Genomic DNA, 144,179 nt, shown 5'->3' with positions numbered 1-144,179 from the left:
AATGTTTACCTCTCATAATTTTGTATATCTCTATTAAATCTCCCCTTCTACATTCTAGGGAATAAAGTCCATAAGATCATAAGAAATAGGAGCAGAATTAGACTATTCAGCCCATCGAGTGTACTCCGCCATTCCATCATGGCTGATCCCAGATCCCACTCAACCCTATAGGACCTATTAAGTCCCATCTATTCAACCTTTTGCCTATAACTCAAGTCCTCAAGTCCCAGCAACAACCTTATCAATTTTATCTGCATTCTTTCAATCTTATTTATGTCTTTCCTGTAGGTAGGTGGCCAAAGCTACACACAATACTCCAAATTAGGCCTCACCAATTCCTTAAACAATTTCAACATAACGTCCCAAATCTTGTTCTCAATACTTTGATTTATGAAGGCCAATGTGCCAAAAGCTTTCTTTACGATCTATCTACCTGTGTCATCACCTTCAAGAAATTATGGATCTGTTTTCTCAGATCCCTCTGTTCTCCTGCACTCCTCAGTGCAACAACTGCTCACCATGAAAGACCTGCCTGCTTGTATTCCCAAAGTGCAACACCTCACACTTGTCTGTATTAAATTCCATCTACCATTCTTCAGCCTATTTTCCCAGCTGGTCCAGATCCCACTGCAATCTTTAAAAGTCCTCCTCGCTGTCCACTACATCCCCAATCTTGGTGTCATCAGCAAACTTGCTGATTCAGTTCACCACATCATCATTCAGATCATTGATAAACAGCATTAAAACCCAGCAGTGATGAATGTGGCACACCACTAGTCACATGCCTCCGGTCAGAGAAGCAACCATCTACTGCCACTCTAGCTTCTCCTGTGAAACCAATGTCTAATCCTATTTACTACCTCATCTTGAATGCCAAGCAACTGAACCTTCTCCACCACCTCCCACGTGAGATCTTGTTAAAGTGCACGTAGACAATATCCACCGCCTTGTCTTCATCAACTTTCCTGATAACTTCTTTGAAAAATACTATAAGATTGGTTAGACACAACCTCCCACACACAAAGCCATATTGGCTGACCAAATCAGTCCATGTCTACACAAATATTTATGTAGCCAGTCCCTTAAAATACTTTCCTATGGCTTTCCTATTTCCAGCATTTCTTAATCAAAGGAAAACATGAGCTATCCTCCAATCCTCCGGCACCTCACCTGTGGCTAACAATGTTTTAAATATATCTGCTTTGGCCCCTACATTTTGTATTAGCCTATCACAGGTTCCAAGGGAATAAGTTGTCAGGTGCTGGAGTGGCACGGTATTGTACTAGTTAGCACAACGCCTTACAGTACCAGTGACCTGGGTTCAATTCCTACCGCTGCCTGTAAGGAATGTGTACATTCTCCCTGGGACACCATGGGTTTCCTCTGGATGCTCCGCTTTCCTCCCGCAGTCCAAAGATGTACCGGTTGGTAGGTTCATTGGTCATTGCAAATTGTCCTGTGATTAGACTAGGATTGAAATTAGGGGATTGCTGGGCAGCGCGGTGAGAAGAGACTGCTCTGCGTTACATGTCTCTAAATAAACAAATAAATAAACTTATCGAGCCTAATTTGCCTCAAGACAGCAAACATCCCCTCCTCTGTAATCTGCATAGTGTCCAAAACCTTGCTGCGTCATTGCCTCAATTCTATAGACTCTGTGTCATCTCCTGAGTAAATACAGATGCAAAAAATCAATGATTTCTCCCCCACCTCTTTCAGCTCCAGAAATAGATTACCACTCTGATCCTCCTGAGGACCAATTTTGTCCCTTGCTATCCTTTTGCTCTTAATATCTCTGTAGAATCCCTTAGGATTCTGCTTCACCTTGTCAGCTAGAGCAACCTCAAGTCTTATTTTAGTCCTCCTGATTTCCTGCTGAAGCATTCTCTTGTGTTTTATACTCCTTAAGTACCTCATTTGTTCCTGCCTGTTTATACCTGCTCTGTACCACCTTCTTTTTCTTAACCAGGGCCTCAATAGCTCCCAAAGACTAAGGTTCGCTAAACCTGTTAACCTTGCCTTTCACTCTGACAGGAACTTAAAAACTGTGTACACTCAAAATTTCACTTATGTAGGCCTCCCACTTACCAGAAAACAGTCTGTCCCAATCCACACTTTTATTTCTTTATTATTGAGATGCTGCACAGAATAGGCCCTTCTGGTCCTTTAAGCCACGCTGTCCAGCAACCCCAGATTTAACCCTAACCTAATCACAGGACAATTTCCAATCACCAAATAACCTACCAACTGGTAAGTGCTTGGACTGTGGGAGAAAACCAGAACACCCAGAAAAAATTCACACAGTTGCAGGGAGAACGTAAAAACTCCTTATAATCAGTGGCTGGCACATGCCAAAATCTTTCTGATGCCATCAAAATTGGCCTTTCTCCAATTTAGAATAACAGCCTGAGGACCAGACCTATCCTTGTCCATAATTACATTGAAACTAATGGCATTATGATCACTGGATGCAAAGTGTTCCCCTACACAAACTTCTGTCACCTGCCCTGTCTCATTCCCTAATGGGAGATCTTGTATCACACTCGCTGTAGTTGAGACTTCTCTGTAGTGATTAAGGAAACTTTACTGAACATATCTGACAAACTCTTCCCCATCCAGCCCTTTTACAGTATGGGAGTCCCAGTCAATATGTGGAAAGTTAATATCACCTACTACCACAACCTTTTGTTTCTTGCAACAGTCTGTGATCTCTCTACAAATTTATCTTTTAAATCCTGCAAACTGTTGGGTTGTCTATAACATAATCCTATTAACATGATCATTATTTTTCTTATTCACGTGGTCCTGGAGAAGATGGTCCTGCATCTTCTATGACAGGCAAGGGTTGTAACTCACAGCTCTTAGGAACGTATTCCCACTTTAAGGTGTTACATTGTAAAATAATTTGCCATCACTTTTCAAAGCCACAAGCTGTTTGTATCATAATTGCTTTGTCCCCTTACAATAGCCTTACTGCAATAAGCGTACAGAATACCATTGTAAGATTGTTCTAAAGTAGTAAATTTCTGTTCCGTTTGGGTTAAGTAATTTGAGGCATAGCATTGTGCTACTGAACTCACATCCTCATACCTTTACTCCATTCTGTCCCCCTTGGTTCAGTTCCTTCGAACCTACATGCTCTTGACTTCCTCACTAACTTTCAATTCCCTGACCGCCTCATTTTTACAATGGATGTTCAGTTCCTATACACTTCTATTCCCCCATCAGAAGGCCTTAAAGATTTTACACTTTATATATCTGAAGAATTTTTTTCTATCCTCTTTAATATTATTAGCTAGCTTACCTTCGTATTCCACCTTTTCCTTAGTGATGTTTTTAGTTGCCTTCTTCTAGTTTTTAAAAGCTTCTCAATCTTCTAATGTTCAGTAATTTTTGCTTTATTATATGCCCTGTCTTTGGCTTTTATGTTGACTTCTCTTGTCAGCTATGTTTGCCTCATGATGCATTCAGAATACTTCTTCTTTGGGATGTATCTATCCTTCACCTTCCGTATTGCTCCCAGAAATTCCAGCAATTGCTGCTCTGCTTTCCTTTCCTCCCTGCTAGTGTTCCCTTCCAATCAATTTTGGCCTGCTCCTTCCTTGTGCCTTTGTAATTCCTTTTACCGTACTGTAAAACTGATAGCTTTTCCTTCTCCTTCTCAAATTTCAGGGAGAATTCGATCACATTATGATAACTCTCCTAAGGGTTCCTTTACCTTAAACTCTCTAATCAGTTCTGGTTCATTGCACAACACCCAATCTAGAATAGCTGATCCCCTAAGTAAGATCAACCACAAGTTGCTCTAAAAAGTCAACTCAGGCATTCTACAAATTTCCGCTCTTGGGATCCAGCACCAACCTGATTTTCCCAATCTATCTGCTTACTGAAATCCCCCATGACCATCATAACATTACCTTTTGACATGTATTTTCTACCTCCTATTGTAATTTGTAGATTACATCTGTACTACTGTTTGGAGGACTGCATTCAACACTCATCAGTGTCTTTTTACACTTGCAGTTTCTTAGCTGTACCCATAACGATTCTACACTTTCTGATCTTATCCTACCTCTTTCTAATGATTTGATTTTGTTTTTTTTACCAACACAGCCACATCACCCCCTTGGCGTACTTTATACTTAAACTTTATTGTCGCCAAACAATTGATACTAGAACGTACAATCATCACAGCGATATTTGATTCTGCGCTTCTCACTCCCAGGGATACAAATATTAAATATTAAAAATAGTAAAATTTAGTAAATATGAAAATTTTAAATTATAAATCATAAATAGAAAATAGAAAAATGGAAAGTAAGGTAGTGCAAAAGAACGAAGAGGCGGGTCCGGATAGTTGGAGGGTACGGCCCAGATCCGGGTCAGGATCCATTCAGCAGCCTTATCACTGTTGGGAAGAAGCTGTTCCCAAATCTGGCCGTATGAGTCTTCAAGCTCTTGAGCCTTCTCCCGGAGGGAAGAGGGACGAAAAGTGTGTTGGCTGGGTGGGTCGTGTCCTTGATTGTCCTGGCAGCACTGCTCTGACAGCGTGCGGTGTAAAGTGAGTCCAAGGATGGAAGATTGGTTTGTGTGATGTGCTGTGCTGTGCCGTGTTCACGATCTTCTGCAGCTTTTTTCGGTCTTAGACAGGACAGCTTCCATACTAGGTTGTGATGCACCCTAGAAGAATGCTTTCTACGGTGCATCTATAAAAATTAGTGAAGGTTTTAGGGGACAGGACAAATTTCTTTAGTTTTCTCAGGAAGTAAAGGCGCTGGTGGGCCTTCTTGGCAGTGAACTCTGCTTGGTTGGACCAAGTCAGGTCATTTGTGATATTGACCCCGAGGAACTTAAAGCTTTTGACCTGTTTTCACTTGCACACCACCGATGTAAATTGGGTCGTGCGGTCCGCTACTCCTTCTGAAGTCAACAACTGCCTGTCCTTTCAATATAATGTGTATTCTTGGAGATTAAGCTGCCAGCTATAATCTTTTTTTCACCCATGATTCAGTGATGCCCACAATGTCATACCTGCCAATCTTTAACTATGCTCCAAGTTCATCTACTTTATTCTGTACAATGTGTCATTCAATTATAGCAGCCCCAGTGCTGTATTCATCGCCATTTTCAATTTGATCCCCCTTTTACATTGCAGCCCATTCTGTTCACTGCAATTTTGTCCTGTCATCAGACTCACTTTGCTAGCAATCTGACTACACACTATCTCTGTAAACCAACTACCCCATCTTAGCCCGATCACTCAGCCCTATTTATGACCAAAAGTTTAAACAAACTTTTAGTTGGAAGTTTACTTACATATGTTTTAACTTACAGGTGGTGACTGCTGCGTTTAGAAAGCGAGCATTGCGAAATACCAAGGGGCCCACAGGCCAAGAAGTGAAAATCCATCACACTACATTCCTCCAATTTAAGCACTTCGGATTCTGTATCTGTGAAAGGATTTGGTTTGCTGTCATGTTACTCTTGCTTCTCAGGTTACACACTCCTCCCAATCATCTTTTTCTTCTAACAATTATATCAAAAAAAGAACAAATATAGAGAATTTCCCAACTAAGAAGAGACCAGTCCCAAGAGAGACAAAGAGACTTCTAAAGACGGATAGAAGCATCAGGAATACAATGAGCCAAGACATTTTCAGAATCACAACACCACACTAATGATTTATATTATATAACAGTGAATTTATTAATTAGCTAAAATTCTGAGATACTGAAGGCTTATTGGGTGATAACTTAGATTTACAGATCCAAGGGCAAATAATAGTTGAATTTATAGCATGAAGTAATCCTGTCCAAAGCCCATTTGCTTTGCTCTTCATTTGCATTGAATTGTCAGTTTTGTCAGTATCTAGGGCATAGTATAGATACAGCAACCAAATTAGGTGAGAGTTGTAAGAAGCTTGTCATTGAGATTTGTCAAATACTCTTAAGAAATCTATAGAGAGCTTAATGCTTCCACAGTCCATTGCAGTGTAACTTCCAGATGTCGAAAACGGATATTCCAGCCAGTATGCACTTTAATTAGCTTTTAGTGATTAGAAACATTTGTTACTACTGTGCATTTGTAGAAAACTGTAGAGTACGATCATTTTATTAAGTTCTGCATTGATAACATGATTATAGATTGTCAATTATTTTATTATTAGATTGTCATAAAATGTCTGTTTCATTCATAATTGAGTCCTACTATGAAGGGAGCAGTGCAAATGGAAAACTAATTAGTCAACTGAAAAGCTATTGGGACCACTGAAACCCCATTGCCCATACCTAATGAATCTATGTCAGTTGCTGAAACTCTGCTTCTGTAGTCATTATGCTTTCAGTTTCAACCTCATTGTGCAGGGTTGTATGTTTTCTTATCAAAGTCTTTGCAAACACTTCCTTTAACATAACTTGCTGTGGTGCTACCTGTTTCAGATAGGGATGCGGCAGTTGTTGATTAGCTGTGTGGTTCCTCAAATAGAATTGAATTCATTTATTCCATTAAAAAACTTCAAGAGGCATTTTAATTCAAGTCCACAATGCTACTTTTAAATTTTCAGACTTTAATAATCCGCGTCATTTTGATTTTCAATGCAGTCATACAGAAATGTGGATATCTTGCAAAATAGTAAACACTCAGCACACAATTCATACACTGCCTTTAATGTAACATACTATCTTTATGCAATTCATTGAGGCCAAGAGAGACCTAAAATATTCAAATCACAAGGAATATGAAACGTCAGGAAAAAGAGGAGCAACATGATAATATTAAATGGAAGAAGTGATCTATTCAGCACAGTCATTCGAAAAGAACATAGCTAATCTTTTACTTCTGCACTGTTTTCAATACTGAGAAGTGTGAGCTGATGCAGTTTAAAGGGTCAAATAATAGTAGGATATACATTATGAAGGTTAGGGCCCAAGGGAGTATTAAAGAACAAAGAGGCCTAGGTGTAAAAGTTGAAGGATTCCCAAACATGGGAAAACAGATGGGGTGGTGATGAAGGTATATGGGATGGTTTTCTTCTTTAGCAAGACATAGAACATAAGAGCAGGGAAGCCTTGCTATAAATTTATAAAATATTAGTTAGGCCACAGCTGGAATATTGGTGCATTTCCATTTCCATTTGCTATAGGAAGGAAGTGATGACACAAGAGAGGGTACAGAGGAGACAATAGACAATAGGTGCAGGAGTAGGCCATTTGGCCCTTCAAGCCAGCACCGCCATTCACTGTGATCATGGCTGATCATCCACAATCAGTACCCTGTTCCTGCCTTCTCCCTATATCCCTTGACTCCGCTATCTTTAAAAGCTCTATCTAACTCTTTCTTGAAAGAATTCAGAGAATTGGCCTCCACTGCCTTCTGAGGCAGAGCATTCCACAGATCCACAACCCTTGATGTGAAAAAGTTTTTCCTCAACTCCATTCTAAATGGTCTACCTCTTCTTCTTAAACTGTGGCCTCTGGTTCTGGATTCCCCCAACATTGGGAACATGTTTCCTGCCAATGTTTCTAGCATGTCCAATCCCTTAATAATCTTATATGTTTCAATCAGATCCCCTCTCATCCTTCTAAATTCCAGTGTATACAAGCCCAGTTGCTCCAATCTTTCAACTTATAACATATTTTGCCATCCCTGGAATTAACCAGTGAACCTACATTGCACTCCCTCCATAGCAAGAATGTCCTTCCTCAAATTTAGAGACCAAAACTGCACACAATACTCCAGGTGGGGTCTCACCAGGGCCCTGTACAACTGCAGAAGGACCTCTTTGCTCCTGTACTTAACTCCCCTTGTTATGAAGGCCAACATACCATTAGCTTTCTTCACTGCTTGCTGTACCTGTATGCTTACTTTCAGTGACTGATGAACAAGGACACCTAGATCTCGTTGTACTTCCCCTTCTCCTAACTTGACACCATTCAGATAGTAATCTGCTTTCCTGTTCTTGCCACCAAAATGGATAACCTCACATTTATCTACATTAAACTGCATCTGCCCACTCACCCAACCTGTCCAAGTCACCCTGCATTCTCATAACATCCTCCTCACATTTCACACTGTCACCCAGCTTTGTGTCATCTGCAAATTTGCTAATGTTACTTTTAATCCCTTCATTTAAATCATTAATGTCTATTGTAAATAGCTGCGGTCCCAGCACTGAGCCTTGCAGTACCCCACTAGTCACTGCCTGCCATTCTGAAAAGGACCCGTTAATCCGTACTCTTTGTTTCCTGTCTGCCAACCAATTTTCTATCCATGTCAGTACCCTACCCCCAATACCACGTGCTCTAATTGTGCCCACTAACCTCCTATGTGGGACCTTATCAAAGGTTTTCTGAAAGTCCATGTACACTACATCTACTGACTTTCTCATGTCCATTTTCATAGTGACATGCTCAAAAAATTCCAGAAGATCAGTCAAGCATGATTTCCCCTTCATAAATCCATGCTGACTCAGACCTATCCTGCTACTGCTATCCAAATATGCCGCTATTTCATCTTTTATAATTGATTCCAGCATCTTCCCCACCACTGATGTCAGACTAACTGGTCTATAATTGCTTGCTTTCTCTCTCCCTCCTTTCTTAAAAAGTGGGATAACATTAGCTACCCTCCAATCTGTAGGAACTGATCCTGAATCTATAGAACATTGGAAAATGATTACCAATGCGTCCACGATTTCTCGAGCTACCTCCTTAAGTACCCTGGGATGCAGACCATCAGGCCCTGGGGATTTATCAGCTTTCAGTCCCATCAGTTTACCCAACACCATTTTGTGCCTGATGCGAATTTCCTTCAGTTCCTCTGTTACCCTAGGTCCTCTGGCCACTATTACATCTGGGAGATTGTTTGTGTCTTCCCTAGTGAAGACAGATCCAAAGTACCTGTTCAGCTCATCTGCCATTTCCTTGTTCCCCATAATAATTTCACCCGTTTCTCTCTTCAAGGGCCCGACTTCGGTCTTAACTAATTTTTTCCTCTTCACATACCTAAAGAAGCTTTAACTATCCTCCTTTATCTTCTTGGCTAGTTTACTTTCATACCTCATCTTTTCCACCCGTATTGCCTTTTTAGTTATCTTCTGTTGCTGCTTAAAAATCTCCCAATCCTCTGGCTTCCCACTCATCCTGGCTATGTTATACTTCCTCTCTTTTATTTTTATACTGTCCTTGACTTCCCTTGTCATCCACGGTCGCCCCTTACTCCCCTTAGAATCTTTTTTCCTCTTTGGAATGAACTGATCCTGCACCTTCTGTATTATTCCCAAAAATACCTGCCATTGTTGCTCCACTGTCATCCCTGCTAGGGTGTCTTTCCAGTCAACTTTGGCTAGCTCCTCCCTCATGTGTCCATAGTCCCCTTTGTTCAACTGTAATACTGACACTTCCGATCTTCCCTTCTCCCTCTCAAATTGTAGATTAAAACTTATCATATTATGGTCATGGCCTCCGAATGGCTCCTTTACCTCGACTTCCCTTATCAAATCTGGCTCATTACACAACAATAAATCCAGAATTGCCTTCTCCCTGATAGGCTCTAATACAAGCTGCTCTAAGAATCCATCTCTGAGGCATTCCACAAGCTCCCTTTCTTGGGGTCCAGTACCAACCTGATTTTCACAGTCTACCTGCATGTTGAAATCCCCCATAACAACTGTAGTATTACCTTTGCGACATGCCAATTTTAACTCTTGATTTAACTTGCACCCTATATCCAAGTTACTGTTTGGGGACCTGTAGATAACTCCCATTAGGGTCTTTTTGCCCTTACAGTTTCTCAGTTCTATCCATACTGACTACATCTCCTGATTCTATGTCCCCCCTCGCAAGTGACTGAATTTCATTCCTCACCAACAGAGCCAACCCACCCCCTCTGCCAACCTGTCTGTCCTTTTGATAGGATGTATATCCCAGAATATTCATTTCCCAGCCCTGGTCCTCTTGCAGCCGTGTCTCTGTTATTCCCACAACATCATACTTGCCAATTTCCAACTGAGCCTCAAGCTCATCCACTTTATTTCTTATACTCCGTGCATTCATATATAATACATTTAATCCATTTAAAGACTTGCCAGAGTGTTGCCTGGAGGGACTGGGTAGCCTGAGTTTGTTTTCCGTGAAGCAGGGGAGGCTGGGGGCGGGGGGGGTGGGTGGGGTGGTCCTGACAGAGGTGTACAAAACTCTGAGAAGCAATTACAGAGGATGTAGTAAGAAACATTTTCCCCTCACAGTGATGTGGAAGATGCATGAGCATAGGCTTAAGTGAGCAGTAAGAGGCTTAGAAAGGAGGATTTATTTTACACTCTGAGAATGGTTGAAGTCTGAAACACACTGTTCCAGAAGACTATGAAGGCATATATTCTCATAAATTTAAGAAGTATCTGTGCCAATTGTAACGTCTGGAGGAAGATAAGTCACCTGGACCAGATGGACTACACCCCAGGGTTATTGAAAGAGATAGCTGAAGAGATTGTGGAAACATTACTAGTGATATTTCAAAAATCACTAGATTCTGGAATAGCTCCAGAAGCTGGGAAAATTGCAAATGTCAATCCACTCTTTAAGAAGGGAATCCAGTTAGCCTTAATTCAATGATCAGCAAGATGAAAGGGTCCATTATTAAGGATGAAGCTTCTGGGTACTTGGAGGCACATAATAAATAGGTCAAAGTCAGCGTGGTTTTCTTAAGGGGAAACCTTGTGTGACAAATCTGTTGAGATTCTTTGAGGAAATAACAGGCAGGATAGATAATCAGTGGATATCATTTATTTGGATTTTCAAAAGGTCTTTGACAAGGTGCCACATATGATGCTGCTAAGCAAGGTAAGAGGCCATAGCATTACTGGAAAGATACTAGCATAGACAGAAGAATGCCTACTGGCAGAAGGGGAAGAATGGGAATAAAGGAGGTCTTCTCTGGTTGGTTGCTGGTTACTAGTGGGGTTCTGCAGGAGTTGGTGTTGAGATCACTTCTATTCGTGTTATATGTCAATATGTGGATGATAGAATTGGTGGCTTTGTGGCCAAACTTGCCGATGACATAGAGACAGGTGGAGGAGCAAGTAGTATTGAGAAAGCAGGGAGTCTGCAGAAGGACTTGACTGATTCAGAGAATTGGCAAAAATTAACAGATGGAATACAGTGTAGGAGATTGTATAGTTATGCACTTTGATAGAAAGAATAAAGGGTAAGACAATTTTCTAAATGGAGAGAGAATTCAGAAATCAGAGGTGCAAAGGGACTTGGGGATCCTTGTGCAAGATTCCATAAATGTTCCTTTTTATGTTGAGTCGTGGCAAGGAAGGCAAATGCCAAAGGGCTAGAATATAAAAGCAAGGGTGTAATGCTGAAACTTTATAGGGCATTGGTAAGACCACACGGTGTATTGTGAGCAGTTTTGGGCCCCTTATCTAAGAAAGAATGTGCTGGTATTGGAGAGGGTACAGAGGAGGTTCATGAGAATGATCTTGGGAATGAAATGGTTAATGGATGAGGAGAATTTAATGGTTCTGGGCCTGTATTCACTCGAATTTAGAAGAGTGAAGGCGGATCTCATTGAGAGTATGGATGTTACATATAGCGGGTGAGTCTAGGACAGGAAGGCGCAGCCTCAGAATAGAAGGAGGTCACTTTAGAACAGAGCTGAGGAGGAATTTCTTTAGCCAGAGGGTGGTAAATCTGTGATATTTGTTGTGTGATGACACTGAGTCTGCTGACTGCAAAGCTCTAAATTCAAAGTAAGAACTTAAGCCCTGTAAGAAATAGATATTTATGGGTAACCTCACTAAAGGTAGGTTATACTATAGTTACCTACTCTTCAAAAGCTAATTTACTTCTGTGTTTATCTTCCATGGTGAGTTTAGCTGCCAATACCCGCTATTTCAGTGGTTGACCTTCTCCCTACCAAGGAGAAGATAACTCCAGCTAACACAGTTCATTATTTTTAGTGAGAAACATATAAATTTAGATAAAATTATTAAAATACTTTTAAAACTCATAGAGAATTTATATCTTATAAAAGATTTTCAAATTGCAAATGATTTCTAAAACACAAAGGATTTCCAAAACACAGGTACAATTCCTATAAGCTAAAATGACATACCAACAAGTTGCTGATGAATGAGTCCATTGCAAAGATCAAAGGCAGAGGAATGGATTCTAGTTCACCCCATCTTTCTGTCATTCTTCTTGATGTTTCTTGACCTTTCCTTACAAGCCTGACTGCTCAGTCATATTTATACTATTTTTTTGCCACTTGGCGACTTCAGATGCATGTGATTTTTTTTTTTCAGATTAACTTTTCATATAGATGATCTAAAAACTTCTGGGCACAGATATCCCTGACACTCAAGATTAATGCTGTGAATGTTGACTGTGAGTACACAAATCTTGCAATTATTAATAGATCAGCTCTTTGATGTACTAAATGATTCTATCACACACATGTGATTTTTGTCTTTGCACACATCCACAAAAAAAAGCCCAAAAGAATGAATGACGGAAAAGGTCAGAACCCCAAATCCCCTCTCCTCTCCCCCGCACAATCAATAGCAAGCATCAAAGCATCAACTTCTGCCTGTTTCAGCAAAAAGCATCTGCACCTACCACCCATCCAGCAGTAGCAAAGCACTTAAGGAGAGACCATGATCTGCAGTCAACAAAAGCTCCTGTTTACCTGACAGTTCAACATGCCACAAACAAACTAACTAACTCTCTCTCTCTCTCTCACTAACAAGGGACAGAGAGATATCACCCAATTTCACACTTTTACAATGAAATGGGAGACTAACAGTCGCTGTTACGGTGTTACAGTCTGCAATGACACTTTTTATTCTGAGATTCCTGACCCGAGAATTGGCAGCAGACCTTCCTCCCATCGAGAGAAAGAGAGAGAGAGTTTGCAACCGCTCGACTACAATGATCTCAATCCATACACCCGCCGCAGTGAATTCCTGATGTTCCATCTCTCTTGCTGCTTCAGTTGGCAAAACCGACCTGGAATCAGGTATGCACAGGGTGACACCCAGAGGCACCATCTTCCAAGCCATGCCTGGAGAATGTCGGAAAACGGTCAGCCAACGAGTTTCGGGAACGAGAACTCACCCAGCATAAATGAACCACAGTTTGAGCGACACTCGCAGATCAGAACCTCGATAGAACCCCAACCACCTTGAGAAAAAAAAGAGACATTAAAGAGAGAAATTTAAGCTGTTTCTGCAGATGAGCTCAAAGAGGCAGCCTCTCGGTGCCATCTTAACCCTGCCCAAACCTGTGTTGTCCGATTTGATACCAGCCCAATTAAGGTAAACTCATTGTTTTACACACTGCAGCTCTTGAGCAGTAATCCCAGTGCTGTGGGCCAGTAGTCTGTGCTCTATAGACAGTGCCATTTGTTTGTAGGTCTGTCTTGTTAACTTCTGGCTGTTATTGATTGAAATTTACATTAACAACTGAAGAATGGTTCCTGTTTATAACAAGAAGCTGACCAAAGAATATTGATAGGAAGTTTACGTTACTCAAAAACGACTCGTTGATCTCTAGAAGTGTCAACTGCTGCCGAAAAGCTGAGCTTGGCAAAAAGGAACCCCCCCCCCCGCCACCCGAGACCTGGGCAGTGATTATCCATCACCAATGCCATGGATGGCTATGGAGGCCAAGTCACTGGCTACATTTAAAGCAGAGGTTAATAGTTTCTTCATTAGTAAAGGTGTCAAATGTTATGGGGAGAAAGCAGGAGATGAGGTTGAGAGGGATAATGGACCAACCACGATAGAATGGTGGAGACTCAATGGGCTGAATGGCCTAATTCTGCTCTTATATCTTATGGTCTTATTTTCTTATATGGTCCTGTTCTGATGAAAGTTCATCATGCTAAAGTATTAATACTGTTTCGCTTTCCACAGCTGATGTCTCAATCTTTGGCTAATTTCAAAATGTTCTGCTCTTCTAGCCTCTGGCCATTTAACGGTCTGACTTTAAACAATCGCTGTCTCTATCTGGCTTTCAGCTATCAGGCAAAATTTTATAAAAGCTTAGGATGCCATCTGTCCTGCTCCTCCTGATACTTTTTCATTTCCTTAAATGTTTTGCTAATGAAAAATGTTTAGTTTCCTGCTTAGGAGATATAAATTAGAAATAATGCCTACTAGGAAATTTAAAATGCATAGTAGGAGTTTCTACATATATATGAAACTCTCTGGTTTCCTTGGCTGCGTAAGTCTAGGGAAACACTCTTTGGTCCCACCAATCTCGTGAGGTTGAGACGGCTCTTCCGCCCTGGTTTGTGTGGATGCTGTGTAATTTGCTACCCTATTACAACTCAGTGCCACAAAATAACAGACAGCACACTGCTTGCGATTAAAGGAATTATATTTATGAATTTGAACTTAACTATAGAGATAGTGAAGAAAAACAAAAAGAATAGGGCCCATTTTAATTAAACAGTCAAATGGGCAAAAGTTGGAGCTCATCTTGAACTTCTTTGTCACTCACACTCTGGGCCCTTGGTCAGCGTGAAAGCATACACCACCTTCCGAATGTCACTCGCAATCCAACTTGGACAAATGGGCTCCCACTGGGTCGTATCCTACGACCTGTTTATCTCCCGCCGAACCAAAAAAAACCCCCAAGACCAACCTTAGCATCCCTCACCAAGAAAACCTCCCCCTTATTCTACCACCCTAATTGAATGGCACAAATTCCTCATCATCCCTTATCTTCAACAATAACACAAAAAGCTGACAGCAGAACAAACTGCTCTTACAGAACAGCTAAACGAAATACCTACAGCGTAACAGTAAAAATATGAACCAGGGCATAACACAGTCCCCCCTCACCACAAATAGTCATGTCCTCGTGACTGGTATATAATTTGTCATCACATCATTAATAACACTGTTTTTAAAGGAATTTTGTGATGTCAGAACCTTTAATCCATTTGTAAATAATAGCGACATATCTCACTAGGGGACAGTTGTAACTCTCTGTTCCCCTGGGGCTACATCGTCCAGCCTATCTGAGGGTCTCCTGACTCTTTGATACATCCTTATCCTATCATCTACGTCTTCAGTTTCAGACACTCCTTGGGATACTTCTGGTCTACATGACGAGACTTCCCCCTGTCTTCTACTTGTGCCTCCTGGCAACTCAGGTCACTCTGCCACTTGGCTGAGCTCAACTTCATTCCCAGATACTTTAGAGCCTAACCCCTCTTCATGGTCCACCTGCAGCCTGTCCACTGCTAGTCCCCCCCCCTGCTACCCCATTTCACATATCTCAGTGTGAGAAGGGTTGGGAATCTCTTCCTCAATTAGTTGGGAGTTAGAGAAAGGCAACTTATACCACACCCTCATCTCCTCATCCTCCAAATCGGGGGCCGGTCTAATCTTCCCTGCTGCTGGTCCTTTAGTCTCCCCACGTCACCGTAGAGTCCTCTTACTATGTGTAAGTTCGAGGTCAGGCTCTAGGTCAACATGCACCTTTTGTCCCAGAGGTAGAAGGTGGTTCGAATGGAAAATCTTGACAAGTCGTTGTTGTAGGGTGGATGAAATCACCAGAGAGACAGAGTCACTGGTAGATACAAAGCAGCTTCTCTATTCGACACAACAAGGTACAGCAGGTATCATACGGACGGAGACGCATTTGGTAGAAAGGTCTGCTAGCCCGTCTGTAAGTTCGATATTTATATGCTAAACACAAAGGCAATTGCTACTTAAAAAGTTATAGACAATGCATAGACAATGCTCCCTTTTGAAGTTACATACAAAACATCACATCTCCTAACTTCATCCTTTCCTTCCGACACCAACATGTCTGGGTTGGTATCCACAGCCTTTAGGAATGCAAGTTAAATCCACAATACATTTATTAGGCATTTTACGTGCTAACACAGAAGACAATTAATATTTATGAAGTATAGATAATACTGTCTTCGAAACTACAGCATCTGGTCGAACTACGGTGCCAGAAGCATCTGGTATTCACACTTTTTTAGGAAGCGCATTGTTGTGGACTCAATCCACAGTACTTCGTCAAGTAGAAGTCTGGTGGCCAAAGTCATTTAAGTGTAAATGAATCATCTACCCAAAAAAACTCACGCTAACAGTTCCTCCTCTTGGCCCTCCTGGACAAAAATTAAATTTGTATCAGGAAAGCCAACCTAGGAGGATCTGCTCAAATAGGGCCGCAAAAATGCCCTGTCTCGAAATTGTGCCCCGGTGGCACCCCCTTCCAAACTGTTCCATTGATCACTAGCTCAACTGCTGAAAAGGGCCCAGCTCCTCAGACTAGGGGTGACTGCTTTCAGATGCCGTGTGCAGTCTGAAATGCCATCGAAGTGGTGGAACTTGCCATATCTGCTTTAACTCAAAAATCCCTCCCCATCTATTTCCCAAATAATTTTCTATACTATGCTATAAAATTAATCATCTACCTGCAGCACCCAGCCTTCTTTACAGAGTACCATCATCATCACACTTTAGCAGGCTATTCATGGTTTTCCAACACATTCTCAGTGCATTCTGCCATGTTCTTGGCGTTTTCTGCCTTTGCGTTTTCTCCGGGTGTTTTCATCAGCTGTGGTCAGGTCTGGCATGGCCGGCTGGTGTTCCTCTCTTAGGTTCTCTGTAATTACATGGTTACTGGGTATACTTGGTCCCCTGCTCTGTCTGTGGGAGCAACAAGAGGGTGAGTCATACGCTTTAACCTGAATCCAGTATTTCCACTGGCCGCCTCGCCGAGTCTGTACCAGACACACATATCATTCGTTAATAGTACCGTCTGTGGTCCTATCCCCTCGGGGGCAAATCCCGGCCTTTCTGGCATCACCCTCACCATGACTTGGTCACCAGGCTGTGTAAGGACTGTCCCCTTTTCCTCTGGCTCTCTCTGATCAGCGATTCACTGCTGTTGTCTCGCTCGGTCCTTCAACACTTTAAGTTGGTTACAAAGATCTTTCACATAATGGGTCATTCTATCCCTGTAAGCCCCAGGCTCCCCGCAACCCGTAATTACCCTATACGGGAGTCGCATTGCTCGCCCCATCAATACTCCGTAGGGGCTGAGACCCAACTTGCGGTTTGGGGTTGCGCGCAGTCTCATCAGGATTTCTGGTAGTACATCAACCCATATCTTTCCTGTCTCAGCTATAGCTTTGGCTAACGCATTCTTGATTGTTCAGTTCATCCTTTCTACCATCCCTGAACTCTGGGGGTGGTAGGGTACATGGAACCGTTGCCGAATCCCTAGCAGTCGACGCATTTCCTCCATCACCTTCCCTGTGAAATGTGCTCCTTGATCTGAATCCACCTGAACTGGGGTTCCCCACCTTGGGAGGATTTCCTGAACTAGGATCCATGCAGCGGTGTGGGCAGTGCAATCCCTTGTTGGGAAAGCCTCTACCCACCGGGTGAAGTGATCCATAATTACTAGACAGTAACTTCTCCCCCTGCTTTTTGGCAGGGGCCCTGTGAAGTCTATCTGGATGTTTTCCCAGGGTCCCCTCGGCCGAGGCTGATTTGCCAGCTGTAGCTTTCTGCCCTTATCAGAGTTATGCTGGGCACAAATGATACAACGGCGGCAGAATTTCTCAACATCCCCGCCCATCCCTGGCCACCACCAGTCCTGTCGGAGGGTTGTGATCATGCTCTGCCTTCCCTGATGCATCACCCCATGATATAACTTTAGTAGTATCTGTCTAATACAGGGTGGGGCCACCGCGACTCTTTCCTCCCCATGTGTCCAACACCCATCTGGTCCCTCCTTTGCTCTTTTTCTCCTCCATTTTTCCTTCTCTTCTGCCTCTACCTCTTCATATAATTTTACTAAACTGGCTTCTGTCATTTCCTCCTGCACACTTGCAATTTCAATTGCCTCTTGTTCCTTTGCTGCCTTCTTCACAGTAATGTCTGCCCTTGGAGGAACTGGGAAAACTTTATGTTCTGGAGTGTCCGCGGTCTCTCTGAGTATTCCCTGGTGTTTTAGTTCCTTCGCTATACCCTGAACAGCGGTCAGTGTGTCAGTTTCTATAGGGTCCTGCTTAGGGGGTTTAGACAGACCCTCCTCTATTTTAACTGGGTTTATCTCTACTCGACCACAATCTTGCTTGTGTGTAGCCCACTCTGCTGGAAACTGCTGACAAGGTAACCCATAGACCCCATCCGGGCCGCAGTCTCCGGTGATCGGGGCAGCTGCGACTATGTTGCAAGATAGTTTGAGTCCTTATAAAGAACTGTGTGATAGGAAAATGTGCAAGGCTCAGCAGTCAAGCAAGCCTTCCACATCAGCCACAGAGGACGACTAACCTCGACCTTCGACATCAAGGCAGGCAGAGATAGAAGAAGATGAGCTGCCTACTCTAATGGAAGCAGACAATGACGAGATGACAGCCCAGTGTCCTACCACCCCAACCCCCAGGCCATGGACAGATACTGATTCGCGGAGAATGCAGCAGTAGCCGGGAGGCACACAGCACATCTTTAAGAAAAAAGCCGAAATAAACATGCTAATTAATTAGGTGCCGCCCGACACATAATTTTTGGCCCAGATCAGAGACGATGCAATCGGAAATCGGCACTGATCTGGGCTGACAATTACGTGCCGGGTGGCACCTAATTAATTAGCATGTTTGTTTCGGCTTTTTTCTTAAAGATGTACCGTGTGCCTCCCGGCTACCGCTGCACCCCTGAATGCTTCGTGGATCGGTATCGGTTGGTGGCCCGGAGCGTGGGGGCCACTGCACCACCCCAACCTGCGATGACTCAGTCTAACACACCATCATCAGTGTGCTCGGCACTATCCCGATTCCGGTAAGTGATACTACACTGTACACACAGTATTTCCACTTTTTATAGGCTGTGTATTTTTACTTGTTATTTGATATGATTTGGCAGCTTCATAGCTTAAAGTTTACTGGAGAGCGCTTGCGCCGTGTTTTTGCCAACAAAGCTTGCGTGAGATTTTCTGCCGACGGCGCTTGCGTGAGATTTTCGCTACGGAGAACAGTGCAGTAATGATTGTGGGAAAGTATTTCTACTTTATATAGGCTGTGTATTTATCATATCATTCCTGCTTTTACTATATGTTACTGTTATTTTTGGTTCTATGTGTTATTTGGCATGATTTAGTAGGTTATTTTTGGGTCCGCGAATGCTCACAAAATTTTCCCATATAAATAAATGGTAATTCCTTCTTCGCTATACGACATTTCGGCTTACGAACCATTTCATAGGAACGCTCACCTTCGGATGGTGGGGGAAACCTGTACTCATTCGGTTTTGATTGTTATCCTTTCCTCTTCCAATTGCATCAGCTCTTCATCTATCAGTTCTTGGTCATGGTATGCCAAAACCTCTTCAACATCACGTTCGTCAGCTTCCACAAGCCAAACTCACTTAGTCCTTACTTCATTCACCACGATCGAAACGCTTAATTATGCTAGTTTTACGCTAAGTGTAACACCCTTACAAGCTCTTTCAGGCTCTTCTGATACCATAGAACTCATCTTGCAAACGGCTGCTCACCAGCACATGTTTAAGCAATGCCGGCGAGAATGCCGTTCCGAATCCGTGGGAGAGCGGCTGCTTGGGGTGCGCGCTGCCTTTTATCGCGCGCTGATTTTTTCGCATGCTGCTTTTTTCGTAACAGTGAAAACACCTTCTGTTAGCGAAAACAGGGTACTAATGTAGGTCCTTCGTAACAGTGAGGTTTCGTAAAGCGAACGTTTGAAAAGCTGGGGACACCTGTATAAACAAATTATTTAAAACGTAGAACCAACGAAGTCAAATAAATGCCTTAAAGGCAACACAGATCTGGTTCCTCAACTCCAATCTGGGCTATTCTCTCAATAGTAGAGACACCACAGAGTGTTTCAACTTGTCTGCTTGTGCCATGACCCCTTTCACAACCGCTGACCAAACAGTACCAATCTCACTGAGCAGCTGCCACTTCTCCAGGGCTCAATTCTGGCAACTGCTTTGTCTTCAGAGCAGTCGGGTTGCAGTGAGCTTGTGGAATGGTGTCATCTGAAGCTCCCAAATGATCTTCCACTCAATTTTGCCCTTGCCTTTCCCGTGCCTTCCCTGTGATGGAAAACTGGCACATGGTTTTCACTCCCGGGGCAGGAACGCTCGTCCACTCTCTGTCCCTGTCCAGCCCTTCATGTGCACATTGGAACAACACATCGGCATCCATGTTCCAACTCCCCGGCCAGTACTTCAGGCTGAAGTCATAGGCAGGCAACTACCGATGGCCTGTGGCATACAATTTTACCAAGGTCAGGAAATAAGTTAATGCGTTGTTGTCTGTCCCCATCTCAAACTTGGCACCATATAGATAGTCACTTAGTCGCTTATCCACCATAGCCCATTACATCATCATAGCTCTGCACCCTCTACGGAGCAATATTTACTGATGACTTAGAAATAAGAAGGGAAAGCAGTTGTGAAGAAGAAATAAAGGTGGTTATAAAGGGAAGTGGAATGAACTAAAATCTGGAAAGTGGAATATAACATGGTAAGGTGTAAAATTCTCCATACCGGTAAGCAAAATATAATCATGAAACATATTAACTCAATGGTGAGAAATTATAGAGCACAGAAAGGCAGAGGGATCTTGGTTTCTTGGCTCATGATGCAGAAAAAGCTAGTATGCACAAACATACAGCAAGTGATCTGAAAAATAACATATGGTGCTTTTTACTGCTTGGAGATCTCAATGTACAGATGGGGAGGTTAAGCTTCATTTATGGAAAGGGTTGGTGAGTCCAGATCTGGAGTTCTGTGTATAGTGTTTATCTTATTTATGGAGGATGTAAATGTTTTGGAAGCAGTTCAGAGAAGATTTACGAAACTGAAAGGGCAGGTTGACTTATGATAAAATGTTGGACAATTTAGATTTGTGTTTGTGGAGTTTAGAAGAATGACAGAGGGCCATAGAAATGTATGAGATCCTGGGTTTTCTGACATAATGAATGTAGAGAGAGTTTCACACACAAAATGCTGGAGGAATTCAGCAGGCCAGGCACCATCTGTGGAAAAGAGTAAATAGTTGACGTTTTGGGCTGAGACCCTTTTTCTGTATGAAGAAGAAAAAGGGTCTCAGCCCAAAACGTCAACTATTTACGTCAACTAGTATTTAAGGTGACTGTTTAAAAATATGACATTTCTCATTTATTCAATATTCACTGTCCAGGGCATGGGACCTTTTCTGCCAAGTTCAGCTTTTTAAAATAGCAGCTAAATCTTGTAGGGATCAACGTATTGTTCTTGAGTAAGCTAGACTTCCAACTACATTCTTTGCACATCCATTCTTTTCAAAAGTGTCGGTTCCTCAGAATTATTTTGTGAATATGACAAACAGCTTGAAGCTGAATACAAATATAATTTCAGCCTAACTTGTATCACATAGGAATTTGGCAAAACAGGAGATTAACTTTTATTGAATATAAAGTGTTTCAGTACATAAAGGTGCTGATGATTTGACCATAAGATTATAAAATACAGGGGCAAATTTAGGCCTTTTGTCCCATCGAGTTTGCCCTGCCATTCCATCATGGTTGATCCATTTTTCTTCTCAGCCCAATCTCTTGTTTTCCCATATATCCCTTCATGCCATGAACAATCAAGACTTTATTAATCTCTACTTTAAACATACATAGGGTCGTAGCCTCCACAGGTGTCTGTGGCAAGGAGTTCCACAGATGCATCACCCTCTGTCTAAAGAATTTCCTCCTCATCTCCATTCTAAAAGGATGGCCCTCTATTCTCAGGCTGTGTCCTCTGGTTTTAGACTCTACCACCATAGGAAACATCCTCGCCACATCCACTCTGTCAAGGCCTTTCACCATTTGATAGATTTCAATGAGGTCACCCTTCAAACGTCAAAATTCCCATGAATATAGGCCCAGAGCCATCAAACACTCTTCATATGACAAGCCATTTAATCCTGGAATCATTTTTGTGAACCTCCTTCGAATCCTCGCCGGTTTCGGCACACCCTTTCAAAGATAATGGGCCCAGAACTGCTCACAGTACTTCAAGTGAGGCCTCACTGGTGCTGTATAAATTCTCAACATTACATCTTTGCTTTTATATTCTAGTCCTCTTGAAATGAATGCTAACATTGCATTGCCTTCCTCACCACAGACTCAATCTGCAAATTAACCTTCAGAGAATACTGCACAAGGACTCCTAACTAACTTTGCGCATCAGATTTTTGTACACTCTTTCCATTTAGAAAATAGTCAACCCTTTCATTTCTTCTACCAAAGTGCATGACCATACACTTCCCGACAATGTATTCCATCTGCCACTTCTTTGCCCATTCTCCTAACCTGTGTAAGTCCTTCTCTAGCCTCCTTATTTCCTCAAAACTACCTGCCCTTCCACTTACCTTCATATCATCTGCAAACTTTGCAAACTTTGCAACATTGCCATCAATTCCATCATCTAGATCATTGACATATAACATAAAATGAATCGGTCCCAACAGAGACCCCTGTGGAATACTACCAGTCATCGGCAGTGAAGCACCTTCAATTACTCCAAAAGACTGAGGTTTGGTAAAATACTGAAAGGCTTTTATTCGCTGTACAATACGACCTCCACAGTGAGTGTCTGCCCCCGGACTGAGGGGGAGGGGCACGGTGAACACCTTTATACAGGACTCTGTGGGAGGAGCCACAGGGGCAGTCAGCAGAGGGGTGTGTCCAGACAGGTAACTGAGTTACAACATATATACATGGTTTACCACATTCACCCCTCCTTTTTTTAAAAAAGAGTCCCGCGGGGTGAAGTGACTGACAATATTTACAAGAAGTATATTTACAGGTTAAATCTATCAGGCGGTCGAGTCCGTCGCTGTAATCTACGTAGCACCGGCGATGGCGGTTGTGCTGGCTCCGGCCTGACTTCAGGTGCCAGCACGTTAGGCGTTGGTAATCCCTCGTGCGTGTGCGTCGCGCCCGGTATGGGAGTGTCGTGTGGTGTCTGTATAGGGTTTGGGGTGCACGGTGTCTCGTAGGTACATACATTGGTGGGTACAGGGTCAATAGTCACCACGGAGTGTTCAGGGTAGGGGCCTGAAGCTCCTGCGGGCGCCAGGTCGCGGATGGAGACTGTGACCTCCCGCCCATCGGGTAAAACCACGTAGGCATACTGGGGGTTCGCATGAAGTATGTGAACCCTCTGGACTATCGGGGAGTATGTATTGCTCCTCGCATGTTTCCGAAGCAGCACTGGCCCCGGGGACGTCAGCCAAGATGGTAGGGTGGTTCTAGTGGTCGATTTTCTGGGAAAAGAAAAGAGCCGCTCATGAGGGGTGGCATTGGTGGCTGTGCATAACAGGGAGCAGATGGAGTGGAGTGCCTCGGGAAGGACCTCCTGCCAGCGGGAGACCAGCAGTCCCTTTGACCTGAGGGCTAAGAGTGTGGCTTTCCACACCGTGCCATTCTCCTTCTCTACCTGTCCATTCCCCCGGGGATTATAGCTCGTGGTCCTACTGATTGCAATTCCCCTAGCCAGTAGATATTGGCGCAGCTTGTCACTCATAAACGAGGACCCTCTGTCACTGTGGATATAGCATGGGTATCCGAACAGAGTGAAGAGCTTGCGCAGGGCTTTTATAACTGACGTGGTAGTGGTGTCGGGGCAGGGGATGGCGAAGGGGAACCGCGAGTACTCGTCAATTACGTTAAGAAAGTACACATTGCGGTCGATGGAAGGAAGGGGGCCCTTAAAGTCAACACTCAGTCGCTCAAAGGGGCGGGTGGCCTTGATGAGTGGTGCCTTTTCGGGTCGGTAGAAGTGTGGTTTGCACTCTGCGCAGACTTGGCAGTCCCTGGTCATCGTCCTGATCTCCTCAAGGGAGTAAGGCAGGTTCCGGGCTTTCACGAAGTGGAAAAGCCGGGTGACTCCCGGGTGGCAAAGGTCTACATGTAGGGCGTATAGCTGGTCGATCTGCGCGCTGGCGCATGTTCCCCGGGATAGGGCATCGGAGGGCTCGTTGAGCTTCCCAGGCCTGTACATGATGATATAGTTGTAGGTGGAGAGTTCGATTCTCCACCTCAGAATTTTATCATTTTTGATTTTGCTCTGCTGCTGATTATTAAACATGAATGCGACTGAGCGCTGGTCAGTTAGCAGGGTGAACCTTTTGCTGGCAAGATAGTGCCTCCAGTGTCTTATAGCTTCCACTATGGCCTGGGCCTCTTTCTCTACCACAGAGTGCCGAATTTCAGGGCCTTGAAGGGTACGGGAGAAGAACGCCACTGGTCTTCCTGCCTGGTTGAGGGTAGCAGCCAGCTCAAAGTCGGAGGCGTCACTCTCTACTTGAAAGGGAATGGCCTCATCCACCGCATGCATTGCTGCTTTGGCAATGTCCCCTTTTATGCGGTTGAAGGCTGTGTGGGCCTCGGCAGAGAGGGGGAATGTGGTGGACTTGACCAGGGGGCGGGTCTTGTCTGCATAGTTAGAGACCCGTTGGGCGTAATATGAAAAGAAGCCCAGGCACCTTTTGAGGGCTCTGAGGGTATTGGGAAGAGGGAGTTCCAACAAGGGGCGCATATGGTCGGGGTCAGGGCCAATGACTCCATTCTCCACGACACACCCAAGGACAGCAAGTCGGGTGGTCCCAAATACACATTTGTCCTTGTTATAGGTGGGGTTGAAAGATTTGGCCGCTTGGAGAAATTTTTGGAGGTTGTTGTCGTGATCCTGCTGGTCGTGACCGCAGATGGTGATGTTATCCAGATATGGGAGCGTGGCCTTCAGTTGGCACTGGTCCACTATCCGGTCCATTGCCCTCTGGAAGACAGATACACCATTCGCGACACCAAAGGGGACGCGCAGGAATTGATAAAGCCTGCCGTCCGCCTCGCAGGCAGTGTAAGGGCGGTCCTCCCGGTGGATGGGGAGCTGATGGTAAACGGATTTTAGGTCTATGGTCGAGTACACCTTGTACTGTGCTATCTGATTGACCATATCCGCGATGCGGGGTAGAGGGTATGCGTCGAGCTGCGTGAACCTATTGATGGTCTGGCTATAGTCCACGACCATCCTATTCTTCTCCCCGTTCCGAACAACTGTGGAGGTCGTATTGTTCAGCGAATAAAAGCCTTTCAGTATTTTACCAAACCTCAGTCTTTTGGAGTACTTGAAGGTGCTTCAATATTATTCGCTGTACAATACGACCTCCACAGTGAGCGTCTGCCCCCGGACTGAGGGGGAGGGGCAAGGCGAACACCTTTATACAGGACTCTGTGGGAGGAGCCACAGGGGCAGTCAGCAGAGGGGTGCGTCCAGACAGGCAACCGAGTTACAACATATATACATGATTTACCACAGGCAGTCAGCCAGAAAAGGCTTCCTTTATTTCCACTCTTTGCCTCCTGTCAATCAGCTTCTGCCTTATCCATGCTAGAATCTTTCCTTAACGCCATGCACTCGTAGCTTGTTAAGCAACCTCATAAGTAGCACCTTGTCAAAGGCCTTCTGAAAATCAAGTTCACAACATCAGCTGATTTTCCTTTGTCTATCCTGCTTGTTATTTCTTTAAAGAATTTCAACAGATTCGTCAGGCAAGATTTTCCTTTGAGGAAACTTTGTTGACTACGGCTTATTTTATCATGTGCCTCCAACTACCCTAAGACCTCATCCTTAATAATCGACTCCAACATCTTCCCAACACTGAGATCAGACTAATTGGCCTATAATTTCCTTTCTTTGCAATAATTCAACTAAGCTAAAAATATTTTCTTGAAGATTTTCATTTGTAATCAGTGTCTGAGGCTTCTTGCTTAAGTGTTGACCAATAATCAGCCATCATTGATGGATTCCAATTGCCCTGATACCATTTGTAGGATTCTCAGTAATATTAACTGTAATGTTAACAGTTAACTGCTAATTATAAAATGACTTCTCTGAAGTTTTATAATAAAATGGCTTCTTTGTGATGTTAACTATGAGGTAATGTTCTCTGTAGCTGAAATGTTTGGGTTATAGTTATAGGTAACAAAGGAACTAACCAAGGGAAGCTACGTTATTCTATCTGTATGTGTGGGAACCAGAGTCAGTGTGTGGACTTTTCGGGAGGAGAACCGAAGAGGAAGGACATGCTGGACGCGCTCTGGTCGACCACCGTGGTTGGTCCCAGACGATGGGTCGAGGGGGTCGGAGGAGATCGAATGGTGGAAAGAAGACCTCGTTAATTGAGCTCCAACTGTTGTGCACCAAGTGGTAGAAGTCTGATCAGAGCCCTGTTGGCAGCTGATGGAGTAACATCGTTTTAGATTGCTCCTACCTTGTTTACTTAATTGTCTCCTACCAGTCTTTTATTTTGAAACCTTATTATAATACTTTAATACTGCTCTGCTATGGCTGGGAAAAGAACAAAAGCTTCTGCAAAAGAAAGAGAAACAGAAGACAAATCCCCAGTTACTTTGGATTCAATCAATAACTTCCTTAAACGGCAAAAATCAGAATTTTCTGAGGAGTTTCAATGACTTAATGGAAAATTGGATACAAATTAACAAACTTTATCTGAGCATGAGCACCGAATTCAAGAAAATATTGTGAAGCTGGTGACACTTGAAGAGGATATTGATGATACAATTAAATTGCAGAGAGTTATCTTTATCCAATGATAAAATGGTGAAAAGGATTATCAGTCTAGAAAATAGAAACAGGAGAAATAACTTCCGAATCTTGGATCTTGAAGAATCAATTGAAGGTGCTGACCCTACGAAGTTTTTTGCAAACTTTCTGAAACAGCTATTCCCTGCTTTATTCACTTCCGAGCCGAAGCTCGATCGAGTGTATCGCTCGCCAACTTCGAAGCCATTGTCGGCAGCAGCAAGACCCAGATCAGTCATTCTGTTTTTATGAATTTCGTATTAACGACCTTTTAATTCGCCAGACCCATCGACAAGGAATGATCTATTTCCAAAGTTATAAGGTCAGATTTGCAGAAGACTATTCACCTGAAGTTTTGGATGATCGCATGAAATATAAAGAAGTTATGTTTGAATTTTACAATAAAGGATATAAACCATCCCTTTGGTTTCCCACCCGTCTGAGTATTGTTTTGAAGAATGGATTGCAAAAAATAATAAAGTCGGTTGAAAAAGCAAAAGAGTTTCTGAAGGATGAAGTCTAAAACTGTTATATTTCTTATTTGATCATTTTTTTCTCCTGTTAATATGAATTTGAAATAAGGTTTCAATAAGCTTACATTTTGGCTGTTCATATATTGTTTTTTGGTTTTTTTTGATACTTTTTATTATATCCTTTTTTGAGACTATTTTAATACAGCTTTCTTTGAATTTGTTTAAACTGATCCTTTTATATTTTTGAATACTGAGTTATTGTTCATTTTATGTTGTGTCTTGGTAGGGACATAATGACCCTGCAGGACCGGAGTTTTTGTCAACAGGATTTTTTGGGGAGGGAACTTAGTTCTTAGCTCACTGACTGCCTATTGGTCAGCTTTCTCGCTTTGGCTGGTGGAGGGGGTAGGGCCTATTTCTCTCTGGGAGCTCTGTTGGGTTGATTATATGATTGCTTGTTTGATTACGTTACCTTACGGTTTGCTTTCTAGTTTTAATAACTTATGGGCAGATCTTTTAATTACATGTTGATTGGTATTTAAAATGGTTCGAAAAATTAACTTATTTAGTTTGAATGTAAAAGGGCTGAATCACCCCATTAAACGGAACAAAGTGTTTGCTTATATTAAAAAATTAAAAACACCCATTATTTTCTCACAAGAAACGCACATACACAGCTGTGATAGCTTACGTTTTTTTTACTTGGTGGAAGGATATGCAATTCCATTCTTTGTTTAATGCAAAATCAAGTGGAGTTTCGATTTTTGTAGAAAATACAGTTTCCTTTGTTCAGCATAAAGTTGTTTCGGACCCTAATGGTTGCTTTGTTATTGTATCAGGGAGCTTAGACAGTAAATTGATTGTTTTTGCTAACGTATATGCACCCAACGTAGACGATCCGATATTTTTTGCATGTCTATTTTCATTTTTGCCAGATTTGTGTACTTACTCTCTTGTGATGGGAGGAGATTTTAACTGCTGGTTAGATCCAGTGTTAGATTACTTGTCTGTCAAACTAGCCACACTTAATAAATCAGATTTGTTTATCCAATCCTTTCTAACTAAATGTGGTATAGTTGATGCCTGGCGTTTTCTCTCATCCGACGGACAGGGAGTATTCTTTTTTCTCTCATGCTCATCATTCTTATACCAGGACTGATTATTTTTTTATTGACAGTCAAATGATTCCATTGGTTCGATCAATCGAATATAAAGAGATTGCTATTTCTGACCACTCTCCTGTACTTCTATCTTTACATCTTCCTGGTCCTATTCCGATGAGTAGACTTTGGTGATTTAATTTAACTCTGTAATCTGATGAGAACTTTTAAAAATTTATGGAGAATCAAATTTTTTTTTGAAGAAAATACATTGGAAGAAATGTCTAGTCTTATTATATGGGATACTTTTAAAGCATACATCTGGGGTCAAATTATTTCTTATACTGCAAACATCATTAAAAAAGTTAACACAGAGAGAAATGAACTAGCCAATCAGTTAAAACAACTGGACAATAAATATGCTTCGGTACCCGATCCTGAAACACATAAGAGACATATTGAAACTAAAACTAAATATGATCTCGTAACGTATCCAATTGAAAGCCAACTTTTAAAAGATAAGAAGTCAATTTTATATCCATGGAGGTAAAACTGGTAAGCTACTGGCTAATCAAGTGAAGCCATTTATAGCCCAAGCGGCAAATTAAAGAAATACGTAAAATTAATGGGGACACGACAACTGACCACCTTGAAATTAATGACACTTCTAGGGAATTTTATTCTAAATTGTATAGTTCCGACTATGTTAATGATAGTATTGCAATGAATAATTTTTTAGATCAATTAAATATTCCTAATCTTTCCATAGATGATCGTAGGCAATTGGATCAACCCATTTCCCAGGAGGAAATTGCTCAGGCTATTCGAGAATTGCATTCTGGGAAATCCCCAGGACCTGATGGATTCTCTGGAGAGTTTTATAAGGCTTTTCCCTCCTTGCTTATACCACACTTTGTTCTACCCTTACAGATTCCTTTAAGGTAGGGAGATTACCGCAGTCTTTTTACGAAGCTTCCATTTCACTCATTCTCAAAAAGAATAAGAATCCTACTGAATGTTCTTAGTATAGACCTATCTCTTTTCTCAATTTTGATACTAAAATTTTATCTAAAGTGTTGGCTCGCAGACTTGAAAATATTCTATCTTCCATAGTTTTGGATGATCAGACAGGATTTATTAAAAATCAATATTCCCATTTTAATATACAGCATTTGATAAATGTTATGCACTCTCCATCTAAGGAAATATCGGAATGTGTGATACCTTTGGATGCAGACAGAGCTGAATGGAACTATCTATTTACATTCTTAGAAAAATTTAATTTTAGACCTAATTTTATTCATTGGATTAAATTACTTTATCTATCTCCCTCTGCTCGGGTTCTTACTAATTTTCAGAATTCTAAACCCTTTAAACTCCAATGTGGAACTAGACAAGGTTGCCCTTTGAGCCCTCTGCTTTTTGATTTGGTATTAGAACCCTTAGCAATTGCTTTTCGAGAGTCTAAAGAGATTACTGGTATTTTAAGGAGAGGTACTATTCATAAGGTGTCGCTCTATGCCGACAATTTATTGCTTTTTATATCTAATCTTACAACCTCCTTACCACTTGTGTTCCATTTACTGACTAATTTTAGTCAGTTCTCAGGATATAAATTAAATTTACATAAGAGTGAACTGTTTCCTTTAAACAATTTAATACCAACTGATATTAACCATCCTTTTAAAATTTTAAGAAAACAATTTATGTATTTAGGAGTAACAATGACTAAGAATTATAAAGATTTATTTAAGGAAGATTTTTAAAGTTTAATGAATTATGTTAAAAAAACACTTTCTAATTGGTCGCCTACTCTTTATCACTGATTGGCCGAATTAATTCTATTAAAATAAATATCTTACCTAAATTTATATACCTCTTTCTTTTCTTTTTAAATCTTTTTATTGAATAAGTATACAAAAAGGTAAGCCATATAGACACTAATACACTGTTAGAATATAATAAAATTACAGAAGATATTATTACAAAAAAAAATACTACAAACAATGTAATTTAAACATAACATACCAAGGTAACATAATAGTATACTAATTTTATATATATATCAATAGAGAAAAGGAAAAAAAAAACCCACAAAAAAAAACTCACCGTGCAACTAACTAAAAGCAAAGCAAAGCAATGGGCTAACTTGAAACCAAACAGAGTTAAACTTAAAATCACGTCCTCAATCCCGACCTCCATTAAAAACAGTAAAAAAAAACAAGAAGGGTATATACCTCTTTCAAGCTGTGCCTGTTTTTATTCCTAATTTTTTTTGACTCTTTGGATTCAATTCTTTCTTCCTATATATGGAAGAATAGATACAGCTCATATAAATACAGCTCACCTTCAAAAAACCAAACAGAACAGAGACTTTGCCTTTCGCAAGTTTTGGTTATGTTATTGGGCAGTTAATATACAAAATATTACATTCTGGATATTATTACGTTAACCATGAGAATTGCCCTATATGGGTTTCTTTGGAAGTCAACTCTGTTATGAAATTTTCCATTATTTCTTTACTTAGATCCTCGCTTCCTTTATCTTTAAATAAACTAACTGACAATGTGGTGGTCAAACATACTCTGAGGATTTGGTTATAGTTTAGAAAACATTTTGGTTTATTGAGATTCTCCCTCTCAAGTCCCATCTTTTCTAATTGTTCTTTTAAACCATCCTTAATTGACTTATCTTTTAAAGAATGGGATAGACTGGGTATTAAACGATTTCAGAATTTATTTGGTGGAGGGAATCTCTCTTCTTTTGTGCAACTTTCAATGAAATTTAACCTTTCCAATACTGACTATTTTCGATACTTACAGATCAGAATTTTTTTCAGATCTCAATTACATACATTTCCTACAAGTCCAGATAAGAATATAATAGATACAATTTTTAATCTGAAACCTTTTGATAACGGTTCAATATCTTACATTTATGGTCTACTGTTAGGACTGAAAAAGGCCTCTTTAGATAAAATTAAAGGAGATTGGGAAAAGGATTTACAGATTTTCATATCTGAAGAGAGCTGGAAGATTATTTTGAAATTGATTAATTCTTCATCATTATGTGCTCGTCATTCTTTATTACAATTCAAAGTAGTACATAGAGTTCATATGTCTAAAGACAAGCTCTCTCGCTTCTATGCAGATATTTCCCCTTACTGTGATAGATGTACTAATGGAGTGGCTCACTAATTCATATGTTTTGGACATGTCCGAACCTTGAAAAATTTTGGAAAGATGTGTTCACCAGCAATTTTTATGAGTGCTGCTTGACATTCCAGCATCTGCAGATTTCCTTGTGTTTGCGGTTTCAAACTTTTTCTGTATTCTTCAATGTCAGTTTTAAGCCCAATCCTCTGACTGCCATGTTTGGTATTGTTGAGGATAGAGCTACAAAATTGAAGCCATCTAATTTGCGGGTATTGGCCTTTATGTTTCTTATGGCCAGGAGAGCGATCTTGCTCAAGTGGAAGGAGGCCGCCCGCCCACTCATGTTCAATGGCTATCTGATGTTATGTTGTACCTTGATCTAGAGAAGATTCGTTGTTTGATTTCTGATTCTAAACATGATTTTTTAATGTTATGGGGACCCTTTCTGAATTATTTTCATAATCTTTGAACTGTTATTGAAGTATGGATCTGAGCCATTATTATTATTATATCATATGGTAAGGTATTTTTCTTTCTTCTTTTTTTTTTACCTACCAGCTCATTTTGGTAGTGGGGGTAGATATTTTTAATAAAATACAATTATTTTATTTTATTTCATTTCATAATTCAATCTTTTTTCTACATGATTGATTTGGAATATGGGATACTGTGATCATATTACTGTGATTTAAATATAATGTAATTCATATTATTTACTCGCACCCTTATGAATTTTGTATTTGTATTCATGCAAATTGTATATCAATAAAAATATTGAAAAGAAGTCTAATAACTTTGGCGCCTTTTACTTTCCTTTTATATTGTACAGGTGTCCCCCGCTTTTCGAACATTCACTTTACGAAAACTCACTGTTATGATAGTCCTACATTAGTACCCTGTTTTCGCTTTCAGAAGGTGTTTTCACTGTTACGAAAAAAAGCAGCGCGCAGGGAAAATCAGCGCGCGATAAAAGGCAGCGCGCTCCCCGAGCAGCCGCTCTCCTCCGGATTCGGAACTGAATTCTCGCCGGCATTGCTTTAACACATGCCTGTGAGCAGCTGTTTGCAAGATGAGTTCTAAGGTATTGAAAAAGCTTAAAAGAGCTCGTAAGGGTGTTACACTCAGCGTAAAACCAGACATCATTAAGCGTTTTGATCGTGGTGAACGAAGTAAGGGCAAAGTGAGTTTGGCTTGTGGAAGTTGACGAAGATGATGTTGAAGAGGTTTTGGCATCCCATGACCAAGAACTAATAGATGAAGAGCTGATGCAATTGGAAGAGGAAACGATAACCATCGAAACCGAATGAGTAATGATAAAGTACGACTTTAATTTTGAAAGGGTACATCAGTTTAGAGGATATTTGCAGGATGGTTTGAGTGCTTACAAAGAACTGTATGATGGAAAAATGCGCGAGGCTCAGCAGTCAAACAAGCCTTCCACATCAGCCACAGCAGACGACAAACCTCGACCTTCAACATCAACGCGGGCAGTCATAGGAGAAGATGAGCCGCCTGCTCTAATGGAAACAGACGACGATGAGATGACACCCCAGTGTCCCATCACCCCATGATTCGCGGAGAATGCAGCGGTAGCCGGGAGGCACACAGCACATCTTTAAGAAAAAAGCCGAAATACACATGCTAGTTAATTAGGTTGTTTATTTTGACTTTTTTCTTAAAGATGTGCTGTGTGCCTCCCGGCTACCGTTGGATCCCTGTGTGCTTCGCGGCAATGTATCAGTCGGCGACCTGGAGGGTTGGGGCCACTGCACCACCCAAACTCCTATGACTCAGTCTAACACACCATCATCAGTGTGCTCGGCGTTGTCCCAATTCCAGTAAGTGATACTACACTGTACGTACATTATTTCTACTTTATATCGGCTGTGTATTTATCATATCATTCCTGCTTTTACTATATGTTACTGTTAGGTTTTATGTGTTACTTGGCATGATTTGGTAGGTTATTTTTCGGTCTGCGAACGCTCACAAATTTTTCCCATATAAATAAATGGTAATTGCTTCTTCGCTTTATGACATTTTGGCTTACGAAACGTTTCATAGGAACGCTCTACCTTCGGGTGGCGGGGGAAAACCTGTATCTCTATTAATTACATAGTTCCAGTAAGATTTATAAAGTGTAATCTGTAAATTGTACATTGTGTGCTGTCTGATATTTTACGTGTGAGTTTGTACCAGGGTGCCTTACGTAGCAACTACGCAAATGTGAGACATGGTTTGGCGGGCGGATGGGGTTTCTCCTAGAGAAACACGAGCCGATAGACCTGAGCGTTACACACTTATCAAACGTGGTGAAACTTCACCTTGCTCCTCACTGACAGTGCCATGATTTGCAGGGAAGAAGTCTAAATGGGAATGCATAAAATGAATTTTTAATGACATGGTTACTTCATGGTTTTGTATGTTTGAAGCATGTTGTCAACCAGCTGCACATTTTTTGGTGCTCTGTAGATGCAAAGAAAATCTTCAACAACCTTTCACGTGATTTTCTCCGGTCCCACCAGAAATTCTTCAAATTGCCTGTCATTGATGGCAGGTTTGATTTGTGGACCAACAAAATATGCCTTCCATTATCTTGGCATTAGTAATTCTGGGAAACATCTGTCTCAAACGTCAAAAGTTTCATCTTCCTTGTTTATTGCTTTCATAAAATTTTCATAAGCCCCAGTTTTCTCTGAAGTGGCAAAAATATTTTGTTGGGACTAGAAGTGGCTTATCTGCCATACTTTTCTGCCCTGGAACCAACTGCTTTTGGAGTGGACAATCCTTTTTAGGTAATGAAATTCTTTAGCAAGGCTGTCCCATTGACAAACGAAACAACAGTACTTGTTGTATCTAAGCTGCATTCCTAGATCACCACAGACATTCCATTTCGAGTTGCTGTACTGTAAACTTGAATCAATAGAAGGATACTTGACAGGTGTGGCAGGGCTTGAATGCTATCACACCTAATAAAGTGAAATTCAGTGACATAGGTGACAAAAGGGCTTCACTTCCAGTTGTGCTCAATGCCTTCTATGCTCACTTTGACCATGAAAGCATGGAGGAGCCATCACAAAATCCCACAGCCTCTGATGGCCCACCTCCCCCTCGTACCCCATCCATCATTATTTCTATACACACATTCTTTCTCTCTCTCTCCTTTTTCTCCCTCTGTCCCTCTGACTATACCCCTTGCCCATCCTCTGGGTTTCCCCCCCTCCCCCTTTTCTTTCTCCCTGGGCCTCCCGTCCCATGATCCTCTCATATCCCTTTTGCTAATCACCTGTCCAGCTCTTGGCTCCATCCCTCCCCCTCCTGTATTCTCCTATCATTTTGGATCTCCCCCCCACCCCCGACTTTCAAATCTCTTACTAGCTCTTCCTTCATTTAGTTCTGACGAAGGGTCTCGGCCCGAAACGTCAACTGTACCTCTTCCTAGAGATGCTGCCTGGCCTGCTGCGTTAACCAGCAACTTTGATGTGTGTTGCCTCCGATGACCCTGTGATTTCAGTCTGAGACAGATGTGAGAGCATCTTTCACGAGGATAAACTCACACCATCAACAGGTCCAGATGAAGTACCTGTGCTGATCAACTGGCTGGAGTGTTCATTGAGATCTTTAACCTCTCACTTCGGCAGTCTGAGGTACCCACTTGTGGTGAGATACCAAGGCAAGGATGGTTAATAGAACTGAGAAATGATACAAGACTGAAATGAAGACAGGCTTCTAAATTCGACACTAGATGAGAATCCAAATTTAAGTTGACAATTGAGCACTGAACTTTAGTTCAGGTGCTCTTTAAATATTAAAATCCTTGTGCCAAAACATGGCTGCCAGGCAGCAGGGTGGGCCTGAATCTTTAAAGGGTCTACGCCAGCTATCCATATTCCAGAGAGTTAGAGCGTCTAAATCCCGGAGGCTGGCATGGTCGGGTGTGTGTTGTAACAGGACCCCCTCACCGACAGCCAACTCCTGATGATCCTGGCTGCTTGTAGAACCAGATCCAAGACGTCCCTTTCAGAAACCCAGCACCATTCCTTGGGTCTGAGTCCTTCCCAGTCCACAAGGTACTGCTGAACACCCGAAACAGTTTGCGAATTCAACATTCTTTTTATGGTGAAGACCTGTTCCCCACCAACAATCCTGGGTGGTAGTGGGACTAATGGTCATGGAGGTAATGGACTGGTGTTTGCAGGTTTTAATTTGGAAATGTGGAAGGTGGAATTGATCTTGAAGGTCTTGGGGAGCTGCAAGGTGTAAGCCTTCAGGTTTACTTACTTTGGAACCTTGAAGGGTCCAATGATCTTGGGTGCCAACTGCCTGAGTAGACAGCCAGACCTGTTGCCCAGGCTGCAAAGCTGGCTCCTGTCTTCTCTTGTGGTTAGCCTTTATTTCAGCCTTCTGAGTAAAGGCTGACAAAATCTCCCTTACCCTAAACAATTTTTCCTTGCAGAGTTGGCTGAGATCTTTGACCACAGGAACCCCAACCTTGGCCTCCTGCTCAGGGAAAAGTGGTGGAGAATACCCAAACTGGCAATTCAATGCGATGTCCCATGAGCAGAATGCTGTAAAGTGTTGTGGGTGACCTCTGCTCTCCTCAAATGGTCACACCACTGATATGTTTTTACTAAGGCCAGGCATCTTAGAATTTGTTCCGTATCCTGGTTCATCCATACCGTCTAGCCATTGGACAGTGGGTGAAACCCAGAGGAAGGATTCTCTGTTCCCCCAGTACACCTCCAAAAATGTGACACGAATTGAGGGCCACTATCCAAAACCATGTCCATGGATCCTGAAGACCTGGTGAGGGACAATTTCAGCTATCTGGCTTGTTTGCCCCTGGAGTCAGGACTGGGTCTCCTAAAGGCTCCAGATTACCCCGAACAAAAGTCTGCCACCTCGTCATCCACTGATTTCAGGAGAGTCTAAGGGTCAGAACACCAAGCCAAAAGCATCCCCTCTTGCATTGACTGGACCATGCAATGATCCTCCCTTCCTTCCAGTTCACAGAAGGGTTATGCTGGGACAGCCAAGGGTGCCCGAGGATCAGGGGTATGTGAGGAGAAGCGAGGATATAGAAACAAGTGTCCTCCACATGTTCCTCTATCTACAAAACCGATGTATGCTTCTGGATCCGACCAGAAACATGAGGATGACCATCCAGGGCTGTTGTAGGCATCGGCTGCCTCAACATCTGCAGCAGTATCTGGAGCCAACAGGAGGTTCCCAAGTCCAGGAAATTACCAGTTGCCCCAGAGTCCACAAAAGCATTCACCCCTCACCGGTTTTTCCGCAGGAGATCTCCGCCTTCAGCATGACACCAGAATCAGCAGTTTTGGGAGTAGTGGCTGCTATCGTCACAGTCCTCCCCATTCTGGATAATCCTAGCAGTTCTTCCTGCAGCTGCAGCTTCGGGTATCCGGCCTGTAGGTGACCCACAGTAACAGGAGCAGTCTTGGCTCCAAGCCGGGACCTCTCATCAGTGGAGAGTCCTGTGCAGGGGCTTGACAGGATCTTGAGCAACAGATGGGTTCGTCATTGTCCAAGGTCGGGAAGTGGAACTACGATGCTTTGAGGCCAAGCTCAGGCTAGCCGCCTTCGACCTCCTGGGGTATGCCACTTCTGATCCACCAGGTTGAACTGCTTGAGCAGAGCCTCTGAGTCCTCTACCAGCTCTCACAAGGCAAGGGATTCCTTTAGTTCGCCTCAGAGTCTGTAGTGGCATAGAGTGGCCCAAGCTTCCCTGTTCCAGCCACTCTGCTCAGCCAAAGTCTGAAACTCAATAGTGTAGTTGGCTGCTGACTGACTGCCCTAACACACCTTTGTCAGACAGTCCGAGGCTCTGTTTGCTGCGGCCGGATATGAAACACCATCTTCATGGTGGCCGTGAATGCCTCCAAATCCAAGCAGATCTCCAACTTCCGCTTGCAATGCATGGTGGCCCAGGCCAGGGCACTCCTGTTCAGGAGAGAGATCATGAAAGACACCTTCCCAAGCTCTGTAGAGAACTGGGATACCTGGAGCTCAAACACTAATAATCACTGAGTGAGGAAGCCATGATAAGAGTCCAGGTCACCACCAAATCTCTTCCCGCCATCACAGGATGGACTGACTCTGCAGAGGGACCAACAATCGCTCACCTGAGCGTTCCTGGCTTCCTCTATTGGCAGTTGGTGCAGGGTGACGTGGAGGCCATGTATCTCCTGGCGCTGTCTTGAAATTTTCTCACTGTGGCTGCCTCTGATACCTTGCTGTGTCCATGTGAGGCTCAGTCATACTGTGATGAGAGGCCTAGGCGAGGATAGTAAGGACCCAAATGCTGGAGCATCCAGGACTAGAATCGAGACACAATCTGAGACTGAAACAAAGATAGGATTCTAAAGCAGACTCCAGACAAGAATTCAAAGTTGAGCTGGTGATTGAGCACCGAACCTCAGTTCAGATGCTCTTTAAATATTAAAATCCTGGCACCAAAACATGGCCGCCATTTAGTGGGTTGACTCTGAGTCTTCAAAGGGGCCATGCCAACTATCCAAATACCAGAGAGTTAAAGCGTCTAAACCCCGGAAGCTGGCATGGTCAGGTATGTGTTATATTACCCACCTATTTCAATAGTGCTGGTGCCTAAGAAGAATGTGGTAATCTTCCTCAGTGACTATCACCCAGTAGCAGTTACATCCACAGTGAAGAAATGTTTTGGTTCGGCTGTTCTCCTGACTTTTTAGTGATTACTCTTGTCACTTGCATTTATTGACTTTTTCACATACACTGAAGTTATCACTGGGGCGAGGTTATGGCCTCTGAAGGTACATTCACTGACATTGATCATAGAGGTAAGATCATTGTACTTGTAATCATCTCCTGTAAGGAGTCAAAGCTCATGCAATCAGCTCTGCACATACTGCATCTTCTCTCTGTTTCTGCTTCTGGAGGCTTGCTCGTTCTATGCCCACCCGATGCACAAAGCTACATCTTTTTTCTCTGCATGCTATTCTTTGAGTGCAGGATCAGGACCAATGTTCCATAACGTGGTACTATCCTCGAATGTCCCACCCTGTCCCTACCCATAAAGAGATGTAGGTTGGCTTTATGCAATAAGTCTAGTTTTAACCTGTATAAGTCACTTCTAAAATTGTGACTCTGCTGAGGGTCACAGCCACTGAACACTGTGGTTTATGTCTTACGTAGGGAGCACAAACTGGGAGTGATGCCTGCATTAAAAGAACAGGCATGTAAAAAATCTGCATTGTATAGAGTGAGGTGAAGGATAAATGCATGGCTGAGGGATTGGAGCAGGGGGCAGGGATTCAGATTTCTGGATCATTGGGACTTCTTTTGAGGCAGGTCTGACCTGTACAAAAAGGACGGGTTGCACTTGAATTGCTGGGACCATTATCCAGGTGGGGAGGTTTGCTAAGGCTATTGGGGAGAATTTAAACCAGGATTGCTGGGGGGTGGGAACCAAACTGAAGAGACAGAGGAAGAGGCAGTTGGCTCACAAATAGAGAAAGCTTGGAGACAATGCGAAAGGGACGCGCTCAGACCGATGGTTTGAGATGTGTCTATTTTAATGCAAGGAGTATTATGAACAAAGTGGATGAGCTTAGAGCGTGGATCAGTAGTTGGAGCTATGATGTTGTGGCCATTACAGAGACTTGGATGGCTCAGGGACAGGAATGGTTACTTCAAGTGCCAGAACCTGGTCAGGTGTCAGATCTCTCAGTGGGAGAGCACTTTGGAGATAGTGAACACAATTCTATCATTACCATAGCATTGGAGAGGGATAGGAACAGACAAGTTAGGAAAGCGTTTAAATGGAGTAAGGAGAAATATGAGGCTATCAAAGAGGAGCTTGGAAGCATAAATTAGGAACAGACTTTCTCAGGAAAATGTACAGAAGAAATGTGGCAAATGTCCAGGGGACACACATCAAAGTTGCTGGTGAACGCAGCAGGCCAGGCAGCATCTATAGGAAGAGGCGCAGTCGACGTTTCAGGCCGAGACCCTTCGTCAGGACTAACTGAAGGAAGAGTGAGTAAGGGATTTGAAAGCTGGAGGGGGAGGGGGAGATGCAAAATGATAGGAGAAGACAGGAGGGGGACGGATAGAGCCGAGAGCTGGACAGGTGATAGGCAAAAGGGGATACGAGAGGATCATGGGACAGGAGGTCCGGGAAGAAAGACGGGGGGGGGGGGTGACCCAGAGGATGGGCAAGAGGTATATTCAGAGGGAGAAAAAGGAGAGTGAGAGAAAGAATGTGTGCATAAAAATGAGTAACAGCTGGGGTACGAGGGGGAGGTGGGGCCGAGCGGAAGTTAGAGAAGTCAATGTTCATGCCATCAGGTTGGAGGCTACCCAGACGGAATATAAGGTGTTGTTCCTCCAACCTGAGTGTGGCCTCATCTTTACAGTAGAGGAGGCCGTGGATAGACATGTCAGAATAGGAATGGGATGTGGAATTAAAATGTGTGGCCACTGGGAGATCCTGCTTTCTCTGGCGGACAGAGCGTAGATGTTCAGCAAAGCGGTCTCCCAGTCTGCGTCGGGTCTCACCAATATATAAAAGGCCACATCGGGAGCACCGGACGCAGTATATCACCCCAGTCGACTCACAGGTGAAGTGATGCCTCACCTGGAAGGACTGTTTGGGGCCCTGAATGGTGGTAAGGGAGGAAGTGTAAGGGCATGTGTAGCACTTGTTCCGCTTACACGGATAAGTGCCAGGAGGGAGATCAGTGGGGAGGGATGGGGGGGACGAATGGACAAGGGAGTTGTGTAGGGAGCGATCCCTGCGGAATGCAGAGGCGGGGGGGAGGGAAAGATGTGCTTAGTGGTGGGATCCCGTTGGAGGTGGCGGAAGTTACGGAGGATAATATGTTGGACCCGGAGGCTGGTGGGGTGGTAGGTGAGGACCAGGGGAACCCTATTCCTAGTGGGGTGGTGGGAGGATGGAGTGAGAGCAGATGTACGTGAAATGGGGGAGATGCGTTTAAGAGCAGAGTTGATAGTGGAGGAAGGGAAGCCCTTTTCTTTAAAAAATGAAGACATCTCCCTCGTCCTAGAATGAAAAGCCTCATCCTGAGAGCAGATGCAGCGAAGACGGAGGAATTGCGAGAAGGGGATGGCATTTTTGCAAGAGACAGGGTGAGAAGAGGAATAGTCTAGATAGCTGTGAGAGTCAGTAGGCTTATAGTAGACATCAGTGGATAAGCTGTCTCCAGAGACAGAGACAGAAAGATCTAGAAAGGGGAGGGAGGTGTCGGAAATGTCCAGGGGATATATGCGTGGAAGTCTGCATAGGTACGTTCCAATCAGTCAAGGAAAGGAGGGTAAGGTACAGGAACTGTGGTGTGCAAAGGCTGCTGTAAGTCTAGTCAAGAAGAAAAGAAGAACTTAGGAAAGGTTCAAAAAAACTAGATACTGATAAAGATCTAGAAGATTATAAGGCCAGCAGGAAGGCCTTGGCGAACAGGATTAAGGAAATCCCCAAGGTATTCTACAAGTATGTGAAGAGCAAGAGGATAAGACATGAGAGAATAAGGCCAATCAAGTGTGACAGTGGGAAAGTGTGTATGAAACGGGAGGAGATAGCAGAGGTACTTAGTGAGTACTTTGCTTCAGTATTCACTACGGAAAAGGATCTTGGTGATTGAAGGGATGACTTACAGCACACTGAAAAGCTTGAGCATGTAGATATTAAGAAAGAGGATGTGCTGGAGCTTTTGAAAAGCATCAAGTTGGATAAGTCACCAGGACTGGATGAGATATACCCCAGGCTACTGTGGGAGGTGAGGGAGGAGATTGCTGAGCCTCCCTAAGGATGTGTCCTGGATTGGGGAGCATGGCTTATGAGAATAGGTTGAGTGAAGTCGGTCTTTTCTACTTGGAGCGACGGAGGATGAGAGGTGACCTGATAGAGGTGTATAAGGTGATGAGAGGCATCGATCGTGTGGATAGTCAGAGGCTTTTCCCCAGGGCTGAAATGGCTAGCACGAGAGGGCACAGTTTTAAGGTGCGTAGGAGTAGGTACAGAGGAGATGTCAGGGTTAAGTTTTTTACTCAGAGTAGTGAGTACGTGGAATGAGCTGCCAGCAACGGTGGTGGAATCGGATACAAAAAGGTCTTTTGAGAAATTCCTGAACAGATATACGGAGCTCAGAAAAATAGAGGACCATGGGTAACCCTAGATAATTTCTCAGATAAGGACATGTTTGGTACAGCTTTATAGGCCGAAGGGCCTGTATTGTGCTGTAGGATTTCTATGTTCTATATTCTATGTATTCTCTGAGAAATTTTTGGAATGATTCTCTTTCCTCCAGTGCTGTTGTGGGTGTGTAGGAATCACTAACCACAGGCTGGGAATTAGATTCCTGTTCTAATATTGTCACATACCATTCTGCTTGCCTGACTGAGAGATGAAACCAGGATGAAATGGTTAATGAATTACATCACCCAAATGTTTGCATTAAAAGATATTGCAACATATGACAAGGGGAATTAGTTAGGTGGGAGTTAGATAGTTATAATGCTGGGTGCTGATTTGCGAACTTCAGTGAGTGAAGTGATAAGGCAAATAATCACCATTAACTCATTTTAGTCATTAACAACCTAATGCTCATTTTATCTTAGTCTCCTGTATTATATCTCTGATGAAAGCAGTATACTAGCCTCCATTTATCATTATTCATGTGAAATACATTTCCTGGTAGCCTATAAAATGCTGGATTATCCTGAAGAAAGGAGTCCTCAAGCCCATAAACCTTACAGTGGTGAAGTATTTCTAACAAGTAAACCTGGTCCAAAAGCTTCAGCAATATCTGTCACGAACTCTGCAATACTGGGAGTTTGGTTTCTTTAAAAAAAACATATATTGATAGGACAGGTTGAAATTCTATAGTGATCTCTGTTTTGAACAGCTAAGGTATTCTAGAAATGTGGAATTAACCAGAATGTGTAATTTGCTTCAGGCTGCCTTTCCCCTTCCTCATTGAGTAAAACTTGATTTAAGAAGGTACAATAAGAATGTTTTACCACTTGTGTAACTGCTGATAAAATATTAAAAAAAGAAAGAGAAAGCTATAACAAATTTTGGATGTCTTAATATATAGTAACTAAAGTATCTCTAAAATTCAGTCATTAAAAACTTTGAAGCTATTCAAATTTAAACATAAATTATTTAAAAAAGTAAACAAAATATTTTAATAAACCCGATTAATGGAAGGTAGATTGCCTGAAACTTCCTTCCCTCCACCATAGCCGTTCCTTGCTGTGAATTAAATGGAGTAGTTGAAACTGTGCCAGGTCCAATTTAGAAATGGATGAATAGACAGATTTTCTAGCATAAATGCTGGGAAACTGGAGCAAATCTCATTGTATTGCTCCACCTTACAGACAATCCAGCATCAGACTTGGAGATGGCAATCATCACGATGGAACGTAAGGACTTGCGCGTTGATGAAAACTTCTGCGAGACTCCTGAACCTCCACGTTCCTTCAGAGAAAAATGCTCCCAGTTGATGTACTGAACTGACAGCTTCTCAACCAATAGATTAGGACATCAATTTTTTGTCTGGATTGAAGTTGATTGAGGGTCAATGCTGGCCAGGTCACCAGGGATAAGCAGCTTGCTTTTTGTCAGCAAGTTGTCTTTGTGATTATGTTTATGCCTGTTCTGTTTTTGTTTTTGTTTTGTGCTGGGAGGAGGGATTTGGGGGTTGAGGATCGTGCTGCCTCTCTTTTCTTGCTTGGCTTCATGGCTATCTGGAGAAGAAGAATTTCACAGTTGTATACATTGATCATAAATGAACCTTTGAATCTTGAAATTTGAACTTTGATTACATGCAGACAGTAGTACCCCAGCAATGCAAAACATCATCAACATCATCTAATGGAATGAGACTCTGAAATAGAACCAATAAGAACATAAGGCATAGGAGCAGAATTAAACCATTTGACCCATTGTGTCTGCTCCGCCAACCAGCAATGGCTGATCTTTTTATACCCTCCTCAGCCCCACTTCCTAACCTTCTCCCCATAACATTTGATGCCATAGCCAATCAAGAACCTATCAAGCTCTGTCTTAAACACACCCAACGACCTAGCCTCCGCAGCAGCCTGTGGTAACAATCACACAAATTCACCACACTCTAGCTGAAGAAATTTCTCACATACCTCTTTTAAATAGACACCCCTCTATCTTGAGGCTGTGCCCTCTTGTCCAGGGCTCACCACCATGGAAAACATCCTTTCCACATCTACCCTCTCAACATTTGAAAGATTTCAATGAGATTCCCCCCTCATCCTTCTAAATTCTAATGAGTACAGACCTAGAAATATCAAACTTTCCATATATGATAACCTTTTCATTTCCAAAATCATCCTTGTGAACCTCCGCTGAACCCTCTCTAATGTCAGCACATCTTTTCTTCAATGACGAGCTCAAAACTGTTCACAATACTCAAGGCCAGGCCTCACCAGTGCCTTATAAAGCCTCAGCACCACATCCCTGCTCTTGTACTCCAGACCTCTTGAAATGAATGCTAACATGGCATTGGCCTTTCCCACCACCAACTCAACCTGCAAGTTAACCTTCAGGGTGTGCTGTGCAATGACTCCCAAGTCCCTCTGCATCTCAGATTTTTGGGTTTCCTCTCCAATTAGAAAATAGTCTGCACATGTATTTCTACTACCAAAGTGGATGACCATGCATTTTCCGACATTGTATTTCATTTGCCACTTTCTTGTCCATTTTCCTAATTTGTCTAAGTCCTTCTGCAGTCTACTTGTTGCCTCAACACTACCTGCACCTCCACCAATTTTTGGATCATTTGCGAACTTGGCAACAAAGCCATCTATTCCATCATCCAAATCATTGATATACAGCATAAAAAGACGTGGTCCCAACATGGACCCCTGCAGAACATCACTGCTCACTGGCAGCCAATCAGAAAAGGAATCTTTTATTCCCACTTACTGTTTCCTGACAATCAACCAATGCTCTAACCATGCTAGTAATTTTCCCGTGAAACCACGGGCTCTTAACTTGGCAAGCAGTCTCATGTGTGGCACCTTATCTAAGGCCTTCTGAAAATCCAAATAAACAATATCCACTGCATCCCCTTTACCTATGCTATTTGTAACCTCCTCAAAGAATTCAAACAGGTTTGTCAGGCAAGATTTTCCCTTAAGGAAACCATGCTGATATTGTCCTATCTTGTCCTGTGTCACAAAGTACTCCACTACCTCATCCTTAACAACTGAATCCAACATCTTCCCAACAGCTGAGGTCAGGTGAACTGGTCTATAATTTCCATTCTGCTACCTTCCTGTTTTCTCAAAGAGTGGAGTAAGATTTGCAATTTTCCATTCCTCTGGCACCATGGCAGAGTCCAATGATTTTGAAAGATGATTAGTAATGTCTCCACAATCTCTACTACTACCTCTTTCAGAACCCGATGGTACAGTTCATCCGATCTGAGTGACTTATGTACCCATAGGTCTTTCAGATTTTTGAGCACCTTCTCCCTTGTAATAGTAACTGCACTCACTTCTCTTCTCGCACACCCTTCAATATCTGACACACTGTTAGTGTCTTCCACAGCGAAGACTGATACAAAATACTCATTTAGTTCATCTGCCATCTCCTTGTCACCCTGTATTATTTCTCTGGCCCCATTTTTAGCAGTCTTATATCCACTCTCATCTCTCTTTTATTTTTTATATACTGTACTTGAAAAAGCTTTCACTATGCACTTTCATATTGTTTGCTAGCTTGCTTTCATATTTGACTTTTTCCCTCCTAATGGTTATTTTAGTTGTTCTCTGTAGCTTTTTAAAAGCTTCCCAATCCTCTATCTTCCCGCAAATTTTTGCTTTGTTGTATGCCCTCTGTTGCTTTTACATTAGCTTTGACTTCCTTTGTACTATTTTGCCATTTGAGTATTTCTTCATTTTTGGAATACATCTATCCTACACTGCCCTCATTTTTCCCAGAAACTCACACTATTGCTGTTCTGCTGCAATTTCTGCCAGTTCCTCGTTCCAATTTACTTCCAACTCCTCTCTCATATCATTGTAACTTCCTTTACTCCACTGAAATATTGCTATGTCAGACTTTACTTTCTCTCTATTAGATTTCAAGTTGAACTCAATCATATTCTGATCACTTTCTTCTCAGGGTTCTTTTACCTTAAGCACCCTAATCACATCTAGTTCATTACATAACAGCCAATCCAGAGTAGCTGATCCCCTAGCAGGCTCAACAACAAACTGCTCTAAAAGCCATCTTGTAGGCATTCAACAAACTCACTCACTTGAGATTCATTACCAACCTGATTTTCCCAATCGACCTGCATGTTGATATCTCCCATGACTATTATAACATTCCCTTTTTGACATTTCTTTTCTATTTCTTCTTGTAATCTGTGGTCCACGTCCCAGCTACTATTGGGAAGCCTGTATATAACTGCCATGAGGGTCCTTTTACCCTTGTAGTTTCTTAACTCAACCCAAAAGGATTTAACATCTTTTGATTCTATGTCACATCTTTCTATGAATTTGATGGCATTCTTTACCAGAAGAGCTGCACCACCCCCTCTGTCTACCTCCCTCTGATACAACGTGTAACTTCGGACGTTCAGCTCCCAACTACAACCATCCTTCAGCCATGATTCAGTGATGGCTACAACATCTGTACCCGACAATCTGTAAAAGTGCAACAAGATTATCCACTTTATTTCCTATACTCCGTGCATTGAGATGTAACATTTCGAGTACTTTATCTGCTACGTTTTGTGATTTTTCATCCCTAATACACTGATAGTTACTTTGCTGGCTGCAATTTTGTCCTATTATCTACCTGCCCTTCCTGACAGTGTGACTGCACGCTGTCCTTGATTGTTTTTACCATCCGTCCTATCCTGAGTCCCTTCATTCCTGCTCCCACCTCCCTGCCCACGAGAATATTGGTACCCATCTGATTCAGGTGCAACCCATCCCTTTTGTACAGGTCATACCTCTCCCAGAAGAGATCCCAATGATCCAAGAACTTGAGGTCCTGCCACCTGCACCAGCTTCTCAGCCACGCATCTATCTGCCAAATTGTCCTTGTTTCTACCCTCACTAGTGCATGGCACAGGCAACAATCCAAAAATTACTATCCTGGAGATCCTGCTTCTCAGCTTTCTGCCTAGCTCGCTAATTTCTCTTTTCAGGACCACATCGCTTTTCCTTCCTATGTCAAAACATCTGCATTTTTATTGATTTAACTATAGTGATATCCAACTATATTTATAAGGTTTGGATCATTATTGCATGACAGAAGAATTCTGAGTCCCTGTGTTCTGATGAAGTTTGTTCTGGTCTTGCTCAGGTTGGATTTAGGTAGGAAGAATGTCCTTCAAAGTATCTCCACTTGTTTCTGTTATCTCTTGAGCAATCATAATTTCTTTCCTGAGTAAACTCCGAGGAGAAATATTTGTTAAATATCCAATACATTGGTGGCTTGATGATCTCTACACTCTCCCTAGTCATCATTTTACTCTTAATATCGCTATAGGCTACCCTTTTTGATTCTGAATCCCAAATGCCCCAATACTCACTCTGCTGGCTGCAATTTTGTCCTATCATCTGTCTGCCCTTACTGACAGTCTGACTGCATGCTACCTTTGTTTTTGTAACCATCTGTCCTAAACTGAGTCCCTTCACTCCGGTTCCCATCCCCCTGCCAAATTAGTTTAAATCTTCCCCAGCTCTAGCAAACCTGCCCACGAGAATATTGGTCCACCTCGGGTTCAGGTGCAACCCGTCCTTTAGTACAGGTCATACCTCCCCCAGAAGTGATCCCAATGATCTAAGAACCTGAAGTCCTGCCCCCTGTACCAGCTTCTCTGCCAAATCTGCCAAATCATCCTGGCATGTGGCACAGGCAACAATCCAGAAATGACTACCCTGGAGGTCCTACTTCTCAGCTTTCTGCCTAGCTCTCTAAATTCTCTTTTCAGGACCTCTTTGCTTTTTCTTTCTATGTTAATATGTACCAAGGCATCTAGCTACTCTTCCTCCCCCTCCAAGATGCTGTGGATGCGACTCGAGACATCCCTGACCCTGGTACCTGGAAGGCAACATATCAGTCGGGTGTCCCATTCACGTCCACAGAATTTCCTGTCTCTTCCCCTGACTATTGAACATTTGTCTTGATGACGAGGCTGGTAGCAACTGAACCATGATCCTTACAACTTCTTATCTCAAGTACCTTCGTGACAAAGATTCTGGAAGTCATTGATCATTCCTGAGTCATTGATAAAATTTTAGTTAATGTGATGACTAAATGATTTTGTCTATAGCAAAACTGCTCTTGTCTCATTTAGATTACCTTGTTGGCAACGCAGGAGCGTTGGACTTTGACTCGAGCAATACGCATGGAGCAGCAACAGTATCTCGCAATGGACCATAAAATAAAACAGCAAACTCATGAACAACTGAATGATCCACCTTGCTGGTGATATCTATTTAAGATCTCAAAAGAGAAAGCACTTGCTACTTGCTAAGGAATACATTCATCTTGGTTGTATTAAACTGAAATTAGAAGCTATTATATATGCTGTGATAGACTTACAAAGGACTAAGGTCAGGTTACACATGAATTACCGAGCACAATTGTGAAAAGAGAAGTGACTTAATAGATTTCTTTAAAAATAAGCAATGTTTGGATTAGGAAATGTGAGGGAAGCATTTCCATGTGGATGAACCCATTGATAAAAGCTAACAATATTTAATATTTATAAACTCAGATTTTTGCCAGAGTGGTTAGAATGTAAAACTTATCACATCAGAGATCTAAAAGGAAAATACTTCAGCTTAAGGGAGAAGATGGAGTTGAAAAGTATGTTGAAAAATAATGTGTAAGTTTGTAAGGATTACAAGCACCAGAACAAACCGAATGGGGCAAATTGTTACTTGACACAATATTTTGTTGTCTCTATGTTAAATTCCTAGACAAAAGAATTTAAACATATCTGTTTTATGCAGATTATTCACCATTTTCTTTTATGTGAAGTTCAGTTTTACTCTTATGCATATAATTCTGAAAATTTGTCTTCATGGGAGAGTGATTGCATCCAGTCCTACTGTTTTCACTGAATATTAAAGAAACTGCAGATGCTGGAAATATGAAGTAAAAAACAGAAATTGCTGGAAGTGCTCAGCAGGACATGCAGCAACTGTGGAGAAAGAAAATTAGTTTTTGTTTCCATCATTTTATTGTCGTACAAGTTCCCTTTTCTCCTTGGCTTTACTGTCCTGCAGATGAATGATTTGAATGATTTGTCATTCAAATCCCTCTATTATAATCATAATCCCTCTATTGAATTTTCATCTGACTGTTCAAGACAGGTAAGAAATAAAGTCATATTTCCCTGTACATATATTCTACGTGCAGATAAAAATAGCTCAGGGACGTAAATTTAATTTGTTGTTTCACTTGGGCCCTTTGGTTGGATAAATCGCATGTGAAAGTTTATTAACAGAGGTAAATGATGGCCAGCATAATCAACATTGAAACAAAGGGATTGAAGACATCTGAGGTCATGATCTGAATACCAGATAAAAGTGATCTCAAATATGAGTTCAAATTTTAGATTCTTTAGAGTAGATTCCTGGAAACCTGGGAGCAGAGATGAAACATTTTAGACTGTGGTGGATGGAGAGATAGGTATAACCAATTAATAAAACAATTCACTGTAATAGCAGGAAGCAAAACTTCATATGATGTAACTCTAAATTTGTGAAACCCAATTTTTTTTCTCTAGGGATATATATTCTGGTTACCCCAGATTATAGGTTTTTTTATTTCCTCTTAATATAACACTGTTAGAATCACTGTGCAATCTGCATTTCTGGAAATAAAAAAAAATAGTGAGGTAGTGTTCACAGGTTCAATGTCCATTCAGAAATCAGATGGCAGAGGGGAAGAAGCTGTTCCTGAATCACTGAGTATCTGCCTTCAGGCTTCTATACCTCCTTCCTGCTGGTAGCAGTGAGAACTAGGAATGAACGGGGTCATGGGGGTCCTTAATGACGGATGCCACCTTTTTTAGGCATCACTCATCAAAGATGTCCTGGATACTATGGAGTCTAGTGCCCATGATGGAGATGACTAAGCTTACAACTCTCTGCTCCTTATTTTGATTATTTGCAGTAGCATCCCCCCACCCCCATGCTAGATGGTGATGCAGCCAGTTGGAATGCTCTCCACAGTAGGTACGTAGAAATCTGTGAGCATCTTTGGTGACATACCGAATACAAACTCCTAACAAAATATAGCTGCTGTTGTGCTTCCTTTGTAGCTGCATCGATATGTTGAGTCCAGCAAAGATCCTCAGAGATATTGACACCCAGGAACGTGAAATTGTTTACGCTTTCCACTTCCGACACCTCTATGAGGACATTAAGGAGGTCAGTTGGATCTTTCTTTAAAAGTCTGAGACAAATTTAAGATGGTATTGAATTAAATCCTTAGTTGTATACAGTAAGTAGGCTCATATCTCTAAAATTGAGATCAGTAGACTTCCATGGACCCAGTTTTGAAACCAGAATGTAAGAGGATAAGCGTTGGTTAATTTGAATTAAAAATGAGCAAACAAGAAAGACTAAGTAAATTTGAACTGCCAACTAATTCAAATATAACATGGGAATTTGTTTACCAGTCCTATATATTTTAAAGCAAATAATCAGCATGATTATTTATCTCTACATAGATAAAACTAGCTGAGAATAAAATGCAACACAGAGTGAACCTTTACTTCCATTTGACAATGTGCAGTACCTTTCTGTTTTTTGCAAATATGTATCTGCAGTGTTTCGGTAGACTGCAGTTGCATAATTCAGAATGCATTGGAAGACAGATCCCCTTCCTGGTTGACAGTGGTAGTACATCAATTAGCAACTCTGGCGCAATTCTTACTGGTAAGTCTGCAGTGTTTTCTGTACATTATGAGCCTGCAGAAATAGTCATATACATTTCAATTATGAAGGAAATGTCACAGGTGTTTTACAGAAAGTAATTTTCTTAAATGAGGAGATATATCAGGAGCAAAACCATTTGTTAAAGTCAGAGAGAATGTTAAATCCTATTCTTCAAAGTAATATTATCTTATATTTTGGATAGTTTTATGATCCTTTAGTATGTTCCAATTATTCTTGGCAGGAATTTCAGTTATTAACGTTACCAAGATACATTGCATCTAGAGGAAGTGTCATGATTTAAGTACTGCTTGTAGGTGCCTTTACCACAGTGGGCACTTCACAACTGAACACATTTCAGGAGAAGGTGACCACTGGAAACCTACTTGAAGAGGACCCGGGGTCAAGGAAACAAATTAGGGAGGACTTAGTCTCCTTTAAGAAGTTGCCAAAACCTTTATGTTGACAAATGTCTTCCAGTGAGTTGCAGTCCAAAATCCAGAGTAAATCAGGTTATCAGTCACCTCCAGGTGAAATTACATCAATCACGGAAGTGGAAGTGACATCTTGGATGAACATTTCTGGGTGCAGATGCAATTACAGGAACACACTCCAATGTCATTACTTTCTTAGAGGGTTAAGGAGATACAACATACCACCTAATACTCTAAAACTTCTACAGATGTACTCTTGAATGTATCCTGACTGGTTGCATCATGGGCTCCTAGGGCAATTTGAATGTGTAAGAACCTGCCGAGAGTAATGGACTCTGCCCAATAGATCATGAGTACATCCCTCCCCACCATTCGTAGTATCAACATGAGGCAACCTCTATCATCAGAGAACCTCACCATCTGGACCATGCCACCTTCTCACAGCCACCACTGGGCACCAAGTACAGATGCTTGAAGTCCTTCACCACCAGGTTCAAGAACAGCGACTTCCCTTCAACTATCCTGTATGACCCTAATCACCACCGCAGTATAGCAACACAGTGGCCATTTAGGATACTTTGCACTACAATAAACTTGCCTTTTTTTGGTCTAATTGTACCTTTATTTTAAACATCGTGTATAATTTATGGCCAATTTTTACTTTTCTTGTGAATGCTGCTAAGATGATGATAATGTGCCTGTGATGCTGCAGCAAGCTCTTCATTTCGCACATGCAAAATGTGTGTGTGCAAATGACAGTAAACTCAAGCTTGACACTACTCTCACTATAATCTGTTACTTCCCTGATTCATACAAGCTCCTAATGACATCAATCATAATTTGGCTCACAAGGTAACCTCTGAAACTCTGTTCCAACAAAAGCTACTTTTTGAAGAATGATCTAGTATTAATTTTATGGAGGCCTAAATGGTCTCTCTTCCCATGACCCTCTTCTCCATCTTTGTTTGACATGAGAGGGCCTTCATCCATCCAGATGCTATCCGTATTTCTGAAAATCCTATTTCTTCCATCTGCAATATCAGCTCTCAGTTTTGAATGGCAATGTCATGGGTTTGAGTTCCACTTTGGTAGTATGATAATGTAATTCAGGTTGGCACTTCAATGCAATACTGGGAGGACGCTGAATATCACAAAGAACTAAAATGTGTCAGAGCCAAGCCATATTCCCCACTAGCACTTTGTCTTGGGTTAGTCGGTGTGAATATACATAAAAACAATCACTTGTGATCTTAACATATGTGGTTGGGGTTGGCATTAGTCTGTCTTGAAGGACAACGGGTGATGATAATAATCATCACAAGCCTGGGTGAAAGGTATGGAGATCCTGAGGTGTCTAGTCGTCAAGATCCCCCTCTCAGCCTCACCAGTGTAGTCCAAAGAAAAGCTTATGAACCAATTTGTATTTAAAAATGCAAACACAAGGAATTCTGCAGATGCTGGAAATTCAAGCAACACACATCAAAGTTGCTGGTGAACGCAGCAGGCCAGGCAGCACCTCTAGGAAGAGGTACAGTCGACGTTTCGGGCCGAGACCCTTCGTCAGGAAGTTAGTCCTGTCTTCAACCCTCCTCCTCTTCATGGCACCCCGCTCTGGTCTTCTGCCTGCTCTGGATCTCTTTATTGCTAATTGCCGACGGGACATCAACCGTCTCGACTTCAACGCACCTTGTTCCCATTCCAACCTCACTCCTTCATAACGCTCTGCTCCCCACTCCCTCCGCACTAATCCTAACCTTACTATTAAACCTGCCGATAAGGGGGTTGCTGTTGTAGTCTGGCATACTGACCTCTACCTTGCCAAGGCACAGCGACAACTGACGGATACCTCCTCTTATTTACCCCTCGATCGTGACCCCACTAAGGAGCACCAGGCCATTGTCTCCCACACCATCACCAACTTTATCCGCTCAGGGGATCTCCCATCCACTGCTACCAACCTTATAGTTCCCACACCCTGCACTTCCCATTTCTACCACCTACCCAAGATCCACAAACCTGCCAGTCCTGGCAGACCTATTGTCTCAGCTTGCTCCTGCCCCACTAAACTCATTTCTGCGTACCTTGACACGGTTTTATCCCCCCTTGTTCAATCCCTTTCTATCTATGTTCATGACACTTCTCATGCTCTTAAACTTGATTTTAAGTTCCCTGGCCCCCACCGCTTTATTTTCGCCATAGATGTCCAGTCCCTTTATACTTCCGTCTCTTATCAGGAAGGTCTCAAAGCTCTCCACTTCTTTTTGGATTCCAGAGCTAACCAGTTCCCCTCTACCACCACTCTGCTCCGTCTAGCGTCCTTACTCCTAATAATTTCTCCTTTGGCCCTCCCACTTCCTCCAAACTAAAGGTGTAGCTATGGGCACCCGTATGGGTCCTAGCTATGCCTGCCTTTTTGTTGGCTTTGTGGAACAATCTATGTTCCAAACCTATTCTGGTATCTGTCCCCCACTTTTCCTTCACTACATCGACGACTGCATTGTTGTTGCTTCCTGCACGCATGCTGAGCTCGTTGACTTCATTAACTTTGCCTCCAACTTTCACTCTGCCCTCAAGTTTACCTGGTCCATTTCCGACACCTCCCTCCCCTTTCTAGATCTTTCTGTCTCTGTCTCTGGAGACAGCTTATCTACTGATGTCTACTATAAGCCTACTGACTCTCACAGCTATCTGGACTATTCCTCTTCTCACCCTGTCTCTTGCAAAAGTGCCATCCCCTTCTCGCAATTCCTCCATCTCCGCCGCATCTGCTCTCAGGATGAGGCTTTTCATTCCAGGACGAGGGCGATGTCCTCCTTTTTTAAAGATAAGGGGCTTCCCTTCCTCCACCATCAACTCTGCTCTCAAACGCATCTCCCCCATATCACGCACATCTGCTCTCACTCCATCCTCCTGCCACCCCACTAGGAATAGGGTTCCCCTGGTCCTCACCTACCACCCCACCAGCCTCCGGGTCCAACATATTATTCTCTGTAACTTCCGCCACCTCTAATGGGATCCCACCACTAAGCACATCTTTCCCTTCCCCCTCTCTCTCTGCATTCCGCAGGGATCGCTCCCTACGCAACTCCCTTGTCCATTCGTCCCCCCCATCCCTCCCCACTGATCTCCCTCCTGGCACTTATCCGTGTAAGCGGAACAAGTGCTACACATGTCCTTACACTTCCTCCCTTACCACCATTCAGGGCCCCAGACAGTCCTTCCAGGTGAGGAGACATTTCACCTGTGAGTCGACTGGGGTGATATACTGCGTCCGGTGTTCCCGATGTGGCCTTCTATATATTGGCGCGATCCGACGCAGACTGGGAGATCATTTCGCTGAACACCTACGCTCTGTCCGCCAGAGAAAGTAGGATCTCCCAGTGGCCACACATTTTAATTCCACGTCCCATTCCCATTCTGATATGTCTATCCACGGCCTCCTCTACTGTAAAGATGGAGCCAACCTCTGGTTGGAGGAACAACACCTTATATTCTGTCTGGATAGCCTCCAACCTGATGGCATGAACATTGACTTCTCAAACTTCCGCTAATGCCCCACCTCCCCCTCATACCCTATCCGCTATTTATTTATATACACACACATTCTATCTCTCTCTCTCCTTTTTCTCCCTCTGTCCCTCTCACTGTCCCCTTGCCCATGTTCTGGGTTTTTCCCCCCCTCCCCCTTTTCTTTCTCCCTGGGCCTCCTGTCCCATGATCCTCTCATATCCCTTTTTCCAATCAACTGTCCAGCTCTTGGCTCCATCCCTCCCCCTCCTGTCTTCTCCTATCATTTTGGATCTCCCCCTCGCCCTCCCACTTCCAAATCTCTTACTCACTCTTCCTTCAGTTAGTCCTGACGAAGGGTCTCGGCCTGAAACGTCGACTGTACCTCTTCCTAGAGATGCTGCCTGGCCTGCTGTGTTCACCAGCAACTTTGATGTGTGTTGCTTGAACCAATTTGTATGGCTGCAGGAGCTGCTGGAAGGATGTTCAATGACGTCCAGCGCCTAAGGGACTCCACTCTGGACTTGCTGTCTGCGTTTACTCCCGTAGGCTTCGTCTCTCCCAAGGCTGCCCACAAGGCAGTGGGGCTACTTACCCATAGCTGGGCGATCTGGTTCACAAGCACCAGAGCGTGTCCACACACCAATGAGCAGGGGCCAGACCTCCTCCCCGTCCTCTGTAGAAGGACTTAACATACGTATATCTCACATATTTATATTTCAATTTAAACACAAAAAAAAATTCAATTCAGTTCAGTGACATGCTCAAAAAACACAAGGTACGACTTATTTATTTTGACTTACAGACTGTGATCAACAGAACATTGGATTTAAAAAGAGAAGGTGAACATGTCACTGATAAATGCAAGTATTGGTGAAAATCAGTATTTATATGGGGAGTGAAAATTGGAAAGTACAAACGTAATTCCACAGAGGCAAAGGGAATACAGTTGGGAATCCACAATATAATACTTCTCGTTCACGGCATTTCAGCCATTTTGGAATCACATTATTGGAATCTTGAGATGCAATTTTGATGAATTTAACATTTTCTTTGCAACACAAGGTCAAATTGCATGGTTATAATTTGGAGAAATGTGGTTATAGCAGGGGTTGCACAGAGTGACGAGCATCAGCAACAGATCTTCCACTGAACTGAGAGCAATGGCTGTATATCTCTGGATTAGCATTGCGAATCTGCTGTGATCTGGAGTACAGACTGGATGATGGTGAAGTCCACAGCAGTGTCGGACAGAGTCCAGAGTCATAGGAACTTGTTAAAAAATGTCAAAGCATTTGTTATTAAAATGATTATATTAATTTAAAAACAAAACACTTAAAAACAATTGGGAAAATTTCAATACTCAATTCAGAGAAAAATTCAAAAAAGACAAAAAGTTGTGGGGATGGAACTGGACTCTCTGACGGTGGTGTCTGAAAAGAGGATGCTGTCCAAGTTGCATGCCATCTTGGTCAATATCTCCCATCCACTACATAATGGACTGGTTGGGCACAGGAGTACATTCAGCCAGAGACTCATTCCACCGAGATGCAACACAGAGCATCATAGGAAGTCATTCCTGCCTGTGGCCATCAAACTTTACAACTCCTCCCTTGGAGGGTCAGACACCCTGAGCCAATAGGCTGGTCCCGGACTTATTTCCTGGCATAATTTACATATTACTATTTAATTGTTTATGGTTTTATTACTATTTAACTATTCATGCTGCAACTGTAATGAAAACCAATTTCCCCCGGGATCAATAAAGTACGAGTATGACCATGACTATGACTAAAAAGTTTGATTTGACTTCTCCTGACTGTGGATCTATCCAATTCATTGCAGCAGGCCTGTTATACTTGCTCAAAAATAACCTGACCAAAGTTCAATGGGGACTTTTCACAGATTCTGGCTACTTGAGGGTAAATAGTGTTTGAGCAAGAAGTTCACTCTACCACCATCCTAAGCAGGACATTCCAAGTACCCACCACTCACTGTGCAGAAAACTTGCCCTGTACAGCTGCTTTGAACTTACCCCTTCTCACCTTAACTGCACGACCTCTGGTGTTAAACATTTCAACCCTGAGAAGAAGATACTGGTTGTCTACTCTATCTATGACTCTCATTATCTTATAAACCTCTATCAGATCTCCTCTCTGTCTCTGTCTCTGCCTCCGCAGCCTCTCCTTACACGCTCTCCAAACCGTGCTTCATCCTGATAAACCTCTTCTGCACTCCGTGCAAAAGCCTCCACCTCACATCTGTAATGGTGTGACCAGAATTGTATGGAATACACCAGATGCAGCTCAGATAGCTATATATAGCTGCAACATATCTTCTCAACTCTTGAAATCAATTCCTCGACAAATAAAGTCGATCATGCCATATGCCTTCCTTATCACCCTGTCAAACTGTGTCACCATTTTCAGGGAGCTATGATTTGGACCCCGAGATCCTTCTGCTCTTCAACACTGTTAAAGGCCTTGCCAATTACAGAGTACTGTCTCCTTACATTTAATCTCCCAAGGTGCAACATTTCATGTCTGGCCAGATTAAGCTTCATCTGTGATTTCTCTGCTCATATCTGCAACTAATCAATATCCTGCTGTATCTATGACATTGCCAATCTCTGTATCACCTGCAAACTTACGAACCTACCCATCTATACTTTCTTCCAGGTTATTTATATATAATATATACATCAATCTGAGTATGGATCCCTGCAGAAAATTGTTTGTAACAGATCTCCAGCCAGAATAAATTCAGTTGACCATACCTTCTGTCTTGTAGGGGCAAACTGATTCTGAATCCAAGTGATTGAGTCAGAGTGGATCCCATGCATCTTTTAGTTTCTGGATGAGCCTCCGATGAGAGACCTTGTCAAATGCCTTACTAAAATCCATGTGGACATGCACATATTGACCTTAATTGATCATTTTCCTTACGAACATTGAAAAAGTGTAATTAAGTTGGTTAGACATGACTTGCCCTGCACAAAGCTATTCTGATATCCTATAATAAGGCCATAGTTTTCCAATTGCTCATAAATTCTACCCATAAGCATCCTTTCCAATAACTTCCCAACCACTGACATATGGCTTACTTACCTAGTGTTTCTGTCACCAGGTGCGGACATGGCCTAACTGCAGAGTGAGAGACACTGAAGCAGGTCGATAGTTCACAGACTTTAATGCGAACAGTGTTAAAGGGAAAAGAAAACAATAAACACTAGACCAAACAAGGCCGTTAACTAAAACTCTCAAATGGAAAATGAAGCCTGCACTATGGCTGAAAAGAACAACTAAGAATTAAACGAATACTGCTAGTCTTCAGATGCAGTTGACTCAACAGTACCATTTCTCAAGCAAGGCGGAATGCAGGCAGTGGAGTGTTGCTGTGTCCTGGGTTCAAGTCTCGACAAACATTACGACGGAATGAATGCAATTAAATACTATCACAATGAAATAATAATTAGCTGTAATGTGCATATTCACAAGCACATTTGCCAATTCTGCTGCGCTGCCTAATCCATGGTTGTGACAGTTTCTGGGATTATACCTGTTTCTGTTCTTGAGTAAAAGAACAACATTAGCTACTTGACAGTCATCTGAGACCTCTCCTGTGACTAGAGAGGACAAGAAGATATTGGCCAAGGTTCTAGCAATCTTGTCTCTTGTCTCTCTCAATAACCTAGCATATATCCCATCAATCCCTGGGGACTTAATCACTTTAATGTTCTTTAAGAGACCCAACGCTATCTCAAAGTTCAAAGTAAATTTATTATCAAAGTACTGTATGTCATCTTATACAACCCTAAGATTCATTTTGTTGCAGGCATACTCAATAAATTCATCATAGAATAATAACCATAACAGAATCAATGAAACACTACACTAACTTGGGCATTCATCCAGTGTGCAAAAGACATCACCTTCTTCCTGATGGCAGCAGCAAGAAGAGAGCATGACCTGGATGGTGGGGGTCTCTGATGCTGCTTTCCTGTAAGACCACTTTGTGTAGATGTGCTCAATGGTAGGAAGGACTTTACCTATGATGGACTGGACTGTATCCACTATTTTTTTGTAGGACACTCCATTTTCATACCAGGCTGTGATGCAGCTAGTAACTATACTTTCCACCATACATCTCTAGAAGTCTGTCAAAGTTTTAGATGTAATGCCTGCTGAATCTTCGCAAACTCCCGAGGAACTGCGTGCACTGCTGTGCTTTCTTTGTAATTGCCCTGATGTGTTGCGCCCAGAACAGGTCCTCCGAAATGATAACACAGAGGAATTTAAAGTTACTGAACATCTCCACCTCTGGTTTCCTTCTCCTGAAGTCACTAATAAGCTCCTTGGTCTTGCTGACATTGATTAAGAGGTTGTTGCTGTGGTACCATTCAGCCAGGTTTTCAATCTCCCTCCTATATGCTGATTCATCACTACCTTTGATTTGGCCTACAACGGTGGTGCTACCAGCAAAATTGAATACAGCAATGGAGCAATGCTTAGCCACACAGTCATAAGTATATGCGATTAAAGCAGGGGGCTAAGTAGACAGCCTTGTGGTGCATCTGTGCTGATGGAGATTGAGGAGCAAACATTGCTCCCAATCTGACCTGACTGGGGTCTACAAGTGAAGAAACCGAGGATCTAATTGCACAAGGAGGTATTGAAGCTTATAGATCAGTTTTGAGGGGATGATGGTATTGAATGCTGAGCTGTAGTCGATAAAGAGAATCCTGGTGCATTGTTTCTGTTAAGATGTTCCAAGGTTGAGTGAAGATCCAATGAGATGGCTTCTGCTGTGGACATCTCCTTGTATTTGCTTGTCCTCCTGGTCCTTCTCCTTCATGAATACAGTACTCAGTAATGACCTCACTGTTGTGTGTTCAATATTTCTGTAATATTTGAGTAATATTGTAAATACAATGTTTGATTAAGCATCCTTTGTTCATTTACATTATTATTATGAGTTCTGTGTAAGAAGTACATGGAAGGCATACATTATACCACCACTTCATACGTGTGTGCCTCGCTTAAAGAAAAAGAAACTAAGCACACTCATCCCAGCTCCCATGTGTTTCTTTCAATTGGTTTTTGGAAGTAGAAAACAGAACAATTGTGATGAGGCAGTTTTAAAACGAACCTGAGACAACTACCTACCTGTTGAACCACAGCACGTGCTTCAGAAGGGGAGACACTTGAGTTGAAAAAAAAGGTGCAGTACATTTTTCTTCAAAAGAGGAGAAGTTTGAGTTAAAAACAAATTGCAACATGTTTTCTTTGGAAGGAGAGGGAGACATTTGAGTTAAAAATAGGTAGAAAAAGGAAGAAATTAACAAGCAACAAGTACAGCCATAGGCTCATAAACAGTAAGTGCTGGGTGATAACAATACTAAATTTTAAAAAACTATTGGAACATTGGAAATATAGATGCATTTGATTACACAACAGATAATTGGATGGTGTATGCTGAACAAATTGAGCAGTATTTTAAAGCAAATGGAACTGCCCATAAGAAATGAGCACCAGTGCTGCTAAGTGTAATAGGTGGAAACCATATTGTTTGCTTAGACGTGCAGCTGCTCCAACCAAACCAACTGAAATGAGCTTTGCTGTACTGTGAACATAATGCAGCAACATTGAAGGGTTCCGGCCCGAAACGTCGACAGATCTTTTCCACGGATGCTGCCCGATCTGCTGAGCTCCTCCAGCGTGTTTTGAATATTGCTTTGACCCCAGCATCTGCAGATTATTTTGTGTTTAGAACCAAATGTTCTCTTTATGACCTTGTTCCTCACTGTCTTTCCACATTGCAGTTTCTCTGTAACCCTTTATTCTGCATTCTCGTATTGCTTTACTTCAGAAAATTGTTGTAATGTATTGATCTGTATATAAATCAGTGTTTCTTTTACTACATTTTGGTACATGTGACAATAATAAACTTATTTACCAATTTAATTAACCTCCATAATTTAATAACTCCAGAATAATTTCTAACATATTGACCAAAAGGGCATTAAGAATGTAATATTTTGCACTATGTTTATTTTCATATTTTTATTTACGAGTCAAGTTTACAGTTTAAATATTAGAAAGATCTTTTTATATGGCCCAGTGTCTGCACTGTAGGTTTTTCGTCTGCAGGTGGTGCTCTGGACGCAGTCTGGAGAAGACTATGGAGTAAACAAAAGCCAGAGGAGTACCTGGAGAGGCTGCTGTGTCTGATCTTGAGCGCAATGCTCAGAAAGGGTGCTGCCCCTTCACTGTGAGCCTTATGTTTGCAGAGGGGGCGTGGGTCCGGAAACGGCATTTGCCCATACTGTGCGTACTTTGTCCCCTGAAAGGTTAAGTGTTTCTGGAGAGTGCACCACTGCTGCACTGTGAGCGCTCCGCCTATAGAGGGGGCTGTTTGCGGAGAATGCTCTACTTCTCCTCCATGAGCGTTGGGCCTGCAGAGGGCGATGTCACCGGAGCTTCTTTTCGCCGTGAGCTCCACACCTGCAGAGGGGGGTGTTTCCGGAGAGGGCTCTGCTCCCGCAGGAGGGAGTATGTCTGGAGTTCTTTCCTAGGGCAACTCTCGCGAGTTTGCCGAAGTCTCGCCTTTCGTGGCAGAGGAGGAAGCTCCACGTCAGAGACCAAGCGAGTAAGCGAACGGCCCGGCGTCTGAACGCGGCGGCTCAGCAGCCGAGGACATGGTGAGTGTGGGACGGTGCACGATGTTGGTGCTGTGAGGATGTGCGGGTGCTGGAGTGTCTGCAGCCCGAGCTGTGCCTGCGGTGAGACAGCGGCCTGCCTGCTGTTCCCCGGGGTTCAGGGCTGGACCCTTGGTTCCCAGGCTGTCCACTGGGGCCTGTGCTTACTGAGGTTTTGGGTGACATCTGAAGTCTAAATGTCGGAGCTTTTTGAATATCCCTGAGGTCAAAAAATTGAATCAACGATCGTCAGTTCTTTTATTTTACATTAAACGGCCTTCTCCGGAGCAACAGGTCCGTATTGACAAGAGGTCTGAAACGCAACAGAGTTCCCTTACACGTCCTTTGTGAACTTACTTTCTGTGAAATTTAAGTACTCATTTATGGCCCGGAAATGTCCAGGTTCGTGCTGTAAGTTGGTATTATGAAGTGAGCTGTATATTTGATCATGTTGCTTATTACTAAATGTTACTACTGGCGTGGATGTGCAGTTACCTGATGCAAGGTATTCTACTTTGTATCAGTCCATTACCCTTTGTTGTTTCTTTATAAAGGTGTGATACTTCTATGGAAAATAAACAGGTATGTTTACTGTTTGCCGCTGAGTTCCTCCAGTACTTTGCTTTAGTTGTATTTATGCTTGATAGATGTTGCCTGAGATGCTGCTCTTTATATTGACTGATCAGGGTTGTAAATAGTTGTTCCAGGCAAGGAACATGTGAACCTTAAAGCATTACTGTAACTGACGCTCCTGATGTGGCCTCCTTTATATTGGTGAGACCAGATACAAATTGAGTGTCCACTTCGCTGAGCACCTTGAGCCAAGTGTCTTCTAAGATCTTGCAGTGACCAGTTTTTAAATTCTATATCCTATTCCCAAACCAATATGTTTGTCCACAAATGCAAATTAATGAACCAGCACCTTATATTCCATCTGGTGGCATGACATCGACTTCTCAAGCGTTCGGTATCCATTTCTCCCCTACCCCTATTTTTTTCTCCTGGTCCACCTCACCTCTTATCTCCTTCCCCTTTTCACTGTCCTCCTGATCCACCTGGCCTCCTTTTACTTTCTGTCCCATCTGTTCATCGCCAACACAATCCTTCAGCTGGTTCCCCTCCCTATCACCCGCTCTATATTTCATGCTCCACCTCCCAGCTGCTGAGATCATTCTCACTCATTCTCCTCCCTTATCTATACCTGCCTATCGTCCTGACTTCCTTGGGTCCACCTATCACCTGCCAACTCTTGCTTCACCTCTCCTCTTTCTTTCAGTTCAAATGAAGGTTCTTGACCTGTAATGTTGACAGTTCACTTCCCTCCATAGATGTTACAGTACTGTGAGCCATTGAGTTCCTCCTGTACTTTGCATTGGTTGTATTTATGTAGAATCTCTCTCAAATTTTGCATGTCTCAAACAAGTCTTGCAAAATAGCAACATACATCCAAGTTGCTGGTGAACGCAGCAGGCCAGGCAGCATCTGTAGGAAGAGGTACAGTCGACGTTTCAGGCCGAGACCCTTCGTCAGGACTAACTGAAGGAAGAGTGAGTAAGGGATTTGCAAGGGGGAGGGGGAGATGCAAAATGTAGTCTGGCGTACTGACCTCTACCTTGCCGAGGCACAGCGACAACTCACGGATACCTCCTTTTATTTACCCCTCGATCGTGACCCCACTAAGGAGCACCAGGCCATTGTCTCCCACACTATCACCGACTTTATCCGCTCAGGGGATCTCCCATCCACTGCTACCAACCTTATAGTTCCCACACCCCGCACTTCCCGTTTCTACCAAAAAAATCATTTTGCATCTCCCCCTCCCCCTCCAGCTTTCAAATCCCTTACTCACTCTTCCTTCAGTTAGTCCTGACGAAGGGTCTCGGCCTGAAACGTCGACTGTACCTCTTCCTACAGATGCTGCCTGGCCTGCTGCGTTCACCAGCAACTTTGATGTATGTTGCTTGAATTTCCAGCATCTGCAGAATTCCTGTTGTTTGCAAAATAGCAACTTTTCTGACATTTTAACTTTTACCACAGTTGGATGTGTACATAATTTTCTGCAAACAGTGAAATAATCCTTTTGTAGCGATCAACAGGAATTCTGCAGATGCTGGAAATTCAAGCAACATACATCAAAGTTGCTGGTGAACGCAGCAGGCCAAGCAGCATCTGTAGGAAGAGGTGCAGTCGACGTTTCAGGCTGAGACCCTTCGTCAGGACTAACTGAAGGAAGAGTGAGTAAGGGATTTGAAAGTTGGAGGGGGAGATCCAAAATGATAGGAGAAGACAGGAGGGGGAGGGATAGAGCCGAGAGCTGGACAGGTGATAGGCAAAAGGGGATACGAGAGGATCATGGGACAGGAGGTCCGGGAAGAAAGACGGGGGGGGGGGTGACCCAGAGGATGGGCAAGAGGTATATTCAGAGGGAGAAAAAGGAGAGTGAGAGAAAGAATGTGTGCATAAAAATGAGTAACAGATGGGGTACGAGGGGGAGGTGGGGCCTTAACGGAAGTTAGAGAAGTCGATGTTCATGCCATCAGGTTGGAGGCTACCCAGACGGAATATAAGGTGTTGTTCCTCCAACCTGAGTGTGGCTTCATCTTTACAGTAGAGGAGGCCGTGGATAGACATGTCAGAATGGGAATGGGATGTGGAATTAAAACGTGTGGCCACTGGGAGATCCTGCTTTCTCTGGCGGACAGAGCGTAGATGTTCAGCAAAGCGGTCTCCCAGTCTGCGTCGGGTCTTGCCGATATATAAAAGGGCACATCGGGAGCACCGGACGCAGTATATCACCCCAGTCGACTCACAGGTGAAGTGATGCCTCACCTGGAAGGACTGTTTGGGGCCCTGAATGGTGGTAAGGGAGGAAATGTAAGGGCATGTGTAGCACTTGTTCCGCTTGCACGGATAAGTGCCAGGAGGGAGATCAGTGGGGAGGGATGGGGGGGACGAATGGACAAGGGAGTTGCGTAGGGAGCGATCCTTGCGGAAAGCAGAGCGGGGGGAGGGAAAGGTGTGCTTAGTGGTGGGATCCCGTTGGAGGTGGCGGAAGTTACGGAGAATAATATGTTGGACCCGGAGGCTGGTGGGGTGGTAGGTGAGGACCAGGGGAACCCTATTCCTAGTGGGGTGGTGAGAGGATGGAGTGAGAGCAGATGTACGTGAAATGGGGGAGATGCGTTTAAGAGCAGAGTTGATAGTGGAGGAAGGGAAGCCCTTTTCTTTAAAAAACGAAGACATCTCCCTCGTCCTAGAATGAAAAGCCTCATCCTGAGAGCAGATGTGGCGGAGACGGAGGAATTGCGAGAAGGGGATGGCGTTTTTGCAAGAGACAGGGTGAGAAGAGGAATAGTCTAGATAGCTGTGAGAGTCAGTTGGCTTATAGTAGACATTATTCTCCGTAATTTCCGCCGCCTCCAACGGGATCCCACCACTAAGCACATCTTTCCCTCCCCCCCCCTCTTCATTCCGCAGGGATCGCTCCCTACGCAACTCCCTTGTCCATTCGTCCCCCCCATCCCTCCCCACTGATCTCCCTCCTGGCACTTATCCGTGTAAGCGGAACAAGTGCTACACATGCCCTTACACTTCCTCCCTTACCACCATTCAGGGCTCCAAACAGTCCTTCCAGGTGAGGCATCACTTCACCTGTGAGTCGACTGGGGTGATATACTGCGTCCGGTGCTCCCGATGTGGCCTTTTATATATTGGCGAGACCTGACGCAGACTGGGAGACCGCTTTGCTGAACATCTACACTCTGTCCGCCAGAGAAAGCAGGATCTCCCAGTGGCCACACGTTTTAATTCCACATCCCATTACCATTCTGACATGTCTATCCACGGCCTCCTCTACTGTAAAGATGAAGCCACACTCAGGTTGGAGGAACAACACCTTATATTCCGTCTGGGTAGCCTCCAACCTGATGGCATAAACATCAACTTCTCTAACTTCCGCTAAGGCCCCACCTCCCCCTCGTACCCCATCTGTTACTCATTTTTATGCACACTTTCTTTCTCTCACTCTCCTTTTTCTCCCTCTGTCCCTCTGAATATACCTCTTGCCCATCCTCTGGGTCACCCCCCCTCCTTGTCTTTCTTCCCAGACCTCCTGTCCCATGATCCTCTCGTATCCCCTTTTGCCTATCACCTGTCCAGCTCTTGGCTCTATCCCTCCCCCTCCTGTCTTCTCCTATCATTTTGGATCTCTCCCTCCCCCTCCAACTTTCAAATCCCTTACTCACTCTTCCCTCAGTTAGTCCTGACGAAGGGTCTCGGCCTGAAACGTCGACTGCACCTCTTCCTACAGATGCTGCTTGGCCTGCTGCGTTCACCAGCAACTTGGATGTCTTTTGTAGTGATGTTGGTTGTGATGATGTATGTTGCCAAAACATAGGGAAACTTGATGTAAAATTAGTGCAATAAGATCAAATGTCATAACAGTCACAAGTGTAGTATCGGCTATTCAGCCCAGCGAGTCTGCTCGTCCATTTGATCATGACTGGTTTATTGTTCCTCTCGACTTCTTTCTCTTGCCTTTTCCTTGTTTGATGCCCTTACTGATCAAGAATTTATCAACCTCCTCTTTAACTATACGCAAAGCATTGGCCTCCACAATCCTTTGTGCAATGAATTCTACAGAGTTACCAGCCTCTAGCTGAAGAAAAATTCCTCCTCATCTCTGTTCTATAGGGATGTCCTTGTGCTCTGAGGCTGTGCCCGCTGGTCGTTGACTCTCCTATTTTTGGAAACATCCTCTTCACCTCCAGTCTCCAGCCCTTTCAATTTTCAGTTGTTTCAGTGAGATCCCAGCTGGTACAGGCCCCAAGCCATCAAACGCTGAATATTTCATGGACGGGTAAGGGGGAGTGAAAGGGCTGGAGCTACACTGATGACTGGAAACCATGTTTATGCTGGTGATGCAGCAACTAAATGATCAAACTAGTAATCTTACTGAGGCCCAGGCTCAAGTCCCACCATTGCTACTGTGGAATATATATTTAGTTTTTGTTATAACCTACGCCAGCAGTTGATTCTTCAATACCCCCTGAAGTGATCTCCCAAGCATACTCTGACTGCTGTGGTAAAATAGAAAAAGAATAATGCTGCATGCAGCACCTGGCGTGGTTCGAGGGACTGAATTCAGACATGGCAAAATCACTTGTAACCTGTAAGTTTCCTCAAACATCTGTTTTAAGTTGGGATAGCAGTCACACAGATTAGACAAGCTACAGCCAAGTGCAATCTAACTCACAGGATCATAATTAATATAGTTAATGTGCCAAACTCCTGAGCCTGTGTCCTACTAGCAGAGCTAGTGGTGACTACACAGTGGTACACAGCTATTCATGTGGTGATTACACAGTGGTAAAACAGGCCAGATGGAGTAGATAGACTCTTCAGTGTTGACTCCAGACCTTCCAGCTCCCCCACTAATCTGTCAGTTCCCCTCTTAGTTGAATACTACCTTGACATTATTTCTTTATCATTGCTGAATGTAAATTCTGGAGCTCCCTGCACTGGAGTACTGTGGGAATATCCTCACCGATATGATGGAAGTGGATCAGGAAGTACTGTAGGAATATCCTCACCGGTATGATGGAAGTGGATCAGGAAGTACTGTGGGAATGTCCTCACCGGTATGATGGAAGTGGATCAGGAAGCTAGCTCACCATCACCACCTCAAGGACATTTAAGGCTGGGCAATAAATGGTGGTTTTGCCAGCAACACCAACGTCACGAAAAGATTACAGATTTAAAAACTGTTGACTGACTGCAGCATACACATCAGAACCATGAGCCTCTGACTTTGTTTACTTAAGGAGCCAAAGCTGACAATTGCAGCAGATAGTTGTAGAAAACTACAGCATAGAACCAGCTGTTTGGCCCATCTAATCTGTACCAAACCATTTGATCTGCCTACTCCCACCAGCCGGCACCAGGACATAGTCCTCCATAGCTCTACCATCCCTGTACCTATCCAAACTTTCCTTAAATATTGAAAACAAGCTCCCACGGATCACTTGAACTGGCAGCTCACGACCCTCTGAGTGAAGAAGTCTCCCCTCCTGTTCCCTTTCAAACTTTCACCTTAACCTATGAGTCCTGCCCACCCACCCAACCTCAAGTGGAAAGAGCCTGCTTGCAATTACTCGTTATTTTGTATACCTCTGTCAAATCTCCTCTCAATCTTCTACACTCTAAGGAATCAAGTCCTATCCTATTCAATCTTCCCTTGTAGCTCAGCTCCTCTAGATGCAGCAATATCTTTGTAAATTTCCTCTACACTTGTTCAACCTTATTTACATCTTTCCTGCAGGTAGGTCACCAAAACTGCACGCAATACTCCAAATTAGGCCTCACAGTTCAAAGTATTTTATTGTCCAAGAATGTAGAAGTTATACAACATTGAGATTTGTCTGCTTGCAGACAGTCACAAAATAAGAAACTGAAAAGAACCCATTTTTTAAAAAGTCCAATATACACCCAATGTGCCGAGAGAAAAAAAATAAAACACACCATGTAAACAATAAAAGCAAGAAACAGCATTCAGAGCAAAAGGCCCATTGCCTCGGCCTTTGTTCAACAGCCAGCGGAGCAAGTCATCGCGCAGCTCACAGACACGATGCTCGGAGCAGTGTCAGTCTTACCGCCATGGAGAGCGAAGTGAATGTCGCAGCTCACAGACATGATGCTCGGAGAAGGTTCACAGTGTCGGTCTTAACGCCGCGGAGAACGGAGTAAATGTACAGTATCAGAACCATTTCGACCTTCACCTGGTACTGAGACACCCTGCTTTTTCAATCCATCTGGTCTGGTATTAACGCCGCGGAGAGTGGAGTAAATTACAGAGCAGTAAGAACCGGTTCGATCTTCACCTCTGGTACTGAGACACACTGCTTTTTCAAGCCATCTGGCCTGGTATTTAAATTGTTGAAACATTTCCTTTCTAAATCTACATTGAGTTGTTTCCCGCACCGGGACTCGGGCCTTGCCACGTCAATCTGCTCTGGACCTGGACCATGCTGCCTGTTCTAGACCATACCCGACCTTTTCAAGTCAATCCAGTGCTCAGTCCTCGCCTTTGCTTTTGGTGGGTGTGTTCTGAATCTTCTCCGGTTTTTCCGGTTTCTCTCCATTTCACGCGCCCCGGTTCAGTCTTGCCCATGTCTCCCTCCTGCTCTGACCACTTTTCCTCAAACATTCCTCAAACACCAATGTTTTATACAACTTCAAGATAACATAAACACAAAGATCTTCTTTACTTTGATTCTTTGCCGCCTTTGTCTTCAAACTAGTTAAATTACCTGCATGTTATGTAGGTGATTAAATGTCCTAATGGAGTAGAGTAGGGGTTGCCAACCCGTCAATCGCGATCGACCAGTCGATCTTTGAGACTTTCCCAGTAGATCCCAAAAAAAAAGAAAAATAAATACGCAAATACTGTTGTAATGTGAGCATTATAAATAAGTAATACTAATTAGGGCAATGGTAATACAGCAATATTTTCGCTATTGAAAACTATTTGTAAAGAGAGATTGTTTCTGGGTTGCGGGGGTTTAGTTCCGTTCTTTCTGCCCAGTGCGCATGTGTGTAGCTCCCCCACCATGCACCGTGTTTTCAGCGTAGCCTGTGCTGCATCAAAGTGACCAATTAAATTAGATAAGAGTATAGACGGTCGCAAACATCAATATGCGGCACTCGCTGGTGATATCCTGCATGGTAGCTCGCTAGCATGGCGGAGGCTCCACGAAAGAAGGCAAAAACGTACAAGTTCCATCCAGAATGGGAAGAGGAATTTCTGTTTACCTTTACCTTGGTGAAAGACAAGTGTGTATTTATGTTGTGCCACCAAACACAAGCACTGACTAAAAGGGGGAATCTGGAGCAGCACCACAACACCAACCACCAGGAATTTAAATACACCTACCCCCACCCCCCCCACTCCAAAGAGAGCAGTTCGTGCCAGGAAAGTTGAGGAGCTGAAATCGGAGTTGAAGGCCCAGCAATTGTTTTCCATAAACCATGCTGCTCAGAATAAGGCTGCTATTGAAGCATCATTTTGTGTTAAGTCACCTTTTGGCTAAACACAAGAAGTCTTTTATAGATGGCGATTTATTCAAGGAAGCAGTGGCCATTACCACAGAAACTGTTTTTAATGGCTTTAAAAACAAAAACAACATCACAACTGCAATACATAATATACCGCTTGGCCCTGCAACAGTGACAAGGAGGGTAGAGTCACTGTCAGAGGACGTGGATCGACAAGTGTTAGAGGACTTGTCACTGAATATTTTTCGCTATAGTTCGATGAATCCCTGGATGTAATGCAAACAGCTCAGCTTGTTGTATTTGTCAGAATGGCTTTCCAGGATTTTACAACAAAGGAGGACTTCCTCACTCTTTTGCAATTAAAGAAGAGAACGAGAGGTGAGGATATTTACAATCAATTTAAAAAATATCCGTGAAAATGACATCCCCATTCATAAACTGGTGGCAATTACTACTGATGGGGCCCCAGCAATGCACGGTGTGCGCATTGGTTTTATAGCACTGTGCCGTAATGACCCTGATTTTCCCAGCTTCCTGGATTATCACTGTGTGATTCATCAGCAGGCCTTGGCTGGGAAGGTCGTGGACTTTTCTCATGTAATGACACTGGTGGTCAAACTGATAAACTTGATTCGAGCAAAAGCGCTTCAGCACCGCTTATTCAAGGTGTTATTGGATGAGCTCGATGCCGCTTACGGAGTCATGATTCTTCATGCTGATGTTTGGTGGTTGAGTCGTGGCTAAGTGCTGCAACAATTTCTTGACTTGCTGCCTGAGATAAAGACTTTTCTGTCAACAAGAAACGAGGAACACAAGGAACTGTCAGATGATGCGTGGCTGCTGGATTTAGGGTTTCTGACAGACATAATGGTTAAATTAAACACACTTAACAATGAGCTCATGGGAAAAGACCAACACCTAACCCACATGATGAGGGCAGTAAATGCGTTCAAGGCCAAGTTCGGTGTTTGGATTTCAAATTTAAAGAATGGCAGTCTGACACACTTTCCCAACTTGGGAAAAATGTTACAGGCCATCAAGGAAAAAAAAATGCTTTTCGCCCTGAGCAGTACTGTGCTCACCTAGACAAACTGGCTATAATAGAGTTCGATCTGTGTTTTGGGGAGTTAAACGTCATGAAAAATATTGCTGCATTTATTTCAAACCCATTTCTGCCAATCGATATAGAACAGACAGCTGCCATATTCCAGCAAGTATTTGGTGTGCCATGTGATACTGAAATGGAAATAATTGATTTGCAAAATGACATCAAGCTTAAAGCACGATCAAGGGACGGTGACTTTTGGGGGCTTGTCAGCAGGGAGAAGTTTCCTCATCTCACCACGTGCATTAAAAGCCAGTGCCTACTTCAGGTCAACTTATCTATTTGAAATTGCATTTTCACAGATGGAAATTATTAAATCTAAGTACAGGATCTCTCCCACTGACAGACACCTCACAGACTGTCTCAGACTGGCTGTCTGTAGTTATGAGCCAAATTTCAGGGAACTAGCAGAAAGTATTCAGCCCCAGTTATCACACTGAGTGTAACTGTCAATTTTTATTCATTTATTTTTTGTGTTGAAATAAAACTAAATAATGAAACTTAGAATTAAAGGTGTGAAGTATTGTAATATTCTTAAAGACAGCTATGGTCTGTTTGATATGCTAGTTACAGTGTTTTCTTGTTTGAACTAATTTGAAAGTTTGACCAAAGTACTTTGTGTAACTCAAACACAATTAGCCCAAATAAAAGGCCTCAGATTGGAAGTACAATCTGAGCTGTGTTTTCTCTAAACGATTTAGTAGGTAGATCTTGCCTTTCACTAAGGTCGAGGTTGGGGATCTTGGGCTTAAAAAAGTTGCTGACTACTAGAGTAGAGTAAAATGTTTGTGTTTATTTTAGTCTATTTTGTGGTGTCCAGGGAGGTGTAGCAACTCTGGTGAAGGGGCTTGTCCAATCTGGGGCAGCTCCCTCACCTTTGCTCCCCACCAGACGCTAAGTCCTCACCTGTTCCTTCAATTAGCTGTTTGTACGTGACAGCGGCCTCACCCTGGTACACCACTTCAACAGGTGAGCTAAACCAAGTGAGGGTAGTCGGCGCTGACATACCCTGGTGAGATCGGGACATTCCTGTGCTAGCACGCGAAATCAGCTCCAGTGGACCTGCCGAATGAGATCTGCGGTGACATCCAGCTGCTAGGAAGGTGGTACTGTAAGATTCTGTGGAGAGTGAAGGCATGACAAGGCACAGAAGTCAACAGAGTCATCCACTGCGACCAAGCAAGATCCCAGTTTGTGATGCTTAACCACTGGACCTGGGCTTCTGAGGTAGAGAGAGTGGAACCGTCCCAGTGCAAAGTCCTTTCTTTTCCACTTTTAAAAACTATCCTGCACAGGTTTCCTGTTATCATTGGATGTGATGGACAACTACCATATTAACTGAAGCCTGTTCCTGCACAGAGCTTTATTTTAGCTAATGGAAGCCCAAACAACTATGGAGTTGAATGCCAAACAAGAGAAAATCTGCAGATGCTGGAAATCCAAACAATGCACACAAAATGCTAGAGGAGCTCAGCAGGCCAGGCAGTATCTATGGAAAAAAGGTACAGTTGACATTTCGGGCTGAGACCCTGCTGAAGGATATAGAGGACTTCATAGAAAACTGGTTGCTGGGGCCCTGAGTGACCAAGCTTGGCCTGCAGAAACTTGGAACATTTTTTAATTGGAACCTTTTATCACTTTTATTCCTTTCAAGGTGGAGGGAGTGTTTTGGAAATCTCAAAGATAGGGATGCAGGTTTGTTGATAAGCCAACCAAAGTGGGCATGAATGAACATGGAGTTGTGTACAAGAAAAGGGTGGCCTCGCGGCCAGTCCAAGATAGCATAGTGGATGCCAGGGTAATTCCAATACAGCGTGCCAATCAAGGCTCTAATTGGTAGCAAGATTGATCTGACCTAATGTTATTGTAACAGTATTATTTTGTTTTACACCTTATTTGCTTTTTGTGCAAGATTACACATTCACCTGTTTTCCACGTGGACTGTATTAATTAGGCTATTAAATCTTCCAGTGCCCATAGGTACTAATTAACTACTGAAAGACTGTGATACTGGACTTGTTTATCATTCGGAAGGTGCACATACCCAGGGTAAATGGGTCAGAAGAACTGTAAGACTAGAGACTGAATTAAGTTTTGCAGATGAGTTTATTATACAGTTGCATAAATTAAACAATTTTCATGAACTTCATTAATTGAATTATTTTTATGAATTTAAAATGCTGGAGAGTAATTTGTCTCATGGTTACTTTTGCCCTGTGCATTTAAAAAAAAAACTGCCTACAAACTCTGTGCTTTGGCATAATATTATTTTATCTTTGTTTTTATAGCCTCTGAGACTCGACATCAAGCGTAAGCTGACCGCTCGGTCGGACCGAGTGAAAAGTGTGGATTTGCACCCAACTGAGCCATGGATGTTGGCCAGTCTTTACAATGGCAGTGTCTGCGTGTGGAACCATGAATCCCAGGTAGGAAGTTTTTATCCTCTTCCTGGTGAATGGATTAATTGTTCCAGAGTGTTAAATACAGTATTTCTTTTATGTCTTGTTAATTGAAAGTCCAAAGTGTATTTATTATCAAAGTACATGTATGTCACTATATACAATCCTGAGGTTAATGAATAATGACCATCACAGAAAGACTGCACCAACTTGGGTGTTTAACCAGTGGGCAAAAGACAATAAATTGTACAAATACAAAAAGTAATAATAATAAATAAGCCATAAATATCGAGAACATGAGATGAGGAGTCCTTTTAAGGTAAGTTATAAATGTAATAACAACATCTAGGTTTCTGCATGTACAGTGCCTATAAAAAGTATTCATTCCCCTTAAAGTTTTCATGTTTTATTGTTTTACAACATTGAATTATAGTGGATTTCATTTGGCTTTTTTTGACTCTGATCACCAGAAAAGGATTTTTATGTCAAAGTGAAAACAGATCTCTATAAAGTGATCTAGATTAATTTCAAATATAAAACAAAAAATATTAGGTATTTGATTGCACAAGTATTCACCCCCTTCAAGTCAGTACTTGGTAGATGTACCTTTGGCTGCAATTACAGCCTTGACTCCGTGTGAATAGGTCTCCACCAGCTTTGCATATCTGGACACTGCAATTTTTCCCCATTCTTCTTTACAAAACTGCTCAATGTCTGTCAGATTGCATGAGGATCATGAGTGAATAGCCCTTTTCAGGTCCTGCCGCAACTTCTCAATTGTGTTGAGGTCTGAACTCTGACTTGGCCACTCCAGAAAATTAACCTTGTTGTTTCTAAGCCATTCCTGTGTAGCCTTGGTTTTATGCTTGAGGTCATTGTCCTGCAGGCAAACAAATCTTCTCTCAATTCGCAGTTCTCTTGCAGACTACATCAGGTTTTCCTCCCTGAATTTTGCTGCATTCATTTTATCCTCTACCTTCACAAGCCTTCCAAGGCCTGATGCAGTGAAGCATCCCCAGAACGTGATGCAGCATGCTTCACAGTAAGGATGGTGTGTTTTCTATGTTTGGCTTACGCCAAACATTTTATTTAGTGTCATGGCCAAAAAGGTCAATTTTGATATCATAAGACCATAGAACCTTCTTCCTGCTGATTTCATGTGCGGCTGTCTCTTCACCACTCTCCCATAGAGCTGTGACTGGTGAAGCACCCGGGCAACAGTTGTTGTACGCGTGGTCTCTTCCCATCACAGCCACAGAAGCTTGTAACTCCTCCAGAGTTACCATGGGTCTCTTGTTGGTCTCCCTCACTAGTCCCCTTCTTGCATGCTCACTCAGTTTTTGAGGGCAACCTGCTCTTGACAGATTTACAGCTGTACCATGTTGTTTCCATTTCTTGATGATTGACTTAACTGTACTCCAAGGGCTATTCAGTGACTTGGAAATGTTCTTCTGTCCATCTCCCAACTGGAGTTTTTGCTAGGATATGAATCACCAGCAGTTGGACCTTCCAGATGCAGGTGTGTTTTTACTGTAATGAATTGAAACACCTTGACTGCATGCAGGTGATCGCCATTTAACTAATTATGTGACTAATAAAACCATTGGCTGCACCAGTTATGATTTGATGTGTCATACTAAAGGAGCTGAATACTTATGCAGTCTAATATTTTGTATTTTATAGTTGCAATTTATTTAATCACTTCATAGAGATCTGTTTTCACTTTGACATGAAAGTCTTTTTCTGTTGATCAATGTCAAAAGAAGCCAAATGAAAATGCTAAGTTGCTTTCAATTATTCATCGTACCTCCATAATATTGCCTGTTTCAAAACCATATATATGTGTGTGTGTGTATGTTTAGATAAGAACATGGATGGGAGGCGTATGAAGGAAGATGGTCCCAGTGTGGGTCCATGGGTCTCAGTAGAATAACCAGTTCAGCGTGGATTAATTTGACCAAAGGGCTTATTTCTGTGGTGTAGTGCTCTATGACTCCATATGGGTTATCATTCCCCTGTTATGCATTTTGAAAAATTACATGTTTTTATTTCCTGATATTCCAACTTAATTTTATCTGTATGTTCCAGTCTTCGTCACACCGTGTAAGGTGTTAAAAGTATTAGCAAATAAATTATACTTTCTTGTTGTTCTGCCTGTTGGAATTATTTAGTCAGATTGACTGTTCATCCATTGTGATAGAAGCATTGTTGGAATCAAGACATTTCTTCAAATTGATTTCTCATGTTGGAATAAGTGTAATGTGCTCATAGATCGAATCTCTTCTAGATTTTTAGAATCTTTTTCCTTCATTTTACCTTCCCCTCCCCCCAAAAAAATCTCCTTTTGTGGAAAACGACTGAGCTTTATCCTTTTAAAGCTCTTATAAATGTTTTATGTGCAACTTTTATATTGAAGTTTTAGAATTAACCTTAAGCTTTAATGATTAATCAGTGAATTGTTAAATATACTGGAAGTAACAGATACTATATGAATATGATACTTGTGAGACTTGTATCCTATCTCTGATGGAATCCTGTGTTATCATGGAGGCAGAAGAATACTGCAAGGTATTTTAATTCTCCAGAAATATTAGTCAAATTAAATAAGTTTCACTTGAAAGTTCATGAATAAGTAATTCCATCTCATGAATCTACATAATTATCTTCTGATTTACTCTGATAGTGTGGTACAGAATTTGTATAATGCAGTTGAAGGTTATCCATACAGTCTATTGAAGTGAATGGACAATTAACATTTATCAATGAAAGTGGGTTTTAGATAGTTCATCTTTACATTTCTGTACTACCTGTGTGTACTTTTCCAGACTCTGGTGAAGACATTTGAGGTGTGTGATCTGCCTGTAAGAGCTTCCAAATTTGTTGCCCGTAAGAACTGGGTCATCACTGGAGCTGTAAGTATCTGTCATTCTGACTGTCATAATCTGCTACGTAATTATGGTTCTAACAAAGATGTGAATGAGTCCTGACGAAGGGTCTCGGCCTGAAACGTCGACTGTACCTCTTCCTAGAGATGCTGCCTGGCCTGCTGCGTTCACCAGCAACTTTGATGTGTGTTGCTTGAATTTCCAGCATCTGCAGAATTCCTCGTGTTTGTGAATGAATTCTAGTGTTTTGGAGCAATATGGATCTTTGTTAAGCTAATGAACACGTTTGCCTCACAATATCCAGAGAGAGGAAAATTAGAAATGATAATAGGCGTTGTTTAAATTTATGATCTGACCTGGCTTAGCTCAAATGTCATTTGGTTTTGTGCAGTTGCTAAGAAAATCCAGAAATGGTTGTCAATGAAGAAAACAGTTGCTGAGGAGATTTTTTTTTGCATGGTAGTTTGGTAATATCTTCATTGCATATTATTTTTTTGTGTTATAACACCTCATACTGCAGATGTGATTATTAGTGAATCAAAGATGTGCCCAGAGTTGGTGAGAATATCAAATAGAGTATGGTAGGCTTACTGTTAAAGAGCAGGAACAAATGGAATTTCATTTGAGGTAATGAAGTGAATTAAGTTGTGATTTTATGGACTTGGATGGATGTGCATACTTTGCATTTAATTGGGAAATTGAAATGTATTATCTAGTTATTGTGGTTTGTAACTATTGTAGATATGGACTTCAGAATTATGAACAAAAAAAAATTACATCTGGAAGTAAGTCTTGAAATTCCCCCCAAAGACAGATTCATAGTATTTAAACATCAACATGTAATCATCTTGTAAAAGTTGATCTTCTGTTACACATTGCAATTTATGTGATCACTGGTCTGCCCCTCTGGGGTAGAGGAAAAAGATTAAAAGTAATGCTTCTGGTCTATAGCATATTTTGTTGGATAAGCATCTTAATTTTATTCTGAGACCAGTGATCATAAGCCTGCAAATCTTAAAATTTCAACAAGAACAAATAAAGCCCAACTTAAAGAAGCAAATAATTTTTGTTTTGGAATTTGTTCTCTTATAATTTAGGATGACATGCAAATCCGAGTTTTCAATTACAACACACTAGAGCGGGTTCACATGTTTGAAGCTCATTCAGATTACATCCGTTGCATTGCTGTTCACCCAACTCAGCCATATATTTTGACCAGCAGTGGTAAGTGTTCATTATTTCAATTTTACGCTGGAGAATAGAATTTTTTTCTCTGAAGACTTATTTGAGTGGTTATAGAATGTAGCTAAATTTATGAAATGGTTTCAAAGATTAATATATTCTTTCTTAGATGACATGCTGATCAAGTTGTGGGATTGGGAGAAGAAATGGTCCTGCAGCCAAGTATTTGAAGGACACACCCATTATGTTATGCAGATTGTTATCAATCCAAAGGATAACAACCAGTTTGCAAGTGCATCTTTAGATAGGACAATTAAGGTATGTGAACACACGTTGGAAGGAAGAACTGAGAAACCTTTCATGTTGTAGTTAAAATTGTGGAGGATAAAGGGGTATCCAACTAATGCATTGAAAATAATAAATATTTATCTTGTAGCCTAATATGTGGAGATAATCATATTACATTGAAGAAGCGTCACACAATTTGTTCTGAAATAATTGTAGAGTTTTGTTTTTTTATTTTTATACAGTAGGTTGTGTTTATATCAATCTAGGTATGGCAACTTGGGTCATCCTCACCTAATTTCACCTTGGAAGGCCATGAGAAAGGAGTAAACTGCATTGATTACTACAGTGGTGGTGATAAGCCATACTTGATTTCTGGAGCTGATGATCGCCTAGTTAAAATCTGGGATTACCAGGTAAATATAATTAGACTGATGAGTGTTTGATCATGATTATGCAATTTATTTTATTGTAAAACACTATTTTACATTTAATAACCAAAGTTTAATTCTGCTGAATCATATATACATTTGGAAAGTAAATTGCTTTTATGGTAACACCCAACAAATGTATTAAGTTTTTCACTTGATCAGAAAGCAAAACCTCTAACCATTTGAACCAATAACTGATAAAACCACTGAACATTCTACCAAAGCTAGGTAAAGCAATAAAGCACTTTGAATAAAAAGTTCTCAATGTTTTTCAGGGAAAACTGCACATTGTTGTTCAGTCTGCAATGCCAAAATCACAGTTAACATGAATAGTATTTTTAGCCTTGAAATAAATAATAACCATTATAAGTTTTAACTGAACTATGACTGTCATTCATAGAATAAGACCTGTGTTCAGACACTGGAAGGTCATGCTCAGAATGTATCTTGTGTCAGCTTCCATCCTGAGCTTCCAATTATCATCACTGGATCAGAGGATGGTGAGTATAATGTTGGTAATTGTAATTAGTACTTAGAAGGCAACTTATCAATGCCTTGTATAGCTTAGTCTATAGTCAGATATGTAAAAATAAAATTATTTGGTAACAAGAAGTCATATTGGTAATGTTCTAATTTGTTCACTATTTCATTTAAATATATCATTTGTTACTCAGTTAAATGGTAGTTCGTCTTTTTTTTTAATGCCTTTTAACTATATCCATGAAACTTTGGCTAACTGGGCCGCTGCCTAATTGGGCCAAAATGGACTGACCCCAATTTCTGCCAATTGACTAGAATCCACAATATTACTGTTTAACATATAAAGAGGAGGAATTAACTGTGATAGAGTATTAACAGGACCATTGTCTGATAGTCCAAAGTTCTACTACAATGCCATCAAGGTTACAGATTATTGGAGATTTACTACATAAAATAGAATATTTAATTCTTATCCTTCCTTTAAGTGGACAACCATTTTCAGCAGCAAGGAAAGAGGCATATTCTCTTTAGATTATAATAATAACCTAATGGAGACATGCATCAGAATATTTTTAATGAGAATTTTGGTGGCTGTTGCTTTTTTTGGAAAACGAAAACAATAAGTAATTTTTGAAAATACTTTCATTGTTTTTACCTGTTTTATATATTACAAAAAGGGGAGAGGGTGTTGAAGTAACCCTTTATTCCTTTACTTGTAGTCATTCAGAAAAGAAATGTGTTGTAAAGCCAAAGAAATGATTGAGGGAAGGATAGTGTATTTTGTGGCTTACTGAGGCAGCAAATTAGAGTAGCATAATTTTTCTATTGATGGCATAGAGGAGAAGGCAAGTTTAAAAGAAAGCTGAAGAACTGAATTAATTCGTAATAATGAGATAAAGGGGCTGAATCATGTTTATTTTTTAAAACAGACTTTTGAACGTATAGTTTAGATGAACCAAAAGTCTTCAGCTTGAAATAATCATTGGACAATTGCATTTAATTTTTAAAGGTACTGTCCGTATCTGGCATTCAAGTACTTACAGATTAGAGAGTACACTGAATTATGGGATGGAACGAGTCTGGTGTGTGGCAAGTCTGAGGGGCTCCAATAACGTGGCCCTTGGCTATGATGAAGGCAGCATCATCATTAAGGTATGCAAGTCGTACATTTTTACAGCAATAATCTGCGAAGTGGAGTGCCGTTCTTTTACGTGCACCAGTCATTTAGTAGTAATCTGAAAGCAGTGATGTTTTTATAGGATAAAATACTAAACTGATAACAAAGTCAAATTAATTAGTCTTAAAAAGGCAGTATATTCACTGTCTCCAGATGTATACCAAAAGTCATGTGCTTGGAATAGCTGATGGATTCATAGTGTTATCATAGATAGTAGGATTGTGATTTTTCATTTATTTCTAAAGTAAACAATTTAAAATAGTTTTGCGTGTAACCACCTATTTCTTTATGCAGCCATTTCAGTTGTGTACAATTTAATAATTATACACTTAGTGATATTTGTGCTCTTCAAAAGGAAAAATGTTGTGAATATAGCATGTGTTTATTTTTTACTCCCAATACATCTATTAAGTATTTTCAATTAGTTAACGGTGCACAATAGAAATTTATAAATAAGTTATTTCAACATCAACTACGCTGGCCCATTATGAAATTTATTGTTGCAGTTACCATGTTATTCTATCTTCTGGGTGATTAGCCAAGCGGTGTACTAAATGTGCAGAAGAAACAAATGTCAGATTTTTTAAAAATCTCATTACTCCACAGATCTTCACTCTTAAGCCACAGACAAATTACAAGCATTAGAGTATTTGTATTTTAATTAAAAGGATTTTTTTTTACTATTTACTGCATACTCTGCCCTCTAATTGCTTTCCAAATACAAAGGAAGAGGCTGACACTTAATATAATTTGCTCAATTTTTAGCTTGGTCGTGAAGAGCCAGCAATGTCCATGGATGCCAGTGGTAAAATTATTTGGGCTAAGCATTCTGAAGTTCAGCAGGCTAACCTTAAAGCAATGGGTGATGCTGAGATAAAAGATGGTGAAAGGCTACCTTTGGCTGTGAAAGATATGGGAAGCTGTGAAATCTATCCACAATCAATTCAACACAACCCCAATGGAAGGTATGTCTTCAAAACGTTCCAGTTATATAATAAAAAAGACATTGTAGAACTAAATTGATTAAAGTATTTTGTGTACTGGTACTTTTGTGAACTGACATATCACAAGCATATTTTTAACATTAGACGAATAAATAACTTACTGCCATTTTAAATTGTAGTTATTTCTTGGTTATAATTTATGTAAGTTGGATCTTCTCACCTAGGACACGCTTTTCCTAGTACACCATTAGAAGTTATGTAAAATAATCATATTTACTGTAAAGATTTTCTTGTTAATAGGAAAAATTAATATTTGTGAATAACATTTGCCACCTTTTCCCTCCCTTTTATCAACAAAGGCAATTAAAACTGTTGCCCCTTCTAATGAAAGGGAATAATAGACTCGCTGGTCTTTAGAAAACTGAGGGGGTGATGTCGTTGAAAGCTATTGAATATTGAAAGGCTTAGCTAGAGTGGATGTGGAGAGGATGTTTTTCTTATAGTGGGTGAGTTTAGGACCAGAGGGGACTGCCTTAGAATAGAGAGACGTCCATTTAGAACAAATGGTGAGGAATTTATTTAGCCAGAGGGTGGTGAATCTATGGAATTCATTGCCCTGGATGGCTGTGGAGGCCAAGTCACTGGGTATATTTAAAACAAATGTTGAGAGGCTGTTGATTAACAGGGCATCAAAGGTTACGGAGGGAAGACGGGGGAATAATAAATTGAGAGGGAGAATAAATTAGCATAATCAACTGGTGGAGCAAACATGATGGGCCGGGTGGCATAATTCTACTCCAGTGTTTTATGGTCTTGTATTTTCAATGCTGTCATTTGTTGCCTTTCTTTGGTGCTAACTAATTTGTACAGATTTTTTGAGGTTGAGACTTGTACCCTACCATTCCAAATACTTCAAACTTTGCACTGATATTTAAGCTGTTGAGTATCTAAACTAAGTTTTCTTAATGTAAAATGTATGTTCATAAAATAATTTAAATTTTGGTATTTAGATTTGTGGTGGTCTGTGGTGATGGTGAATACATTATCTACACTGCAATGGCTTTGCGAAACAAGAGCTTTGGATCTGCACAGGAGTTTGTATGGGCACACGATTCTTCTGAGTAAGTAATATTCAAGGTATAAGATTACTTCAACCTTTGATCAAAAGTGAATAAAGAACTAATGGATTTGCTTCCCTTTGCAGATATGCAATCAGAGAAAGCAACAGTGCAGTAAAGATTTTCAAGAATTTCAAAGAAAAAAAGTCATTTAAGCCTGATTTTGGAGCAGAAGGTAACAAGTTGATATATATCACTCGAGTGTTTTTAAGAGGATTGATAGACAGAGTAGTGAAGACCACATTTCTTGCAGAAATTAGAGAATTTTTCATTTAATTATGACCATATCATTGAACTTTTCCCTGTTACCTCGAGAGCAAACAGTTTCTTTGTAAAGTACTTTATAACCTACTGTTGAGAATAACCTCATAGCATGAGAATGAGTAAATTACGTCATCACTTTAATTCAGAATATAAGCAAAAGATTTAGCATTTTTCTCTGTGGTGTTTCAAATTGAAGATACGCCTGGAAATTGGTATATGTTTTATCATATATAGTCTGTAATGCGTTAGTGATTATAGTTGAATGTAAATAATTTATTTACTTCAGTACTTAAGAAAAAGTTGATCTCTGACCTTTTTAATGAGGTTTTTAAGAGTAATGTGCTATTCATCTATTATGTGACATCTTTAACTGCATTTATTCAAAACTGTGAAGTATATACCGAATGACAGAAGAAGTTTGTTTTGTAGATGTGCTCTTGAGTTGTATGATAGGGGAATGTGAATACAGGTCATCTGATAGAGGATTAAAAAGTTGATACGGTTGGAATGTATGTAAGATATGGGATTTATAAGGGAGTGCAAGAAGCAAACTGTAAACAGAAAATACTCCCTGATTTCTCAGTGGCTTTAGCCTGATCAGCTAAACCTTTTTCAAATATATTTGCAAGCTTTTTGTCTTTATTGATATCCCATACTTTTATGAAATTAATTTCTAACACTCTAGAATATGGTAATTTCAAGGGTTCTCTTACTTATAGGTATCTATGGTGGTTTCCTCCTGGGGGTTCGGTCAATGAATGGCCTAGCATTTTATGACTGGGACAGCACTGAACTCATACGTAGAATTGAAATACAGCCCAAATATGTAAGTGACTTATCTAACTAATTGGGAGCCATGATTAGCGACCAGTAAGAGAGAATGATCCAGATTAAGTGCATTGTCCAGCTCTATTAACTTGTTGGGAATTTAAACTGAGTATATTTCCTTTAGATTTGGAGTAACCTATTTAAAATGTAAATTTATTGATGCAAGATGGTTGATTTGATCAGTTAATGTCTAGTTGCAGCAATTACCAAGCTGATTTTTTGCTGAAGGTTTCTTAAATTGTCCAACTTTGTTCAAAGTTGGAGCTTGTTGGGAATAATTGCTTACATGTTTCAGCCGCGGTGCTGATGGAAGTTCAAGTGAAATGAATGAACTGTCTTTAGAGTTGTGGCATGAATATCTGGAGTGACTTGTGCATGTGTTGGAATTTGCTGTGCACGTGATTGGAATTGTGCTGCAGAAAGAAATTGAATGAGATGAGAATTTTACTTGAGGGAAAGACTGGCTTTCAGCAGTGATGAATTTTTGTAAATAATCTGCATTTAACTGAAGTAGAGATGTCCAATTCATCCCAAGTCAAATGGAAATGACCTACTCACTGCTGGATCGGAATCAATACATTAAAAACATTCTGTAATTCCAGAGGGTGAGCGGTAATCAATTATCAAGTATCAATTCCAAAGAAGTAGCATACAAATTAGCCAGAGAAAGTGGCTCACCTGAGGACTGGGAGAAATTCAGAGTTCAGCAGAGGAGGACAAAGGGCTTAATTAGGAAGGGGAAAAAAGATTATGAGAGAAAACTGGCAGAGAACATAAAAACGGACTGTAAAAGCTTTTATAGATATGTAAAAAGGAAAAGACTGATAAAGACAAATGTTGGTCCCCTGCAAACAGAAACAGGTGAATTGATTATGGGGAGCAAGGACATGGCAGACCAATTGAATAATTACTTTGGTTCTGTCTTCACTAAGGAGGACATAAATAATCTTCCAGAAATAGTAAGGGACAGAGGGTCCAGTGAGATGGAGGAACTGAGCGAAATACATGTTAGTAGGGAAGTGGTGTTAGGTAAATTGAAGGGATTGAAGGCAGATAAATCCCCAGGGCCAGATGGTCTGCATCCCAGAGTGCTTAAGGAAGTAGCCCAAGAAATAGTGGATGCATTAGTGATAATTTTTCAAAACTCGTTAGATTCTGGCCTAGTTCCTGAGGATTGGAGGGTGGCTAATGTAACCCCACTTTTTAAAAAAGGAGGGAGAGAGAAACCGGGGAATTATAGGCCGGTTAGCCTAACGTCGGTGGTGGGGAAACTGCTGGAGTCAGTTATCAAGGATGTGATAACAGCACATTTGGAAAGCGGTGAAATGATCGGACAAAGTCAGCATGGATTTGTGAAAGGAAAATCATGTCTGACGAATCTCATAGAATTTTTTGAGGATGTAACTAGTAGAGTGGATAGGGGAGAACCAGTGGATGTGGTATATTTGGATTTTCAAAAGGCTTTTGACAAGGTCCCACACAGGAGATTAGTGTGCAAACTTAAAGCGCACGGTATTGGGGGTAAGGTATTGGTGTGGGTGGAGAATTGGTTAGCAGACAGGAAGCAAAGAGTGGGAATAAACGGGACCTTTTCAGAATGGCAGGCGGTGACTAGTGGGGTACCGCAAGGCTCAGTGCTGGGACCCCAGTTGTTTACAATATATATTAATGACTTGGATGAGGGAATTAAATGCAGCATCTCCAAGTTTGCGGATGACACGAAGCTGGGTGGCAGTGTTAGCAGTGAGGAGGATGCTAAGAGGATGCAGGGTGACTTGGATAGGTTGGGTGAGTGGGCAAACTCATGGCAGATGCAATTTAATGTGGATAAATGTGAAGTTATCCACTTTGGTGGCAAAAATAGGAAAACAGATTATTATCTGAATGGTGGCCGATTAGGAAAAGGGGAGGTGCAACGAGACCTGGGTGTCATTATACACCAGTCATTGAAAGTGGGCATGCAGGTACAGCAGGCGGTGAAAAAGGCGAACGGTATGCTGGCATTTATAGCGAGAGGATTCGAGTACAGGAGCAGGGAGGTACTACTGCAGTTGTACAAGGCCTTGGTGAGACCACACCTGGAGTATTGTGTGCAGTTTTGGTCCCCTAATCTGAGGAAAGACATCTTTGCCATAGAGGGAGTACAAAGAAGGTTCACCAGATTGATTCCTGGGATGGCAGGTCTTTCATATGAAGAAAGACTGGATGAACTGGGCTTGTACTCGTTGGAATTTAGAAGATTGAGGGGGGATCTGATTGAAACGTATAAGATCCTAAAGGGATTGGACAGGCTAGATGCGGGAAGATTGTTCCAGATGTTGGGGAGGTCCAGAACGAGGGGTCACAGTTTGAGGATAGAGGGGAAGCCTTTTAGGACCGAGATTAGGAAAAACTTCTTCACACAGAGAGTGGTGAATCTGTGGAATTCTCTGCCACAGCAAACTGTTGAGGCCAGTTCATTAGCTATGTTTAAAAGGAAGTTAGATATGGCCCTTGTGGCTACAGGGGTCAGGGGGTATGGAGGGAAGGCTGGGTTCTGAGTTGGATGATCAGCCATGATCATAATAAATGGCGGTGCAGGCTCGAAGGGCCGAATGGCCTACTCCTGCACCTATTTTCTATGTTTCTATGTTTCTATGTAATCCAGTGAAATTTGCTTCATGTTTCATTGGCTTATTGTTTGCTCTTATCTTCAATTTTTCGTTGTTTTTTGAAAGAACTGATTAACTTTGGAACAAAAATTAAAGGACAGAGGGTGCATTCCCTTCAACTAATCTTAACTGGCTTATTCAGTCCAGATAAGTGAGTGTTGGTCTGCTCATCTGGGGAACATGGTCAGTGCTGACCATGTTTTCATGTATCCATGCTTAGCTCTCAGAATCACTGGATAGTTAATGACAGGTAGAGATTCAAGACTGGTTTTCTGTTCTGTTGCAGGGGCACTAAGTATGTTCATAATAAAACTTCTGGTGGTTTATTTGTAGTAAGTTTGTAGTGATATTAATTATGTTGACATTGGTTGACAAAATATTATTTCTTTTCAGATATTCTGGTCAGATTCTGGTGAACTGGTTTGCATTGCCACAGAAGATTCCTTCTTCATTTTGAAATACCTTGGTGAAAAGGTTGCTGCAGCACAGGAAACACATGAAGGAGTTACAGAGGATGGTATAGAAGATGCCTTTGAGGCAAGTTTGGTAGCATTTAATATAACAAGTAGGAACTCAGTAAAGTGAAATCTGTTTGAATAGACTATTCTCAGTTGCAGGAGTTTGCAATTATATTGGATAAATCCTTGATGTTCTTGTTTATTTTTTAATTCTAGTTGTTTAACACTGAAGAAGGTGGTTCATAGTTAAGTTACTTGATTTGTATATAACTTTGGGCATTTCTTTTCTAGGTTCTTGGTGAAATTCAGGAAATCGTGAAGACAGGATTATGGGTTGGAGATTGTTTCATCTACACAAGCTCTGTGAATAGGCTTAATTACTATGTTGGTGGAGAGATTGTCACCATTGCCCATCTTGACAGGTGGGTTGCACAGTTTTAGGAAGATTGTATGGAATTAATATAAAAATATTACACACATAGCAATTTTTGTAGAATGCTTTTACTGGTCTGGAAAATACTCTAGAATACAGAAGTGTTGCATACAAGTCCAGTCCTATTTTCACCAACAATTATTTGTACTCTGAAGGCAGAGCAAGTAACTAAGACAGTTAATTGAATGTCAGCTTTAATTACAGGGGTTAAAGAGAATAAAAGTAGGAAAGAATTATTTTAACCTTGTAAGGCGCTGGTGAGACAGAACTTAAAATAACAAGTATAGATTTGATCAACTATCTCGTTATTACTCTTATATTAATCCAAGATGTGACAGATGTCATTCTGAGATAGCTTCTTTAACCCACATGTTTTGGTCATGTCCCTTGTTGGAGAAATATTGGAAAGATATTTTTGATATTATTCCAACGGTCCTAAATATAGACTTACAACCTCATCCAATTACTGCTATCTTTGGACTACCAATGATAGACTTAAATAATTTAACCTCTTCATCACGAAGAATAATTGCATTTCTTACTTTAATGGCTAGAAGGTCCATTTTGCTGAATTGGAAAGAGATTAACCCTCCTAAGGTATTTCATTGGTTTTCACAAACTATGGTGTGTTTGAATTTGGAGAAAATTAGAAGTGCAGTTTATGACTCTTCCATTAAGTTTGAAAAAACTTGGAGGCCATTCATTCAGCATTTTCATTTGATGTAATTTGATCATTTCCAAACTTGTTTTATCTCTCTGTACTGTTGTTGGAGGGGAATGGAGTCATCGACACTAAGGTTTTCTTCTTTTCCATTTTTAAGTTGTTAGTTTTGCCCAAGTCTTTTAGTTTAGTTGATTAATTTTGTTTTTCTTTGGGAATGGGGTTTGCTTTGTTTTTGTTTTGTTTTTTTTTCTTTTTCATGATTTTTTTTCCCAGGTTTTTTTTTGCTTTGTATTATCCGTGGTTAGTTCTACATGTTTGGGAGCTTTGTTAATTTTCACTACTTGGTTTGGCAATTACTTTTTTTTAAGTGTAACAGTATATCTCCTATTATTTGTATTATTGCTATGTTTTGTTTCTATACTTTGAAATTAATAAAAAGATTGAAAAAGAAAAGAAAGAAAGATTTGATCTCCACATTTCAGGAAGGATGCTTGTAATGGAGGCAGTGAAGATTACAACATCCTTCAATTTCAGTCCCCCACCCCAGGGATCAGTATACAAGACGTAGATCAAACTTGCTCTAAGGCAAGTACGTTGTTTCTTGGGCAAGGAAATCAAAACTATGCACCACACATTGCATAGGTGTTCTATTAAAGTCCTATGTGATTGCATAAGTTTTACTTTTTGATCTATATTCCTTTGTAACAAAGGTTAGTATATTGCTTATTTTCCTCTTTTTGCTAGACTAGTCTGTTACTTGTTAGAAGGTTATCACTTTTCTACGTGACTCATCTCACCATGTGATACTCCAGGATTTCTTTAAAGGATAATGAATTGATTTTTGAAGGTAATGGTTCTTGTCTGCATTGAATGGAAGTAGTCCCAGTAAAATGGATGTCTCTGTCGTGAGTACTGATGCTACTAGCTCATGAATCAAATTTTCATTTTCCATACCATTCAACATTCTCGACATGCAAATTTTTGAGCTAAATCTAATCTCAAAACAATCGGGATATCACCTTTAAAAGCTGCAATTTATTTTGTCCTTGGTCTGAAAGGCTCTCATTTGTTCTATGCCACTGATTTCCCTGTTTTGGTGCAAGCCCACTTTGATAAGGACCTGTTCAGACTGTACAGCAACACAGTTTTTGTACCTTCAGTTTAGCAATGCAGAGAACAACCTCTCTTTGACTATGCCGTCCCTTATTATATAGTTTTTCACCTCCAATTTGAATGACTTCCAGTACTTCGGTATCATGTAGAATTCTCCCTAACCAATATGGGCATTAAGATCTTTGAATCAATTGGAAAATGCAAATAACTATAGAAACTTATTTACAAAATTCATAATGCCCATGTTTTTTCATTAAGAACTTATCTGGCACTATAATCCTATTATCAGTTTTATCTTTTCAGGACTATGTATCTTCTGGGTTATATCCCAAAGGACAATCGATTGTATTTGGGTGACAAAGAGTTAAATATCGTCAGCTATTCACTGCTCGTCTCTGTCCTTGAGTACCAGACAGCAGTCATGAGAAGGGATTTTTCCATGGCTGACAAAGTTCTTCCCACTATTCCGAAGGAGCAGAGGACAAGAGTAGCACACTTCCTAGAGAAACAGGTTAGTTGGTACTATAGAAGTTGGCCATGAACTCTGTAGGTGCAGTTTGTTTCGTGTCAGTTCTGAACAGAATGATACACAGCTTTTAGTGTTGGAGTAGTTTATAACTTAGAATAAAGAAACTGTGAAATTAGCTTTTGCTGTGGCTGCTAATAATTCTTTATAAATCTTGTAGAATTTTTATTTGTGATGTTAGCTATTTTGTATTGAATGATTGGAGGTTTTGTGGTCTGAGTTTCAAAATAACATAATTTCCAAATACTATAAATTCAAGCACATGTCACTGATTGTTCCAGTCAATGGTTGAAGAACAGTTGGTGGGTCCATTTAATATCCTAGCAAGAAATCAAACAGTCAAGAATGAATAGGAAAGCTGCTTTGTATTCATCCAGTTTGCATAAAGTAGTTTGGGATGTGGAAATCTAGATATCCAAGACAGAGAATCACAGGGATTCATATTTTGTTATTTGTATATACATCACTGAACTCAGACAATTTCATTTTTGAAGTAGTTAGCCTTGTGAATCAATTTGCAATATTTTCTTCTGCTGAAGGTGCATAAATACAAGTTTTTCTTTGGCATTTTAGGCTATAGTAACTATTCATTAATGCCCAGATAAAGCAGTATTTAAGATTCAGAGAATGTGAAGTAATTTATCAGTATATTCTACTGTAGGAAGAATCAAACCTCCTCTGAACAGGATTAAGACTGATAGAAACTACATCGCTACAACGACAATTCAAGCTGAAATTTTTTTTATAGTGAATAGGTTTGAAAATGAGAATGCATTTCTCACCAGAATTTTCAACTTGCTGTCTTTCGTTACACACAGGGTTTCAAATCACAGGCTCTTGCTGTATCCACTGATCCAGAACACCGCTTTGAACTGGCACTGCAGCTGGGTGAACTGAAGATCGCCTATCAATTAGCTGTAGAAGCGGAGGTAATTAATGTCCTGCTGCTTCAATAGCCATTGGCACTAGTGTTTGAAGCCATATTTCATTACTGAATTCAGTTAGAATGTATACTTTTTATGTTTAATTACATCACACTGAGTTAATTTATAATACAATAATTATTAAAAGTTTTTGAAGTGGGTTAGTACAAGATTGAAAAAATAGTATCTGACGATAGGTGGTTCTGGTTCTGAAAGGAGGATATCAGTGGACTTGGTCAACACAGAAATGAAATTCAATTTGCAGAATTAAGCTGTTACATTTGGGGATGATAAATCATATGTACATTGGACTTCATTTTTATATATAGCAAAATCGTTGGTGACACAGTGGCTCAATGAGTAAATCACTCAAAGGAACCCCATGTATTCAGAGGGAGAAATTGCAAATTCCACATGGAGAACACCGAAGGTCAGGACTGAATTTAAGTTGCTTAAGAGGTATGTTCAGTGTTGTCTGTGTGGAATTTGCATTTTCTCCCTATGAATAATTGGGTTTCTTTTGGGTGCTCTGATCTCCACCCAAATTTCGTGGGTTGCTTGCTTAATTGGCCATGTAGATTGCCCCTAATGTGTGGGCAAAGGTTGATGGCTATGTGGGAGAATAAAATAGGATTAGCGTAAATGAGCATTTGATTGTTGGTGTGAACTTAATGGGCTGAAAGCCATGTTTCAGTACTTTATAACCATGATTTTATTGCTTTAATCTCAAAGTAGACACATTTTTAACCAATTATTCTTATATTGTCATTTCTTAAATTCTCTAATTCCTTTGTCACTTTTTATTTAAATTGGAGATTTTGTAGAGTTTTGTCTTGGTTAGTTGATAAGTTCACCTCAGCTCATTAGCTTTAATTGTAAATCTATGTATGAGAACCTTGATGTAACATTCAGTGGTGTATTAAATCAATCTCATTAACCCTTACTTTGTGTTGGGAAATATTTATCCAGTTATTCAGTCTCTGGAGAAGCCAGGCAATATTTCAGATGCAGGTCAAAATTTATCACAGAGTAATGGAATTTTAAAAGCAAGTGGAATAAAGGAAGGCAGGAGTCAGATAAGGAAAATGTGCTTAACCTTAAATCAAAGAAATGGTAAAAAGACTTAATAGGTATTAACATGAGAAAGTTCAAAAAGAATCACAACCAGAATTAATTAAAAACAATGCACCCAAAATAGGTGAATGCTTATGACAGGGATTGTGATTAAGATTTAGAAATGGGAACACAATCAAAGTAACATGGTCTAAGAAACTGGGAATTTCAAAAGAAAATTATTAACAAGTTGGCATTTCTGAAAGGGCAGCATTCCAGCTGTGAATACACGTTTCAAACAGCAGCCCCATGTAAAAATGTAAATTTCAGGTATGATTTCAAGCCTGACTTTGCATAATCTTTCTGAAACTGTGTAGAATTTCAACATTTTATCTTTCATGCAAAATGTCCCATTTTGTCTCTACAGTCAGAACAGAAATGGAAGCAATTGGCAGAGCTTGCAATCAGCAAGTGTCAGTTTGCCCTTGCCCAGGAATGTCTGCATCATGCTCAGGATTATGGTGGATTGTTGCTGCTGGCCACTGCTTCTGGCAATGCTCTAATGGTTAACAAACTAGCAGAAGTAGTTGAAATAGATGGCAAAAACAATGTGGCCTTCATGACCTACTTCATGCAAGGAAAGTAAGTACTCTGGTTATTGGCCTTAATTAACTTTTTATGTGAAGTGAAATGTTAAGTAGCAGTTGATGATTTCCATGACTATGTACAGTAATGTGCAAAGTCTTAAGCACATATAAAAAGATTACGTGAAGACGCTTTCAAAAATAATAATGATAAAGTTTCTAAATATTGAAAAATTTACTATGAAGACCAGTAAACAGTTTTAAAAAAAACACCCTTTGCCTTTAAAACTGCATCAATTCTCTTAGGTATACTGTCTTGCAGTTTATTTGATTGGTTGTTCCAAACATCTTGGAGAACTTGCCCCATTTCTTCTGCCGACATCAGCTATCTTGCTTGCTACTGTCTCTCCAGGTAATCCCACACAGCTTCGATGATGTTGAGATCAGGACTCCATGGAGGCCATAACCATCTGAAACCATATAATAATCTAGGGTGCCCAAGTCTTTTGCACAGTACTGTAGATCTAATGCTTCCTATATCTGGATACTCCTATCACAAATAACTGCTGTACGTCCTCATCACCATCTGAAATTCTGCCAACTGTGTCATCAGAAAATTTATAGATGGTGTTTGAGCTGTGCCTAACCACACAGCCTTGGGCATAGAGAGAGTACAGGAGTGAGCTAAGCATACACCCTTGAGGTGTGCCAGTGTTAATTGTCAGCGAGGAGGAGTTATTTGCAATCCGTGCTATCTGTAATCTATAGTCTCCCAGTAAGTAAGTCAAGAATCCAGGTGCAAAAGGGAGGTACAGAGGTCCAGGTTTTGTTCTTAGTTTACTGAACGGAAAATTTGCATAAAGGATCCAAATCCTGTAGAAGGGTCTCAGCCTGAAACGTCCGTAATTTCCTCCTTTCCATAGACTCTGCCTGACCTGCTGAGTTCCTCCAGCATTCTGTGTGTGTTTTGCATTGGATTTCCAGCATTTGCAGACTTTCTAGTATTTGTAATTTACTATCTAAGTTTGTTTATTTTTATAATTTTAATGAATAATTTGGTGTTCTTAATTTTACTTTATTAATTTTAACTGTTTTTAACTATCGCATATTAACAAATCAATTACTTAGGCCCTTGACACATGAATTATCGAAAGCTCTCTGTGAGATGCTGGAGGCAGTGTCTGAGGATTCATTACCAGAGCACTGATGGCTCATGTGTCTCACTCCATGTGCGGGACACCTTCAAAACCAAAGCTTAGTTTATTGGGGCTGTTGGGCTACAAAATTTTACTGCTGCTAATCTGGTCCAGTGATTCCTGTTGTTTTAAACTGAAGAAGTGGGAAATGATTAGTTTATAAGAGGACACAACTATAATTTTAATAAGAACACTACCATTCTGTATTAGTTCAGAATGGCTTGGATAAAATACATTTCTCATGAATGCCCTCAGAAATAGTTTAGATTGTAAATCTTGTCCTCTTGATATATTAAAAAAAGATTGTATTTTTGCTTTTGTGGAAATCCTTAACCAGGATGAGCTGCAATGCTCCTTCCCACCACTGTGCTCAATCACGCATTTTCAGATCTCTGCTTTAAGCTACTCTTATTTAGGCCCTCATCTGATGTCAGTATATAGCAAATGAACAGTCACTTGGTAACAAAAGTGTGAATCATTTTCCCCTCCTGTGTTGCCTACTTCCAAACCCTTCCTCCTGTTTATAGTGTAGGCTATTAACTTGTAGCTTCTGTCAAATGAACTAACTCACTATAGTCTATAAGGAATTTAAGCATTTAAGGAATTTAATGCATTTATGCATTTAAGGAAATTTTTAAAAATTGATTTCAAGTTTAATTGATTAATATTTTAAAGTATGTTTAGGTATTCTGTATAAATCCTAACTATATCCTAATCCACATAGGCTTGACAGCTGTCTGGAATTGCTGATAAAGACGGGACGCCTCCCAGAAGCTGCCTTTTTCTCTAGAACCTATTTGCCCAGTCAGGTTTCCAGGTATGATATAGCTCTTTTATACCATAGTGTAATAGACGTTTATGCACAAAAGCACATAGATTCAGTTCTGATGTTGATTTTCCCTTTTTTTTAAAGAGTTGTGAAACTGTGGAAGGAGAATCTCTCTAAAATAAACCAAAAAGCTGCCGAATCGCTTGCTGACCCCACAGAGTATGAAAACTTATTCCCCGGCCTGAAGGAGGCTTTTGTGGCTGAGCAGTATTTGAAAGAAACCAGCAACACTAAACACAGACCTGCTCGGGATTACCCCCTTATCACTGTAAATAAAAACAGTCTCTTACATTTTAGAAGTGCTGAGAATTTGAATTTGTGAACTGGCTAGTGTTAATCTTTTCAACTATTTTTGTTCATCAGCCAAATGAAGAAAGGAATGTTATTGAAGAATCAAAAGGCTTTGTACCATCTCTGCATGGAACATCAGCAGAGGTAGTTATAGCTTAAACACTTGGGTTGGAAACTAATGTAAATTCAGTGTAAAATCAAAGCTTCTAAAACTGGCCATGATTTTGAAAATGCATGAGGTTGGAAAGTAAAGTTTGTAATCCAGACCCTGCAGGTGTAAGTGGCTTAGTACATGCCTTCAACCACTAAAGGACTCTTAATAAGACACATACCACAAACTCAGTGAGGGTCTCTGGTGGCAGAAGCTGAGCCTTGCAAGATATGTCCAGAAAAATTAAATAAGATACATACTTGGAGCATTGTGTTCTAAAATAGTTTCCTGTTCCAGATGTATGCAAAATTACTTGCTAGTGATATGATTACAATATCTCCACTTGATACAAATCTGTGATATTACAGAAATCTTCCAGTGAAGATGAAGCAGTACCAGCAAAGTCCACACTAATATCAGAAACAAAAGCAGTATTGGAATCATCATCTGTTTCTGTACCAGTTTCAGCTGACTCAATGGACCTTCAAACTAAAAAGGTAATGAGCTGGAATATTCCATGTACACATCTCATTTCAACTATTCCTTGGATAAATGCATTTAAAATGACTAGATTAGCTAATGCTTGATTTGGTGGTCACACTTGGTGAGAACATTCCAAACATAAATGGCTAACAGTGGAGGTGGTGCAGTCAATATAGCTGTATTGATTTTTCAGAAAAGGATTTGACATGCACTTTGATAAGTGGAATCAAAGGCAGATTATTAGCTACATGGAGAGTGACTGCAAATGAGTGAAGCACAGAAGTGATTTGCGTATTTTTCTGCATAAATCACAAAAAGTTACTCAGCAGGTCCATCAAAAAGTTAACAAGAAAAAGGGCATGTTGATCTATATTGTAAAGTTTAGAATTTAGAAATAGAAAAGTTTTGTTAAATTTGTATGGAATCTAAGTAAGGCCTCTCTGGATGACTGTTTCAGTCCTCTTACCGTGAAATGAATAAAATTAACATTACAGTCAGTCCAGAGTAGATTTACAAGGGTAAATTCTGGGTTGAGTGGATTGTGCTCTCAAGAAGCTAAACAAGTGTTGGCTAATGAACCCGATTTAATGAGGTAACTTAAAGTAAAGCAGCCCTTAGAAGGCAACGATCATAAAATAGAATTCACCCTGCAGTTTGAGAGGGAAAGCTAAAGTCAGGTGTGTCAGTTGTGTAATTACACAGGGATCAGAGAGAAGTTGGCCAAAGCTCATTGGCAGGGGACAGTATTAGGGATGACGGCAGAACAGCAATTCAGAAGTTGCAGGATAAATACATACCAAAGATGTAGTATTCGAAAAGGAGGATTATGCAATCATGGTTGACAAGAAGTCAAAGACAGCATAAAAACAAAAGAGAGGGTATATAATATAGCAAAAATTGGGAAGTTAGAGGATTGGGAATTTCCTTAAAAAAATAGAAGGCAACTACAAGAAGTCATAAAATGTAATATGAAGGTGAACCAGCCAATAAAAGTATACAAAAAGTTTTTCAAATATATAAAGAGTAAAAGCGAGGCAAGAGTGGATATCGGACCACTGGAAAATGATGCTGGAGAGGGAGTAATGGGGAATGAAGCAATGGTGGACGAACTGAGTATGTATTTTGTGTCTTCACTGTGGAATATGCCAGAAATTTGAGAATGTCAGGAAGCAGAGGTGAATGTGGTTGTTAATACTAAGGAGAAAGTGTTTGGGAAGCTGAAAGGTCTTGAGGCAGATAAGTTACCTGGACCAGGCGGACTATACCCCACGGTTCTGAAAGACGAAGCTGAAGAGATTGTGGAGACATTAGTAATAATCTTATAAGAATCACTAGATTCTAGCATGATTTCGGAGAAATGGAAAATTACAAGTATCACTCCATTCTTTAAGAAGGGTCGGAGGCAGAAAAAAGGGAAATTAGCGGGCAGGGACTTCAGTGGTTGGAAAGATGTTGGGAGTCCATTATTAAGGATGAGATTTCGGGGTACTTGGAGGTACATGATAGAATAGGCTAAAGTCAGCATGGTTTCTAAAGGGGAAATCTTACAGGACTCATTTATTGGAATTCTTCAAGGAAATGACAGGCAGGATAGACAAAGAGTTGTTGGATGTTGTTAATTGGATTTTCAGAAGGCCTGTGACAAGGTGCCTCACATGAGGTTCCAAAAAAAAGCAAAGAGCGGGAATAAAGAGGGATATTTCCGGTTGGCTGCCAGTAACTAATGGTGTTCCACAGAGTTCTGTTTTCAAACCGCTTCTTTTCATGCTCTATGTCAATGATTTGAATGATGGAATTGAGGACGTTGTGCCAAGTTTGCAGACGATATGAAGATAGTTGGAGGGGCCGGTAGTGTTGAGAAAGCCGGGTGTCTGCAGAAGGACTTGGATTAGGAGGATGGGCAAAGAAGTGGCAGATGGGATATTGTTTAGGAAAGTGTATGGTCATGTACTTTGGTAGAAGGAATAAAGGTGTAAAGTATTTTCTAAAAGGGGAGAAAATTCAAAAATCAAAGGTGCGAAAGGATAATTTGCAGGTGATTCGGTGGTGAGGAAGGCAGATGCAATGTTAGCATTCATTTCAAGGACTGGAATATAAAAGCATGGATGTAATAATTTTTTTTAAGGCATTGGTCAGACCGTACTTGGAAATTGTAAGCAGCTGTTGGCCCCTTACCTAAGAAAAGATGTGCTGGCATTGAGCGAGGTCAGAGGAGGGAGGTTCACAAGAATGATCCAGGAATGAAAGGGTTAACATGAGCATTTCATGGCTCTGGGCCTGTATTTGCTTGAGTTTAGAACAGGGGTGGCGGTGGGGGGATCTCATTGAAACGTACCAAATATTTGAAAAACCTAAGAGAGTGACTTTGGAAAGGGTGTTTCTGAAAGTGGTGTGTTCTAGGACCAGAGGACACAGCTTCCAAATAAAGGGACATACATTTAGAAGAGAGGTGAAGAGTAATTTTTTTTTAGCCAGAGGGTGGTGAATCTGTGGAAATTGTTGCCATAGACGGCTGTGGAGAACAGGTCATTGGCTATATTTAAAGCGGAAGTTGATAGTTTCTTCATTAGTCATGGTGCTAAAGGTTACAGGCATAGGTTGGTAGAATGGGGTTGAGAGGGATAATAAATCAGCCATGACGGAGCAGGTTCAATGGGACGAATGGCCTAATTCTGTGCTTTGTGTATTGTAGGAAAGGCAGATAAGCTCTGGGCATGGATCAGCATGCAGTATTACGACATTGTGGTCATCAGTGAGGCTCAGTTGCAGGAGGGATAGGGACAGGACTGGCAGCTCAGTATTCCAGGGTTCTGTTGTTTTAGACATGACGGGGAGGGCCGGCGATACTAGTCAGGGAAATGTCATGGCAGTGGTCTGTCAGGACAGACTGGAAAACTCTTGGGTGAAACTGAGGAATAAGAAAAGTATGGCCACGTTAACGGTACTATATTATAGACCACTCAACCGTCCACAGGATTTAGAGGAACAAATTTGTAGAGATCGCAGGCTGTTGCAAGAAACATAGTTATTATGGTAGATGATTTTAACTTTCCATACTGTAAAAGACAAGATGGGGATAGAATTTTTTAAATGTGTTCAGGAAAGTTTCCTTAATCAGCACGTCGAAGTACCAATGAGAGAATGTGCAATACTTGATCTCCTGTTTTAGGGAATGAGACAGGGCAGGTGACAGAAGTTTGTGTGGGGAACACTTTGCATCCAGTGATCGTAATGCCGTTAGTTTCAAAGTAAATATGGGAGGATAGATCTGGTCCTCTGGTAGAGATTCTAAATTGGAGAAAGGCCAATTTTGATTGTATAAGTAAGGATCTGGCAAGTGTGGATTGGAGCAGGCTGTTTTCTGGCAAAGGTGTACTTGGTAAGTGGGAGGCCTTCAAAAGTGAAATTTTCAGAGTACAAAGCTTGTATGTGCCTGTCAGAATAAAAGATAAAGAAAACAAGTTTGGGAAACATTGGTTTTCAGGAGATATTGAGGGGGAGAAAAGGTGTATGGCAGGTGTGGGCGAGTAGGAACAAATGAGGTACTTATGGGGTTTAAGAAATGCAAGAGAATACAAAAAGAAACCAGGAGGGCTAAAAGAAGGCATAAGGTTGTCCTAGCAGACAAGTTGAAGGAGAATCCTAAGAGTTTCTACAGATATGAATTGCAAGGGACAAAATTGGTCCTCTGGAAGATCAGAATGCATAAATCCAAAAAGGATGGGGAAATCTTAAATGGATTGTTTGCATCTGTGTTTACTCAGGAGACAGACACTAGAGTCTATAGAAATGAGGCAAAGTGGTATCAACTTTATGGACTCAATACAGATTATAGAGGAGGTGGTGTGTGTTCTCGAGGCAAATTAGCATCGACAAACCTCCAGGACCTGACGAGGTGATCCCTCGGACCCTGTGGGAGACAGGCGCAGTAATTGTAGGGGGCCTTAATAGAGATCTGTAAGTTATCCCTAGCAACAGGTGAGGTACCGGAGGATGAGATGCTAGCTAATGTTCCACTGTTTAAGAAGGGCTCTGAAAGTAAACCAGGATATTATAGGCTGGTGAGCCTGATATTAGTAGTGGGGAAAGTTATTGGAAGCTATTCTAAGGGACCGGATATGAGTATTTGGATAGATAGGGACTGATTAGGGATAGTCGGCATGGCTTTGTGTGTGGTAGGTCAGTTCTAACCAATCTTGAGTTTTTCAGGAAGTTACCAGGAATATTGATTAAGACAAGGCAGTGGATGTTGTCTACATAGATTTGACGAGTGCAAGGTGTCGCACTTCAATAGAACCAACCAGGGTAGGCCTTACACAGTGAATGGTAGGGCACTGAGAGGTGCAGTAGAACAAAGGGATCTGGGAAGACATTTGGAGTATTGTGTACAGTTTTGGTCACTTACTGACAGGAAAGGTGTAAATAAGGTTCAAAGAGTTCAGAGAAAATTTACAAGGCTGTTGCTGGGAGTGGAGAACCTGAGTTAATAAGGAAAGATTGAGTAGGTTAGGACTTTAATCCTAGGAATGTAGAAGATTGAGGGGAGATTTGATAGAGGTATACAAAATTATGAGGGTATAGCAGGGTAAATGCAAGCAGGTTTTTTTTACTGCGGTTGGGTGGGACGACAACTGGACGTCATGCGTTAAGTCTGAAAGTTGAAAAATTGAAGGGAGAATGTGAGGGAAAACTTCTTCACTCAGAGACTTGTAAGTGTGGAACGAGCTGTCAGTGCAAGTCGTGCATGTGAGCTTAATTTCAATATTTAAGAGAAGTTTGGATAGGTACATAGATGACGGGGGTATGGAGGGCTATGGTCCGGATGCATGTTGATAGGACTAGGCTGCTTAAGTGGTTCAGCGTAAATGGCATGTTTCTGTGTTATCCTTTTCTATAACTCTGGTTTAAACATGTTTATTTGTATAGAACGATTGTAATACAGAAACAAAAGATCCCACAGGATCTGGCAGTAAGTATTAGGATGTTTTCACTAGTAAGAGGTTCGAAGAACAGGTCATATTACAGAATAAGGGGTTAGTCATTTAAAACCAACATGTATAGATATTTCTTCTCAGAAGATTGTGAAATTCCCTACCCCAGAAAAATGCGGAGACTAGGTCATTATAATATTCAATGTGGAGATAAATTTTTAAAAGACTGTGGAACTCAGGGTGTTGGGGAACTAATACAGAAGAGGAGTTTAGGGCTGGGAAAGATAAGCCATGACTATAATTGAATAGTGGAGCAAGCTTGAGGTGCATGATGGCCTATTTTTGTTCTTGAGTATGCTATATACTGTAGATCAAAGTTAAATTGGATGCGTAAAGGCATTGTTAATTGTGTTATTCCTAGTTATATGCTGACAACCTGATGAATTGGGAAAATGCTTTTTAGCACATAGAAGTGAAGGTTCATAGTACAGAAAGGCTAATGATTACACCAAAAAATATGACAAAAATTAATGCATCTGCTTTGTACAATCTAGATTAAATATTGACAAATCGAATAAATCACTGGCACTTGCATTGAGTGTAAACTCATTGCTGAATCCCAAAAGGAGCTTAATAAAGTACAGAATGTGGGTAAAATAGCTACATCTGTTGATAAGCCTTTGGGAATGTGCCTCTCATTCTGCTTTCCTTTAAACTTGATTCCCTCAGTGTAGTATTCTGTTAAATCAACCTCAAGAAATTGGACTAGTGAATCGGAAATATTAGATGTGACTGTGAGTTACGTCAGCTGTCCTATTCTGTCAGTTTTGTAAAATATGATTGAAAATTTGTGGAATAGATTTCAATTGATTATTGCCTTACTGAAATTACAAAATATTGTATTTGTTAATTATATTCTCTTATTTTCAGTCTCTTACTGAGCTTGAAGATGATTTGGATAACTTGGAGCTGGATGACATTGATACTTCTGATGTTAACTTGGATGAAGAGTTCCTGGATGATTAAGTTGAAAATCAATATTTAAACCTGACCAAATTTCTATTAATGAATGCCTATCATTGCTTATAAAGAAATCTGCTAATTAAACTTTGGACAGTTCTAGAATTATAAATGCTAATTTGGCAGCAAGGTGACATTCCTAAATGCTTGTCCCACACAATGGGTGGTGCTGTTAGACCAGTTTAAGATCATATAAAGTACCATGGTTGCCACATACCTTCCTTGTAAAGTAGTGGAGTTTCATAACTGAATAGAAATGTTCATACTGTTGTGTTGTATTAACTCGAAATAAAACGTTTTTTAATGACTCTTGCACATCTGTTAATGTTCTTTTGTTATATATCTTCATTCCCAAAAATTTGAGACGGTTTTCAGTACAGACTTATTAATTCTACTCTCATGAAAGGTGTTCAGCTTAAAGGAGTCTTCAGAGAAAAAGCTGTGGAAGGACTTTAATATTGATATTTTTTTGTATTTCAGAAAAGGCTAACCCAAATTTGATGAACAAATCTTTTGGTAAATTGTCCACCTTCACAACTTATCAAAAGCTTCTGAAATGTCTATCAGGGACCATTCATTCTTTTTCCAAGATAAGAAAAGCTGCTGAATTCAGGTGGTGGTTGAGACATTTGATGTTGTCGTGTTCGCCAAGCTTGGCAGTTAGCTTGCATGCATTTCATCACCAGTCGAGGTGACATCCTTGGTGCGCAGTTCCTCTCTGAGAGAAACACCAAGAAGCAGGCACAAGGATTTTTAGAAGTGTGGTTCTCTTCTGGTAATTCCATAAACAAACATTGAAATAGACACCATCTACGAATCCCTAAGAGCCAAAGAAATGTGAGCCAATAGAATTCAAAGGGCAACTGAATGGGTAGCTAATCGGGACAGAGGAAAATGAACGTGTAGCCGATATGAACATGAGCACTACCAGCGAGAAACACCAACAACTGTGCACTGAGGATGGCACCTCGACTGGTGATGAAACATCTGCAAGCTAATTAACAATCTCATCAAGCTCCATAACACCAAAAATTGTTGGACTGTCTCACAGCATTTATAAATGCAAGTTGTACCACCCTGCATTCAAACATTTCATAGCAACTACTGAAAGAATTTCAATAGCAATTTATGGAATAAGCAGTTCAACTGCAAAACCAACATTGTTGTTTGAAAGCACGATGTTTTTATGACCTGGCTCAGTATACCAATTGACAGCAGCAAAGCTTACCCACATTCCAACTGCAATAAGGAGGGGACTGGAGGCAGCAAATAACAGTTAAATATTTAATAAATCACATCCCAAAATAGAAAACATTGGATTTCCTATGAAGATAACGTCTGTACAGATTAGCCACGATAATGCCGCAGTCAATGCATTTTCCAAAAGCAAGTGAATGGAAAGTAAATTTTTTCATCTATTGTTTTCACCAGGATTCAAACCAAAAAGTGTTGGATTGAGTTAACATCAGTTTTGTTCTTCACTCCTATGGAGATCTTGATTAGTAGAGCTGCTGAGCGTTTCTTGATAAACTTGCAAAGCTAATTCAATATAGCCTCCCTTCTTAGAATCAGTTTGGGAAAATACCTAGAAATAGAAATTTATTATGTTTTAATATTCCAACTTTGTTTACATAATAACTAGCAAAAATTAGAGATCAGCTTTGAGATTTTGTATTAATAATTGTTTCAAAAGAAGAATGAGACAAATCTCTAAAAAGACAATTATTTCAATTCAAACTACTGCATTGGAATCTCAAGTCTCTGCTACTGAATTTTGGAATTGAATGACTACAGTTTCAACTCCCTGGCCCTGACTGCCTTACTTTCACCATGGACATTCAGTCCTTATACACTTATACTCCGATCAAGAAAGCCTCAAAGTTTTCTGTTGCTTTCTTGACAAAAGAAACAGCCAGTGCCCTTCCCACCACCGTCACCCTCGGTCTGGCAGAACTGGTCCTCAGCTTCTCCCACGTTTTCCAAACTCCAGGGGCAGCTGTCAGCACTCACATGGGCCCAGCTATGCCTGCCTCTTTGTCCAGGTTCAAAGCCTTCCTCAGTTATACTCAATTCTTCCTCTGCTATATTCATAACCGCATTGGTGCTGCTTCATACAGCCATGATGAGCTTGCCAATTTATCAACTTTGCCTCTAACCTCCCTGCTTTTAAATTTATTTGGTCCATCTCTGACACCTCCCTCACTTTTCTCAATCTCTATCTCCATCTCTAGAGACAAACTGTCAACCAACATCCTTTATAAACCTGCTGATTCCCATGGTTACCTTTTCCCACCCTATCTCCTGTAAAAATGCTATTCCCTTTTCTCAAAGGGACATACAAAGCTAGAGGAAGGAGGGGTCTCGCTGTGGAATCCAGTGGCTGTTAGCGAGGGGCTAATGAGCCGCATTTCCAGAGATGCCCAGTAAAAGGGTGTTTCATCTGTTCCCAGGTCGTGGCTTTTCATTCCAGAACATCAGAGATGTCCTTTCAAGAACGTGGTTTCTCTCTCTCTCTATTGATGCTGCCCTCCCCTATATCTCCATTTCCAGTACATCCGTACTTGCCCCATCTTCCCACCACCTTAAATAGTCTTGTCCTTACCTACCTCTGCCTCCAACACATCCTGCAACTTCTGCCATGTCCAAATGAATCCTACCACTAAACACATCTGCCTGCTCCACTCCTCCCGCCGCTTTCCGCAGAGATCACTCCCTCTGTGATTACCTTGTCCATTCATCCCTCTCCACTGACCTCCCTCCAGGCAGGCCCTTCTGCAAATGGTCTAAGTGCTAAGCCTGCCCATAAGCCTTTTCCCTGACCTCGATTCAGGGCGTCAGGTAGTCCTTCCAGGTGCACCAACAGTTCGTCAGTGAATTTGCTGGGGTTGCCTATTGTGTCCAGTGTTCTCAATGCAACCTCCTCTATATTGGTGAGACCCATCATAAACTGGGGGGCTGCTTTGTTGAGCACCTCAACTCCATCTGCCACAAGCAGGATTTCCCTTGCGCCAAACATTTTAAATCTGATTCCCATTTCCATTCTGATGGTCCATGGCCTCCTCTTGTGCCAAGATGAAGCTACCCTCAGGGTTGAGGAGCAACACACTGTATTCTGTTTGGGTTGCCTCCAACCTGCTGCCATGAATATTGATTTCTCCTTCCAGTAAACACATTCTCCCCCCGCTCCCTCTATTTCCAACTTTGACCTTGTACCTCTTCTCACCTGCCTATTACTTCCCCCGGATCCCCTCCTTCTCCCCTTTTCCCCATGGTCCACTCTCCTCTCCTATCAAATTCCTTCTTCTCGAGCCCTTGACCTTTCCCACGCACCTGGCTTCCAACTAGCCTCCTTCCTTTCCCCCCACCATTTTATTCTGGCATCTTCCCTCTTCCTTCTCAATCCTGAAGAAGGGTCTCAGCCCAAAATTTTGATGACTTATTCATTTCCATAGATGCTGCCCGACCTGCTGAGTTCCTCCAGCATTGTGTGCGTGTTGCTTTGGAGTTCCAGCACCTGCAGAATTTACTGTAGCTTGCTTTTCAATAACTTTTTTCCTACCATCTTACAATACTCATTTTTAATTTGACTTTTAATTACACTTTTAACAGGCCTGGACAAAGCATTTGCACTTTTTTTTGTTGTTTGCTTGGGCTATAGCTCCATAAATGTTTGTATAATGTGCAACTATTTGGGCATCTATTTTGGCCCAATCACCTTCTTCCAAACAGTCAACGAAGTAAGCCTTAACACTTCAGCTGTCCAGTGTAAATTGAAATCAAGGTTCCTTTCAAATTACCATGCTTTTATTCAACACCTGTGCCCTGCTTTTACAATAGTATGATTGTGTATTTCCCAATTTGTACTCTTGCTGACGTTTTAAAAATAAACGTTATTTTCATTACACACAAGAAAATCTGCAGATGCTGGAAATCCAAAGCAAAACACACAAAATGCTGGAGGAACCCAGCAAGCCAGGCAGCATCTACGGAAAGGAGTAAAGAGTTGATGTTCTGGGCCAAGACCCTTCTTCAGGACTGGAAAGAAAGAGCAGAATCCAAAGTAAGAAGGTGGGGGAGGGGAGGAAGAAGTACAAGGTGGCAGGTGATAGGTGAAACCAGGAAAGGGGGAGGGGTGAAGTAAAGAGCTGGAAGTTGATTGGTAAATGAGATAAAGGGCCGGAGAAGGGGGGAATCTGACACGAAAGGATAGAAGACCATGGAAGGAGGAGGAACACCAGAGGGAGGTGATGGACAGGTAAGGAGATAGGGTGAGAGGGGGAAAACAGGAATGGGGAATGGCAAGTACCCAGGAAAGAAGACTTTAACCCCAGGTAGACCTGCTTGTTTGAGATTCCTAGAATGCTGATGCCATGCAGATTACCGCTTAAAAACTGCAATTCTACAATCAAGATGAAGTAATAATAAAAAGACAGAAACTCAGAAAACTACCTTAATCAGTTCAATACCCTTGGCTTGCTGTTTGTTTGCCTCCTTTGCTGACTGACACTCTGGATGTAACCAGTGATACAGTTCAATCACACTTACAGCATCATCCATTCTGTAAAAAATATACATTGTGATTTAATTACAATAAAGGAAACTAGTTCATTAAGTTTAGCAGAAATTTAACTATCTGTACAAAGTTCAAAATAAGTTTGTCACCAACATGCATATATGCCATCATACACCAACTTGAGATTCATTTTCTTGCAGGTGTACTCAGAAAATCTAAGAAACAATAGAACCAATGAAAGACCACGCGCAACAGGACAACCAATGTGCAAAAGACAACAAACTGTGCAAATACCAAAGCAAAAGAAAAATAATAACAAATATATAAGCAATATAGAGATGAAGACTCCTTTAAAGTGAGTCCATAAGTTGTGCGAACAGTTCAGTGATGGGGCGAGTGAAGTTATCTCCAGTGTTTCAAGGACCTGATGGTTGAGGGGTATTAACTGTTCCTGAACCTGGTGCTGTAAGTCCTGAAGCTCTTGTACCTTCTTCCTGATGACAACAGCGAGAAGTGAGCATGACCAGGGTGGTGGGGTCCTTGATGATGGATGCTGCTTTCCTGCAATAGTGCTCCTTGTTGATGTGCTCAATGGTGGGGAGAGCTTTACCCGTGATATACTGGACCATATTCACCACTCTTTAGTAAGATTTTCCATTCAAGGGGATTGGTGTTTCCACACCAGGCACTGAGAGCAAAGAAAGCCCAGCAGCATCTCTACTTTCTGCGAAGGCTGAGAAAAGTCCATCTCCCACCCTTTATCCTCACCACATTCTACAGAGGTTGTATCGAGAGCATCCTGAGCAGCTGCATCACTGCCCGGTTCGGAAATTGCACCATCTCGGATCGCAAGACCCTGCAGTGGATAGTGAGGTCAGCTGAGAAGATCATCGGGGTCTCTCTTCTCACCATTAGGATTGGAGGGTGGCTAATGTAACCCCACTTTTTAAAAAAGGAGGGAGAGAGAAACCGGGGAATTATAGGCCCGTTAGCCTAACGTCGGTGGTGGGGAAACTGCTGGAGTCAGTTATCAAGGATGTGATAACAGCACATTTGGAAAGCGGTGAAATGATCGGACAAAGTCAGCATGGATTTGTGAAAGGAAAATCATGTCTGACGAATCTCATAGAATTTTTTGAGGATGTAACTAGTAGAGTGGATAGGGGAGAACCAGTGGATGTGGTATATTTGGATTTTCAAAAGGCTTTTGACAAGGTCCCACACAGGAGATTAGTGTGCAAACTTAAAGCACACGGTATTGGGGGTAAGGTATTGGTGTGGGTGGAGAATTGGTTAGCAGACAGGAAGCAAAGAGTGGGAATAAACGGGACCTTTTCAGAATGGCAGGCGGTGACTAGTGGGGTACCGCAAGGCTCAGTGCTGGGACCCCAGTTGTTTACAATATATATTAATGACTTGGATGAGGGAATTAAATGCAGCATCTCCAAGTTTGCGGATGACACGAAGCTGGGTGGCAGTGTTAGCAGTGAGGAGGATGCTAAGAGGATGCAGGGTGACTTGGATAGGTTGGGTGAGTGGGCAAACTCATGGCAGATGCAATTTAATGTGGATAAATGTGAAGTTATCCACTTTGGTGGCAAAAATAGGAAAACAGATTATTATCTGAATGGTGGCCGATTAGGAAAAGGGGAGGTGCAACGAGACCTGGGTGTCATTATACACCAGTCATTGAAAGTGGGCATGCAGGTACAGCAGGCGGTGAAAAAGGCGAATGGTATGCTGGCATTTATAGCGAGAGGATTCGAGTACAGGAGCAGGGAGGTACTACTGCAGTTGTACAAGGCCTTGGTGAGACCACACCTGGAGTATTGTGTGCAGTTTTGGTCCCCTAATCTGAGGAAAGACATCTTTGCCATAGAGGGAGTACAAAGAAGGTTCACCAGATTGATTCCTGGGATGGCAGGTCTCTCATATGAAGAAAGACTGGATGAACTGGGCTTGTACTCGTTGGAATTTAGAAGATTGAGGGGGGATCTGATTGAAACGTATAAGATCCTAAAGGGATTGGACAGGCTAGATGCGGGAAGATTGTTCCCGATGTTGGGGAGGTCCAGAACGAGGGGTCACAGTTTGAGGATAGAGGGGAAGCCTTTTAGGACCGAGATTAGGAAAAACTTCTTCACACAGAGAGTGGTGAATCTGTGGAATTCTCTGCCACAGCAAACTGTTGAGGCCAGTTCATTAGCTATGTTTAAAAGGAAGTTAGATATGGCCCTTGTGGCTACAGGGGTCAGGGGGTATGGAGGGAAGGCTGGGTTCTGAGTTGGATGATCAGCCATGATCATAATAAATGGCGGTGCAGGCTCGAAGGGCCGAATGGCCTACTCCTGCACCTATTTTCTATGTTTCTATGTTTCTATTACAGACAATTACACCGCACGCTGCATCCGTAGAGCAAATAGCATTATGAAGGACTCCGTGCACCCCTCATACAAAGTCTTCTCCCTCCTGCCATCTGGCAAAAGGCACCAAAGCATTCGGGCTCTCACAACCAGACTATGTAACAGTTTCTTCCCCCAAGCCATCAGACTCCTCAATACCCAGAGCCTGGACTGACACCAATCTACTGCCCTCTACTGTGCCTATTGTCTTGTTTATTATTTATTGTGATGCCTGCACGGTTTTGTGCACTTTATGCAGTCCTGGGTAGGTCTGTAGTCTAGTGTAGTTTTGTGTTGTTTTACATAGTTCAGTGTAGTTTTTGTATTGTTTCATGTAGCACCATGGTCCTGAAAAACATTGTCTCGTTTTTATTGTGTACTGTACCAGCAGTTACGCTCAAAATGACGATAAAAAATGATGACTTGACTTGATGCAACCAGTCAATACACATCTATAGAAATCTGTCAAACTTTTGACACTGCCACGCTTTCTTCATAAATACACACGTGCTGGACCAAAGACAGATCCTCCTTTAATATGACTAACAACAATAGAGTTGTCAGCAAACTTAAATATGGCATTGGAAATGTCCTTAGCCTCACAGTCATATGTATAAAGTGAGTAGAGCAGGGGGCTAAGCACCTGTGCTGATGGAGATTGCGGAAGAGATGTTCTAACCAGTCCAAACTGACTGGCGCCTGCAAGTGAGGAATCGAGAATTCATACTTAAAATCAAGAGGTTGTAGATCCATACTTAAAAATTCCAATTAATTTTATTCCAAATCATTTCCTAATTTCCCACTCCACCCCCAATTCTTAATGGACAGTATTAATTGTCCTACGACTCTGCAAACTTCACTGAATTGATCCATCAGACAAGAGTTGGCATCAACTCCTCCAGTTAAAGATGGCACTACCGAAGGTGGGCGACAGCTTACTGGTGGTTTTTAAAGCTAGAAATATGACTCTGTACTCTATTAATAACAATTTTTATGCATAAAATTGTGGAAAATGATCACCACAAACAATGAAGAGTCGAACGAAGGAGAGGCCAATCCGAGGGTCAAGGTGAGATGGAGTCGAAGCATGGTAAAGGCGTGTTTGGGTGGCTGCAGCGAGGTTGGATCCATCTAAGCACCAGGCCAATTTAGAAACTTTAAGTACGGGCTGGAACGTGGGGCCTGGGGCCCAGAGCTGAGTGCGGGGTACAACCCAGTGCTTGGTCAATTTAAACGTGAAGCCAGGTGGACTGAAAAGCCAGTGTGTCGGACCAGTTCTGGTCTGTGATGTTTCACTCCACAATCCACAGCGCTGAGGCTGTGCCATACTCTGGGCTTAGTGTCTGTGAGCTTTGTGGTGATTTGCCCCGCTGTGTGATGAACTGAGACTGAGGCTCTGGGCCTACTCTGGTTGCTCCCGGCTTCGGGCTTATGGATTCAATTTCATTCTGAATGTCGATGCTTGCTTTACTGTTTACATAATTTGTTTATTTTCCTCTCTTTGCCCATTGCATGTTAGTTATTTTTTAAAAATTGGTTTCTTGTTTTGTGGCTGCCTGGAAGCAGATGAATCTCAAGATTGTATAATTTATATATACTTTGATACTAACTGTGGTTTGAACTTTGAACTTAAAACATGAAGGTGTGACCCTGCACAGTGCACTGTAGAAGAAGTGATTTGCTCATACAAGTACATTTTAATTTTAATAAGGTTAAGTCTCAATGACAAACTTCCCATCTCTGAAAATTTACAAAAATTGGATCACATTATACTTTTTTTTATAAAAATGGCTGGAAATTTAGTTTGTACGTACTTTCTCAAAATTTTTTTTTGGTTTTTTTTGTTACTTCTGTGCAATTTTAAATTGAGTATTCTAATGTCATTCTTGGATTTTTCAGTCACTGGACTAAGAGGTACTGTTGCCTGTGGAGGTCACTATGCTGCTGACAAACGTAGCTGCATAGGAGCTCACGGAATCTCGGTTTGAGTAATTGTGAGCAAAGGGCACGGTGAGCACAGTCAGTTTGCTGCTACTGAACATTTCAGGACAATACATTTTGTCTTTCATATTTGCCCAAATAATTATACAAATTCCATTTGAAATGTTTCTCCCACCCGATGCTGCTGTCACTTTAAAGTAAATGCCTAAATTATTGTAGCACTTTGGAATGGATAAAAGGTGATAATTCTGCAGCTCAGAAGAAAACTACAAATTGTTCCATCAGTCAACAACTCAAATCTATGGCTCATTTGCATACAGTTTGAAAACTTCCGTTCATCACAGATGTTTGCAAAAATTAGCCAGCTCAACTTTACGCACATCATAACTCATTTAGTAAGGTGGGTAGGAGTATGCTTATGGCAAATCTGTGGGACAAGCTAACAGAATAATCTGCTGCAAACTGAAGCTATATTGGCACCATAGCTACTAATTTGATGCCAAAGTGATCACTTTGTACTGCAAGTTAACAGAAGTTATGAAGGATGACGCTCCAACATGATAGACATATGTTGAATTGGCAGTCTATGACATTGATCAGTATGCAGTATTGATCTGACACTAGCCAGTCCAAACAAGTCAACTATCACACATTTTGTCCAAAGCCTTAACAGCAGGAAGGGCCACATCTTCCATGTTCTCCCCATCTTCTGCATATTTAAATTGCCGCAATTATTTATAGGAACGTTGATGATTGATTTGTTGGTTGATTGATATAAAGCATAATGTGCTTTGTGTAATCATTGCAAGAGGTCCTTAACAGGATGAAGAGTACTGATCAAAATGCACAGCAGTGGATAGAATATAGGATTTGAAGATGCACTGCCAGACAGTGAGCACATGCTAGCTCACTGAACTTATGGGACAATGTGTTCAAAAGGTTCAAAGATTAATTTATTACCAAAGTATACAATTCTGAAATTCTTCAATTCTCCGGGTAGCCATGAAAGAAAAGAAATGGAAGAGGAAGCGCCCTGTTTCCACATGGAAACAGGAAAGAAACAAAGAAAGAAGAGAAAGGCAGCACGATCATCAATCCCCAAATTCCACTCGCCTGCAAAAAAACGAACAAAAACGGATCAGGCACATTGACACCCTCCCACAACCCCAAATCCCTCTTCTCCTACAAAAAAAAAACAAAAGAGACAGATCAGGCACATCCACCTCCAAGTCCCTCACAAACAAAAAACGAACTTGGAGTGCTTGAAGATGCATTCTTGCCATAGTGTGTATTGACATCTCTTCCCACATGTGGGAAGAACAGATTACAGGTTAGCATAAAACTAGGTGCTCAGTGTCCAGTGTGGGCCAGCATTTCTGTACTGCAGGTCCTCTCTGGGATACCAATGCCCAGCCGATGGACACTCACGTTTGAAACAGTGTTTGGGTGACTGACAAGCTGGATGGAAGTGAATTTGCTTTGAGGATGCCATGTGGAAACAGGGCACTTCCACTTGCATTCTCTCCTCCCACCCTGAGCCACCATAATTAGAGCCAGAGGGGGGAAGTGCCGAGTAGACTTGCTTGCTCACTGAGTAAGAGGCCAGCTGACAGCCACTTCGTTGTTTCTGTGATCGCTCCTGCACACTTTTACTTCATTGTCAATTTATGGACAGTTTGATTTGCAAACTGTTCTCAGGAATGGAACCCTGTTGTAACTTCAAGCAGCAACGGCCTATATGATTATTATGCAGTGTTTTGTTCTGTTTACATTGTTGGTGTGCCTGGAAGGGCAGTCCTGGTTCCATAGAAAGGTGACTTCTCTCCTCCGCATCAACCAAGGCCTCAGTTCGAGAAAATTGGGATGTTCAATTTCACTCTTGATCTGCCACCTTGAATGATTCCCATTCAATAGTTGTAGACACAATGCACCACCTCTTCTAGAGCTGGAGGCTGCAAGCTTGATTTAGTGCTAGCTTCTTGCAAAACTGCGTCCTGTGGTAGTACACACAGGCAAACAGGGAAGCTACTGAAATCACAATAATGAGCAGACAGCATAAAAGCTTGTGCACAACCTGTACTAGATCATTGGGCATGGGTTAATCAGACACAAGAACTACAAAATTGAAACACTACAAAATAGAAACGCAAAAAGACCATCATAGATCATGGTTATTTTATCACTGGATTTTCACTCCACTTTTTTGCCGTAATCCTGTAATCTTCTGTAGACTAAAAAGTGAACCACAGCCTTAAATACACAATAATTTCATTACACTATCATCACCGCATGCTTTCTATTGTCACTGAGGTTAGCTCCTCGTCGACTTATGAGAGGCCAGGGAAGAAATCGTGAAGGGCCTTCTGGAGACGTTTGCTTTGCCATTAGTCACTGGCAAAGTTCCAGAAAGCTGGAGGGTAACAAGAAGGATGGCAAGGACATGCCAAGCAAGATGGATTCAGAATCAGCTAGAGGATAAGAAGCAGAGGTTGGCGGTTTAAGGTTGCTTCTTCAGCTAAAGCCCTGTGATTAGTGGGTGCCCCAGGTGTGAATGTTGGAATCACTGTAATTCATTATGTAAATTATTTGGATATGAATGTACAAAGCACAATTAACAAGTTTTTTGATTATACTAATTCAAGGGTCCTTGTTGATAGAGAAGCAGGTTACAATGAATTACAAGGAGAACTTGATTAGTTAGGGAGAAAGGCTGAGGAAAGGCAAATGGATTTCAATGTAGTTAAGTGTGAGTTGATGCATTTTGGATAGTCAATCCGGAGCAGGACTTATACAGTGAATGGAGAGGCAAAGAGGAAACCAAAAGGAACCTTATGTAATAATCCTGTACAATGTTAACTTCCAGCATGCTATATAAAACTTTGCAATTCTGATGAACAAGTAATTTAAATAGTACTTACAGATTTCTTTGAATCATGTCTATTAATAAACCATCAATTCTCATTCTGTTCACCAGATACCACACCAATCCTCCAAAGTGCCTGGTTGATCGGAGAAGATCATACTTGCCATATTTATCAATATATTCATAAGTCTGGTGGTGAACCTGATGGAGATTTACAAAGTCAGTTGGTTTTCCAATGGGATCGTGTTCTTAACTTGCCACAATGACCATTGAAGTCAAGCATTTGAAAATGTTAGAATTCTTTAGATGAAATGTTGCTAGGGTAATACCTTGCAAATATATTGAATAAATTTCTTCCTGCTTCCTAGCCTACAGAGTAAAAACATGGTTCACTATGAACTGGCCAATAATGAGTTACTGTGTTGGTAGATGGAAACTGGCCTAAGGAACTCCTTAACATTCTTCTTCCTCATGGTAGGAAGGTGCGTCTTACTTAGCGTCCCAGCCTAAACAATTCTTTAACTCCCCGCACAACTTCTCAAAGATATTCAAACAGCAACCTGGATATAGAATACAATACAAAGCTAAAGTCTGATGTATCAGTATTTCAGTGGAGTAAAGGAAATTACAAAGGCATGAGAGAGCAGTTGACCAGAATTGATTGGAAAAGAACACTGGCAAGGATGACGGCAGAGCAGCAATGGCTGGAATTTCTGGAAGCAATTCAGAACGTGCGGGACATATACATCCCAAAGAGGAAGACATATTCTAAAGACAAGATGACACAACAGTGGCTAACAAGAGAAATAAAAACTAACATAAAAGCCAAAGAGAAGGCATATAATAGAGCAAAAATAAGTGGGAACGTAGAGGATTGGGAAGCTTTTAAAAACCAACAGAGGGCAACTAAAAGTCATTAAGAAGGAAAAGATGTAATACGAAAGTAGCTAGCCAATAGTAGAGAATACCAAAAAATTCTTCAGATACATAAAGTATAAAAGAGCTGCTAGAATGGGTATCGGACCGCTGGAAAATAATGCTGTAGAGTGAGTAATAGTGGAGAAGGAAATAGCAGGTGAACTGAATAAGTATTTTGCATCCATCTTCACTGAGGAAGACACAAGGAGTATGGTGAAAGTTCGAGAGTGTCAGAGGTCAGAAGTGTGTGCAGTTGCCATTACTCTGGAGAACTTTCTTGGGAAATTGAAAGGTCTGTTGGTAGATAATCAACTGGACCAGATGGTGTACACCCCAAGATTCTGAAAGAGGTGGCTGAAGTGATTGTGAAGGCATTAGTAGTGATCTTTCAAGAATCACTAGATTCTGGAACAGTGCTGGAAGACTGGAAAATTGTAAATATCACTCCACTCTTCAAGAAGAAACACAGAAGAAAGGAAACTATAAGACAGTTAGTCTGACCTCCGTGGTTGGGAAAATGTTGGAGCCAATTGTTAAGGATGTGGTTTTGGGGTATTTGGAGACACATGATAAAATAGACCGTAGTCAGTGTGGTATCCTCAAGGGAAAATTTTTCCTGACAAATCTGTTGAAATTATTTGACAAAATAACTAGCAGGATAGACAAAGGAGATTCAGTTGATGGTGTGTACTTCGATTTTCAGGCCTTTGACAAGGTGCCACACGATGCTGCTTAACAAGTTAAGAGCCTATGGTATTGCAGGAAAGATTCTGACCTGGATAAAGCAGTGGCTGATTGGCAAGAGACACAGAGTGGGAATAAAGGGAGCCTTTTCTGACTGACTGCTGGTGACTAGTGGTGTTCCACATGGGGTGAGTTGAGACCACTTCTTTTTACATTATACAGTATGTCAAAGACTTGGATGACAGAATTAATAGATTTGTTGCAACGTTTGCAGATGATACAAAGTTAGGGGGAGTGGCAGATAATTTTGAAGAAGTTTAGAGGTTACAGAAGGACTTAAGACAGATTAGGGGAGTGGGCAAAGAAGTAGCAATAGGAATACAGTGCCGGGATGCGTATGGTTATGCACTTTGGTAGAAATAAAGGGTAGACTATTTTCTAAATGGAGAGAAAATTCTGAAATCTGAGGTGGAAATGGACTTGGGAGTTCTACGCAGGATTTCTGAAAGAATAATTTGCATGTTGAGTTGGTGGTGAGGAAGGGAAATGCGATATGAACATTCATTTCTGGAGGACTAAAATATAAAAGCAAAGATGTAATTTTGAGGTGCTATAAAGCTCTGGTGAAGCCTCATTTGGAGTATTGAGTAGTTTTGGGCCCCTTACCTTAGAAAGGATATACTGACACTGCAGAGGGATGAAATGAGTTCACGCTAATGATTCCAAGACTGAATGCCTTGTCATATGAAGAGATTTCATATTCACCAGAATTCAGAAAAATCAGGAGTGACTTAATTGAAATTGATCAAATGTTGAAAGGCCTCAATAGAGTGGATGTAGAGAGGATGTTTCCTATGGTGGAAGAGCCTAGAACCAAAGGACACATCTCAGAGTGAAAGGATGTCCCTTTATAACACAGATGAAGGTTTTTTTTTTAGACAAAGGATGGTGAACCTGTGGAATACATTGCCACAGAGAGCTGTGGAGGCAAGTCATTTGGTATATTGGAGGCAGAGGTTGATAGATTCTTGACTGGTCAGGGTATGAAAGGATATGGGGAGAAGACAGGAGATTGGAACTGAGAGGGTAACTAGATCAGACATGATGAAATGGCAAAGAAGACTTGATGTGCCAAATGGCCTAACTGCTCCTATATCGTGTGATCTTATGGTCAAAGCTGGAACCTTTATGTCGAAATGAGTTAGTTTCTACATTTCAGTGCTGTTCACTGCCTCTGATGAAACCATGGTGTACTTACCAATTTGAAATGGTTTTGACTTGCATGGCTATTATACATTTTCCACAGCTATTTTATTGTCTGTTCACATTTAATCGCATTGAAGGTATACTCACTCTGATGTAATCAGCAGAATTTGGCTCAAATTGGACAAGACAGAAATCGAGAATGTCTTCAAAATGATCATGAGCAAAAACAACCTGTAACAGCCAAAAGTACTACCATTAAAACTAATATTTTGTTAAATATTGTCATTTCGTACACATAGAAAAATTACAGCTGGGAGTGCACATGGGGGAAATGCAGTTATATCAGAAAGATCACATTTTTTCCAGATGTTTTTGGACAAATGTACTTATGCTTTGGCAATGGTTATGATTATGATTAGCTATCCATAAGAGATTCAGATGGATGTAAATCTTTAATAATAATTTAATAATAATAAATCTTTCTCATTTAAAAAAAAGTGGGATTGATTTGTGTTTGGATAAGTACAGCATGTTTTGCATCTGCCTGTTCCAAATTTTCTAGTTCTGGCCTTACTTTAATAATTTAGGCAAGCTTCCAGTTAATATACGTTATTTGGTCCTTTCCAGAGAAATGCTGGGCAAACCTAATACAAAGATGTGGCTGTATAAATCAGTTAAAAAAAATGATATTCCTCAAAACTACTATAAATACTGCAGGTGATCAGCAGATTATTTTTACATCAAAAATAGCCTTTATTCATAATAAAAAATACAAAGAAGAAACAGTATAAAATTACATTCATAGTCATTACATTCAGCAGTGTTTGCCTATTTTTTTAAATCAATATAGCCCACTGGGATGATACTCCCCTTCAGTGTTTGAGGAGCTTCCCCACCCAACTCAGTTCTCCTTGTCCAGTAGTGGATGGAGCTTAGACTATGGTGCTTTCCCTGCAGAGTCCTCACGTGACTAGCCGAGCTTCCGTGAATCTTTTAGCATGTACATCTGAATCCTGGAATATGATAGTCAGCAGCATTCTCCAATAAGCATCACGCTGGATTGAAAGACCAACAAGTTTCAGGCAGACCAAAAGGGATCTTCTACCGAGTTGATGGCCTGCCAGCAGCAATTGATGTCTGTCCCTGGGATCACAGACACCTCTGTTATGCAGCTGCTGGGATGAACCAGGACAAGAACCCTTGCATCTTTCTCCAGGAGCACTTGGCAAATCTGCAGTCTGCAAAGAGGTGGGTGACTGTCTCTTCCCCACAGCCGTCCTGAGGTTACCGTGGATTGGAGATGATATGTTGTCAGTACAAGGAGGATCTGACTGGAAGGGCCCCTCTCGCCACCAACCGAGTGAGATTTTGGTACTTTTTGGTGAGATCTGGTGAAGAGGCATTCTGTCAAAAGATTTAGACAGATGCTTAGGGAACCATTCCACTGTATCCATAGAGTCCCTGTCCTGTAGAGTCTGCAGCACGGACCATGTTGACCACAGTTTGGAAGACTTGTGGGAAAGAGTGTTTGTTTAGAATAACTTTTTCTTAAAGGACAGATAGTAGTTTGGCAACAACCAGCTGACTGGGACTTAGCACAGCAAAAGAGCCAGACCTATCTTCTGCAACACCCGACAGGTCAAACCTCAACATGCAGTGATACCTGGTGCTCACATGCTAGACCACAAGACATAGGAGCAGAATTAGGCCATTTGGCCTATTGAGTCTGCTCCTCCATTCCATTATGGCTGACTTATTATCCCTCTCAACCCCTGCCATCTCCCCACAACCTTTGATGCCTTGATTATTCAAGAACCCACCAACCTCTGTTTTAAATATACCCAATGATTGCCTGCACAGCAATGAATTCCACAGATTCACCACCCTCTGACTAAAGAAAATTTTCTTCGTCTGTTCTAAATGGATATCCCTCTATCCTGAGGATGTGCCCTATGGTCCTAGACTCCCGCACTCTCGGAAACATCCTCTCCACATCCACTCTATCTAGGTCATTCAATACTCAATAGGTTTCAATGAGATCCCCCCCTCATTCTTCTAAACTCAAGTGAGGACAGGCCCAGATCCATCAAATGCTCCTCATATATTAACCCTTTCATTCCTGGGGTCATTCTTGTGAACCTCCTCTGGACCCTCTCCAATACCAGCACATCTTTTCTAAGATAAGGGGCCAAGAAACTGTTTACAATATTCCAAGTGCGGTCTGACCAATTCCTTGAAAAAAACCTCATCATTACATCCAGGGTTTTACATTCTAGTCCTCGAAATGAATGCTAACATTGCCTTTGACTTCCTTACCACTGATCAACCTGCAACTTAACCTTTATGGAATCCTGCATAAGGACTTGAAAGTCCTTTGCACTTCTGATTTTTGAATTTTCTCCCCATTTAGAAAATAGTCCACACCTTTATTCCTTCTACTAAAGTGCATGACTACACAATTTCCTACCACATATTCCATCTGTTATTTCTTTTCCCATTCTCCCAATCTGCCCAAGTCCTTCTGCATACACCCAGCTTCCTCAACACTACCTGCCCCTCCACCTATCTTCGTATCTTGGCCACAAAGCCATCAATTTCTTCATCCAAATTATTAATGTATAGCATGAGAAAAAGCGGTTCCAACACCGACCCCTGTGGCAACCACCAGTCACCGGCAGCCAAAAAGGCCCCCTTTATTTTACTCTGCCTCTTGGCAGTCAGCCAATCTTCTATCCATTCTCATATCTTTCCTGTAATACTATGAGCTCAAATCTTGTTAAGCAGCCTCATGTGCAGCACCTTGTCAAAGGCCTTGTGAAAATCCAAATAAACAACACCCACTGACTCTCCTTTGTCTATCCTGCCTATTACTTCCTCAAAGAATTCCAACAGATTTGTCAGGCAAGAATTCCCCTCAATGAAACCACGCTGACTACAGCCTATTTTGTCATGTGCCTCCAGTGCTCCAAAACCTCAGCCTTAATAATAGATTCCAACAACTTTCCAACCATTGAAGTCAGGTTAACTGGCCTATAACTTTCTTCCTATTGATTCCCTCTCTTCTTAAAAAGTAGAGTGACATTTTCAATTTTCCATTCCTCTGGAACCACTCCAAAATCTAGTGGTTCTTGAAAGACCGTTACCAATGCCTCCATAACCTCTTCAACTATCCTTTCAGAATCCTAGGGTGTAGTCCACCTGGTCCAGGCCACCTACCTACCTTCAGACTTTTCAGTTTCCCAAGAACCTTCTTAGTAATAGCAAACAAAAGAAAATCTGCAGATACTGGAAATCCACGCAACACACACAAAATGCTAGAGGAACTCAGCAGGCCAAGCAGCATCTATGGAAAAGAGTACAGCCAACGTTTCCGGCCAAAACCCTTTGGCAGTAATAGCAATGTGCTTTGGGTCTACGCAGCATGATGCAGCCACACACAAAGGAGATCATCAGGATGAGGGCAACATTGAGTACACATTCCTAGTGACTGTGCATTGTGACCTGTTGGACGATCTCCACCTTGGACCCCTAGATAAAAAGGGAACAGGCTGCACCCATGCTAAGAACAGACAAGTTCTCCCCAGTTACTGACTTGCTGTCAGCCAAAATGATAGTCTCATAAGCGTCTAGCAGGTCTGGGCCCATCCAATACCACAGAGTCAAGTACAACTCTGCTGATAAGCTGTTGCAGACTCCCCTGCTTGGTGTCATTAAACATCTCTGTGGTAGAGGACAAGAAATTCCAGAAGGCTGTCCTATATATGGTCTTACTTGTCGTACAGGCTGGTATAAAAGAATATGCAGATCTTCAATATGTCTGTGAGGAATTTACTGAGCTATCCTCTTCCTTAACGCTGTGGACCACTGTAAACTTTTTCGATGAAGAACAGTGAGCACGTCTGAAACTGTTCCACAAAGCACTCTCATGCTGAAGATGATCTGGGAGGATTCAATACCAAATTCTCCAGCTTGCCTCTTTACCTCTTAAAGTTCCTCCCTCGCATTCACCTCCTCAATGCAGCAGGTGGCACATCTTTAACTGGTTTCTAACTGGCTACTTCATAGCCAGCAAGGTTGTGTGCTACTATCATTGTGAATTAACACAATTCAGTTCTGATGACAGTTGATCTCCCCATTATACATGAACAAAGAAAAAGAAACTCTAATTTGCCAAAGGAAGCATATTGAAACTAGCTTCCAATGCATGTTGGCTTGCTGTAAATATTGGTATTGTGAGAGATGCCCACAGGTGTTTTGCGAAGGATCTTTTTATTTTGACATATTCTTGGAGAGTTTCTGTATTGCTTCTCGGTGATATTGAAAACAGCAAGTCAGCTGCTTTACATTACATTAATAATATTGGCACCATAGTCTTTCCCTGGAAAACTCAGGGAAATATAGAGAAAATCTGCTGGAAAAAAATCATATATCAAAAAGCAAATTAATGTCTTTCTCCAAATATCATTTGCAACAAATGGCCTCCAGCTTTTTGGAAATACGATTTGTCATAGCTTACTAAGTGTCCCTCAGATGTCCCCTCCCCCTCCTCCCACCTTTAAATCTGACTCCTCATTTCCTATTCTCCTGTCCTGCTGAGGGTCTAGGCCTGAAATGTCAACTGTACTCTTTTCCACAGATGCTGCCTGGCCTGCTGAGTTCCTCCAGCATTTTGTGTATGTTGCTCGCAAACTTGCCAGATTGTCTTTTGGGATGGAGGGAAGGGGTGGGTTGTAGAGGGTGTTTGTGACGAGAATACACATGGATTAAGATGTTAGCTGTCCTGTGCTGGCACCAGTGGGATTGGCAGTTGGGCTGCCACCTGTCTTCAGGAGAGAGAGAGATAAGGAAAACAATGGAGCAGCATTTGGAGATGTTAATGAAGGGACGGGAGAGTAACGGAAGGAGAGCTGTCAAGATCGGCTCACCCTTTGAACCCTGAACTGTTTGAAGTGATGGACAGGCGATACCCCAGCAGGGGGATAAAAAGGGACAGGTTCGCTAAGGCAGGACACACACGACACCCGAGGTAACGAGACCCTGGAAGCGGTGCGTCTCTCATAAGTCGGTGGGAAGTTTTGGAAGGCCGGTTGCGCGACCAGGCCATAGACGCACAGGGTGGAAAGGCACGATCGGCGGGAACCTGGTGTGTGTCCACCCTTGCCTGGGTGCCCGGTTCACCGCAGAGAAACGATCGTATCTGGAAACGGAGGGGTCACGGTCGGTGACCTCAGATGACATCACAAAGGACTCGCCCGAAAGCTGACTGCGAAGGTCTGTGTGGAAGCCGTTTTTGAATATTCATTTGTTTTGCTCTCTCTCTCCTTCCCCCCACTGTCCATCACCACGGTAGCGATTACTGCGAACTGAACTGAACTAAATTGAACTGAACTTTGCGTCACTTTGAAACTGGTCATTTACCCCTAGAAAACGATAAAGCTTGATCGATCCTGTTATCTTAATTCTGTGTACATGTATGTTTATCATTGCTGAACTGTTGCATTCATTATCCTTTTGATTAGAGTACTGTGTTGCTTGTTTCTTTAATAAAACTTTCTTAGTTCTAGTAAACCAGACTCCAACTGAGTGATCCATTTCTGCTGGTTTGGCAACCCAGTTACGGGGTACGTAACATGTTAAAGAGGATTTATTTAAAAAGATTTCCAATTTGATTTCAGGTCTATGTCTGCCTATCCGAGGAGTTAAACAAGGGACGAAGACTAGGTGATGAATTCCAACAAAGACATGGGGAAAGCAAATTTAAAGAAAATTTAAACAGCCAATGATTCGTTATAAAATTGCGCTGGAAGGATTTAGTCCAAATCCATCTTAAAAAGTCTGGATGAAAGCTGAAACTCAGCTTAACTGAGAAATATGTCATTTTTTAAAAAAAATCGAATTATATTCGAATAGGGTGATTTGACATAATCTATTATTATGTAAATAACAGTACATTTAATTTTAAGTAAACAAATCAAACAATGAAGTTATTGTCACACATTTCCTACTTCTATTTACAGCTGCAGATCTTGATCTTTCTGACACACTCAGAGAATCATTATGTACAGCACATATGTACACACACCAAAAGACATATTTGAATGATTATATATTATTTATACCAAAAAATAGGAGTTCTTTCTCAAATGTGTTCAGCAGCTAGATGATTGATAGGATAACTGATAGTGTTTAGGACAGATTCTATTCTACTGTATATTCTGACTTAGTACCTCGATATTTAATGATATAATCAAATATGGGAGTTTGCATGCAAATACTGCATTATGGTTCTATGTAAACTAACAGTCTCTAGATAATTTATAAGAACAAAGTGAATCATTCACATCAAGATAAGCAGCCTGTCAACTGAAGCTCTTCCTTTGTTGAAACACAACCAAACAGTAACAACACACGTGGCACAGCGGCACACTGGAAGAGCTGCTGCCTGGAGTTCCAGTGATCCAGATTCAACCCTGACTGCCAGCGAAATTAGTGTGGAATTTGCATATTCTCCCAGCAATTGGGTGGGTTCCTCCCACGTGCTCCAGTTTTCTCCTACATCCCAAATGGGATAGTGGTTAATTCACCACGATCAATTGCCCCCAGAATATAGGTGAGTGGTAATCCCGTTGAAACCGTTGGGAACGAGGGGAGATTAAAATGATCCGGGAGGATTCAATACCAAAGACTTCAGCTTGCCTCTTCACCTCTTGCAGTTAGGGTAGGAATTATGCTTGACATCTAGCATGGATTAGGTGGAGCAAAGGGTCTGTTCCTACACTATTCTCTATCATTCTACAATGTATACCCGTTTTTTCTAAAATCATGGACAGCATCTTCAAATGAAGAAGTTTTAAGACCTGCTACAGAAATTCGTAATTTGCAAAACAAATATGACTTAATATGAAAAATTAACAAGCAACCTTTTTCATGTAGTTACCCTTTGCATTTATATTTTCTGAGCTATTGATCTACATGCATATAAAATATTTAGTTATTGGGATATGGCATGGAATAGGTCCTTCCAGCCCTTTGAGCTGTACCACCTAGCAACAGGTAAAATCTGGATTATGCAATCAGCTATTGAGAAATAAACATAAAAGGAACAAGGTCAGGTAACAGTTCCAAGATTATACAGCTCAGTAATACACTCTCCATAATGTAGTCAGGTCAATGACTACAGAGAAAAGTGAATAGTTTAAACTATTTATTTCAACTATTGAACAGTATTTAAGGTGAATAAACTCTCCTCGGGCTTCCTGCCAGGTACTGGTATCAATTACAACCGACGTTTCAATGACAAATCCGCCAGCTTCATCAGGGATGATGCCTGGGCACCTCTAGTCCGGTAGTATTAACGCACCTGTGGTCCGTCCCTCCTGATTGGTTAGCCCTTTTCCAATCAGGTTTCTGCTCTCTGAACTTCTTTACAATTGAATTCCAGTTCTTGGAAACTGAGCACAGGATGTGTATCTGTTTGGGTTATCCGGAGAAATCGATGGTAGCAGAACATTGCATTTGCAATGGCCATAGGATTGACTTAGATGGCACAAAACTACTGCGCTGCGCCTCAGCCTTTTGGGACTGCCTGGCAAAGGAAGCCATTAAAATAAAACTAGAAGAAAAGAATTTTAACAAAGACAAAGGTCTCATAAGAACATAAGAAATAGGAGGAGTTGGCCATCTGGCCAGTCGAGCCTGCTCCATCATTCAATAAGATCATGGCTGATCTGAGCATGGACTCATCTCCACCTACCTGGCTTTTCCCCATAACCCTAATTCCCCTAATATGCAAAAATCTATCCAACTTTATCTTAAATGTATTTACTGAGGTAGCCTTCACTGCTTCATTGGGCAGAGAATTCTAGATTCACCTCTCTTTGGGAAAAGCAGTTCCTCCTCATCTCTGTTCTAAATTTCCTCACTTGAATCTTGAGGCTATGTCCTCTAGTTATAGTCTCACCCACCAGTGGAAAATAACTTTCCTGCCTCTAACTTATCTATCCCTTTCATAATTTCGTATGTTTCTATAAGATCTCCTCTCATTCTTCTGAATTCCAGGGAGTATATTCCCAGGCGACTCAATCTCTCCTCATAGTCTAACCCTGTCATCTCTGGAATCAAACTGGTGAACCTCCTCTGCGCCACCTCCAAAGTCAGTATATACTTCCTCAAATAATGAGACCAGAACTGCACGCAGTACTCCAGAAGCAGTCTCACCAGTACCATGAAGTTGCAACATAACCTCCGTTCTTAAACTCAATCCCTCTAACAATGAAAACCAACACTCCATTTGCCTTCTTGATAGCCTGCTGCACCTGCAAACTAATCTTTTGTGATTCTTGCACAAGCACTCTCGATAAGGAAGATGGTAAAAGAACCTCAGGACTCACACCACCAAGACAGGAATAGTTATAAACTCTCAACCATCAAGCTCTTGAACTAGAAGGGATAACTTCACTTGCTTCGTCGCTGAACTGTTTCCACAACTTATGAACTCACTTTTAAGAACTCTTCATTACAGGTCTTGGTATTCATTCCTTACTTATTCATTATTATTATTATTCCCCTCTCTTGTATTTGCAGATTGTTATCCTTTGCTCATTGATTGTTTGTCCAACCTGATGTGTGTGGTCTTTCATTGCCTCTATTGTGCTTTTTGGATTTACTGTGTATGCCCACAGGAAACCGAATCTCATGGTTGTTTATTATCAAAGTACATATATGTTATCATAAAGTTATTTTCCTAACTTTACTTTATTAAAGGACAAAAATATAGTTAGTTCCTTTTTCTAAAGATATTGATCAAATAGGGTTAGAATATAGAAGAAAAAAGAACTTTACCAGAAGATTTTCATTCTTAAAAATTGGTGGTGGAATAATTCTGCGACCTTCACGAGGAAAGTAGACCTGTATCATCCTATCCCGTTCTTCCCAAGTTGCTTTGCGTAGCACCCCACTGGGTTCCCTCACCACGATAAACCGCTCCTTAGAAAAAGAACAAGTGAACATTTTAATTTATGACAATTAAAGACATGAGTAGTGAAAGCACAGAATCAATAATGAATGATGCTTTTTCTCTCTCTGTACTTTTAATTTCTGCTCATCAAGCCAGTTCTCATAGAGCATAGAAGACGAATGATTTCTATATCAGACATTGTCTGTACACCCTATCAAGAATAATACGGTTTCGGTATGTCCTTTAATGTATTAAGGGTGATTATCAAGTTTGACTGAGTAAATGCAATTTACCCAACTCTTTTGGTCATATATTATGTTCTGATAACATTATTTATTTTGATAATGAAGACTATGGGATGAAACATGAAAATGCCAGGAATACAAGCGGCAAGGCTGAATTTGAGGAGGGGTTAATTGATTTTTCATTATTGTGGAAAAAATATCAGAGACTCAACAGATTCAAATAAGGAAGACAGAGACTGGGACAATGATGGGAGAGTAAAGGGAAAGGTACTGTTACATGATAGTGCTGAAGAGATTGAATGATGGTGCAGAAACACTGTAGGACTGGAGAAGATGAAAATGGCAATAGCAGAATTATCACCAAATTGTGCCAAAAAATAAAAATGGAAAAGTTTACAATTAGGGAATATTGAACAAAAGATGTAAACGGCCTTTTGCTTGCAGAACTACATTGATTCTTTGCCTACATTATTATCCTGTCTGTTAAGAAATCTCTTTGCAAGGGCACTATATGCAGTTAGAATTAGGTGGCACCACAAATACGTGCAACAGCTCACTGGTAGTTATTAAGGCAAGAAATTTAACTAAAAACATCTCCAAGAACACCTTTTCTGAGGTAAATTGTGTTAAATTTGCGGCAAGTGTTGGCGAAGCGAGGTCAGGGATGAGCCGAGACGGTGTGTTGCAGAATCAATGCAGGTGGAGTGAGCTATTCAGAGACAAGGGGTTGAAGCAGAGAAGTTCCGATGCCCGTACAACTGGCCCTAGTACAATGTTGGATGGCTCTGGGCGCCGAGAGAAGTCCGGGCAGAGGAGATTCGATGCCCATACTGACCCAGGTGTGAGGTTGGATAGCTCTGGGCACTGAGCTGATTTAAAGGAGTAATGAGCTGGGAAGTTGATTGGTGAAAGAGATATGGGGCTGAAGAAGGGGGAAACTAATAGGATAAGACAGAAGGCCACGGAGTAAAGAAAAAGGGAGGAACACCAGAGGGAGGAGATGGGCAGGTAAGGAGATAAGGTGAGAGAGAGAAAAGGGAATGGGGAATGGTGGCGGGCGGGGGGGGGGGGCATTACTAGAAGTTCTAGAAATTGATGTTCATGCCATCAGGTTGGAGGCTATCCAGATGGAATATAAGGTGTTGTTCCTCCAACCTGAGTGTGGCCTCATCACGATTATAGAGGAGGCCATGGACTGACACGTTGGAATGGGTTGGAAAGTGGAATCAAAATGGGTGGCCACTGGGAGATCCTGCTTTTTCTGGCAGATGGCGTGTAGGTGCTCAGTGAAGCAGTATCCCAGTCCACATCAGGTCTCACCAATATACAGGAGGTAATACCGGAAGGATCAGATACAGTAGATGACCCCAACGAACTCTCAGGTGAAGTGTTACCTCACCTAGAAGGACCGTTTAGGACCCTGAATGGTAGTGAGGGAGGAGGTGTAGGGGCAGGTGTAGCAGTTGTTCCGCTTACAAGGATAAGTGCCAGGAGGGAGGGACAAATGGACAAGGGAGTCGCATAGAGAGTGATCCCTGCGGAAAGCAGAAAGACTGGGCGGGGGGGGGTTGCAAGATGTGCTCGGTGGTGGGATCCCGTTGAAGAGCTTGGGAGTGGCTTTGGGCTGGGTGGAGAAATCTAGACCAGGAACAAGGCACTGAGCGATATGGTCTAGGCCCAGAGCCCTTCAATGTAGCCAGGTCCAAGTGTGGGATACATCTGCTGTTTGGACAATTTAAACTCTGGCTCAGATGGAGGGGAATGCTGATTTCACACACTCTCTGTGATGTTCACACCTCTCTCCAGGGCGTCGGAGCCTTAAACTGTTCCATTGTTTGGTCAATTTAAACACCAGCCCACTTAGGCTGAAAAGACAAGAGTGTCAGAATCTGTGGGAAGAGCCGATTTTGCTCATTCATCACAATGGTCACTCCTCTCTCCATAGCAATGAGACTATGAAGACTGCCCCAGCTGCTGTACTCCATGCCCACTAACATGATGAACTGATCGGCAAGGCTTTGGGCCTATTCCAGGATTTGGATCCGAGGACTCAATTTGGTTAGGAATGTTGTTGTGCACTTCAATTGCTTGCATGATTTGTGTTTTTTTTCCTTCTTTCTTTTGTGCATCGAGTGCTGGTCTTTTAATTTTTTTCTTGCATTGCATTCTTTTGGGTTTCTTGCTTTGTGGCTATCTATAAGCAAACAAATCTCAAGGTTGTATAATTCATAAATTCTTTAATAATAAATGTACTTATAATTATTTAATTGCATGAAAGTTGTTTGCAAGCATGGTTAATGGCAAAAGCTATGTGACAGGGATATATATGTGACAAGACCACATCTGCAGTATTGGCAGCAGATTTTCATGAGCTCAGAGAGGGTGCAGCCTAGATTTACCAGAATGATGCTTGGTCCTGAAGTGTTAAAACTTGAATAGAGATGACACAAATTTGGATTATTGATGAAACTTAGATGGGTATAGGGTGCTTCCTAGATATTATGGAAAATTGATAAAGAAAATTGAAACTACAGAAATGTGCAAAAACCTTAAGCATCCTACATTTTTCATATAAATTTTGTTTTAGACTTTTTTTGTCTTCTGCATTAGTGTGTCAGTAGAAGAGAGCATATTTTAGATTTCTAAACATTCATTTTCCAAAAACTATATGTTAGAGAATATTTGTATTTTATTAAAGCAACATATAAGTAGTAGACCACTTTTCAAATAAAAACTTGATTACTTTGTATGTATTTAGCCTAGCGCATGATTAAACAAAGATAACAAACAGGTTGCTAATGATCAATAACATAATGAGTTGAATGAACTATATGGATTAACTGAAACAGAAATGGGTATAGAAGGAATCAAACTGGGCTAAGGACAAACGAACTTAAAGGCAAAAGTGGAGCAGATGTAACAGCTTAACCTTCAAATCATCAATTCTTACACCGCGGCAAGAGTGAGCATAGCAGCAAGACACAAGGTGGTCATCCTGCATCAGCAAGGTGTCTCCCAAGCAGAGATTTCACGGCAGACAATTGTTTCAATATGTGCTGCCCAAACTCTTTTGAAGCCCAAAAATCGGGCAAGGCTGAGGACCAGAAGCACAGAGGTCAGCCACGGAATCTGAGTGCAGCAGATGAGAGATATTTCAAAGTGACGTCCCTTCTTAAATCGGAAAATGTCCATCACTGCTATCTGCTCTGATCTCACAGAAACCACTGGAACCCAAGTACACCCTTCTCGAGTCCGGAGAAATCTTGTCAGAAGAGGTCTTCATGGAAAAGTTGCTGATAAAAAGCAATTCCACCGAAATGGAAACAGAGCCAAGAGATTCACTCTCACAAGAAAAACACCATGTCTGGGGTGCTGAGCAACGGCAGCAAGTGCTCTGGACTGACCAGTCAAAATCTGAAAAATTTTGGCTCAAACAGGAGACAGCTTCTCTGTAGAAGAGCTGTTAAGTGCTACATGGATGAACACTGCAGGCAGCAGTGAAGTACAATGGAGGTTCCCTGCAGGTTCGGGGCTCATTTCTACAAATGGAATTGTTGATCAGGTCAGAATTAATGGAATCCACAATGCTGAGAAGTACAGGCAGATTGGTTATTGATGAGGAACCGGGACATCCATGGGGCTGCTCCCTGAGGGTACACATCATCCAGGCCGATCCTGGAGATAGCCAGAGAGTGGTGGTAGACAGTTGCCTCTCTGACCGAAGGCATGTGGCTAGTGAAGAGCTGCAGGGATCATTGTTGGAACCATTGTTGTTTGTCATCTATATCAACAATCTGGATGATAATGTGGTAAACTAGATCAACAAAGTTGCACGTAACATCAAGATTGTGGTTGGACAGTGAGGAAGACTATCAAAGTTGGTTCAACTGGAAAAGTGGGTTGAAAAATGGCAGACAGAATTTAGTGCAGACAAGTGTGAGGTGTTGCAGTTTAAGAGGACAAACCAAGGTAGGACTTACACAGTCAGCGGTAGGGAATTGAGGTGTGGGGTAGAACAGAGGGATCTAGGTATACAGATCCACAATTCCATGAAAGTGCTGTCACAGGTTGCTAGGGTCATAAAGAAACTTTTGGAACATTGGTCTTCTAGAACTCGGGGACATTGCCTCAAGATTCAGGGGAGAAGATTTAGGATGGAGATGAGGAGAAACTGTTTTTCCCAGAGAGTGGTGAATCTGTGGAATTCTCTGCCCAGGGAAGCAGTTGAGGCTTCTTCGCTAAATATATGTAAGAAAGTTAGATAGATTTTTACACAGTAAGAGAATTAAGGGTTATGGGGAAAAGGCAGGTAGATGGAGCTGAGTTTATGGACAGATCAGCCATGATCTTACTGAATGGCAGGGCAGGCTCGATGGACTGGATGGCCTACTCTTGCTCCTGTTTCCTATGTCCTTCATAAATCAATCTATTGAATGCAGGAGATGGGATGTTTGGTTAAAGTTGTGTAAGACATTGGTGAGGCCTAATTTAAAGTATTGTGTGCAGTTTTGGTCAGCTACCTACAGGAAAGATGTAAATAAGATTGACACAGTGCAGAGAAAATCCACAAGGATGTTGCCACGACTTGAGGACCTGTGTTATTGGGAAAGGTGATGACTTTATTCCTTAAAACATGGTAGAGGAGAGATTTGATAGTGGTGTACAAAATTATGAGAGGCATAGATAGGGTAAACGCAAGCCGGCCTTTTCCACTGAAGTTGGGTGAGATTACATCTAGAGGTTAAGGGTGAAAGTTGAAATGTTTAAGAGGAACATGAGGGTGAACTTGTTCACTCAGAAGGTGGTGGGAGTGGAACGAGATACCAATGCAAGTGGTGGATGAGGAGTTGATTTCAACATTTAAGAGAAATTTGGATATGTACATGGATTGGAGGGGTTGGGTCCAGATGCAGGTCAATGAGGTTAGGCAGATTAATGATTTGGCATGAGCTAGATGGGCTGAATGGCCTGTTTCTATGCCATAGTGTTCTATGATTCTATGACTCTATTCTCAATCATGCATCATGGAGAAATCTGATTGGTTCCAACTTCATTTAGCAGCAGGGCAATATTCCCAAATACAATCCAAGGTCATGAAGAACAACTTTTAGCGAAAAGACGAAGCAGGAGTTCTGCAATAGAGGGAAAAGCCTCCACAGAACCCTGATCTCAACATCACCAGGGCTGTTTGGGATAATCTGGAGAGACAGAAACAGCAAAACAGCCAAAGTCTGCAGAGGAACTGTGGCAAGTTCTCCAAGATGCTTGGAACAACCTACCAACCGATTTTGGTATGACAGTGTACCTATGAGAATTGATGCAGTTTTAAAGGACAAGGGTGGTCATACAAAATAGGTACATTTAATGTCAGAGGAATGTATACAATATGCATCCTGAAATTCTTTTTCTTCGCAAACAGCCATGAAAACAGAGGAGTGCCCCAAAGAATGAATGACAGTTAAATTTTAGAACTCCAAAGCCCTCACCCTATCGATTTGATCTAGTTTCTTTTTTACTGCTTACTGTTCTTTATAGTATGTTTTTGATATTTAGAAACTTATCATTTCATTATTTTTGAAAGCATCTTCGCTTTACAGAATTCTTTTTATATGTGCCGAAGATATTTGCACAGGATTGCAGTTCAGTTGATTAGTCCAGTGTCAGGGAAATAAAGTCAAAAAGTTGATGCCAGCATTCGAGGCATGAAGCTGGAAACCAACTATGTGCAAGAACAGCTAGGAACTCTCTGAAACAATCAGCAATTAATGCTGGGTCAATTTTTAGTTTCAAAATACAGTTTGATTATTTTAAGTTAACCAAAATTATTAAAGAATATAGTGCACATCAACTGTGATCTCATTCCATTGCTGAGCAGACTTGAGGGGTTAAATGGACCATTCCTGCTCAAATTCCCTGGAAAATAATTACTGATATTAAGAGTAACATCCTCATCCAACACAATCAATGAGTTGGTTCTTTTGGACTATTGATTCTACAGATTAGTTTAATCAATAAACAAAACATGTTAGCCTACTTTGGCAAACCAATTCCCTCCTCTAGCATACGACAAAAAATACCAGTGTTTCAATGCATTCCTATACATTCTGTCCTTAAATGCTTAGGAATTACTCTGATCCCAATAAATGGTCATGTTTTCAAACTTGATTTGCAATTTTGTAGCCCAAATAAATTAATTAAAATGCTGAAAAGCTGGTGTAATATGCAAGCTAAGAGTAGGAATGTTAGGCCTATTCAAACCCCAGAATACTTACTTTGTGTGGAATGTTATAGGTTATATCTGTGAAGACATATTTAGCTGTTTCCAAACCTTCAAGAATCTTATCTTCTGCAAGTACGTCACAAATTGGTTCCCTTTCATTCAGGACTGGTGGCATGCGGAGACGATCTTTAGCTGCTTCCACAGCTTTAAGCCGAGTCTGGAGAAAATTCATCGTAATTATGTCAGCTGCTTTGCTCAATTATGAGTCATCTTACCAACTCTGCACAATTATTGAAGGTGGCTTACATACCATTTTGTTACTCACATGCCTTGCATTCACTGAAAATAAGAACAAGACTTGTGTTTCTCCATGTCTGCAGACGGGCTAGTAGCAAGTTCCATTGTGATGTTTGAGAAGGTATTGGATAAATATATGCGGAGCAAAAATTTGCAAAACTACAGAGAAGTGGGGCAATGGGCGAAACTAGATAAAGGTGCCACATAGTCTCCTTCTATAGTGTAATAACTCTATACTGCTTTGAATTCAAGTCACTGAGAAAACAAATCTTACCTTGCTACTTGCCTTATGTGAGAAGTTTACACTCCTCTCAGATATATAATCTATTGACTTAGTGAGATCTCAGAGTGAGGGCAGTCATGACTTGACAAACCCAAATAAATACAGGGGAACTGCAGGATTCAATCCGAAAACACAATTTTCATCTCCAAGCATTGGCTAGGCCCTAACTTTCAGCCAGTCAGGTATACCACAGCTATTTGGATGCACCATCAGCCTGCAGAACGAGGGCAAAGAAACTCAGCTGGTAGTCACTTTCCAACTGCAGCCGGATTCAAATCACATTTACTGTGCTGTTGTGCCACAGGATTCATATATGGAATCGTTGTGCTTGTCAAGTCTGACAGGTCATATTAAATACAAACATAAATTAATTTATTCCATGAGAATAAATTACACAATAGCAACCGTTAAAGAAATGCTTTCCCCAATAAATTAAAAAAATTTTTTACCATTTACCTTGCATTATATTTCAAAACAATTGCTATCTAAACAAGAACGAGGATTATCTCATCTTCTCCTCACAGACATTTGAGTTGTTGGAACAATGTCGATATGCGTTTGCTCATTTATTTAAATATAAATAAAAAATTCTGAACTGGCAACCGATGGTAAATTTACCTCCTCAAGCTGCTCATCAGTCATTAGACTGTATTGAGGTGGCTTCAAATGCTGCTTATTCGGCTTGAAGACCTTCTCCAGATTCAAGCCTGTTATTCTGGTAAGAATACTTTGGACATCTTTGTCCATGAATTGAGGTTTTCTGATACCCGCGGCTTTGACCTCTGTGAAACAAGGAGAGGGAAGAGAATGTAAAATATGTTTCATTTCTATATAATACTGCGTCTGGATCAAGTGAAATGTTGCCAAAACATTTCCATAAATTTCTTAAGCAAATTGTCATGACAGAGATGAACAAATAATTCTCCCCCACACATTATTAATCTGTGATCACCAACATTAATGACTAAATTTGCATTGCCAAATCAAGGAATACATAAATCAAATCAGCTTCTGCATAGAAGCTTATCAGACGCTGAATGAAAATACATCCTCAGGTCCACAAAGGGCACAACATTTTGTCATTAGAAACAAAATTGAGAGCATACTTAAAGCATAACACACTGAAAAATGCTGTTTTAACTGGACAAATGGCAAAATCAAAGTGGAGTGGTCCAATCACAAACAAGAGAAAGTTTGCAGATGCTGGAAATCCAAGCAACACGCTCAAAATGCTGGAGGAACTCAGCAGGCCAGGCAACATCTATGGAAAAGAGTAAACAGTCGATGTTTCGGGCCAAGACCCTTCATTAGGTCCTCTCATTTCCATAGATGCTGCCTACCCTGCGTTCCTGCAGCATTTTGTGCGTGTTGCTCAAAGTGGGGTAGGCTCTTTTAGCCAGTTCCACTCTACATCTTTGGTGTGCTCAAGTGTTAGATTAAAACAACTTATTCCTTTCAGATATCGAGTTCATATCTCAAAATGTATCAGTCAGTATTCGAATGGCAGAGGAAGCATAGCTTAATTCACTGCAGGTTTTGAGTATTTCCCCATATCTACAGCGCATAAAAAAACCTTATCACTCAAAAGCAAAATATATGAAAAAGGCTTTCAATTATGCAAATACAATTACTTCTGAAGACAAAAGAGACTGCAGATGCTGGAATCCAACAGGCTGTCTATTGCCTATAACTGACGAATACGTCATCAACAGAACTGCCAACTCAGGGTTCCTGGATGTAGCCTCACACAAATCTCCATACCCATCCAACCCCATTATGCAATTTCCCTTCTGGATTTATTTTTTTTACAAAATACAAAACCTTCAAAAAATGGAAAAAAACCCCACAGAATTTGTTTTCATTCATTCCTTCCTGGGTTTCTATCAACTTCTTTGGGTTCATTGTAACAACAAAATTGAACATGTGAAGGGAAAGATTGAGATATTTAAGGATTACTTTACCATAGGGAGTAACACAGGCATGGGGAAAGCACACACAGTTCTAATTTCATCAGGACAACTCTGCTCTATACATTGCTACAGCCTCGAGTCAAAGCATTCCAATACGAGACCACTTGCCTCAACATCAAAGCAGCATTTGACCAATTCCAGCACCACAGAGCTTTAACAAAGCTTATATCAGTAGGAGACAAAGAAGTGAAGATTCATTAACAGGCCTAACACAAGGCAACAACTGCCTTTACATTCTCAAAGAGCAAAATGACAGACAATTGCCAATCAACTGCCACTTTGTGGAAGAAGGTACAGCATTTAAAAACCATCTAGATAAGTCTGTGGACAGGCAGGTTTAGAAGGCCATAAGCCAAACACAGGCAGGTGGGACGATCTCTCTGTGCAACACAGCAGACAAAAGGGAAATGGAACAAATGGTTTGCTTCCATGCTGTAAGACCCTATGACTTGTCAGAACACCTTCTCACCTGCCACCCTGTTACCTTAACCAGACTGACCACAATTTTAAAAGCATGAGGAGAGTTGGGAATCAGTATACAAGTAAAACAAAACTGTTTCAGCAGTGGTTAAAAAACCCACTGAACTAATTTTAATTCTCACATGCCCAACTTCACTCAAATATTTAAGCTTATTTTGAAAAGACTGAATACCTTGTGCATGTTGATAGCACAGTGAATATAATTGAGTGCATTTGTATGAAAAGTTTATTTTGATACGTCTAAATATGAACTAGGAGCAGGCTATGTTTGAGTTGTGATGAGAATACACATAAATTAAGATGTTAGCTGGCCTGGGCTAGCACCAGTGGCATCAGCAGTTGGTCTGCCACCTGTCCTCAGGGGAGGGAGAGATAAGGAATACCATGAAGCAGCATTTGGAGATGTTAATGAAGGAGCCATCAGTCTGGGTATTGTCAAGATCAGCTCCCCCTTTGAACCCTGAACTGTTTGAAGTGATGGACAGGCGATACGCCAGCAGGGGGATAAAAAGGGACAGGTTCACTAAGGCAAAACACACACGACACCACGAGGTAACGAGACCCTGGAAGCGGGGCCCCCCCGCAAGTCGGCGGGAGTCGTTTGGAAGGCTGGTTGCGGAACCAAGCCATAGACGCACAGGGTGGAAAGGTACGATCAGCGGGAACCCGGTGTGTGTCCACCCTTGCTTGGGTGCCAGGTTCACTGCAGAGGATCGACTGCATCTGGAGGAGGGCTCACAGTCGGTGACCTCAGGTGACATCACAAAGGACCCGCCCGAAAGCTGCTTGTGAGCGATATCGCAGGTCTGTGTGTGGAAGCCGTTCTGAATGATCAATCGTTCTCGTTCTCTCTCTCCTTCCCCCACATTGTCCATCGCCATGGCAATGATTACTGCGAACTGAACTAAATTGGACTGAACTTTGCGTCACTTTGAAATTGGTCATTTACCCCTAGACAACGATAGAGCTTGATTGATGCTGTTATCTTAATTCTGTGCACATGTGTGTTTATCATTGCTGAACTGTTGCATTTATATCCTTTCGATTACTGTGTTGCTTGTTTCTTTAATAAAACTTTCTTAGTTCTAGTAATCCAGACTCCATTTCTGCTGGTTTGCCAACCCAGTTACAGGGTACGTAACAGAGTGGAATCAGTCTACCTGCCCTCTAACTTCACAACATGCAACCCCTGCACTTCCTCCTAATTTCATCCCATCATCTGGCTTAGCCCCTTCTTCACTGATCAGATGCTGTTTGTGTCTCAGGTGGCACTAGCAGCAGCTGGAACAGTAGAGCTTTATCAAGCATGGCTAACTACACACTCCATTTTTACATAGTTTTTTTTAAATTCTGGAAAAAGTCAGTATGTAAAATTAAGTAATTTCTAAACTGCTCGATCAATATTGCAACTGTTGCGCCACACTCGTAAATTGTGTTAAGATAAATATATGTATAAAGACAAAGCAGAGCATTGCTAAAAATACATTTATATTTCAACAGTTTGTTAAAGTTTAGAATTTGGAAAAAACCAGCAGGGATTCTTCCCATTTACCTGTACGCCCCATTCATTTATTACCTCTAAGAATTAGTGTGAGGTCAACTATTGTCTGGTATTGCAGGAAAACACAGCTCCTTGTTGAAAAGTCTACAAAACAAGCTTGTTTGCCCGAGCAGCGCACACACGCATAATGCTGGAGGAACTCTGCAAGTAGAGCAGGTTCTATGGAAGGGAATAACGAGTCGTCGTTTCAGGCCAAGACCATTCATCAGCACTCGAATGAAAGCAGGCAGAATATGAAGGTTGGGGAAGAAAAAGAGTCCAAGTTAGCAGGTGATAGGTGAGACCACGTGAGGGGAAAGGTGGGTTGGTTTGGATGAAGTAAGAAGCTGGGAGTTGACTGGTGGAAGAGGTAAAATAGGAGAGGTCAGTGAACCATGGAAGAAAGGGAAGGAGGAAGGGAGCGAGAGGGAGGTGAAAGACAGCTGAGTAGATGAGGTGAGAAGGCAATCAGAATGAGGAATGGGAAGAGAGTTACCCTCACAAGATGTGCCCGACTTGGTAAGGACCTCCAGTATTTTGCTTGTGTTGCTCAAGATTTCCAGCACTGGCAGAATCTCGTGTTTAATCTCACTTGCCGGATGCAGAAATTTCTTCTCCATTTGGAAGCATCTGATTTAGTTAAGTACAGTGTTAGTTGGCAGAATCAAGGGTAATTTGTACTTGAATATGTCTGGAGCTTATCAGCTAAACCACAAAACTTTTCCAGCACAAAGCACCTGCAGGATTCACTCTGCTCAACCTACATGTGCATCCTACTTGTCAGTGCATTAGATTGTATTAGGTGAAGAACAAAAACCCTTAGACCAGTACCCACCGACTTCTCTGTCTCTGCTGGAGAGTCTGACTGGTTAATTAAGCAATAAACAGTGCTATCAGGTGTAAATAAAAAAGAATGGCTGCCCATTTAACACATATTAATTTTGTCTTCAAGGACTATTAACTCAGGATGGACAAATATAATTTTGAGTAGCTGTTAGGAACACAGATTCCCTGGTCCCTTCTTCTTTCCCCACAAATTGTTACCAATCCCATGCAATAATAGGACATACAAAACGTGCCCTTCTTCTTCACTTCTCACCATACAGCTATCTCTCCATAAGCACTTCTTCACTTGTGCTTCTTCCAATCCAGTGTACTACAGTGTTCATTATGAGGTGCTATCTAAGCTGCAGTGACGATAGGGTGACACATTGCAAATCAGCCTCATTCTGTCCACAGAAGTCACCCCAAATTTCTGAGTGACAACTATCTTAATCCTTCAAACAACAGGAATTCTGCAGATGCTGGAAATTCAAGCAACATACATCAAAGTTGCTGGTGAACGCAGCAGGCCAGGCAGCATCTATAGGAAGAGGCGCAGTCGACGTTTCAGACCGAGACCCTTTGTCAGGACTGACGAAGGGTCTCGGCCTGAAACGTCGACTGCGCCTCTTCCTATAGATGCTGCTTGGCCTGCTGCGTTCACCAGCAACTTTGATGTATCTTAATCCTTCATCCACTCTCAGTTTCAATGACCTCTCTGCTCATCTTCCTGCACTTTCACAACGAGGCTCAACAAAAACTCATCTGCCTGGGCACAATTCAACTTTCCAGACTCAATACTTAATTCTTCATCTTCAGGTAATTTACTATTTCTGTCTTAGGACTGAAGGAGTCATCTTTATGTGATTCTGGTTCATAGATTTTCTCTCTTCAATTGTACCTATCAGGCACTTTCCACAGCAAAACAAATGCTCCTAGTACCTATTTGACCTAATCTCACCATATCATAGACATTTCCTTTACCTACCAACCACCTACTCCACAAATCAACATCAACTTTTATTTACTATCTCTTTACCAATTCTGAAAATGGGTCTCTGATCTGAAGTATTACCTGTTTTTCCTTTTACAGATGTTGCCAGTTTCCATCATTTACTATTTTAATACAAATTTCCTCATGTACAGAATTGGGTGCAACACTATTTATGTGAGTGCATGCTCATCATTCCTTTGATTATTGTACAGTATCGCCCAATACCCCAAAGAACTGGGATAAAATACTTTGAAGCTATTCATCTCCTTCCAGCTAAGTAATACCATTCAGTCAATGATGCAAGCAAATCTCTGACCAAAACCCAAATATGGTCACTTGATTCACTATAGGTCAGAAGTGAGGATGGTTGTTGATGATCCAACTGCTACTCCTCAAAAAAAAAATGAAACAATCCTTGCCTGCATGAAACAAGACTCAAAACAACATTCAGTCAGCAGTGATTCTGCAGCAATTCAATCTTTTCAAAGGCAATAGAGTGAGTAATAAAAATCACATTTAAAAATACTTATTTTCCGCAACATCACTTTCTGTGGGTCATGGACAGAATCCAGTCAACAGGATCAAGGTGCTCTTGTTACTTTATCTAAGAGCAGCAAGATTCATATCTCACAACTGCACTGCAGCAGCCACCCAAGACATTTTCCAGTTAATCTGGGGTTCAGAAATGAAGAAGACCTCAACAAATGAAGATAAATCTACCACCATCACGCTGATGATTGTCTTTGTGTGTGATTGGGTACATAAACAAGTGCCACGACGCTTATGAGATTCAACTTGCCCCTAGTGTTGTGCAGAACAAGTCCAGCCACATTGCCTTGGAGTCCAGCTTTCAGATGGATCATTCTACGCCACCTGCCCTTTGTACATCTTATCCCAAACTACACTTTTGAAAACAAATCAGTTAAGCAGTGGTCTGCACAAAATAGATAAGACGGACGCTGTTGGGTATTATCAGTCATTAGACAGAATGCCTCATCACCAGTACTTTCAAAAGCACCAACACCTTTTTGGGCTGGCAGTGAGGAAGGCTTTCTGTCAAATCTCCCATGCTTGGATGAACACTGGCCAGGACAATGACAGCTGCACTGGAAATGAAACTACTGTACTTCTCCTTCAACAATACTCTTGCTTGGAAAGGCTGGGAAGAGATAATCAAAGTTAAACCCAAAAACCTACATTAAATGGGATTGTGTGCTTATATAGACTGTTCCCAGGAACACAGGACAGATATTAATTGGGGGTCAGTGTGGACATGGTGGAGGATTACAAATACCTGGGGATACGAAATGACAATAAACTGGACTTGTTAAAGAACACTGAGGCTGTCTACAAGAAGGGTCAGAGCCATCTCTATTTCCTGAGGAGATTGAGGTCCTTTAACATCTGTCGGACGATGCTGAGGATGTTCTACGAGTCTGTGGTGGCCAGTGCTATCATGTTTGCTGTTGTGTGCTGGGGCAGCAGGCTGAGGGTAGCAGACACCAACGGAATCAACAAACTCAGTCGTAAGGCCAGTGATGTTGTGGGGATGGAACTGGACTCTCTGACGGTGGTGTCTGAAAAGAGGATGCTGTCCAAGTTGCATACCATCTTGGACAATGTCTCCCATCCACTACATAATGTACTGGTTGGGCACAGGAGTACATTCAGCCAGAGACTCATTCCACCGAGATGCAACACAGAGCGTCACAGGAAGTCATTCCTGCCTGTGGCCATCAAACATTACAACTCCTCCCTTGGAGGGTCAGACACCCTGAGCCAACAGGCTGGTCCTGGACTTACTTCCTGGCATAATTTACATATTACTATTTAATTATTTATGGTTTTATTTATGGTGCAACTGTAACGAAAACCAGTTTCCCTCGGGATCAATAAAGTATGACTATGACTATAATTGCTTTTGGAAAGAATCTAGTCAACCGGAGCAAGGTAAAACACCAATACAGCATAAAACGTTTTCTGAAATAAACTGATCCACATTGGACTTCAAAGAAGAATATTGTCCATGGCTATATGGTGCAAACTAGGAGACCTGTGTTGAGGTCTACCTGCTGAGAGATGTGCTGAAGCTGGCTGCTGTTACTGCAAAGATTCTTTAGGAGATGAAGCCCACAGTTTAAAGACTTCTGTCACTACACACTAATTGATTCAAATCTATTCACCCCATGAACTATTTGCTCTAGAATTGTCCAGAACTGATTATTCATGTGATAACGTTGTGATTGCAATAACATAAATTGTGGAGAAAATGTTGACTTGAAGATTCTTTTTATGTACATTTATTTTATGAATAAAGTATTTTTTTGAAATAAAGAACTGATGGGCTTAATAGCAACTAATCTTGTAAAATATTTCCCATCCTCAGCTCCTCTATTTCAAATTAAACCAGCTCCGACTTGATGAGCATTTTTAATGAACAGAACCCCCCCCCCCCAAAAAAAAGACCTGGATCAACACGTTAATGTCGTGTGGAGGCTTGCGTGCTTCAAGAACTCCAACAGGCGATGCCAACTCAGGGCCACCCATGTTGGACCGGCTGTGGACGAGATAGATGCCAGACGAAGATTATTCTAACCCAGGCTCCCGAACGGTCAGACTCGCGTCTGTCCTCCTGGGCCATGCCATACGAAACAATAACAATCAACAGAACAGACTTTAGCCAGATACCATTCAGATAGAGGCCACAGTTTAAGGACTACACACGTTTTGATTCAAATCTGATCACCATGCGAGCAGGTGAACTTACCAACATTCATTTTATGTTGACAACTTTGTAATTAATAAGACTATAAATGTTACTCCAGCATATTGTGGGACCGGAGAGCTGCTGTGTTAAGGGTAGGCGCAAATGCATAGGCATTGCCAGCTTACCGGATTCTCCGGGGGTCTGGGTGCAAAGACCTCTAACATACGGCTGTTCCGCGCTTGCAAAAAGCCGGGCGCTTTGAATGATACACCGCGTTGTCCTGAGCGCGGCCATGTTCGCCTTCACTTCTGCGACAAGGGGGAGGGAGGTGACCTTCCTCTTTGAGAAAGCTGCATTCTGGGAGATGGAGTTCTCGGGCGATTTTGCCGTTGCATCTCAGTAGTGCGATCGCTCGAGTCGAGTAAGATGTTATCCTCAACTTTAAATGTTGGCTATTGGTGGGTCCTCTGGTAGCTGTAGAGACAGATCCGGGATTCACATATTCTGCTGCAGTATGAATATGAGGAAATGGTGTCTGTGATTAGTGGTTGGTGTTTTTTGGTTGTTCGTTCTTTCCTTCTGCAGCTGCCGCTTGTTTTCCGCAGCACAGCGGAGGTAGCGCAGTTCACTCCCGAGCGGATTGAGTGTAATGTCTCTCCAATTCTTAGATGCTGGATTTCTTCAGACTGATTTTGATTTTGTCTTTGAAGCATTTCCTAAGCCCACTAAGGGTTTGCTGACCTTCCTTCAGAATCGGGTTTATTATCACCGGCATGTGTCGTAACTTAGTAGCAGCGGTTCACTCCAATACATGATATAGAAGAAACAAAATAAAATAGTTATAATAAATAATTCAATCAATTACAGTATACGTATATTGAATAGATTAAAACTCGTGCAAAAAACTGAAATAATATATTGTGACGTTCTGGAGGGGGGGGGGTGTGGTCGACAGCCCGCCCCCGCATTTCTGATCGCGCAAACACGAGGAAATCTGCAGATGCTGGAATTTCAAGCAACACACATAAAAAATGCTGGTGACGCAGCAGACCAGGCAGCATCTATAGGAAGAGGTACAGTCGACGTTTCGGGCCGAGACCCTTCGTCAGAACTAACTGAAAGAGGAGCTAGTAAGAGATTTGAAAGTGGGAGAGGGAGGGGGGAGATCCAAAATGATAGGAGAAGACAGGAGGGGGAGGGATGGAGCCAAGAGCTGGACAGTTGATTGGCAAAAGGGAGATGAGAGGATCATGGGACAGGAGGCCTAGGGAGAAAGAAAAGGGGGAGGGGGGAACCCAGAGGATGGGCAAGGGGTATAGTGAGAGGGAAAGGGGGAAAAAATAATAAATAAATAAATAACAGATGGGGTACGAAGGGGAGGAGGGGCAGTAACAGAAGTTAGAGAAGTCAATGTTCATGCCATCAGCTTGGAGGCTACCCAGACGGAATATAAGGTGGTGTCATCCAACCTGAGTGGCTTCATTTTGACAGTAGAGGAGGCCGTGGATAGACATATCAGAATAGGAATGGGATGTGGAATTAAAATGTGTGGCCACTGGGAGATCCTGCTTTCTCTGGTGGACAGAGTGTATGTGTTCAGCGATATGGTCTCCCAGCCTGCGTCGGGTCTCGCCAGTATATAGAAGCCCACATCGGGAGCACCGGACGCAGTGTATCACCCCAGCCGACTCAAAGGTGAAGTGTTGCCTCACCTGGAAGGACTGTTTGGGGCCCTGAATGGTGGTAAGGGAGGAAGTGTAAGGGCATGTGTAGCACTTGTTCCGCTTACACGGATAAGTGCCAGGAGGGAGATCAGTGGGGAGGGATGGGGGGGATGAATGGACAAGGGAGTTGCGTAGGGAGCGATCCCTGCGGAATGCAGAGGGGGGGGAAGGGAAAGATGTGCTTAGTGGTGGGATCCCATTAGAGGTGGCGGAAGTTACGGAGAATAATATGTTGGACCCGGAGGCTGGTGGGGTGGTAGGTGAGGACCAGGGGAACCCTATTCCTAGTGGGGTGGCGGGAGGATGGAGTGAGAGCAGATGTACGTGAAATGGGGAGATGCGTTTAAGAGCAGAGTTGATAGTGGAGGAAGGGAAGCCCCTTTCTTCAAAAAAGGAGGACATCTCCTTCGTCCTGGAATGAAAAGCCTCATCCTGAGAGCAGATGTGGTGGAGATGGAGGAATTGCGAGAAGGGGATGGCATTTTTGCAAGAGACAGGGTGAGAAGAGGAATAGTCCAGTTAGCTGTGAGTCAGTAGGCTTATAGTAGACATGAGGAAATATAGTAGACACCAGTAGATAAGCTGTCTCCAGAGATAAAGACAGAAAGATCTAGAAAGGGGAGGGAAGTGTCGGAAATGGACCAGGTAAACTTGAGGGCAGCGTGAAAGTTGGAGGCAAAGTTAATGAAGTCAACGGGCTCAGCATGCGTGCAGGAAGCAGCGCCAATGCAGTTGTCAATGTAGCAAAGAAAAAGTGGGAGACAGATACCAGTATAGGCTTGGAACATAGATTGTATAGATTGTTCCACAAAGCCAACAAAGAAGGCAGGCATAGCTGGGACCCACATGGGTGCCCATGGCTACACCTTTAGTTTGGAGGAAGTGGGAGGAGCCAAAGGAGAAATTATTAAGAGTTAGGACCAATTCCACTAGACGGAGCAGATTGGTGGTAGAGGGGAACTGGTTAGGTCTGGAATCCAAAAAGAAGCGGAGTGCTTTGAGACCTTCCTGGTGGGGGGTGGAAGTATATAGGGACTGGACATGGTAAAAATAAAGTGGTGGGGGGCAGGGAATTTAAAATTATCGAAAAAATTCAGAGCGTGAGAAGTGTCACGAACATCGGAAGGGATTGAACAAGGGGGGATAAAACAGTGTCGAGGTGTGCAGAAATGAGTTCGGTGGGGCAGGAGCAAGCTGAGACAATGGGTCTACCTGGACAGGCAAGTTTGTGGATCTTTTACTAACTCTTTCTTCAGTTAGTCCTGACGAAGGGTCTCGGCCTGAAACATCAACTGTACCTCTTCCGATAGATGCTGCCTGGCCTGCTGCGTTCACCAGCAAATTTTATGTGTGTCGCCTGCATTTCTAATGACCAGTACAGTTTATTGTCTTGTGTTAAAATCCTTTTATGGGATTATGGTGGGAAGTTCCAGTTTGTTTATTGTTACATTTTAGCTTGGGTTGTACAGTTATTTGCTTGTGTATTTGTGGGTCACCCTAACTGTGACCGGGGTGTGTGATGGTCACCTCCTCTGTCAGTGTGAGACAGGTTGAGTTCACTTTCTGGGTCATGGTGCCTGGTCTGTTTGTGTCTATCACAGTAAAACTGTTGTTATGGAAAAAAAAATCTGTTGTTGAGTTAAAGAGCTTCCTCGTCTGAAATAATGGACCAAATGCTTGCCACAATATTAAAAAAAGTGAGGTAGTGTTCACAGTTTCAGTGCCCGTTTAGGAATCGGATGGCAGAGGGGAAGAAGCTGTTTCTGAATAACTGAGTGTGTGCCTTCAGGCTTCTGTACTTCCTACCTGATGGTAACAGTGAGAAAAGGGCATGCTCTGCGTGCTGGAGGTCCTTAATAATGGACGCTGACTTTCTGAGACACTGGTCCCTTAAGATGTCCTAGGTACTTTAAAGGCTAATACCCAAGATGGAGCCGACTAAATTTACAGCCCTCTGCAACTTCTTTCGGTCCTGTGCAGTAGCTCCTCCATACCAGACAGTGATGCAGCCTGTCGGAATGCTCTATACGGTACATCTATAGAAGTTTTTGAGTGTATTTGTTGACATACCAAATCTCCTCAAACTCCTAATGTCTTGCCTTCTTTATAACTGCATTGATATGTTGGGACCAGGTAAGGTCCTCAGAGATCTTGACACCCAGGAACTTGAAACTGCTCACTCTCTCCACTTCTGATCCCTCTATGAGGATTGGTATGTGTTCCTTCATCTTACCCTTCCTGAAGTCCACAATCAGCTCTTTCATCTTACTGACATTGAATGCCAAGTTGTTGCTGCGACACCACTCCAATAGTTGGCATATCTCACTCCTGTATGCCCTCTTGTCACCATCTGAGATTCTAACAACATTGGTTGTATCATCAGCAAATTTATAGATGGTATTTAAGCTATGCCTAGCGACACAGTCATGGGTATAGAGAGAGTAGAGCAGTAGGCTAAGCACACACCCCTGAGGTGCACCAGTATTGATCGTCAGCGAGGAGGAGACATTATCACAAATCCACACAGACTGTAGTCTTCCGATTAGGAAGTCGAGGGTACACTTGCAGAGGGAGGTACAGAGGCCCAGGTTCTGCAACTTCTTAATCAGGATTGTGGGAATGATGGTATTAAATGCTGAGCTATAGTCGATGAATAGCATCCTGACATATGTGTTTGTGTTGTCCAGGTGGTCTAAAGTCATGTGAAGAGCCATTGAGATTGCATCTGCTTTTGAACTATTGTGGCGATAGGCAAATTGCAATGGGTCCAGGTCCTTGCTGAGGCAGGAATTCAGTCTAGTCATGACCAACCTCTCAAAGCATTTCATTACTGTAGATGTGAGTGCTACAAGACAATAGTCACTAAGGCAGCTCACATTATTCTTCTTTAGCACTGGTATAATTGTTTCCTTTTTGAAGCAAGTGGGAACTTCTGCCCATAGCAGTGAGAGGTTGAAAATGTCCTTGAATACTCCCACCAGTTAGTTGGCACAGGGTCTCAGAGTTTTACCAGGTACTCCATTGGGACCTTCTGCCTTGCGAGGGTTCACCCTCTTTAAAGACAGCCTAACATCGGCCTCTGAGACAAAGATCACAGGGTCATCAAGTGCAGCAGGGATCTTCACAGCTGTAGTTATATTCTCCCTTTCAAAGCGGGCATAGAAGGCATTAAATTCATCTGGTAGTGAAGCATCGCTGTTATTCATACTATTAGGTTTCACTTTGTAGGAAGTAATGTCTTGCAAACCCTGGCGTAGTTGTCTTACATCCGATGCCACCTCCAACCTCAATCAAAATTGTCTCTTTGCCATTGAAATAGCCCTCCGCAAATCATACCTGGTTTTCTGGTACAGGCCTGGGTTGCCAGACTTGAATGCCATAGATCTAGCCTTCAGCAGATGACATACCTGCTAGTTCATCCACGGCTTTTGGTTTGGGAATGTACAGTGAGTCTTTGTAGGCACACATTCATCCACACAGGTTTAACGAAGTGAGTGTAAAGGATCTGTTTGGAGTGACACGAGTTATGCAACCGAATGACAACACTTGTCTATCAGAGGTGGTATTGCTTTATCGTGGAGGAGATATTATTCATACTGGCCTCCTTCCAGTGTGCAGGTGTTAGTGCGCCTGTCCTTCCAGCTGATCCTCGAAATCTTTCGGAAGGTTTTTGGTGGTATTGGGCCACTGTTTTCGGGTGTCTAGTGTAGGTGGACCATGATTCCGCTCCATACAGTAATGTAGGGAGGACGACTGCTCTATTTACAACAGGTTTTGTTGAGACCTGTAGTCACTGTTTTCAAAGAATTTTCCATAATCTTGCATAGGCTCCACTGGCACTATTCAGGTGGTGGTTGATCTCTGAGTCATTGTCTGCTTTTGGGGAGAGAATGCTGCCCTGATAGGGGAAGCGGTCATCATTTTCAAGGGCGATATTGTCAGCTTTTATGGAGGGCTGTATAAATGTTTGGTTGGGCTGTGGCTGATATAG

General features: G+C 41.6%; 2 protein-coding genes across 2 annotated transcripts; one reads left to right on the top strand and one right to left on the bottom strand.

Annotated features, from left to right (window-relative positions):
- The first annotated feature begins 60,813 nt into the window (after nt 1–60,813).
- Nucleotides 60,814–99,732, top strand: copb2 (COPI coat complex subunit beta 2). The gene is made up of 22 exons (XM_063045917.1): nt 60,814–60,970; nt 72,413–72,550; nt 75,349–75,435; nt 76,506–76,632; nt 76,760–76,908; nt 77,145–77,291; nt 77,707–77,806; nt 78,796–78,938; nt 79,729–79,928; nt 80,918–81,028; nt 81,112–81,200; nt 82,009–82,115; nt 85,162–85,305; nt 85,518–85,648; nt 87,740–87,947; nt 88,781–88,891; nt 90,366–90,580; nt 92,443–92,535; nt 92,632–92,815; nt 92,911–92,982; nt 93,358–93,486; nt 99,334–99,732. The coding sequence occupies exons 1-22, from the start codon at nt 60,968–60,970 to the stop codon at nt 99,427–99,429; spliced, it is 2,784 nt and encodes a 927-aa protein (XP_062901987.1). The 5' UTR covers nt 60,814–60,967; the 3' UTR covers nt 99,430–99,732.
- A 961-nt stretch (nt 99,733–100,693) lies between these two features.
- On the bottom strand, nt 100,694–138,795 carry mrps22 (mitochondrial ribosomal protein S22). The gene is made up of 8 exons (XM_063044920.1): nt 138,650–138,795; nt 130,570–130,733; nt 129,424–129,588; nt 122,792–122,935; nt 114,098–114,181; nt 111,198–111,343; nt 103,873–103,981; nt 100,694–101,008 (listed from the first exon to the last, which is right to left on the bottom strand). The coding sequence occupies exons 1-8, from the start codon at nt 138,756–138,758 to the stop codon at nt 100,889–100,891; spliced, it is 1,041 nt and encodes a 346-aa protein (XP_062900990.1). The 5' UTR covers nt 138,759–138,795; the 3' UTR covers nt 100,694–100,888.
- Nucleotides 138,796–144,179: the final 5,384 nt, after the last annotated feature.

The sequence above is a fragment of the Mobula hypostoma genome, chromosome 4 (genome assembly GCF_963921235.1).
Source record: "Mobula hypostoma chromosome 4, sMobHyp1.1, whole genome shotgun sequence".
NCBI classification, from domain to species: Eukaryota; Metazoa; Chordata; class Chondrichthyes; order Myliobatiformes; family Myliobatidae; genus Mobula; species Mobula hypostoma.
Note: the sequence above shows the minus strand (reverse complement) of the source record. Positions and strands in the feature narration are given on the sequence as shown.

Coding starts and splice junctions, on each gene's coding strand:
- copb2 (XM_063045917.1), top strand. Junction 81,029..81,111: donor TGGGCACACGATTCTTCTGA/GTAAGTAATATT, acceptor TTCCCTTTGCAG/ATATGCAATCAGAGAAAGCA. Junction 88,892..90,365: donor AATTAGCTGTAGAAGCGGAG/GTAATTAATGTC, acceptor TTGTCTCTACAG/TCAGAACAGAAATGGAAGCA.
- mrps22 (XM_063044920.1), bottom strand. CDS start 138,758: ATGGCCGCGCTCAGGACAACGCGGTGTATCATTCAAAGCGCCCGGCTT. Junction 130,734..138,649: donor CCAGACCCCCGGAGAATCCG/GTAAGCTGGCAA, acceptor CTTGTTTCACAG/AGGTCAAAGCCGCGGGTATC. Junction 103,982..111,197: donor GACATGATTCAAAGAAATCT/GTAAGTACTATT, acceptor TATTTTTTACAG/AATGGATGATGCTGTAAGTG.